Below are 144,179 nucleotides of genomic sequence, written 5' to 3' on the forward strand. Positions count from 1 at the left end.
ATTGGCAGTTGGGGGAGGGGACAATGGGAGTAATATCAGGTGTGATCTGTGACTGGTCCTGACCCGAAACACTGACTGTTCATTTCTCCGCTTAGTTGCTGCTTGACCCAATGAATTTCTCTAGCTCCTTGGGGTGTTGCTCCAGATTTCTAGCATCTGCAGTCTCTTTTGTTTCCAAGGGACTACAGACAATGGAAAGGCAGATGGAGCATGGAATCAAGGGATGGAGGTGGTGAAGGGAATCAGTGGGAAGAGTTGTGTGAGTGATGGGCGGATGGTTTAGGTGGAAGAGGGGAAAGAAACAGGATGATTGGGGACATAATGGAAGTATGTTTAGTGCCCTGAACATATTTGTCAACTCAGCATCACACCCTACCTCGCTAGTGAATTGCAAAAATTCATTATAGACATATTCCCTTCTTTTCTCCGCCTTGCACGATGGGTCCCTATGGTTTCCAAAAGTTACCATATGCAGCACATCACCTGCTCTGCTGCGACAGCTGATAGCCGTGGTAAAATAAAGGTAGATACTGCCTAGCCTGCTGAGTTCCTCGAGCATTTTGTGTGTGTCGCTTGGATATCCAGCATCTGCAGATTTTCTCCAGCCTGTAGCGGTTCTTCCACCAATTTTCCGACAGTTGCTTCGCAGCGCCGACAGGGCTGTGGTATTGCTGTGACTGACAGTAAATTCTGCCTATAATCCCTGTGGTTAACAAACGACCGCGCCTTTTGATAGGCAGCTGGCGGAGGCTAAGGGGTGGGTCATTTGTGACTGCCTAGCGGTGGGCGGGACCGTCATGTGATCGACAATCTGGTTGGTTGGCGGTTGGAGCTGGTTGCTGTGGTTACCGAGGCCTAGTGGGTCGTCTGCACTGTGCGAACCCCGAGCTTGATTGGAGTTTAAGGCCCCATCAAACTGATCGAGGGATGGATTCGCGGTTCTTCAAAAACCCCTATTTGGACTATGAGAGTCCAGCGTCTACTGAAAGACTGTTCGACTCCACAGGACATGTGAGTGTGGGAGACAGGGTCCTAGAAGCTGCGGTCAGGGAGATGAGGGTGGGGGGGGGTGGTGAGGACGTACCCCCGGTGATGTGAGGAGGTACCCCCGGTGATGTGAGGAGGTGTAGTTGGTGTTGGGAGGAATGTGAATTGGATATTCGGTTGAGGATTTCCTGTGCCGTGGTGGGTCCGAGTCTATGTGTAGGAGGGACAGCTGCAGAGGAATCTCCTCGGGAGAGGCGGGGGCAGAATCGGGGCGGGGGGTGGGGGTAGGGTGAAAGATCTAGGCTCGCCCAGGAAAGAGAGGAACCTGAATAACTACGGGTTGGATCTGGATCTGGGCTTGAGCTAGAACTTGACCCATGGATGCTTGGGTCCCAGGCCTGCTCAGCTATCTGGAGCAACACACACAAAATGCTGGAGGAATTTAGGAGGTCAGGCAGCATCTGTGGGGGTAAATGAACAGTCAATGTTTCTGGCCGTGATCCTTCACCAAGACCTGTCCTGATTGAAGGGTTTCAACAAGAAATAGTTGCTATCTGACTTGAGTTCCTCTAGCCTTTTCTGTGTGTTGCTTATCTGTTGTTTAACTTTTTTTTGAGGAGACAATGGTGATGCCTTTCCAGTGCTGCAAGGTGCATCCAGGAAGACCACAAACTTTGAGCTGAGTCTGATCAATTTTATCATTGACATTTGCTCATGTTGCATCCATAGCAATATGAGAATTGATAAATGGTTGGTGAAAATGTCAATGAGTGGGGATCCTGTTACTAAAACAAATAAAAATTATGTACTAATGGCGTGTCTCCTTAAAGATGTAATTATAATGAAACCTTGTGAATTGACACCAAAATGTGGATTTTTAGCAAATTCCAAATTGCACAATGTCCAAAACACTAAAAGCCCATGGGAACTAAGGGAAGTTGATGTTGGAGACAAAATTTGTTCATGATCATCAAGAATTTGGGGTAATCAGTTCTGAAGAGCTTTATGCACCATTTTTTAATATCTGTATTTATCTACAAACCTCTGCATTTAATATATAATAGTAACTTTATTTATAGACCAATTTTCATACGGATCACGTAGTTTAAAATGTTTTACAATGGGATAAAAGTACAACCATAAAAATTAAGTATAAAAAGACACCTGAAAATAAAAGACAAAAAGATATTAATTAAAAAGAAGGTTGAATAAATAGGTTTTGAGCTGGCATTTAAAAGTGTCAGCTTATTCTGCATCCCTTGTAGCCTTAGGTACAGGTGTCCCCCGCTTTTTGAACATTCGCTTTACGAAACCTCACTGTTACGAAAGAACTACATTAGTACCCTGTTTTCGCTTTGAGAAGGTGTTTTCACTGTTACGAAGAAAGGCAGCGCGTGATAAAAAATTAGCGCACGAAAAAATCGGTGCGTGATAAAAGGCAGCGCGCACCCCGAGCAGCCGCTCCGCCCTGGATTCGGAACGGCATTGCTTAAACACGTTGCATTGAGCAGCCGTTAGCAAGATGAGTTCTAAGGTGTTGGAAAAGCCTGAAAGAGTAAGGGTGTTACACTTAGCGTAAAACTAGACATAATTAAGCATTTCGATCATGGTGAACGAAGCAAGGACAAAGTGAGTTTGGCTTGTGGAAGTTGATGAAGATGATGTTGAAGAGGTTTTGGCATCCCATGACCAAGAACTGATAGATGAAGAGCTGATGCAATTGGAAGAGGAAAGGATAACAAATCGAAACCGAATGCAGAAAGTGAAGCAACTGCGTGAGATTTTCGCTGCAATGATAAAGTACGACTTTAATTTTGAAAGGGTACATCGGTTTAGGGGATATTTGCAGGATGGTTTGAGTCCTTACAAACAACTGTATAATAGAAAAATGCGCGAGGCTCAGCGGTCAAGCAAGCCTTCCACATCAGCCACAGCAGACGACGAACCTCGACCTTCGACATTGAAGTGGGCAGTCATAGGAGAAGATGAGCTGCCTGCCCTGATCGACGATCACCACCCCAACACCCGGGCCCTGGACAGATACTGTATCGATTCGCGAAGAACGCAGCGATAGCCGGGAGGCACACAGCACATCTTTAAGAAAAAAGTCGAAATAAACATGCTAATTGATTAGGTGCCGCCTAGCACGTAATTGTCGGCCCAGATCAGAGGCAATGCAATCGGCAATTGCCTCTGATCTGCGCCGACATTTACGTGCCGGGCAGCACCTAATTAATTAGCATGTTTATTTCGACTTTTTTTCTCAACGATGTGCTATGTGCCTCCCGGCTACCGCTGGACCCCTGCGTTCTTCGCGGCAGCGTATCGGGTCAGCAGCCTGGAGGGTGGGGGCCACTGCACCACCCAGCCTGCAACGACTCAGTCTAACACACCATCCATCAGTGTGCTTGGCGCTGTTTTCCCAATTCTGGTAAGTGATACTACACTGTACATACATTATTTCTACTTTATATAGGCTGTGTATTTTTATGTGTTATTTGGTAGATTTGGCAGCTTCATAGTTTAAAGGTTACTGGAGAGCGTGTTTATGCCAACAGCGCTTGCATGAGATTTTTTGCCGAGAGCACTTGCGTGAGATTTTTGCTACAGAGATCTGTGCAGACAATCGTTGTAGAGAAGTATTTCTACTTTATATAGGCCGTGTATTTATCATATCATTCCTGCTTTTATTATATGTTACTGTTATTTTAGGTTTTATGTGTTATTTGTCATGATTTGGTAGGTTATTTTTGGGTCTGCGAACGCTCACAAAATTTTCCCATATAAATAAATGGTAATTGCTTCTTCGCTTCACAACATTTTGGCTAACAAACCGTTTCATAGGAACGCTCTACCTTCGGATGGCGGGGGAAACCTGTATTGAATTTCACAGATTCGGAGTGTAGTTCAAAAATATGATTGACATATGAGAAAACTAGAAGCAACGCCTGCAAATAAAGCGCATGGTGAAACTACAACCCAGGACAACATGTATGCTGAACTGTGAGTGTGACATACAGTAGAATGTGCAGATTATCTGTGCAAATTAGGCTCTGTGTCTTGTCACATCCATTTGTGAACAGCAGCATACATTTGGACAGATAACAGGAGTGGAAGGCTCTGAGAACATCAGCATCCTCAACAGTGACAGGACTTAGTATGCGAATGGAAAAAATAACACTAAGTTAAAGAAAGAGACATAACAATCTTCTGCAAAATACTGATGGTCCGAGGGTCCCATGCAAGGAAGGAAGTAAAAGAAATGAGTAATGTATTGGGGACAAAGGATCTTCATCTTTCAAATGTGAAGTTAAGGTCCATCCTTCCACATACTACGGTGAATGAAGCTACATTGGATTGGAGTTGCCAGCTGCGCATACTCAAGCACAGTTGTCATCTGTGTACCACAGAGTAACTGCTGGAGTTTGGGTAACTGTGGTTCTAAATTGTAGTTGTCATAGGCTGATCAGTTTTCCAAAAATTGAGAAGACTGGGTCCATTCCACTGTTGGATGTGAGGTGCAAAATTGCAGCAAGAAAGATTTAAAACTGTAAAAAATGAGGGGTAGTGTTTTGAATCAGTGATAGTGAGTGCTCACAAATATTTGGACTTGAGATTGAGCATTTTGTGGCTTCCTTTATCCTTTAAGGTGGTAAATGTTGCAGGTTTCAAAGGTGCAATCACAAGGGTTACTATGCACCTTGTAGATAATGCCACAGCCATATTGCATTATTGAAGGGAATAAATATTGAAGGTGGGAGATAGAGTGCCCGTCAGCCATATTATTTTCTGCTGAATGATAGAGAGTATTTTAAGTTGGAATGGCACTTACTAAGTCAAGAGTATTTCTGTTTTTCTTTCTGGCACAGATTTAACAAAATGAACCAGTCTTTGCAAAATATTGTGCAATTCTAAACCTACAATCTTCAGCAATATTTTGCCAGAAATAGTCTCTGCATGCACTACTGGGTGTGTCCCAGAGGCACTCCTTTGGAGAACTTGAAACAAACTCCCCAAATTAATTTTTATGTTTTTTGGATGCGATATCATATGTTTTATTTTTGAATTTTCCACAGTGTTGCAATCTAGCAAGGAAATGGTGTATGTATTTTTTTAAAGATTATTTTTGTAATATAAAATCAGTTTACCTGAAGGTGAGTCTTTAATGTGAAATGATTTTTTTTAGGATGAATTAGTGATGTCAGACATCGAAACACCAGTGAGTTTTCCAACTCGCATACTATCCTGACCTACAAAGGCATGCTACTGCTGCTATCTAATGGTCTAAATCCTGGAATTCCACCCAAAAACAGTGGAATATTTTCTAGTTTGTAAAATTTTCAGTGTATGTGTTCCATCCTTAAATGGTTTTAGAAGGTGGCGGTAAGAATACCTGCGAGCTGCTGCAGGCCGCCTGCTGGAGATATTTCCATAGTTTCTGAAGTGGAATTATTGTTTTTTTTACAGATACAGCGCAGAACAGGCCCATCCAGCCTAATGAGCCGTGCCGCCCAACAACACAGCTATTTAACCCTAGCCTAATTACAGGGCAATTTACAGTGACCAATTAACCTATTAATCTGTGGAACGTAGGAGGAAACTGAATACCCAGAGGAAACCCACATACTTCACAGGAAACAAGAGGAATTCTGCAGATGCTGGAAATTCAAGCAACACACATCAAAGTTGCTGGTGAACGCAGCAGGCCAGGCAGCATCTCTAGGAAGAGTTACAGTCGACGTTTCAGGCCGAGATCCTTCGTCAGGACTAACTGAAGGAAGAGTTAGTAAAGAAATCTCTTACTCACTCTTCCTTCAGTTAGTCCTGACGAAGGGTCCCGGCCTGAAACGTCGACTGTACCTCTTCCTAGAGATGCTGCCTGGCCTGCTGCGTTCACCAGCAACTTTGATGTGTGTTACTTCACGGGAAAGACATTCATGCAGATGGTGCTGCAATTGAACTCTAATGCCCTGAACTGTAATAGTCATGCTATGCTAGCGTAGATTTAGGACATTAAGGATGATATTTTTCTAAGTGAGGATGACACGTGGTATTGCTTCATGCCTGCTGCCCTTATCTTCATGGGCCGGGTTTTGGAAGCAGTGTAGGAGTGGCCTAGTGCATTGATGAGTGGAAGAATGAATATTGAAGTTAAGAGGGTATAGTATGCATTATGCAGGCTGCTTTGTCCCAAATGGTGCTGAACTTCTTCAGTTAAGAATATTTCTGATTTTCTTTCTGGGAGCGGGTATGATCACTTTGACGTGGTTCTATTATAACCCAAGTCAACCCCCAACAGTTTGAGGGAATTAGATAGGCAAAACATGTGGAGATTAAGAATAAAAGGGTTGTAATGGAAGGTGATTTTAATGTCGCTCATATTGGTTAGGAATGCCCTTGTGCAAAGAGGCTGGATGGGGTGGAATTTGTTAAATTTATCTGGGAGAGTTTTCTCCAACAATATGTAGATACCCCTACTAGGGAGCGGGAAGCACTGCACCTCCTTTTGGGAATGAAGTAAGATATATGAATAAGTGTAAGTGGGAGAGTAGTTTGGGACCAATAACCATAATTTGATTAGTTTTTAAATAGTTATGGAAAAAGATAGGACTAGTTCATGAGTTAAAGTCCTAAACTGGAGCAAGGCAAATTATGAAGACGTGTGACAGGATCATGCAAAAGTTGACTCAGACAGGCTGTTTGCAGGTAAGATGATGTCTGGCAAGTGGGAGGCTTTTAGCATTGAGACAGGGAGGGTTCAGAGACAGCATGTTTCTGGTGGAATGAATAGAGAGACTGGCAGAATTTGGGAGCACTGAGATTGATATTGAGGCCTTGGCCAGGAAAAACGAGGAGCTGTGTTATGGGTCTAGGCAGCTGTGATCAAGCAAGTCTTATGATGAGTATAAGGAGTACACCTGAAGGGGAAATTAGCAGGATAGAAAGAGGATGTGTGATAGCTCTGGCTTATAAGGTAAAGGAGAATGTGAAGAGATTTTACAATGATATTGAGAGGGTGACTAGGGAGGGAGTAAGTCCCATTCAGGGTCAATATGGCCATCTCTGTGGAGCCAAGTAAGATGAACAAGATAACATTTAAAAGACATTTGGATAGGAAGGTTTTTGATGGATATAGGCCAAATCAGGGCAAATGGGACTGATGTTGGTGAGCACCCTGATCTGAATGGATAATTGGGGCCATATGGTCTATTTCCATTCAATATTACAGCAAGACTCCATTTAAAATAAATATTGCTGATCTTTATCTACCATGGAGAAGGTTATGGAAGCTAAAGACTTAAGAGAAATGAATGGTGATGTCTTGCAACATGTCCACATTACAAAAGAAAAGGTATTGGTTGTTCTTGAAGCATATTAGGGTGGATGAATACCCAGAACCCAATTAGGTATATCCTTAGATATTATGAGAAGTTGGGGAGAAATTGCATTACCCCTTGCAAAAATTTGCATCATCTTTAGTCATGGGCAAGGTACCAGAAGACTGAAGGATGGTTAATGTTTCACCTTTATTTAAAAAAAAAAGGGCCATGGAACTAAAGACTAGTGGACTTAACATAAGTGGTGAGAGAGTTGCTGGAGGGGTTTTTGAGGGACAGAGTGGACCAGCATTAGGAAGACGAGGGTAGATTAGAGATAGTCAGCATGGTTTTGTGCATGGAAAATCATGTCATATTTGGTGGAAGAGGTGATTTAAAAACGATTGACAAGGGCACAGCAGTGTATATGAATTATGTTGACTTTTGCAAAGCCCTTGATGAGTTCTCATGTAGTAGGATAGCTCGGCAGATTAGAACACATGGATCCAAGTTGGGCTCGCCGATTGGATACAAAATTGGTTTGGTTGAAGTGGACGGTTGATTTTTCAGATTGGAAGCCTGTGAGTAGTGGCGTGCTTGAAGAATTTGTGTTGGGTCCACTGCTGTTTGTCATCTATATTAACAATCTGGATGAGAGTGTAGTTGGCCTTGACTAGTAAGTTTGCAGATGACACCAAATTTGGTGGTATAGGAGACAGTGAAGAGGGTTATCTAAGATTACAAGAGGATCCAGGTCAACTGTGGAAGTGGGCCAAACATAGTAGTTGGAATTTATCTCTGACAAGTGCAAAATGTACTTTGGTAAGTTAAACATGGCAGAGGGTTTGCACAGTAAATTATAGGTCATTGAAAGTGGAGACACAGGTTGACAGGCATTTGACACACTTGTCTTCACAGTCATGGCTTTGAGTACAGAAGTTGAGATGTCATGTTACAGCTGTGGAAGTCACAGCTGAGACCACACTTGAGAGTATTGCATTTGGTTCTGGTCATTCACCTATGGAAATGATGTCATTAAGTTAGGGTGCAGAATAGTTTCAGGAGGATTGTAGGACCTGTATTATGAAGAGAGGCTGGATAGTCTCGGTCTGTTTCCCTAGGGTAAAGGAAGCTGAGGGCTGACCTTAAAGGAGTAGATTAATCGTGAGGGACATAGATAAGATGAATCCTTACAGTCGTTTTGTCCTCAACCATCAGGCTCCTGAACCAGTGTGGATAACTTCAGTAATCTCAACTCTAAACTGATTCCACAATCTATTGATTCACTTTCAAGGCTCTGCAACTTGTGTTCTCAGTATTATTTATTGGTTGGTGCACAAACTCATCTGTAGTTAACAGTCACTGTTCTGTGGCATTTGGACATCTTACTATTAAATGCTAGACAAATTACCTGCTCAGAGAGTTTCCTGCTGTCTACATTCCCCCAAGCATGAACGCTAAGGACACACTGGTAGAGCTTCACAGCATCGTCAGCTGTCTACAAAACAAGCGTCCAGATGCTGTCTTCATAATTGCAGGAGACTTCAGTCATGTTAACCTGCAGGATATTTTCACCCAAATTCTACCAAAACATCACCGTGACCATTAGGGGAACAAACAGACACGATACTTGCAAAGCTATTCCATGCCCTCATCTTGACCTCTCTGACCACATCTCCATAATGTTAATCCTAGCATGCCAACCACTGCTGAAAATGGATAAACCAGTTAGAGCAACATCACTGTATGGCCTAATGAGGCAATCTCTATGCTTCAGGATTGTTTTGAATGGACTAGCTGGCAGATGTTCAAGGAGGTTCCACCAGAAACAGAGAAGACAAAGATCTTGAAGGATATACCTCATCTGTCACAGGCTGCATTTGTAAGTGTGTAGACGACATTAGTTCCGCAAGTACAGTCATCTTATGGCCAACCAGATGCCCTGCTGAATGCTGAGGTGCGCTGGGATAGCGCCTTCAAGTCTGGAGACAGAACAGCCAGGGGAACCCTCAACTTGGGCATCAAGAGGGCAAAGACCACCTATGCACAAAAAATTCTGAAACACCTATCCGATAACAAGCCCTCGTATATGTAACTGGGCATCAAGAGCATTACTGACAACGGAAGGAAAAAACAGCATCGACTGTACCAGTGACACCACCCTCTCCAACACTAAATAACTTGTGCATGCTTCGAGACATGCGACACAATACTAGCCACGAAAGCTACCCTCCCTTCTAGGTGAGCAGCCACTTTCTGAAATAGCTGCAGATGTGAGAAGGACTCTGCACAGAGTCAACCCCAATAAGGCTGCCACGCCAGACAGCATCCCTGGCTGAGTACTCAGTGAGTGTGCACACCAACTCATGTCTTCACAGACATATTCAACACTTCACTTATCCAGGCTGCTGACTCCGTATCTTTCAAAAGCCACTATAAGCTCTGTACCAAGGAACTCTACTACACCTTCAGAACTAAATGACTAGCATCTGATGGCACTGACACCAATCATTATGAAGTGCCTTGAATGGCTGGTGTAGATCCTTCGTTGGTCAGGGTTGATGGTAGACATTGCTCCCCAGCTGTCTACATGATATGCAAGCTAGGACAGTGTGATGTGGACAGAAAGCTGTTTTCTACGTAGCAGGCTCCCCCTCTGCACACAGCTGATGGATCTGAAGTAGTGGCAGAGACCGATACAATTTGGCTCCAGCAGCGTCACAGGAGTAGCCAGTCAGCATTGAACTTAATGTAGGACTGCCTTCGGGACTCCAGGTCCAGGTTTTCCCTTGGTGTTTACTCCCAAAGCCTTTCCCATGAGTGGATATAGCTGCAAGACAGCAGATGTTTGAGACCGGAGTTTTCCTTTTCCTAGATGAGCTGCTATCAAGACCAACTGCCTGAAGCGACTGGTTTTAAGGCGCCAGTAACCCATCCTTTCCCTTCTCCTGTCAGTAGAAATGGTTCTGCCGGGCTTAGTAGCTAAGCCACACGTGAAGGCCTGGAGCTGGAGTTGGTCTTCAGAGGCTATTTGTGATGCATGCCATTGGGAACATTTAATATGTAGTAGGAGCTTGTCCCCACTTTCACCCCTGGCTATAACAACCTTACGGAACCAAAGGCTTGTAATGATGCACATAAAAAAAACTCCATTCTTGCCAAACTGGACACTTAACAATATGCTTACCAACAGAGCCACTCTGCATATAGCACCTGTCATGCACTTGCCCCTAATACACCTAGAAAACAAGGACACTTGTTTCAGAATGTTGTTTCTAGATTTCAATTCAGCATTCAATACAAGTGAACAAAACTCCTCAGCGTAAATATACCATCGTGCAACTGGGTGTTGGACTTCCTGACCAACAGACCTCAGATAGACAGGGTGCACAACTGTTCCTTCCCTCCCTGTCATGCTCAGCACAGGTGATCCCCAGGGTTGTGTGCTGAGCCCATTGCTGTACACTCTGCTCACACAGGACCACATGGCCAAACACTCAAATAATCATATTGTCAAGTTCGACAATGGCAAGACAGTGGTAGGGCTCATCACCGACTACAATGAGATGGCTACAGAGAGAAGGTCGATGAGCTTGACGCCTAGTGCCGGGCAAATATTTTCTTCCTTAATGTCAACAAGACAAAGGAGATGGTTATCAACTTCAGGAGAACATGCACCACTCACACACCCATTTACAGACGTGGAAACCGCAAGCAGTTTCAAACACCTGGGAGTGCACATCTCATACGACCTTTTAAAATCCCAGAACGCAACCTACGCAATCAAGAAGGCTCACCGATGCTTCTACTTTCTGAGGAAGCACACCGACGTTCCAGATCTACAGATGCACAGTAGAGACCATCCTAACGTGCTGCAACACTGCATATCTACAATGGACGACACCTTTGAATATCCAAACTCTTTAGCTGGGATAAAGTCATTCACACAAACGGCCTAAAAGTTCTTGGGGAGCGAAATCCCAGACACCCAACATTAATGTTGTGAGGGCCAACTCTCAGAGTACACAAATATCTGAAGTATTGATTGATCACCTATACCTGTGACCGTGTTTGATGTGCTTAGTGACAACTTCACTCTGGTCTGCCAGCTTGAATTCAGTTACAACAGTACAAATAACTTGGTCAGTGTTGCCCAGTTTGATGCAGGCCAATTAACGTAATCCTATTGTGTTATGTTTGGCTGATGTAGACAGAACATCTCATGGTCACATCACATTGCCAAACATATCTCTTGAGCAGCTGGCCCTGTTCTCTGTAGACAGTGCTGTTTGTTTGCAAAGCTGTCCTTTTAACTTCAGACTAATTATTGCTTGCAATTAACATTAAGAACTGATGGCAGCTTGTGTGAATTAATATCTGATATATTCACAAAACTTGAGAATTCTACGAGAATACAATGTGCAGAGTAATTGAGGAAGGATAGGCAGTAGATAAGGCATAAATGCAGTCTGTTGGATGGGCTGAAATGTGTTTAACCCGAGAAGCATTAAAAACAACGATGATGAACTTAGTGCATGGATCAGTACATGGAATTATGATGTTGCAGCCATTACCAAGACCTGGCTGATGCGGGAGCAGGATTGGCTGCTTGATATACAGGGTGCTGAGATAGCGAGGTAGAAGAAGGGGAAAGTGACATTCATAATCAGGGATAATATCACAACTGCAGAAAGGTTGGATATTGTAGCGTAATTGTCTATTGATTCAGTGTCGGTGGTAGTTAGAAACAGGAAGGGAGCAATCACTCTGTTGGGGGTATTCTATATAACCTCCAAATACAACGGGATACTGAAGAGTAGGTAATAGGCAGATTTTAGAAATGTGCAAAAATAACTGTTATTAGCATGGAAGACTCCAACTTCCTGAATTGACTCCTCTTTAGTGCATTGGGTTTAGTTGCGACAGAATGTGTTAGTTTGCCCAGGCTGACTAGAGGAAAGGCCTTACTGGATCTAGTACTAGATAATGAACCTGATCAGGTGACAGATCTGTTGGTAGGCGAGCACTTTGGAAATAGTGACAACATCTCCCTGGCCTTTAGCATAAGCAAAGGCAGGAGCAATAAGTATGAGAAAGTATTTAATTTTAGGAGTATAATTATGGTGATATTAGGCAGGAATTTTGAAGCATATTGGGAACAGATTTCAGGGAAATACACTGAAAATATGGAGGTTGTTAAGGAGGCACTTGTATGGGGTTCTGGATAGGTTTGTTCCATTGAGACGGGAAGGATGCTAGTGTGAAAAAGTCATAGTTGACAGGAGAGATGGAAAATTGGGTCACAAGGAGGAAGGAAGTATACTTAAAGTTTGTGAAGTAAAAATCAGATGGGGTTCTTGTAAGTTATAAGGTAGCCAGGAAGGAGCTTAAGAAGTGAGTCAGGAGAGCTAAAAGGGTAAGTGAATAGGATTAAGGAAACCCCAAGGTGTTCTGTACATATGTGAAGAACAGGAGGATGACTAGAGTAAGGGCTGCTCAAGGATAAGAGGCGAAACATAGGCTTGGAGGCGGACAATGTAGGGGAGGTCCTTAATGAATACTTTGCTTCATTGTTCACCAGGAAGAGGGACCTTGACAGATGTGAGGTCAGTGTAGAACCGACTGATATGCTGGAAGATGTTGAGGATAAGGAATAGAAAGTGTCAGACAGGATATACCTTGGGTTATTACAGGAATCGAAGGAAGAGGTTGCTGAGGCATAGATGATGATCTTTGTGGCCACAGGAGTAGTACCAGAGGATTGGAAGATGGCAAATGTTATTTCCTTGTTCAAGAAAGGGAGTAGGAATAGTCCCAGCAATCATAGACCAGTGAATCTTACATCGGCGATTGCCAACTAATGAAAAGGATTCTTAGGGGCAGGATTTACGACCATGGGGAGAACCAAAGTCTCATTAGGGATAATCAGCATGGCTTTGTGAGTGAAGGTTGTGCCTCAAGACCTGATCGATTTTTTTTTCAAGGAAGTGACAAAGCAAAATGTTGAGCAATGGATGTGGTATAAATGGCTTCATGGAAACTTGGCTGTGTGGATACAGAATTGGTTTGCTTACAGAATACGAAGTGTGATAATAGATGGAATATATTCTGCTTGGAGGTCAGCGACTAGTGGTGTTCCATAGGGATCTGTTGTGGAACCACTGCTCATTGTGATTTCTATAAATGACTTGGACGAGGAAGTAGAGGGTAGGTTAGTCAGTTTGCACATGACACAAATACTGATGGTGTTGATGATAGCATAGAAAGTTGTCATAAGGGGTTCCGGTGACATCATCTTTCAGAATGGCAGCTTAAATCAACAGCTTCTCCGGAAAAACGCGTATTTTGCCCCATTAATCCATCAAATATAAGATCTTTTGAAAATATCTGAATTGATAAGGGGGGCAAGAATGGGGAGAAAGAATTGAGATAATAAAAAGCACCACTGTGGAGCCTATGGAAGAGAGAGGTACAGCGCGCGGCTCTCCTACACGTGCGCGTGGCGGCGAAGCTGACGATGGGCCTCGTACAGGTGAAGCGGCAAATATAATAAGGATTTTGGAAGAGATAAGGGAAGTCCAAAAGGATATAAAGCAACAACTCCATGATATAAAGTCAGAGCTCACCAACGTCAATCAGAAAATAACGGTGGCAGACACTCGAATTGAGAAGGTGGAAGATCGCATGCAAGACGTGGAACAGATACTGAGTAAGACTATAAAAATATTAAGTCAACAGGGAAGTAAATTGCTTGACCAGGAGGGAAGATCGCGATGAAAAAATATCGGGATTTACAATGTTCCCGAAGGAGCGGAGGGATTGTCGATGATGGACTTTGTAGACAAGCTGCTGCGGGAGGCGCTGGAGATTCCTCAGACTATGGAGATTGAAATTGAGAGGACCGCGGCCTCCCGGAGACAAAGAAGGTAAATTGCGCTCCATAGTACTTAAATTCCTTCGATTCAAGAGCAAGGCGGAGATTCTACGAAGGGCCTGGAGTAAGAAGAGGGTGTTTTGGAACGGGAAGTTAATATACTTTGATCATGATTACCCCCCGGCGGTCCTACAGAAACGGAAGGAATATTCTGAAGTGAAACGAATATTAAAACAAGAAAAGATTAAATTCCAAACCCCGTACCCTGCTAAACTGAGAGTATTTTACCAAGAAGGGATGCGACTGTACCAGACGATGGAGGAAGCGACTGCAGACATGAACAACAGAGGACTGTCCATTAGCGTGGTCAAACCAAGGGAAAGTCTGGCTGAGCAGTTATCCCGATCTGCTTGGGAAATAGTAAGAGAACGTAGAAAGCAGGGGACAGGAACAGGACGAGAGAAGGATATTAGGAAGAGACTGTCAGTTCTCCGAGGGCAGCCCTCACCTCCTCCAGAAGAGCCATAAGGTTTGGCTAACTTTAAAAGTGCTGATAAACTAAACGGAAGCAAAAATAGACAGTGATACACCTATCTCGAAAAAACGTGTTATAATGTGGATTTTATATTACTCAATTTTTGAAAAATTCCTTTATTCATTCCTTTTTCCCCACCTAAGTGAGAATATATACATGGAAGGAATACATAGGGAAATCGTTTCTGTGTAATGGATATAGTTTTTTTTAACTTACTTTTATAGGTACTGCAGCAGGGGCCCTCAACCCACAGGTTGGAGGGGCTATCCCCCATGGCTAGACTTTTCTTCTAACCCAACCCAGGGTCATCTAAAGACCCCAGCCTTGGAATCACACCTTCGTTACCTTTTTTATTATTCACTTTTCTTGGTTCTTATTTGTTCAGGGAATAGATCGATTAAGTTATATTCTGCAAATTTCAATGATATACTAATATATTTTAGTATATTAGTTATCAAGAATGGTTGAAAAGAGATAAATGTAAATATTTAATGAATGTACTGCCGGTGGCTGGTAAAAAGACCCTTACCAGGAAATGGTTATCTCAGGAGAGCCCAGCTTTAAATGTGTGGATGGAAATTACAATGGACATTTACAAAATGGAGAAGATAACAACATCTGTTAATCATAAGTTGGAACAATTTTATTCATACTGGGAAAAATGGTTTAACTACATAACACCTCATAGGCCTGATTTTATTCTCACAATCAATGAATATGTTGTAAAAAAAATCACTCCCTACTTTGTACATAGTTTTCTTCTTTTGATTGTTCTTTCTTTCCTCTTCTTTCTATAAGTGTATACTTATAAGTATACACTTCTTTCTATAAGTGTATACCTCAGATAAATATTATGTGGAGATTTGTGACAAGTATGATTATATGATATATGTATAGTATCTGAAATACATCTTATGGAAATGTTTGATGATGAAACTCAATAAAAGATAAATTACAAAAACAAAGAAAGTTGTCATAGGTTACACCAGCACATTGAGGGGATGCAGAGCTGGGCTGAGAAGTAACAGATGGAATTCAATCTGGAAAAGTGTGGAGTGGTTCACCTTGGAAGGTTGAACTTAAAGGCAGAGTACAGGGTGGCCACTACTGACAGGATTCTTAGCAATGTGGAGAACCAGAGAGGTCTTGGGGGTCCACATCTATAGACTCCTCAAAGTTGCTGCACAAGTTGTTGATAGGATGTTTAAGAAGACATATGGTGCGTTGGCCTTAATTACTTATGAGATTGAGTTCAGGGTCTGTTTTGTAATATTGCAGCTCTGTGAAACTCTGGTTAGGGCATACTTGGAGTATTGTGTTTAGTTCTGATGTGGAAAGTTTAGAGAGGGTGCAAAGGAGATTTACCAGAATGCTGCCCAGATTAGAGGACATGTCTAATGTGGAAAGCTTGCATGAACTCGGGCTTTTCTCTTTGAAAAGATGAGAAGCGACGATAGAGATGTACATGACTATAAGAAGCATGGACAGGGCGGACAGCTAGCGACTTTTCTTAGGGTAATAATTGATATCCTTTTAAGCTGCCTGGAGGAAAGTTTAGGGGAGATGTCATGGGCAGATTTTTATACGCTGAAAATAGTAAGTGCCTGGAATGAACTGTTGAAGTTGGTGGTGGAGACTGATAGAGTAGGGATATTTAAGAGATTTACATAGGCACATGGATGAAAGAAAAATGGAGGATCATGGGCTATGTCAGAGGGAGGAGTTAGATTGATCATGGAGTGGATTTATAGAAAGTATTCACCCTCTTTGAAAGTCTTCAAGTTCTTATTGTTTTACAACATTGAATCACAGTGGATTTAATTTGGCTTTTTTGACACTGATCAAAAGAAAAAGACTATTTCGTGTCAAAGTGAAAACTGATCTCTACAAAGTGATCTAAATTAATTACAAATATAAAACACAAAAATAATTGATTCAACTCCTTCAAATCAATATTTAGTAAATGTACCTTTGGCAGTAATTACAGCCTTAAGCCTTGTGTGGGTAGGTCTCTATCAGCTTTGCACATCTGGATACTGCAACTTTTCCCCATTCTTCTTTACAAAACTGCTCAACTCAGTCAGATTGCATAGGGATCGTGAGTGAACAGTCCTTTTCAAGTCTCAGCCACAAGTTCTCAATTGGATTGAGATCTTGACTCTGAATTGGCCATTCCAGGACATTAACTTTGTTGTTTTTAAGCCATTTCTCTATAGCTTTGGCTTTATGCTTGGGGTCATTGTCTTGCTGGAAAAGAAATCTTCTCTCAAATCATAGTTCTCTTGCAGACTGCATCAGACTTTCCTCCAGGATTTCCCTGTACTTTGCCAGCAGTTGATCTTCCAGAGCTGACTCACCAGCAGTTGGACCTTTCAGAGCAGCTGATAGGAAAGCACTTCAGTGGGTCGTCTCTAGCGCACAGAAGATCATCAGGACATAGATCCCAGCCCAGGAGGACACCTGCAGCTCTCGCTGCCTAAGGAAAGCTACAGACATCTATAAGGACAATACACACCCATGCAATCATCTGTTTTAACTTCTTCCATCTGGCAGACGTTATAAGATTTTCTATGCCCGCACTTCCAGACTGAAAAATAGCTTTTTCCCCCAGAGCTATAATTGCTCTGAACCAATCGATCAAACATCATCCATAAATTTGTTACATTGCTACTTTAATGCTGGTTTTACGGCTGTCATGCATCTGAGTTGCGCCTTTGTACTGCTGGACATTGCTTGTACTGGCTGGTTACTTGATTTTATTTATTGTTTATTTGTTTTATAGCGTTGAGTACGAGAGTTGCAAACTCATTTTCACCGTATTGGTGCATGACAAATTGTACTATGCAATGACAATAAAGATATTTCATTTCATTTTACTATAATCCATTGAAACACCTTGGTTGCACCCAAGTCTCCAAAAATAAATCTCCATTTAACTAATTATTTGACATCTAAAACCAATTGGCTGTGCCAGTGATGATTCGGTGTGTCATATTAAGGGGGGGGGAGGTGAATACATATGCAATCAATTATTTAGTGTTATAGTCATAGTCATACTTTATTGATCCCGGGGGAGATTGGTTTTCGTTATAGTTGCACCATAAATAATTGAATAGTAATAAAACCATAAATAATTAAATAGTAATATGTAAATTATGCCAGGAAATAAGTCCAGGACCAGCCTATTGGCTCAGGGTGTCTGACCCTCCAAGGGAGGAGTTGTAAAGTTTGATGGCCACAGGCAGGAATGACTTCCTATGATGCTCTGTGCTGCATCTTGGAGGAATGAGTCTCTGGCTGAATGTACTCCTGTGCCCACCCAGTACATTATGTAGTGGATGGGAGACACTGTCCAAGATGGCATGCAACTTGGACAGCATCCTCTTTTCAGACACCACCGTCAGAGAGTCCAGTTCCATCCCCACAACATCACTGGCCTTACAAATGAGTTTGTTGATTCTGTTGGGATCTGCTGCCCCAGCACACAACAGCAAACATGATAACACTGACCACCACAGACTTATAGAACATCCTCTGCATCATCCGGCAGATGTTAAAGGATCTCAGTCTCCTCAGGAAATAGAGACGGCTCTGACCCTTCTTGTAGACAGCCTCAGTGTTCTTTGACCAGTCCAGTTTATTGCCATTTCGTATCCCCAGGTATTTGTAATCCTCCACCATGTCCACACTGACCCCCTGGATGGAAACAGGGGTCACCGGTACCTTAGCTCTCCTCAGGTCTACCACCAGCTCCTTAGTTTTTTTCACATTAAGCTGCAAATGATAAGTTTCCTACCGTAACCCTATACTCAGCCTCATCTCCCCTGCTGATGCATCCAACTATGGCAGAGTCATCAGAAAACTTCTGAAGATGACCAGACTCTGTGCAGTAGTTGAAGTCTGAAGTGTAAATGGTGAAGAGAAAAGGAGACAAGACAGTCCCCTGTGGAGCCCCAATGCTGCTGATCACTCTGTCGGACACACAGTATTGCAAGCATATGTATTGTGGTCTGCCAGTCAGGTAAACAAGAATCCATGACACCAGGAAAGCATCCACCTGCATCACTGTCAGCTTCTCCCCCAGCAGAGCAGGGCGGATGGTGTTGAACGCACTGGAGAAGTCAAAAAATATGACCCTCACAGTGCTCGCTGGCTTGTCCAGGTGGGCGTAGACACGGTTCAGCAGGTAGATGATGGCATCCTCAACTCCTAGTTGGGGCTGGTAGGCGAACTGAAGGGGATCTAAGTGTTGCCTGACCATAGGCCGGAGCAGCTCCAAAACAAATCTCTTCAGGGTCTTCATGATATGGGAGGTCAATGCCACCGGTCTGTAGTCATTGAGGCCACTGGGACGCAGTGTCTTCGGCACAGGGACGAGGCAGGACGTCTTCCACAGTACAAGAACACTCCGGAGCCTCAGGCTCAGGTTGAAGACATGGTGAAGTACTCCACATAGCTGAGGGGCACAGGCTTTGAGCACCCTGGTACTGACACCATCCGGTCCTGCAGCCTTGCTTGGGTTGAGACGTTTCAGCTGTCTTCTCACCTGTTCAGCTGTGAAGCCCACTGTGGTGGTTTCGTGTGGGGAAGGGGTATAGTCATGAGAGCAGGGTGGGGGACTGTGAGGAGGGGTAGGAAGGGAGAGTGAAATATGTGTTGGTTGGGGGCCGACAACAGATGGCTCATGGAGATGGGCAGGGGCCAAAATGTCAAATCTGTTAAAGAACAGGTTAAGTTCGTTGGCCCTGCCCACACTGCCTTCAGCTCCTCTGTTGCTAGTTTGCCGGAACCCAGTGATCGTCCTCATCCCACTCCAGACCTCTCTCATGTTGTTCTGCTGGAGTTTCCACTCAAGCTTCCTCCTGTACCTGTCTTTAGCCTCCCTGATCCTGGCTGTCAGGTCCCTCTGTATTGCCCTCAGCTCCTCCCTATTTCCATCTCTAAATACCCTCTTTTTAGCATTCAGGATGTCCTTATGTCCTTTGTTACCCATGGCTTGTTATTTGAATAACAAAGGACAGTTCTTGTCGGAACATTGCAGTCCACACAGAAGTTGATGTAATCAGTGATGCACTCTGTGAGCCCATCAATATCCTCTCCATGTGGCTCACAGAGTGCCTGCCAGTCTGTCACCTCAAAACAACCCTGGAGCGCCTCATAAGCTTCCGACCATTTCCTCACTGTCCTCAAGGTTGCAGGTTTACTTTTCAGCAGAGGCACGTAGCAGGGTTTTAGATGCACCAGGTTGTGATCTGACCTTCCCAGTGGGGGGAGGGGAGAGGAGCTGTATGCATCCTTAACGTTAGCGTACATCAAATCCAGAGCCCTCTCCCCTCTGGTTGTACAGCTCACATACTGCGTGAAGTTGGGCAGTGTTCCCTGTTGTCTCAACCCGGTCCTCTTCTCTCGCCTTTTTGATCCCCCTCTGCATCCTCTGTGTGTTTTCCTCCAGATTTCAGCTGGGGTGTCCGCTGCCCTGCTCGCTAAACCGGCCGGCATAAGCGCAATCAGCTGGTCCTTGGAATAAACAATGGGACCATACTGCTGCCCCTCTAATGAGATATGTCCGAATGTAACTATTTCCAGTGCTAAAAACCCAAATAAAACACTCTTCACCAGCATGTTAGAGAGGGTGCAGCTTCAACATGTTACCGTGAGGAAAAAAATACAACAAATAACCTAAGTTAACTAGTTTAAAAAGTAAGAAAATAGATGGAACAACTGTAACAGGCTGCATGCACGACTGGCGCATATTTTTTATATATATATTACAAATATTATAGATTTGTAAATATTTTAGAGCATTTCGTAGAGATCATTTTTTCTGTTGATCACTGTTTTTAAAAAAAGCCAACTTAAGTCCACTGTAATGTTGTAAAATAGTAAAACATGAAGATTTCCAAGGGGAGAGAGTGAATACTTTTTATAGGCACTGTATATGTCAGCACATTATTATTGCAGAAGATCCCGTACTGTGTTAGACTATTTTATATTCTAAAACTAAAACTTTCTGCTGCAGTGTCAATATGCCCCTCTCATATTTGCACCCATTACTATGCATGGCAGAACATTCCAGGTACACACAACTCTGTAGTTTTTAAAAAAAAACAGTCTGCATATCTTCTCTGGTAAAGGCTTGTGATGTCTAAAGCTTAGTAATTCTGCCAAAACCCAATTAAGCATATGCGGGTCAGTTATGTTATAAGTGTTTCTTGATTAAATCATAGAGAGCTACAGCACAGAAACAGGCCTAAACTATTATTCTGCCTAGTCCCATCAACCTACATACATAGACCATAGCCCTCCACCCCCTCCCATCTAAGTACTTATTCAAACTTTTCTTAAATGCTACAATTGATTCTGTACCCACCACCTCCGCTGGCAGCTCATTCCCACTCTCTGAGTGAAGAAGTTCCCCCTCATGTTTCCCTTAAGCATTTCATGTTTCACCCTTAACCCATGACCTTTAATTCTAGTCTCATCCAACCTCAGTAGAAAAAGCCTACTTGCATTTACCCTACCTCTACTCCTCATAATATTGTTGATGACTCATTTAATGATTGAGAGTAGATTGATTCATTTCTTGTGATCAGGGAGTACACTGCAGGAAACCTTTTTCTATATCAGAGATAGATAAAGCTAGAAGATATAGATTTTGGGTGAGGGATAAGAGATTTAGAGGGGACCTGAGAGGGAGTTTTGTCACCTAGAGAGTGGTAGGTACCTGGAGTGCACTGCAGCGGAAGTGTGGAAATAGTCACTGACAGCAGTTGAGATGTGTCTAGACAGGCACTGAAATGACCTGGGCATTGAAGGCTTTCCACCAAGTGCTGAAAGATGGTATTAATGTGGATGGGTGCCCACTGTTAGGCATGGATATAGTGGTGCAAATGGGCCATTTCCATGCAGTGTGATACACTGACTCCTTGATTAAGTTTTGTGAATAGAACATGCAGCTCAATTGTGAACAAGACGTATCTTGGCAATTTTTAACATTCTGAGGGAGCTGCCTTTGTTCAGGTTGCACTGAAACGGGTAAGCTGGAGTTGTGGCTGGTTTATACAGTACTATAATCAAGCAAAGTTTAGGAGAGATGTTACTGGCACATTTTTTTTATACGGAGAGAGGTAAGTGCCTGGAATGAATTGTCGGGATTAGTAGTAGAGGGTGTACTAGTAGTAGGCGGGAGGAGAGAAAGCAGCACGCTGCGCATGCGCAGCCCTCCAGTGAAAAATGATATCGTATCCATTAAATAGGGGCCGTGGACAATTCTGATTTGATGGAGAGGGACTGAAAGTACAGAGGAACATCTGGAAAGATTTCTGAAACGCTCGTTCGCTGCTGTCGTTACTGTGCGGTCGGGAATCTTTCGGAGGGAAGGCCTCAAATTCCCCGGCTTTGCCTGCTGTTGGCGACCGAGAAGGAGGTCGATCGTTCGGACAGAGATAGTGCTCAGTACTCGGTGTTGGAGAGCTGATCAGAGCTCGAAGTTTTCGGATGACTCAGAGTCGGACCGTGGTCGGGCATAGCAGGGAGAGTTTTTCTTCCTTCTCCCATCTGCATGAGATGTAGGACATTTGACAGACTTTGAACTTTTACTGTGCTCATGGACTTCTTTATCAAGTTATGGTATTGTTGCACTGTTGTAACTATATGTTATAATTATGTGGTTTTGTTAGTTTTTTTCAGTCTTGGTCTGACCTGTGTTTTGTGATATCACACCAGAGCAAATATTGTATCATTTCTTAATGCATGCGTTACTAAATGGCAATAAAAGAGGACTGCATGTCTTCATAATCTAAAGTATATACTATAGTACTATAGTTCAACCATCTAGTCGTTGATGTACCCAAGCATTCAGTATTCCTTGATTTTGTCTGTAGTGAACTGAATCTTCTGAAGATTGCTTTCTGTAGCGGTGAGAAGCTCAGCAGGAATAACAGCAGCAGTTCAAGAAGGCCATCGCCATCCAATGAAAAAATGATTTTTTTTTTAATTGTGTACACTACTAATATTAAACTAATTAGGAGACTAAAACTTGGCAAAGGAGCTTTCAGAGAAGTGTAAGGTGATGCATTTGGAGAGCACAAACTTTCCACACACAGTAAATGGTAGAATGGTAAGAAGTATAGGGACCACATGAAATAGATTGTCTACAGATCCCTGAAGATGGAAGGATTAATAGATAAGATAAACTGATAAACGTAAAAGATACTTCTATTGATTGAAGCATAGTCGACTAGATGAGGGATTCTGATATGGTTGGACATTTATGAAGCTAGGCTGTTTTCTTTGGAACTTTGTTAAGAGCAGAACAGATGAAGATACCTGAATAAGTTGTATGCATTGTTTTCTGGTGATCTAATCTTTGAAAAAAAATCTCCTTTTATTAACTCTTTACAGTTAACCAGCAGCTTCATTCAACATCTACAGAGCAAGATCAGTGATTTTCTGCAGTATATGGAAAATGGGCTTTTAAAAGCTGATCGGACTGATTGCAGCACCTACACTGGATGGGCAGGTACTGTGAGTACTGCATATCTGAAAATAATTACATGTGTAAATTATACTGTCCAAAGACAGAGAACACGTAATATTACACATGAGAAGGTGTTAGAGATAGACAACTATTTAATATGAGTAGTTCTGGAATAAACTAGTTAGTCAGTAGCCACCTGAGTGAGAAGTCCAAGTTGCATTTGAAATTGAGTGTGAGTGGCATGTTCCACAGTGCGTGCTGCATAGTTGACACCTTTCACATGAGATATTAAGCTATTCCTACACAAGCACAATATCTGCAGATGCTGGAAATCCAAAGTAACATGCACACAATGCTGGAGGAACTCAGCAGGTCAGGCAGTATCTTTGGAGAGGAATGGAGACTAAGACCCCTTATCGGGACTTGAAAGGAAGGGCGGGAGGGGAGGAGCACAAGCTGGCAAGTGAGGCCAGGCAAGGGGGAGAAAGTAGGTGGGTGGGGGAGGGAGATGAAGTGAGAATCTGGGAGGTGATAGATGGAAAAGGTAAAGGGCTGAAGAAGAAGGAATAATAGGAAAGGAGAAGGGACCATGGGAGAAAGGGAAGGAGGCGATAGATGTTAATGCGCACTGTTTGGAAAGAGAGGTGAGACATCTCTTGTGTTCTGATCACTGATTATATTATTATTACTATGTTACCACTTAAATCCCAATGAAGGATCTCAACCCAAATTGTCAACTGTCCATTTCCCTCCAAAATCGCTGCCTGACCCACTGAGTTCCTCAAGCAGTTTGTTTTTTTAATTGTTATATTACTGTTGTATGTACTTCCAGCATGTAAATTAGCTGCTGTGCCTGCTTTTACAACTATGACCATACTTCAGAAGTACTTCTTTGACTAATGAAACAATTTTAGGCTACCCTAAGATTGTGAAAGCTACCGTTTTAAATACAGCCATAAGTCTGTATCAATTTGTGTTTAAAACCTAAGCTTTGTATTACCTGATACATATTCTTGTTTGACGGTGTCCTGCATCATAGGATTTGACCCTGATGATAGACCTATCAGTTTCTTTCTTGGTATAAATACTGCATATTCAAGAAGCATCTGGATAGGTTTCTGTCTGAAGACAGACTGAAGTTCAAAGGTTCATTTATACTAAAGCATGTATCCATATGCAGGTTTAAAATTTGTATTCTCCAGATAGCCACAAAACAAAGAACATGAAAATTATTCATACTCGCCCCCCCCCATAAAAAAGAATGGCATTCCGATCATCAACCCCCTCCCCCACACAAAATGAAACAGGTACATCAACCCCACCCCAAAACCCCTCCCCCGCACAGAACAAACAGAACATCAACCCCCAAACACCCTCCCCTTGCACAACAAAATGGAAAAGGAAAGAGTGATTTTAAAAAAACACAGAATATTAAAAACTATAAGTCTGAAAGAAATCCACAGTGCATAAACCCAAAAGTCCAGTCCATAAATGCAGAACCACGATACCATCCTCTGATATCACTGACGTACATCAAGAGAGAAGAACGCCACATGAGGCAGGGAGGCCTACCTGCCTGCCATAATGAGCCACACAGCGATAGGTCACTCATAGATTCCTTCTCCAACAACAATCAAAAGGCAGGCAGTCGGCGTTGAAACTCTCGCTTGCCTTCTGCATTCGTCTCAATGTCTCAATCTTCATCGACACTTGAATTGGTGATTAATAGATGCTTTAAACAGCGAAGTGGAGTCAAACATTTGATCGCACCCCAATTCGAAGTTTCTTTGCATCGAGACTGTGCAACTACGTGCTCACTTCCAGGAATCTTCTTGGAGACAGCTAAGTGCTGGATCACTCAGATGATCTCCAAACTGTAAATCACGCGCTGTAACAGTCCCAGAAGCACATTTAAGGTGAAAAACAAATGTAAAAGAGTAAAAAAGATATTTTCGTTTGTTTTCTGAAAGATGTTGACTAAGGGAGTGTTTTATGCTAGTGCCATCTTGACCGGAAGATAAAGTAAAGAATAATGTGAGATAATTCCAATATAAAGTCAAGATAAGCTAAAAATAAGGATACAGAATAGTAAAAACAGCAATAACATTTGAAAGTTCACTGGTAATGAACATTGTCTCAAACCAAGATCTTCCAGTGGAGTTGTAATACATGTTTGTAAGAGGCTGTGGTGAAGTAAGTGTAAGCTGGCTGCTGATTTCTTCATCAGCTTGGCTGCAGGAATGTGCATCAGTGGGCTATGGTGTGTGGATTTCTACTGAATATTGAAATTTTCCAGAACTGATTTCCAGGTGTAGTGCATATATTTAGGAACATCACAATTTGTTTGCCCTCGTTGCTATTTGCATCAGTGTTTCTTTGGAGTTGCTGATTTTGAGGTTTTATTGATTGTCTTTGTATGGAAAAATACCAGTAAACATCAATAACCTTGGTGAAGGTAGTAGTGATGACAACACACATTGACTGGGCTTGAGGGAATTTGTTGGAAGTAGTGTAGTTTGATCAAGAGTTGAGAATGTTTTTGTTATTTTTTTTATTTGCTATAGGTTTCAGATACGATCAAAATTGGTGGCCGAATAGCATGTGACTAGTTCTTATCTATTAATTCTTATAACCTTGGAATTGGTTTGTGAGGACATTAATCAACAGCCATTCACTAAACAATGGTTACACACTAGGCTTATAGTTTTAAAGTATGGAAATTGTTCAAAGATATTAGGACACCGATTTTCAGTTCTGTAGATCATTAGCTGTTTGCTAATAGTTAAATACTGCGTTTGTTTGCACGGCAGAAACACTGAATTAGTTAAATTGTTTTATCTGTTTGTTACTCCTATAACATAAAAGCAAACACCATCTATGAAAGCAGATGAAATGCAAAACCTTTCCTCATCTCGAACACATTTTGGTCTTACTGGGGTTCAGTGCTGTATTTTAGGTTTTCACCATGACTCCCAATTCAAGAGTTCAGAACTGCCAACCACCTTAAGTCTGGTACCATTCCAGTTAATTTCTGCACCTGTTGGTAAATTAATTTATTATTGTTGCATGTACCTACGTTCAGTGAAAAACGTGTCCTGCATTCATTGCCACAGTGCATTGAGGTATACACAGTAAAACACAAGCTGACTACAGAATAATGTGCTGGAGTACAGAGAAAGTACAATGTGGGTAGACAATAAGGATGAAGGTCACAATGAGACAGATTGTGAGTCTATTTTTTTCATACTGGGGAACCATTCAGAAATCTTATACAGATTGAGTACCCGTTATCCGAAATGCTTGGAGCTGGAAGTGTTTTGGATTTTGGAATACATAATGAGATAGCTTGGGATCGCTATCTTTTCAGACTCTGAATTTATACACTACCAGTAAGCAGTCTTTGTTTTACACTTATTCATCATGTATGTACTTAACAGTAAAAAATGATTATGTACCATTAGTATAATGTGTGCAGGGTAACAAAAGCAGCTTTCTGGTGCTAGATTTTCATCATCAAAGTTAAAAGTAACTTTGCACCAAGCTGCAGTTCCTCAGAGAGCTTTGGCTTATATGGGAGATTGAGGAAGTGGTCGATAGGAGCTATAGGGAGTTAGACAATCCTAGGTTGCAGGAGGCAGGTGACTGTCAGGAGAAAGAAAAGTAGTGGGTGGCCAGTTCAATGTACTTCTGTGAATATTCCCCTCAGTAATAAGTATACCACTTTGAATACTGTTGATGAGTTGACCTACCAGGGGGTGGGGTGGGGGGGAGCTGCAGCGACTGGGTCTCTGATGCTGAAGAGAACAGAGATGAAGAGGACTGCAGTGGTGATTGGAGATCGATAGTCAGAGCAACAGAGTCAAGATTCTGTGGGCTCGATAGAATCACCTGGATGGTATTTACCTCCTAGGTGCCAAGATCAGGGATGTTTTGGTTTGGGTCTACAGCATTCTAAAGCAGCCAGAAGTCTTGGTACATATTGGCACCAATGACACAGGTAGGAAAAGTGAAGAGGTCCTGAAGAGATATTTTAGGGAGCTATGTAGAATGCTGAAATGTAGGACCTCCTGGGTAATAATCTTTGGATTGATTCTCGTACCACGTACCAGTGAGGGCAAGAATAGGATGATGTGGCAGATGAATGTGTGGCTAGGGAACTGGTGTAGGGGCCAGGGGTTCAGATTTATGGATCATTAGGATCTCTTCTCGGGAAGGTACGACCTGTACAAAGGGATGAGTTACAACTGAACATGAGGGGGACCATTTGGCTGGGGGGTGGGAATAGGAATGATAGTGCTGATGATGGGGTAGTTGGTTACAAACAGGCAGTGTGTAGTGGAGACTGCTAGTAAGGAAAGGCTGATGATGGGCAAAATTGCAGTGATCAGGATGAGTTGCAATGTAAAAGGTGGACTACATTGAAAAAGATGAATGCAGGACTGAAGATGTTATTTTTGAATGCAGGCAATATACAGAATAAGGTAGATGAGCTAAAAGCACAGTTAATATTGGCATATATGACGTCGGCATCTCTAAATCATGGCTGAAAGAAGATCATAGCTAGGAGCTTAACATCCAAGGAAACTTTGTATCGAAAAGGTAGGCAGAGGGGTTGGTGGGGGGGAGGCTCTGTTGGTTAAAAAAAATAAATCAAATCACCTTAGAAAGGGGTGACAGGGGATTGGAGGTGTAGAATCATTGTCAGTAGAGCTAAGGAACTGCAAGAGTAAAAAAGATCTAAAGGGAGTTGTATCCAGATCTCCCAACAGGAGTAAAGATGTGGTCTGGAAGTGACAATGTAAGATAGAAAATGCATGTCAAAAGGGCAATGTTACAATAGTCCTGGGGGATTTCAATATGCAGGTCAATTGAGAAAATCAGGTTGGTGCTAGATTACAAGAGGAAAAATTTGTAGAGTGTCTACTAGATGGGTTTTTAGACAACATTCTGGAGACTCGGTCAGCTTCAGGAGCAGAGCCCTTCAATAAGGTTACTTGTAGGTCGGCAAAGCTTGTATAAAAGGAGAGCTTTGCAAGCATTTGGACATTCCAGGGACCCAATCAGCAGTAGGAGCAAAGTACTTCAAATTAAATAAAAGTACAGAAGGGGCAAGCGAACGGCCATTGTTGGAAGTAGGCCAGCAGTGAGAGTAGGATTGTCAGGCTTTGACTCAAGAGGCTTCGACGAGAAGGAACTGAGGCCAAAGAAACAGGTTAGGAGATCTGGTCTTGGTTGCCCATTGTACAATGCAGGCAGGATGGCAGATATGGCAGTGGGATGCTCCTCTAGGATCTAGGGAATTCATGGAACCTGATAGTCTCTCTGATAACTACATGTTATCTACATGAAAGTGCAGCCAACTCCAGCTCATGAAGGATAGCATTAAGGAGCTGGAGCTGAAGTTAGATGAACTTAGGATCATCTAGGAGGCAGAGCAATTGATAGATTTGACTCTTGATCAGGTGGTTACACCCAGAGTGCAGAATTCGGGGAGTAGATGGGTGAAGGGAGAAGGAAGTCAGTGCAGGGTTCCCCTGTGGTCACTGTATACCCCTTTGGATACTTCTGAGGGGGATGACCTATCTGGGAAAAGCAACAGCAGCCAGACCAATAGCACTGTGGTCAGCTCTGAGCCTCAGAAGAGAAGGGTGAAGTCAGGCGGAGCAATGGTCATGGGGATTCGATAGCTAGGGGGATAGATAGGAGATTCTGCAGCAGCAAAAGAGATGCTAGGATAGTGTGTTGCCTGCCGGGTGCTAGGGTCCAGAATATTCTTGAAGGGGAGGGTGAGTAACCGGAGGATGTGGTATATGTTAGTACCAATGACATAGGCAGGAGAGGGGTAGAGGTCCTGCGCAGTAAGTTTAGCGAGTTAGGAAGGAAACTGCAGGACCTCCAAGGTGGTAATCTCTGGGTTACTCCAAGTGCCATGAGCTAAGGAAGGTCAGAACAGGAAGATAGTGCAGATGAATGAGTGGCTGAGGAGATGGTTCAGGGGACAGCGTTTCAAGTTCGTGGATCATTGGACCCTTTTCTGAGGAAGGGGTGACCTGTACAAGTGGGACAGGTTACACCTGAACTAGAGGGGAATCAATATCCTGGGAGGGAGGTTTGCTAATCCTGTTGGAGGGAGTTTAAACTAGATATGCTGTGGGGTGGGAACCGAAGTGAAGAGGCGGAGGATGGGGGTTTAGCGCATAAGTAAAGACAGCTTAGAGGGAGTTTGTGAGGAAGGATAAGCAGATGATAGAGCAAAGATGCACTTAGCCATATGGTTTGAGATGTTTCTATTTTAATGCAAGGAGTATCATAAGCAAGGCGATGAACTTAAGACCATAGGTCAATACGTGGAACCATGATGATGTGACCATTACAGAGATTTGGATGTCTCAGGTAGGAATGACTGCTGAGTGTGCCAGGCTTTAGGTGTTTCAAAAAGGATGGGAGGGAGGCAAAAGAGGTGGGGGAGTGGCATTGCTAATCAGGGATAGCATCACAGCTTCAGAAAAGGAGGAAGTCATGGAGGGATTATCTACTGAGCCATTGTGGGTGGAAATCAGAAACAGGAAGGGGGCAATAACTCTACTGTTCATTTTTATATAGACCACCCCCCCAATAGTAATGGAGACATTGAGGAGTAGATGGGGGCAGATTATGGAATGGTGCAATAATAATAGGGTTGTTGTGATGGGTGATTTTAACTTTCCTAATATTGACTGGCATCTCCTTAGAGCAAGAGGTTTAGATGGGGTGGGGTTTGTTTGGTTTGTTCAGGAAGGTTTCCTGACGCAATATGTAGATAAGTCAACGAGAGGAGAGACTACTTGATCTGGTATTGGGAAATGAATCTGGTCAGGTGTCAGATCTCTCGATGGGAGAGTATTTTGGTGGTGGTGATCACAACTCTATCCCCTTTACCATAGTACTGGAGAGGGATAGGAGCAGACAATTTAGGAAAACATTTAATTGGGGTGGGGGAAATATGATGCTATTAGGCAGGAACTTTGGAATATAAATTGGGAGCAGATGTTCTCAGGGAAATGCACGGCAGAAATGTGGCAAATGTTCAGGGAACACTTACATGGAACTCTGCATTGGTGTGTTTCATGGAGGCAGGGAAAGGATGGCAGGGTAAAAGAACCATGGTGTACAAAGGATGTAGAAAATCTAGTTAAGAAAAGAAAAGCTTACAAAAGGTTCAAGAATCTAGATACTGTTAGAGCTCTAGAAAATGATAAGGGTGCCAGGAAGGAACTGAGGAATGAAATTAGGAGAGCTAGAAGGGACCATGAGAAGGCCTTGGCAAGCAAGGTTAAGGAAAACCCCAACTCAATCTACAAGTATGTGAAGAGCAAGAGGATGAGCCTTGTGAGAATAGGACCAATCAGGAGTGAGAATGGAAATGTGCATGGAGCCGAAGGAGGTAGCGGAGATACTTAATGAATACTTTGCTTCAGTATTCACCAGTGAGAAGGACCTTGGCAATTGTGGGGATAACTTACAGCGGACTGAAACGCTTGAGTGTATAGACATTAAGATGTGCTGGAGCTTTTAAAAGGTATTAAGTTAGATAAGTTGCCAGGACCAGACAATATATACCGCAGGTTACTTTAGGAAACAAGGGAGGAGATTGCTGAGCCTCTGGTGATGATCTTCGCATCATCAATAGGGACAGGAGAAGTACCAGAGGATTGGAAGGTCGCAAGCATTGTTCCCTTGTTCAAGAAAGGGAGTAGAGATAACTCAGGAAATTATGGACCAGTGAGTCTTCAGTGGTGGGCAAGTTGTTGGAGAAGATCCTGAGAGGCAGGATTTATGAGCATTTGGAGAGACGTAATCTGATTAGGGATAGTCAGCATGGCTTTATCAAGGGCAGGTCATGCCTTACGAACCTGATTGAATTCTTTGAGGATGTAACAAAACACATTGATAGGTAGAGCTGTGGATGCAGTGTATATGGATTTCATTAAGGCACTTGATAAGGTTCCCCATGCAAGGCTCATTCAGAAAGTAATGAGGCAGGGGGTCCAAGGAGACCGTCCTTTGTGGATCTCAAATTGGCTTGCTCACAGAAGGGAAAGGGTGGTTGTAGATGGTTCATATTCTGCTTGGAGGACGATGACCAGTAGTGTTCCACAGGGATCTGTTCTAGCACACCTCCTCTGTGATTTTTATAAATGACCTGGCTGAGGAAGTGGAAGGATGGGTTAGTAAGTTTGCTGGTGACACAAAAGTTGGGGTTGTTGTGGATAGTCTAGAGGGTTGTCAGAGGTTACAGTGTGACATCGATAGAATGCAAACTGGGCTGAGAAGTGGCAGATGGAGTTCAACCCAGATAAGTGTGAAGTGGTTCATTTTGGTAGGTCAAATTTGAAGACAGAATATGATATTAATGGCAGTGTGGAGGATCAGTGAGATCTTGGGGTCCGTGTCCATAGGACGTTCAAAGCTGCTGTGCAGGTTGACAGTGTTGTTAAGAAGGCGTATGGTGTGTTGGCCTTCATCAACCATGGGATTGAATTCAAGAGCCGCGAGGTAATGTTACAGTTATATAAAACCTTAGTTAGACCCCACTTGGAGTACTGTGTTCAGTTCCAGTCACCTCTCTTTGGGAAGGATGTGGATACTGTAGAGAGAGTGCAGAGGAGATTTACAAGGATGTTGCCTGAATTGGAGAACTGGTCTTATGAGAGTAGGTTGAGTGAACTTGGCCTTTTCTCCTTGGAGCGACAGAGGTTGAGAGGTGTATAAGGTGATGAGAGGCATTGATCGTGTGGATAGCCAGAGGCTTTATCCCAGGGCTGAAATGGCTAACACTAGGGGGCAACACACATCAAAGTTGCTGGTGAACGCAGCAGGCCAGGCAGCATCTCTAGGAAGAGGTACAGTGGACGTTTCGGGCTACTAGGGGGGCATAGTTTTAAGGTGCTTGGAAGTAGGTACAAGGGGGATGTCAGAGGTAAGTTGTTCACATGGAGAGTGGTGGATGTGTGGAATGCACTGCCAGTGACGGTGGTAGAGGAGGATACAATAGGGTCTTTTAAGAGACTTTTGGATAGGTTCATGAAGTTTAGAAAAATAGAGGGCTATGTGGTAAGGAAATTCTAGGCAGTTTCTAGAGTAGATTACATGGTCAGCACAACATTGTGGGCCGAAGGGCCTGTAATGTGGTGTCGATTTCTATGTTCTATTTTAACTCATGGTTGAGCCCACTAGGGAATTAGGAATTCTGGATTAGGTATTGTGCAATGAACTGCAATTGATTAGAGAGTTTAAGGTAAAGTAGCCGTCATCATAATATGATAGAATTCACCCCGCAATTTGAGAAAGAGAAGCTCAAGTCAGATGCTTCACTATTGTAAGGGGGTTTCGACTTTTATGTTACTGCGGAAGCTAATTAAAATGGTGTCTTTGTTATATTAATCTGGGGAATGGGGCTTTGTTGTGTTAAACGCTGAGAAAGTTTGCGCTAGCAGCTTGTTTTGGTTTGGGGGGCTACACTATTATAGTGGAGTAAAGGGAAATATGGAGGCATGAGACATAAGCTGGCCACATTTGATTGGAAGGGAACTGTAGCAGAGATGACAGCACAGCACCAATGGCTGGAATTTCTGGGAGCAATTTGGAAGGCGTAGGTTATATGCATCCCGAAGAAGTATTCTAAAGGCAGGGTGACACAACCATGGTTGTCCAGAACAATCAAAGTAAACATAAAAGCCAAAGAGAAGGCATACAACAGAGCAAAAATTAGTGAGAAGTTTGAGGACTGGGAAGCTTTTAAAAACCAACAGAAGGGAACTAAAAAAGTTACAGAAGGAAAAGATGGAATACAAAAGTAAGCTAGCCAATAATATTAAAAAGGATACCAAAAGGTTCTTCAGATTTTTTTTAAATGTCGCATCGGGAGCTTCTCCGGTTAGCAGACGATTTCCCTCCACGCCTCTCTGACGTAGTGGGGAACCGCGTACGAGCAAGTTACAGCAGTGGTTTGCCATTGCCTTCTGCTGGGTGAGTTTCCAAAGAGATCACCAGCTTGTAACCCAGCACGGATGGAAAGCACACTGGGAAGCCAGCTGGATTCGAACTCGGGACCTTTCGTCCCGAAGTCCGGCACTGATGCCACTACACCACCCGCCGGGTCTTCAGATATATAAAGTGTAAAAGAGAAGCAAGAATAGATATTGGACCACTAGAAAATGTTGCTGGATAAGGAAATGGTGGACAAGCTGAATAAGTATTTTACATTAGTCTTCACTGTGGATGTTTGAGAGTGTCAGGCATAATGTGTGAAGTGTGCCATTACTAGGGAGAAACTTCTTGGGAAACTGAAAGGTCTGAAGATAGTTAAGTCACCTGGACCAGATGGTATACACCACAGGGTTCTGAAAAAGGTGGCTGAAGAAATTGTGGGCGCATTAGTAATGATCTTTCAAGAATCAACAGATTCTGACATGGTTTTAGAGGATTAAAAAATCACAAATGTCACTCCACTCTTCAAGAAGAGAAGGAGGCAGAAGAAATCTTGGCTGAAAAATCTGTTGGAATTTATTGAAGAAACAACAAGCAGGATGGACAAAGGAGAATTGGTGGATGTTATGTACCTGGATTTTCAGAAGGCCTTTGACAAGGTGCCATTAATGAAGCTTCTTAACAAGTTAAGAGTTCATGGTATTACTGAAAATATGCTAGCATGGATAGAGGACTGGCTGATTGGCAGTAGGCAAAGAGTGAGAATAAAGGGAGCCTTTTCTGTTGGCTGCTGATAACTAGTGGTATTTCACAAGGGTCTGTGTTGGGACTGATTCTTTTTGCATTATATGTCAATGATTTGGATAACGGAATTGATGGCTTTGTGGCTAAGTTTGCAGACGATACAAAGATAGGTAGAGGGGTAGGTAGATTTGAAGAAGCAGAGTGGCTACAGAAGGACTTTGATTGGAGAATTGGCGGAGAATTGGCAAAGAAGTGGCAGATGGAATTCTGTGTTGGGAAGTGTATGGTCATGAACTTTGAAGAAATCAAAGCGTAGTCTATTTTCTAAATGGTGAGAAAATTCAAAAATCTCGGGTGCAAAGAGACTTAGGAGTCTTTGTGGAGAATTCCTAAAAGGTTAATCTGCAGGTTGAATCAGTGTTGAGGAAAGCAAATGCAATGTTGGCATTCATTTCAAGAGGACTGGAATATAAAAGTAAGGATGTAATGTTGAGGCTTTATACAGCACTAGTGAGGCCTCACTTGGAGTATTGTGAGCAGTTTTGGGCCCTTTACCTAAGAAAGGATCTGCTGACATTGGAGAGAATTCAAAGGAGGTTCATGAAAATGATCCCAAAATTGAAAGGCTTGTCAAATGAGGTGCGTTTGATGGCTTTGGGCCTGTACTCAATGGAATTCTGAAGAATGTGTGGTGACCTCATTGAAACTGATCAAATGTTGAAAGACCTTGATAGAGTGGATGTAGAGAGAATGTTTCCTATAGTGGGGAGACTAATTCAGAGGACACAGCTTCAAAATCGAGGGGTGTCCTTTTAGAACGGAGATGAGGAATTTTTTCAGCCAGATTGGTGAATCTGTGGAATTCGTTACCACAGGCAGCTATGAAGGCTGAGTCATTGGGCATATTTGAGGCAGAGGTTGATGGGTTCTTAATTAGTCAGGGCCTGAAGGGATACAGGGGGAAGGCAGGACATTGGGACTGAGAGAGAAAATGGATTGACCATGATGAAATGCAGAGCAGACACGATGGGCCAAATGGCCTTATTATTTAAATATATCTTATGGTCATAATTTTTATTATCAAAGGATATATGCTACCATATACAACCCTGAGATTCATTTTCTTGTGGGCATACTCAAATCTATAGAATAGTAGCTGCAACATAATCAATGAAAGATCAGCCAGTGTGCAGAAGACAAACTGTACAAATGCAAATGTAAATAAATAGCAATAAGTAACAAGAACGTGAGATGAAGAGTCCTTGAAGGTGAGTTCATTGCTTGTGCGAACATTTCAAGGATGGAGCAACTGAAGTTGAGTGTAGTTACCTGCTTTTGTTCAAGAGCCTGATGGTTGAGGGATAGTAATTGTTTTTGGGCCTGGTAGTGGGAGTCCTGAGGCTCTTCTACCTTCTACCTGATGTCAGCATTGAGAGAAGAGCTTATCCTGTGTGGTGGGGATCCCTGATGATGCTTTCCTACAACAGCATTTCATGTAAATAGGCTCAGTGGTTGGGAGGGCTTTACCCATAATGTACTATGCCAAATCCACTACGTTTTGTAGGATTTTCTGTTCAAAGGCATTGGTGTTTCCATACCAGACTGTGATGGAGCCAGGCAATATACTCTCTACTACACATCTATAGAAGTTGTGCTGAATCTCAACACACACCTAAGGAATTGGAGGTGCTGCCGTGCTTTCTTTGCACATGAACTTCATGCTGAGCCCAGGTCCTCTGATATAGTAACACCTACAGATTTGAAGTTGCTAACCCTCTCTGCCTTTGATCCTTCGATGAGGACTGACTAATGGACCTCTTGTTTCCCTCTCTAGAGTCTATAATCAGTTCCTTGGTCTTGCTGACACTGAGTGAGAGGTTGTTGCTGTGTCACCACTTAGCCAGATTTTCAATCTCCCTCCTATATTCTGATTTATCACCATTTTGACTCTGCCCACGATAGTGGTGTCATCAGCAAACTTGATTATGACATTGGAGCTGTGCTTAGCCGCACAGTCATAAGTGTAAAGTGAGTAGAGCAGGGGACTGAGCACACAGCCTTGTGGTGCACATGTGCTGATGGAGATCGTGGAGAAGATGTTCCCGATCTGAACTGATTGGGGTCTACAAGTGAGGATATCAAGGATCCAATTGCACAAGAAGGTATTAAGGCCAAGGTCTTGGAGCTTATTGATTTTTTTTTAAGGGGATGATGGTATTGAATACTGAGCTGTAATCGATAAAGAGCATCCTGGTGTATGCATCTTTGCTGTCTAGCTGTTGCAGGATCTAGCTCTGTTGCTCTGGTAGGCAAATTGGAGCAGATCCAAGTTGCCTCTAAAGCAGGATCTGATGTGTTTCATTGTCAACCTCTCAAAACACATCATCACTGGATGTAAATGCAGCTGGGTGATGGTCATAGAGGCAGGTCACCATACTCTTCTTGGGCACTGGTATAACTGAAGCCTGCTTGAAGCTAAAGGAGAGATTAAAGATCTCAGTGAACACACCAGCCAGTTGATCAGCACAGGTCTTTAAAACATAGCCAAGTGCTCCATTTGCCCAGATGTTTTCAGTGGATTCACCCTCCTGAATCCACAGAAAACAACTGGACCAAATGAGGCTTCAGAGCCTGAAATCATGGGATCATCGGGAGTTTGTGGTTGTTTCTCCGTGTTCTGATGGTCAAAGCGAGCATAGAAGGCATTGAGCTCATCTGGAAGCGAAAACTTTTTTAAGGTTTTAAGGAATGCCTGTTTTGTTATCTGTATGATTGCAAATGGAACTTAACATTGTCCAATTATCAGTGAACATCCTTGCCTTTTGCCCTTTATGGTGGTGGGTAAAGATATTACGATACAGCTGAAGATAGCTGGGCCGAGAACACGCTGTGAAGTAATTCGGTGACAAAGCCTTGGGTCTAACACCACTAGCTTCAACAGACACAACTACCTTCCGAAGTATTATGTAATAGTTTAGTCATGAGAGCATTAGCCTCAGTTTTCCATCTTCAGTCAATTCTGTTCTAATGTTGAAGGCAATCACTTTCACCTCAGCTCCAAAAATTCAGTCATCTGTATGTTTGGAACTAATTTATAATGAGATTTGGAAGTGAGTAATTACAGCAAAACCTGAAATGATCATTGCATATATTTGTTTCAGCTTTCCAACCCCCCTCCATATATTGCGAGGCTCAAGAATTTTTGGCTAATCTTGAACAATCAAGATACAATTAATCTGCTCCTCTGTTGAAATCAATAACATTTCATTGACCTGTCTCTCAGCGTCATTTACTCTTTAGTTGTTTGCAGAGTATCTTTGCTAGTTTGTACCCACCCTTCTGCTGAAGCTGCTGATTTGTGAGTGTTGTTTCATGGATGTTGGTTACTCATCAGATAGTTCAGCAAGTAGCCACTCCTAATATGATAGTCTAGTGTTAACAGTTGAAGGTAAGTTAACAATTTGATTTTGATTCTGTTCATATGTGTTTCCATTTTATGATCAGCATTAGAAACCAATGTTGATTTACTTTCCCTCCCCAGGCAAATTGATCACTGCCCTGAACCACAGGAAAATAAAAGCCAAGTTATTTTTGTTTTGTAATAGTCAGGAATATAGTGATTATCTTGAACAAAGAAAGATCTTACAAACCAAAGTGAATTCAACAATTGGCTGGTTTATGATGAATGAGAGATGGTTATCAGGAGAATTCCACTTACCCTTTGCACAAATGAAATCTTTTACATTCACACATAAAAGCAGTTTGGTGGTGATGTAAGTTATTGAGTTGATGCACCCAGAGGTCCAGACTAACATTCTAGAAATGCAAGTTCAAGCCCTGCCTTGATAGCTCTGGAATTTAAATTTTGTTCACCACTGTCATTTGAGGGAGGAAACGTGCATCCCTTCCCCAGTTTAACCAATGTGTTAACTCCAAAATGAGCAACGTGGACAACTGTTTAACTGCCCATAAAATCCTCATCAAACAATTCCATTGTATTGTAACCACTGCTTTAGAGCAGAATGACCATCCAGCAGCAACCTAACCACTGACTTCAGTCACAGGAAGATTGCTCCCAGCTCAACTCATCTTGCAACTTCCTCCTCACAAGCATCTGGACAATTATGATTTAAATGGGTGTGTTGCCCCATGGTTTTGTTAAGTTAACTGTCTGTCCTGATGCTCATGGAATCAGTAAGCCATACTCCTCTATCAGAAATTTACAATCAAAGAACGTACGAGTATATGTCATTATATACTACCCCAAGATTCATTTTCGTGCAGGCATTTACAGTAGGACAAAGAAATACAATAGATTCTTGAAAAACCTACCCACAACGAAGATTGACAAACAACCAATGTGAAAAAGGCAAACAGTGCAAATACAAAAGAAAAAAATTAAATAATAATATTAATAAGTAAATAATACTGAGACATGAGTTGTAGAGTCCATGAAAGTGAGTCTGTAGGTTGTCAAATCAGTTGAAGAGTTGAGACAAGTGAAGTTATCTACACTTGCTCAGGAGCCTGGAGGATATAGAGTAATAACTATTCCTGAACCTGGTGGTGTGGAACCTAAGGATCCTGTTCCTCCTACCCAGTGATCATAACTAGAAGAGAGCTTAACCTGGATGATGGAACCCCTTGATGGTGCATGCTGCTTTCTTGTGGCAGTGCTCCTTGTAGATATGCTCAGTGGTGGGGAGGGATTTTCCTGTGATGTACTGGACTGTATCCAATTGTAGACTGTTCTGTTCCTATATACTGGTGTTTCAATAACAGGCCATGATGTAACCAGTCAGGATATTCTCCACTGTGCATCTGTAGAAGTTTGTCAAAGTTTTAGATGACATGCCAAATCTGTGCAAACTTCTAAGAATGTAGAGATGCTGCCATGTCTTTCTGATGGCATTTGCTTGCTGGTCTTCTGATGTGGTAACGCCAAGGAATTTAAAGTAACTGACCCTCTCCGTTTCTGATCCTCTAATGAGGGCTCTGTTTTTTTTGTTTCCTGTATTCAATAATTAGCTCTGTGGTTTTGCTGATGTTGCATAAGAGGTTGTTGTGGCACCATTCAACCAAATTTCCATTCTCCCCTCTGTATGTTGATTCATTACCACCTTTGATTTGGCCATCTCAGTGTATCTGTGTATCTCAGCTGGCCCGGTGACTTCCCTATCCTAATGCTTCTGAGAAGCTGCAGCACTGTATCTTTCCTAACCTTGACATGTTCTAGTACATTAGCCTGTTCTATACTGACCTCATTTTTGTTAGTGGCACCCTCCTTGTGAACACTGAAGCAAAAGAACCTCTCATGTCTTCCATCTCCAGGCACATGTTTCTTTCTTTATCCCTAAAGCAGACTTGCCCTTGTGCTAGTCATCCTCTTGCTCTTCACATGCATGTTGAATGCCTTGGAGTTTTCTTAATCCTACTTGCCAAGGCCTATTCATGTCCCCTTCTAGCTCTCCTAAGTCCCTTCTTAATCTTCATCCTGGTGGCTACCTTATAATTTTCAAGAACCATTTGTGATTTCTGCTTCCTAAACCTGAAGTATGCTTCCTTCTTCCTCTTAACTAAATGTTCCACCTCTATTGTCAACCATGGCTCCTTCAGCCTACCATCCTTTCCCTATCAATGTGGGCAAACCTATCCAGAACCCTGTGCAAGTGCTCCCTGAGCAACCTCCACATTTCTGTGGTGATTTGGCCTGAGAACATTGGTTCCTAATTTATGCCTCAAGGTTTCTGCCTAATAACATCTTAATTATCTCTTTCTCCCAAGGTCAGGGAGTTGTGGTTGCTATCTCCCAAATGCTTGTCCATGGAGAGGTCTGTCAGCTGGCCAGGTTTGTTACCTAGTAACAGATCCAATATGGCCTCTCCTTTAGTCAGCCTGTGCACATATTATGTCAGGAACCCTTCCTGGACACACCTAACAAATTCTTAAGCATTTAAACTTTTTTGCACTGAGGCGATACTAATCAATATTACGAAGTTGAAGTCACCCATGACAACAGCTTTGTTATTTTTCCTTCCCAATATCTGCCTACTTATCTGTTCCTCGGTGTTCCAGTGGCTGTTCGGGAACCTATAGGATACTGCCAATAAAGTCATTACTCTATTACGTCTTCCATTTCTGCAGCTGTTTTACCATCCTTGATTAACAAAACTACTCTTTCCCCTCCCCCACTTCTTTTAACTCCCTCCTTGTCCATCAAAACATGAGCAGCCAATACTGCCCTTGCAACAGTAAAGTCTCTGTAATGGTCACAACATCATAATTCCACATGGTGCTCTATGCTCTGAGTTCATCACCCTTATTCTTAACGCTTCTCATGTCAGACACATTTCAACCCATTCAGCTGAAAGAGGCAGAACCATAGGGAAGCCCTATCTACTGCCTATCCTTCCTCACATTCTCTCTGTGAATTGCACCTACCTTTACATCCATTGCTCCGTCATCTGACCTAACACTCTGGTTCCCATACCCCTGCCAGCCTAGTTTAATCTCTCCTCAACAACTCCAGCAAACCTGCCAGCAAGGATATTGGTCCTTTTGAATTCAGGTGCAATGCATACCTTGTATACAGGTCATACCTTCCCCAGAAAAGATCCCAATGATTTGTAAATCAGAAACCCTGCCTCCTGCACCAACTCCTCAGCTGTGCATTCATTTACCTATTCTTACCCTCACTGGTGTGTAACACAGGTAGCAATCCAGAGATTACTTTGAGACCCTGCTGAGCTTCCTTCCTCACTCTCCATATTCCCCCTTCAGGGTCTCATCCCTTATCCTATCTATGTTATTGGTTCAAATGTGTACCACGACTTATGGCTGCTTTACCCTCTCCCTTAAGAATGCTGTGGACGTGATTGGAGACATCTGATCTGGCACCTGGGAGGCAACATACCATCCAGGCATCTTATTCGAATCTGCAGATGCTTTCTTCTATTCCCCTGACCAATGAATCACCTATCACTACCGCTTTCTTCTCTCCCCTTCCCTTTTGGAGTCACCAAACTAGTTTCAGTGCCAGGGACCTGACTGCCATGGAGCAGTTCTGTACCGCCTAAAACTGACTTGTTTTCTCTCTTCCTCAATTGCAAAGAAGGATCTTCACTCTGAATCTTTAACTATTTCTCCTTTCGCAAATGCCACCTGATCTGCTAAAATGTTTCAGAATTTTCTGTTTTTCGACTGGGTTACAGGTTGCCATCATTGGAATAAGTCTTAAACCTATTACTAACTGGTTTTGAGAGCTCCCAAGTGAAGCAAGGCACATCTTCAATAGACTCATTCTGACTAAATGAGGCACTGCTCCCATTAACAAAATATTGGATGGTGTGAGTGAAACAAGTTAATCTGTCATCTGTCATCCTCTTTTTAATTATTCATTATATTTGCATTAAAAGGCAGAGGGTGGCAGTAGGTGGAACATAGCTCTGTCCAGGACCCCTACTCTTTGTGATTTTGATAAATGGCTTGAATGAAGTGGAGAGATAGCTAATAAGTTTGCAGATGACACAAAGTTGAAGGTGTTGTGGATAGTTTAGGTTGTTGAGGGTTTACAATGAGATATAGACAGGGGCAGAGTTAGTTGAATAAGTGGCAAGTGGAATTCAGTCCGAAAAAGTGTGAAGTAATGCTCTGGAAAATCTAATTTGCAGTGGAGTACAAGGCAGGATTTGTAGCATTATGGAAGAATGAGGGACCTTGGGGCCAAAGTTCATAGATCCCTCAAAGTTGCTGTGCAAGTTGATAGGATGGTTAAGAAGGCGTATGATGTGCTCGCCTTTGTTGGTTCAGGATTTGAGTTCATGATCTGTGAAGTAATGTCGCAACTCTATAAGACTCTGGTTAGACCACACTTGGAGCAATGTGTTCAGTTCTGGTCACCTCATTTTTCTTTTAGAAGGATGTGTAAGTTTTAGAGAGAGAGCAGAAGAGATTTATCAGCATGATGCTTAGATTAAAGACCGTGTCTCATGAGGAAGGTTGAGTGAGGTAGGGCTTTTATCTTTGAGGTGGCAGGATGAGAGGTGACGCTGTTATGGGAGGCATCGCTGGACTGGATAGCCAACACATTTTTCCTAGGCAGCAGTGGCCAATGCCAGGAGGCATGCATTCAAAGTGAGTGGAGGAAAGCTTAGTGGAGATGCCAGAGGTAGATTTTTTACACAGCGAGTGGTGGGTGCCTAGAGTACACAGCTGGGGTGGTGGGAGATGCTGGTACTGCAGGAATATTTAAAAGACTCCTGGGTAGCCACATGAATTTAAGAAGAATGGAGGTTACAAGCTATGTAGGAGGGAAGGGGGTAGACTGATCATGGAGGAGGTTTATATAAGTTGGTTCAGCTTCATAGGCTGACAGGCCCATGTTGTGTGTACTATTCTGTGTTCTATGTTAGTTAAATAGTATAATTGTATTAACAGCAGTTTGCGAATCTTCAGGAGTACTAACTAGAAATGTCATGGGTAACCTATGCTGTGCTTGGAAAGTGTTGATATTGACAATTGGTCATGTTCTTGGTCCAAATGATTGATTATATCTGAGAAAGTACCCCTCTCATGAGAAGGGTTAAGCCATTTTGGCCTTTCTTCATAAACTGATTCCTGACACAATAGTTTATGCCTGATTGTTTGGCAATGGAAATGCTTTATGCTTGTGTATAACAATGTATTTGTATTCCTACAGGGATTGCCTTGCTGTACCTACACCTGCACAATGTGTATGGTGATCAGAATTTTCTGCAAAAAGCTGCTGAGTACGTAAATAAAAGCTTGAAATGCCTTACTAGGCGCGTGGTGACTTTCCTGTGTGGTGATGCAGGACCCCTGGCCATAGCTGCAGTTGTGTGCCATAAGCTGCAGCAAATACAAGAATCGGACAACTATGTCAACCAGTAAGTAACAGTGTCCTTGACAAACAAGACCTTGGGTATTTCTTAAATTTTCTTGTCCAGCACCTTTTTCTGACCTGCATCAGCATTAGCTCCCAATCCTGTGATGACATTAAAAATCTGCCTCTTGGTTAAATTCCCCTTCTGGATTATGCCTCAATCTATTTCTGCCTCTGACTCTCATAATTGCTGTAAAACTCTTTGCTCCTACTGCATGTAAGTGGGGCTGTGGTGAGGCCATACCTGAAGTATTGTGTTGCAGTGTTAGCAACGGAATGGGAGAATTGACGTGTATATTTTATGGTCATGGAGTCACATAAAATGAAATGGGATCTTTTGTCCAACCTGACCTTTTTCCCTATTCGCATTAATCCCATTTTTCAGTGTCAGGATCATATCCCTTTAATCATTGCCTATTTGAGTCCCTCTGTTAATGCCACTTAAACATAGTAGTTGTCATTCATTGCACTGTCTCTAGGTATCAACACCACTCCTTTTTAAAATAAAACCCCTTTGAAAAGTTCTTCCTCTCCCTCCAGACCCGTCTCCTTTTGTATTCATATACTGACCATAGTAAAAAGATTTTGACTGTTTAGCCTTTCTATGCCTCTCATAATTTTATGTCTATATCTCACTATTGGCCTCCTGTGTTCTGTGAAAAATAAGCCAGAACTGTCGAGTTCCATCCATAACTAATGCCTTTCAATCCAGCCTGGACAATCTCCTGTGCTCTTTTTTTCAATGCAATTGCACCCTCTCTATAGAGGGGCAACAAATTGCATGCAAGTGCAGCAAAATGTTTTGTAAAGGAGTAGCATAATGTCCCAGCTCTTCAATTTCCAACCTATGAAGGTAAGCTTGTCATATTTCTTTTACAGCACTCTGTGAACCTGTACTGCCATTTTAAAGGAACTATGGACTTGAACCCCTGAGTCTCTCTCCCACTATTTTTGAAACAAAGCTTGTTAACGTATGTTCCAAGATATGCTACATTTGCCTGGTCCGAAACAAAATTTGTGAAGAAAACAATGAAGTTTGATGTTAGCTTAAAAACTATAGGAATCACATTGCTAAAGAAGCTGTACTGAAGTGAGATATTATGATTTTAATGATGAAACTTTTACTTTGTTGGAAGTTATGGTGATCAATATAAGGAACATCACTTATGCCATGATAGTATCTATACCTATGTGACTTGAATACAATACCGTTCACTTGCTTAATTATTTTTGATGAATTAAAGGTTAGAATTTTTTTAAAAAACTGATTTGGTTGATTTAATCTTACAATGTTGACAGTTCAGTGCCACTATTGCGTAGTTGTGTATTCTTTGGTTAATCTTTGAAAGCAGTGGTGTAATGTGAATGGTTCAAAGATTTCTGATTTAACAAAGGGTCATCGCTGGCTCTAGCTTCTGAGAAACATCAATTGTACAACTTTCTGCCTTTTACGCACTGCCTGCTTGGTCATTGCACTTTGGTCAATTGGAATCTGGACTATTTATTAAAAAGCAGTGCTAAAGGCAAAGGTTACGGATTTCTTTCAGTGTAAGGTGTTACTTCCATTCCCACAACTCAAAATATACTTTATATTATCAGTAAATTAGTAGAGTCTTTCTAGGACTTTTTTATGCAGCACGGAACTGCTCTGGATTTGTAACACTTCTTGTTTAAGACACACAGCAGAGCAAATTTGATTATCAGTGTTTGCCGTGAATATTGATTTTCAGCTGAACTAATAATTAGGGTGCCTCAATTGATTTCAGTGCTCTGAAGGTACTTGGACAGAAATCCCTTCCTTTCTCCCTGTAAACTGGAGAAGAAGGCATTTTATCCTCAAGTTTTCAAATCGTTAATGAAGCAGCCTTCTGTTGTTACTAATGGTAATGTATACTGTATTTTTCTACTATGTGTACACAGGACAGAAACAGGTCCTTTGCCCCACTAGGTCCAACTCAACGATCAAGTACCCATCTTTACTAATCATATTTATCTTCAATCTTGCATATACAGGATCTGTCAGGGTCCCGTCCCCCCTCCACAAACGCTACTTAACCATTTTCTCCTCACAACTGGAATGTTCCGTCCCAGACAACAAATTGGGAAGGCTCCAGTGCAATAATGTCTTTACTATGGTGGAAATAAAAAAAATGTGCATATGCAGGAAATCTAAAACAAAAGCATAAAATGCTAGAAATCCTCAGGAGATCAGGTCACATCTGTGGGAAGAGAAACAGCGCCAGAAGGACCTAGCTGAAACACTAGTGTTTCTGTTTTTGTTTTACATATCCTTCCTACCTTCTATTCATCAGTACTCCAGCTGTTGTGTAACCTATCCCAGGAAATTCTTTCTCTCTTATAATATATGCCCTGATTAATAAAGACAAGTATCTAAGTAGAACATACAGCTTTCTTCACTGCCTTATCAAACTATTATGCCTCCTTCAGGGATTTTTGGGCTTGTATTCCAAGGTCTGTCTGTTCTCCAGTACACCCACAGGCCTGACCATTCATTCTACTACCAATATTAGTCCTTTCAAAGTATATTGAATGTACAGTGCTATGCAAAAGTCTTAGGCACACATATATAGTTAGGGTGCCTAAGACTTTTGCACAGAACTGTAGTAATTTTATGTATTGCACTGTACTACTGCCACTTAAACAAAAATCATGACATGCGTAAGTGATGATAAACCTGATTCTGATGTAGGTCTCTAGTGTGGATGGAGATTAAGAAGGGGTCCAGCAGAGGGGAATCATGGTTGGGAAAAGAGGAAGGGGAGGGAACAAGAAGCACCAGAGAGACATTCTGTAATAATCAATTAACCAATGATGTGGAATCAAATGACCTTTCCTGGTGTCTCAGGGTTGGATGCATCTGTACCCATGCCATCCTCCACCCTAGTACTCCTTTCTGCCACCTCTCTCACACCCCTCCCACAGTGTTCCACCCTCACCATTACCAGCATCCTTTGCTCTGCCAGATTTACAAACTCGCTCTTCACTTCAAAATTATGAAGGGATATTAGTGGGGTCATGTTTAATGAGGAGGTTTTCAAATTATATGTCAGGATGTAGATCAGTTGGAAATTTAGGTGGAGTTACATCTGGAAAAGTGAGATGATGCATTTTAAGAGAATAAATACGAGGACATTTAAGGGCATTAATGTACAGAGAGATCTCCCTTTGCAGGCCTGTCACTCCCTGACAGTGGCAACACAAGTAGAGAGGGTGGCAAAGAAGGCGTACAGTCAGATGCCTTCCTTATCTTCAGCCTGGGCATTGATGATAAAAGTTGGGAATTCATGTTGCAGCTCTACAAAACTTTGCTTATACCCTGTACTTAGAGTATTGTGTGCAGTTCTGGTTGCCAGAATGTCAGAAGGATTTGGAGGCTTTGGAAAAGGTGCAGAAAAAATGCACTAGGATCCTGTCTGCTTTGGAGTATATTAACGAGAGAGAAGTTGGACAGACGAGTTGTTTTCTCTGAGGCATTAGAGGCTGAAGGGAGACTTACCAAGAATTTGTAAAATTATGTGAAACATTGATAAGGTAGACAGAATCTTTTCCCAAGTGGAAATATCTACTAGAGGGTATAGATTTAAAGTGATAGGAGACAAAGTTTAAAGATTTGTGAGGAAAGATTTTTACCTGGAGTGGGAGGTGCCAAGAGTGCATTACCAGGGGAAGTGGTAGAAACAGATATGATAGCAACATTTAAGAGGCAATTAGATAGACACAGCAACAGGCAAGGAATAGATTAAGTGGATCATGCTAAGGCAGATGGAATTAGTTTAGATCGGGTGTTCTCAACCTTTTTATATGCCATGGATTCTTACCATTATCCAAGGGGTCTGTGGACTTGGTTGGGAACCTCTGGTTTAGATTGACATCATGGTTGGTGCAAACATGGTGGTGTGAATGGCCTTTTCCTAAGATGTACTGTTCTATAAATAAGGAATATCACTCTTATTTTCAAATTAAAATTTCTGAGTTTTGCTATATTTTTTTAATGTGTTGTACAGGCTTCTCCATCTACGTCAATCTGCAGTGAAGTCAAGCTCAAAATTACAAAATGAGCTACTGTATGGTCGGATGGGTTATCTGTATGCACTACTATTTGTTAATGAGCAGTTTGGCAGTGAGAGGATCCCTTTGCAGTACATGAAAGAGGTAGGTGTACATTTTTCTAATGGAATGAGTAATTTTATAATAAAGCATTTTATCTTTCCCATTTATCACCTGCCCTCACATGCTTTCTGAAACTAAGAGTCTTTGTAAACATGCTGTGATATGTTATCAGAGCATGCTAGAGTGGATTTTACAGTCAGCAGCAGAGTTTTGTTGTAGCTTAATTCCAAAGTATGGCTCATTTTATTGCATTACTTGACAACATTTAGGTTAAATTTGTTTGCAAGTTTAGTGAGCTGTAGAAATGTGTTCATTAAGTGGAAATCATTTGTTTGATACTAATGAGTTTATTGCCCATGGGTCAGATTTATAAAGATTGACTCTTCTGCTCTGCCAAAAAGATTAATAAAGAGGAATAATCCAAATTATTTTTTTGTATTGTACAATGATAGCCCTCCATTGCTTTGGCTTAGAATGTCAGCTGACAAACAATAGCCACATGGCTCATGCAAACCAGGTTCAATCCTGATCATTCAACTTCGCTTCCAGTTCCTTATGCCTGTTGATGTGCCATCTTGATGACATGGTCTCCCTCCAGTTCAAGTTTGCCATTCATGAGCAGTGAGTGAACACTAAAGCATAAGCTAACCCACTTGACCTTTGTAACTATTGCTGTAACTTTGTAACTATCCCCATTCTCCTTTGCCTCTCCAGTATCCATACGCATAATGCAGATTCAAATGTGTTTCAATCTTCTATTAACTCCCTTTTTGAATTTCTCTCACATTTTTGCACAGGTCATCTCTACTCATTTTAAAACTTACATTGGCCTTGCCTTTCATCTCTGCGGCCTTTATCACTAGCTACAATATCCCCTTCCGAGTCCTGATGAAGGGTCTTGGCTCAAAATGTCGACTGTTTATTCCTCTCTGTAGATGCTGCATGACCTGCTGAGTTCATCCAGCGTACTGTGTGTGGTGCTCTGGATTTCCAGCATCTACAGAATCACTTGAGTTTATCCTCTGTTTGTGTTGCCTCTCTGTTTCCTATTAATTTTTTTCCCCTCTCACTTTAAATCTATGCCTTCTAGCTCTTGATTCCCCATCCCTGGATGAAAGACTGTGTACATTTACCCTATGCCCCTTGTGACTTTATACACCCCTATATGATCACCTCTCATCCTCCTACATTCTGAGTAGTCATAACTCTCCATAGCTCATTCTCATAAATCTCCTCTGTACTTTTACCGGTAGTTAATGTAAATCACAGTGCAATTTATCTCAAGGGTAAATCACAGTGCAATTTATCTCTAGTTTTGACCATTGCAATAGGTTGCCTCCAATTTTCCACTCTAGTCTATTGTTATCCGCCACTGTGCTTCCTAACCTATGTTGGGTTCCACCAAGCAGAATGAAGATTTTTAAATTCTTGTTGTTGTAATTGTGTCCCTTCATGGCATCACACTTTCAAGTTTCAAGTAAGTTTATTACAATACAAATATGTTACCAGATGCTACCTTGAGATTCATTTTCTTGTAGGCATTTACAGGGGTGGAAAAAAAGTACAACAGAACTTACGAAAAGCTGTACATAAATGAACAAAAACTGAAAACGACCAATGTGCAAAAGAAGATAAACTGCTCAAATAAAAATAACACAGAGAACTTGAGTGTAAAGGGTCCTTGAAAGTGAGTCTGTAGGTCATAGAATCAGTTCAGAATAGTGGTGATTGAAGTTACACACATCAGTTTATAATGCTTGTAAGGTAATAAGTGTTCCTGAACCTGATGGTGTGGTATCAAAGGCTTATTTACCCTCCTGCCTGATGGTAGTAGTGTAAAGGTGACATGACTTGGATGGCGAGGAGTGGGGGCAGGGTGGTCTTTGATGGATGCTGCTTTCTTGTGGCAGCGCTCCATGTTAATGTACTTTGTTTGTGGGGAGGGTTTTGCCTTTGATGGTCTGGGTGCATCTACCACCCTGCATAGCTTTTTCCGTTCCTAGGCATTGGTGTTTCCATATCAGGCTGTGATGCAACCAGTATTCTATCTCTGTAACCTCTTGCACCCATCAAAACCTTTTTAACATACCATGTTCTTCCAATTCAACCCTTTTAGGTTTGTAATTCGTCCTAAGCCTAACCATGATAGAGAGACGTTTAGCCTTCAAGGTTTTTTTTCCTGATTGCAGTTCTGTGAAGTTGCTTAGGATATTTTACTACCTTTAAAGTTAATAGATAATGAAAGTTCAGTACAGTGTGGAACAGTACAGCACAGAATCACGCCCGTCAGCCCACAATGTTTCCAATGATCGTGATGGTGACCTAAACTAATCCCATCTGCCATGTACATTGTCCATTCACCCCATTCTTGCCCTGTTCCTATAAGGGCGTTGTAAACATTGCTGTCATGTCTGCTTCCACCACCTCCCCAGTCAGCATTTTCCATACACTTACCACTCCGTGTAATAAAAAAAACTTGCCCCATAAATCTTTAATCTCCCCCCCCCCCCATCATAAACCTGTACCCTCTGATATTTGACATTTCCACCCTGGAGAAAGACTCTGACCATCAACTCTGTCTGTACTTGTCATTCTACACACTTTTATCTGGTCAACCCATGCCTTCACTCTTGGGACAACAAGCACAGTGTATAGTCTTTTAGTATAATAAATATATTCTAATCTAGGCAGTAGGTCAACTGAGGAAGTAGGCCAAAGAATGATAGATGAAATTTAACTCAGGCAAGTGCTGCTTATTGTATTTTGAGAAGTTGAACCAGGACAGGACATGCACAGTTTGTGGCAGGACACTGGGGAGCGTGGTAGAACAGAGACCCCTGTTCCATGAGAATGATAACCCAGTAAAGAGTGGATGGTGAAGAAGGTGTTTGGTACATCAGTCTTCATCAGTCAGGTCATTGAGTGCAAAAGTTGTTAAGTGATGCTACAGCTGTACAAGACATTGATTGGTGAGACCACAATTCGAGTATTGTGTTTAGTTCTGGTCACCTAGCAATAAACTTAAAACTTCAAAGTAAATTTGTTATCAAAGTACATATGTCACTACATACAACCCTGAGATTCATTTCTTGCAGGCATACTCAATGAATCCAATAACCATAATAGAATCGATGAAATACTACACCAACAGAGTGGACAACAGGTGTGCAAAAGGCAACGAATGGTGCAAATCAAAAATAAATAAATAATAATAAAATAAGCAATAAATATCAAGAACCTGAGATGAAAAGTCCTTGAAATTAAGTCCATTGGTTGTGGGAACAGTTCAGTCATGGGATGAGTGAAGTTGAATGAAGTTATCCCCTCTGGTTCAAGATCCTGATGGCTGATGAATAATAACTGTTCCTTAACATGTTGGTGTGAGTCTTAAGGCTCCTGTACCTTATCCCTGCTAGCAGCAATGAGAAGAGAGCAATGGGTGGTGGAGGTCCATGATGATGGATGCTGCTTTCCTGCAACAATACTCTGTGTAGATGTGCTCAATAGTGGGGAGGGCTTTATCCATGATGGACTGGGCTGTATCCACTACTTTTTGTAGGATTTTCCATTCAAGGTCTAAGGCCTCCGTTGGTCAGAGTTGACCATGGATACTGCGTTTTAGCTGTCTAGATACGCAAGTCTGGGCAGTACAATATGGAGAGCAAGCTGTTGCCCATGAAGCAAGCTCCCCCTCTCCACACATCTGATGAACCCAAAAGAGTGGTAGAGACCGATACAGTTTGGTACCAACAGCATCGCAGGAATTGCCAGTCAACATTGAACTCATTGTAGAACTGCTGAGGGACTTCAGCTCCGGATTTTTCCCTCGGGGTTTACTCCTGAAGCTTTCCTCATGAGTGGGTATAGCTGCAAGACAGCAGAGCTTTGAGATTAGCGTTTTCCTTATCCTAGATGAGCTGCCAACCACGGCTGAAGAGCTCCATCTTCCCAAAGTGACTGATTTTAAGGTGCCAGTAACCAGCCTTTGCCCCTTCTCCTGTCAGTAGAAATGGTTCCGCCGAGCTTAGTAGCTAAGCCACACATGAAGGCCAGGAGCTGGACTTGGTTGTCAGAGGCTATTTGAGGCACATGCCATTAGGAGCATTTAATAGGTAGTGGGAGTTTGTCCCCATTACCCCCTCCCACCCAGCTATAACAATGTAAAGGAAACATCATTTCAAGGCCGGTGGTGTTTTCATACCAGGCAGTAATGCAGTCAGTCAATATACTCCCCACCACATATCTATAGAAGTTTGTCAAAGTTTTAGAAGTCATGCCAAATCTTTGCAAACCTCTAAAGAATCTTGAGTAATAAGGAGAGGCTGGATAAGCTGGGCTGTTCTCTTTGGAGTGAAAGAGGCTGAGCGATTACTTTTTTTTTAGAGACTTATAAAATCAGGAAGGCCATGGGAGGTTTATGATCTCAGTCTTTTTCCCATGGCAGGGGAATTTAAAACTACAGGGCATGTTTAAGGTAAGGGGGGGAGATTATTTAAAGACTATGTGAGGGACAACGTTTTTCCCGAAGAGCTGTGAGTATAAAGCAAGTTGCCAGAGGAAGTGGTAAAAGCAGGTACACTGGCAATGTTTATTAGACAGGTACAGTGGACTCTGGTTAATTGGGACACTGCTGACCCAATTAGCTGAAGTTTCATGGAAATGTATTTTAAAAAGTACAAACGGAGTAACGGATTGTGTATTTAAATGAAATATGGAACAAATTAGAACACTACCAATGGTACTGCAGTACTATAAAACTGTGTTCCTAAAAGTTCCTAATAGCAATGATGGAGGAATTCATCCAGTACACATATGAGCAAAATCAGTACAGATAATGGATTGCCTTCATACAATGCTATTGACGATTTCATCATCCAAATCTTCATTTTTTCATTGTAACATTCAAGATGATTGTTGATACCTTCAAATTATTTGTAGTTCCTAACTTGTTGAAATGGTGAAATAGGTTCATTTCCACTCTCGGCTGTTTCTGACATCTCCAAGCCGTAATGCTTAAAAACACAGTGAGCGAGACAGTTCTGAATTGTCTTACTGCTTATTTGTCATGAACTACTACTAACAAAAAAATCACTGAATCACTGGTTTTTGAATGCAAACACACGCAACCTATTCTGTTCACTTGAAGCACAGTGTAGCGTCTAACAGCCATGCAAATACGCATGACTGACGCGAATTAGAACCTGTTCGGCAACAGTCTCCTGCCCCAGTTAAGCGGCATAGTGTCCCACATAAACAAAGGGAATCCGGGCAATTTTCTTGATTAGTTATAGTTCTTTAAGAATTGTCCCAAATAAGTGGCTGTCTCAGTTAACCATTTGACCAATTAACCAGAATCCACTCTGTATGGATTGGTAAGGTCGAATGGGATAAGGGTCAAATGCAGGGAAATGAGACTAGCTCGATTGGCATCTTGTTGGCATGGACAATTTGGGCCAAAGGACCTGTTTCTGAGCAGTATAACTACATAACTCTAGCATTCTCTGCTACTGCCCAGCACAGACATATCCTTACAATACTGTTGTCAATCCGTACTAACTGGGATCTGTCAGTGGGAGCAGGGGCGTATCTACGGAAAATAGCGCCTATGGCAAGCACTGAAATTGCGCCCCTGTCCAAACATCTGACACTCATCTTTTAGATAACTTTACCATAATATCAGCTCAAAAATACAAGTCAAGCTTGTTAATCTTTTAATTAACAAATTATGGCACTACATGAAAATTATAACTGCACCTTCCTTGCTTTCACTGATGCAAATTGGTCTCTGATGTGATCAAAGTCAGTTTTTTTTCAGTTTCTTCTCTTTCTACACTCAGCAGAGCAAGATCACAGAGTCTGCCTTGACCCATGGAGGCTCTCAAATACGAAAGTATTAGTTTTAACTTGCTGAATGATCTCTCACAGCTGGCGATGGAAACTGCGATGGTTAGCATTATCTGAATAGCAATGTGAAGATTGGGGAAGACGCTCTCATCTCCACACTGAACAGTAAATTCAAGAAGCTCTTCAGGTCTTGATATTTTTATGTTGACCAGCCTTGATAGCAACATTCTGCAAACAAAATTTCTTCATACAGCTGCTGTCCATCAACATCAGAGCTGTACAATTCGCCCAAATTTTTGCACTTCTTTTTTAGGTCATTACTGTCAGCGCCGTAACACAGTCCTTTAACATCGAGAAGGAACCCAAACTTGGTGTGAGTGTCGTGCAAATGAGCGAACCTTTCGTCCATTTCTCTGTGAAGACGGTCGAATGTTCCCTTCATGACTCTTTCCATTTCCTCCTTAGCTGTTAACCCAGCATCTGAAGAAAATTCTTTTTTCAATATCCAAGGATGGTTTGTCTGACTTTAATAGAAACTGCTCAGTGGTGCCCAGGGCACGTGCCATACCTGACATACCTTAGAATTGCCACTGAGTAAGGGTATCGAGAATCCAGTTGAACATGGAGGTACCAATGCCCAGGTTTTGGAGCTAAGTCATGAGTTTTGAGAGGATGATGGTGTTGAATGCTGTACTTTAGTCAATGAAGAGGCATTTTCATTATCCATGTCTTCAAGATCTGAGTGAAGAGCCAGTGAAATAGTATTTGCTGTTGACTTGTTGTGATAATAGACAATTTGGAGCAGATCCAGATCACTGCTCAGGCAGGAGTTGATATGTTTCATGGCCAACCTCTCGAAGCACTTCATCACAATAGACACTCAGGCAAGTTACCATGTTTTTACGGAGTATTGGTATGATTGGTACCTGCGTGAAGCAGGTGGGTACTTCAGACTGCCAAAGTAAGAGGTTGAATATGTCAGTTTTAAAAACTGCAGCCATTTGATTAACACAGGTCTTCAGTATTCGACCAGGTACGCCATCTGGGCCAAATGCTTTTCATGGATTCACCCCACCCCTCGAAGGACGCTGTCATGTCAGCTCCAGAGGAGCTCACAGGCTCAGCAGGGCCTGTGGGGGTGTTGTGAAGGTGCTTCCATGTTCTGTCAGTTAAAGTGAGTATAAATGGCATTGAGTCTTCCAGAAGCGAAACCTCATACAGATGCACAGTGAAGAGTATCTTAACTGGTTGGAACATGGCCTGGTATGAAAACACAAGTGCCCAGGAGTGGAAAAGGCTATATAAGATGGTGGATACAGCCCAGTCCATCACTGGCAAAGCCTTCCCCACCACTGACTATATTTACATGGAGCATTGCCACAAAAAAGCGGCATCCATCATCAGTGTCCTTCAACATTCAGACCATGCCCTGTTCTTGCTACTACCATCAGGCAGGAGGTACAGGAGTCTTAGGACCAACACCACCAGGTTCAGGAACAGTTACTAGCCTACAACCACCAGGATTCTGAACCGGTGTGGATAATTTCTTTTACCACTGTTCTGAACTAATTCTACAATCTACAGGCTCACTTTCAAGGACTCTTTACAACTCATGTTCTCAGGACTATTTTTTATTTGCACAGTTTGTCTTCTATTGTATATTGGTTGTTTGTTGGTCTTTGGCTGTTCATGCATTCTATAGTTTTTGTAAAATTCTATTGTATTCCTTTTTTCCTAATTTTTTTTGGTAATTTTGCCAGTCCTGATGGTAAAGTATCTGGCAAGTATGGATTTGGTAGGTCGTCTTCAGGCAAAGTTGTACTTGGTGAATGGAAGGACTTCAAAAATAAAATTTTGAAACATAGAAAACCTACAGCACAATACAGGCCCTTTGGCCCACAAAGTTGTGCTGAACATGTCCCTATCTTAGAAATTACTAGGGTTACCCATAGCCTTCTATTTTTCTAAGCTCCATGTACCTATCCAAAAGTCTCTTAAAAGACCCTATTGTATCCTCCTCCTCCGCCATTGCTGGCAGCTCATTCCACGCACTCACCAGTCTCTGAGTAAAACACTTACCCCTGACACCTCCTCTGTACCTACTGCCAAGCACCTTAAACCTGTGCCCTCTTGTGGCAGCCATTTCAGCCCTGGGAAAAAGCCTCTGACTATCCACACTATGTCAATAATGGGTAAGTTATTGGAGGGTATTCTAAGGAACCAAATGTATAAGAATTTGGATTGACAGGGGCTGATTTGGGATAGTCAACATGGTTTTACGTGGTGTATCGTGTCTAACCAATTCTTTGAAGTTTTTGAGGAAGTTACCAGGAAAGTTGATGAAGGCAAGGCAGTGGATATTGTCTATATTGCACTTTAGTAAGGCCTTGGACAAGCTCAGTTGTTTGGCAATAGTGGTAGTAGATGGTTGCCTCTCAGACAGGAGGTGTGTAGCTAGTGGTATGCCACAGGGATCGGTGCTCCTTTCATTGTTGCTTGTCATCTATATCAAAGATCTGGATGATAATGTGTTAAACTGAATCAGCAGATTTCTGAATAACGTCAAAATGGGGGCATAGTGGACAGCAAGGAAGACTCGCAGCAGGATCTGGACCAACTGGAAAAATGGCAGATAGAATTTTGATGCAGATAAGTGTGAGGTGCTGCAATTTGGAAGGACAAACCAGAGTAGCACTTGCATGGTCCTGCATGAGTAGCAGTAGGGCACTGAGGAGTGTGGTACAACACAGGGATCTGACAATACAGATCCATAATTTCTTGAAATTGGCGACACAGACAAATAGGGCCATAAAGAAAACTTTGGCATATTTGCCTTCATAAATGAAAGCATTGCGCACAGGAGTTAGGACATTATGTTGAAGTTGTTGAAGACATCTATGAGGCCTTATTTGGAGTACTGTGTGCAGCTTTGGTCACCTACTTGCAGGAAAGATGTCAATAAGATTGAAAGAGTGCAGAGAAAGTTTACAAGAGTGTTGCCAGGGCTTGAAGTCCCAAGTTATAGGGAAAGATTGAATAGGTTAAGATATTCTCTAGAGCATAGTAGAATGAGGGAAGATTTTATAGAGGCACTTTATACAAAATTATGGTGGTATAGGTAGGGTAAAGGCAAGCTGGCTTTTTCCATTGAAGTTGGGTGCAACTAGAACTAGAGGTCATGGGTGAAGTGTGAAAGGTGAAATGTTTAAGGTAAAGATGAGGGGGAATTTCTTCACTCAGAATATGGTGAAAGTGTGGAACGAGTTGCCAGCAGAAGTGGTAGATGCAGGTTTGATTTCAACATTTAAGAGAAATTTGGATAGTCAGGTGGATGGGAGTGCTATGGTCCAGGTGCAGATCGATGGGCCTCGGCAGATTAATAGACCAACTGGATTAGAAGGGCCTGTTTCTGTGCTGTAGTTTTCTATGACTCTAAATGTCTGGAGGAAAATGAATCTCAACATAGTATATGGTAATAATATGTGTACTTTGATAATAAATTTACTTTGAAATTTTAACACACTGGTGATCAGAATAGCACACAATATATCAAGTGTGATCTAACCAGTGTTTTGTGAAGTTGCAGCATTATGTCCTATCTCTTTTCCCTGACCTATGAAGGCAAGCATGCCATTTGCTTTCTTCACCACCAGATCCACCTGTGCCAACCGTTTCAGAAAACTAGACTTGGATCCAACATCTTTATTCATTAACATACCTTAATTCTGTGATTAACAAACACTTGGTTATTTGAGTTACTGTTGTCTTCTTTTCAGTTTGAACCAGACTGGCCATTCTCCTCTGACTTCTCACATTAACAAGGCGCTTACATCCACAGAACTGCCGCTCACTGGATGCATTTTGTTTTTCACACCGTTGTCTATAAACTCTACAGACTTTTGAGCAGCAGCCAATCAGAGATTGGAAACGTAAGAAGAGATTGCTCACTTAGGTTCGCTGATTTGAGTATGTAAAGCATTGACTTGCGGCAGTTTGGTTTTTGAACAGTGGGCAATCAGCAGTCGAGATTAATTGGCAAGAGCAAATAAAAGTAAGGCAGAGACAAGCAGAGTGCCCATTGTTGAAGTGGGCAGTGTTGGAGTGGTTAATTGAGGCTTTAGCTCTTTGAAGCATGAGTGAGAGAAGGCAAAAAGGCTGTAGGTATTTTTTTTCCCCACAGCTTATGTAGTGTTTCCTCCTTTATATTTGCACAGTTGGAACAGTAGGGATTCTAGGCAAGATAATAGAATGCTCCTCTTGCAGGATGTGGGAAGGCAGGGAGACCTCCCGTGTCCCTGATGACTTCACCTGCAAGAAATGCATCCTGTTGCGGCTTCCAATACTCGGCTTTAAGGAGTTTGAACTGGATGAACTTCAGTTCATTCAGGAGTCTGAGAGGGTGATAGATAAGATATATAGAGAGGTAGTTACACCCAAGGTGCCGGGCACAGGAGATTGGGTGACAATCAGGAAGGAGAACGAGGTTAAGGAGCCAGTGCAGAATACCACTCTGGCCATCCCCCTCAACAACAGGTATACCACTTTGGATACGGTTGGGAGGAATGACCTAGCAGAGGAAAGTCACAGCAATGGGGTCTCTGGCACTGAGTTTGACTGTGACTCAGAAGAGAATGGGGATAAGAGATAACCTGTGGTGATAGGGGATTCATTACTTGTGGGAACAGAAAGGAGGTTCTGTGGACAAGATCAAGATTCCCAGAAGGTGTGTTGCCTCCTGGGTGCCAGGGTCTGACACATCTCAGATTGAGTCCTTAGGATTCTTAAGTGGGAGGGAGAGCAGCCAGAGGTCGTGGTTTAAAGTAGGGTTACAAGGGAATGGCAACAAGAGTGCCAGAGCAGATAGTGGCGAGGTTGTGGAGTTGTAGAGACACGAATCAAAAGATGGAGCATGGCTCAACTAATGTTCTGAGCTGCCAGTATTTCAGTGCAAGAAGTATCATAGGAACAGCAGAAGAGCTCAGGAATCAACACCTGGAATTATGATATTGTAACCATTAGTGAGTTGGTTGCAGGAGGAGCAGGACTGGCAGCTCAATATTCCGTAATTTCATTGTTTTAGATGTGATAGGACATCTAAACATGTGATAGGATTAAAGGGTGAGGGGTAGCATCACTAATCAGGGAAAATGTTAGGACAGGCTGGAGAACTCATCTAGTGGGGAGTTATGGGTGGAAACGAGGAATAAGAAATGTATGACCATGTTAATGGGGCTAAATTACAGACCACTCAACAGCCTATGGGGTTTAGATGAACAAATTTGTAGAGAGATTACAGAAACATAAGGTTGTAATAGTAGGTGGTTTTAACTTTCCACATATTGACTGGGACTCCTAAACTAAAAGGGCTGGATGGGAAAAAAATTGTCAAATATATTCAGTAAGTTTCCTTAATCAGTATGTAGAAGTCTCAACTAGAGAGTGCAATACTAGATCTCCTATTAGGGAATGAGACAAGGCAGGTGACAGAAGTTTGTGTAGGGGAACACTTCGCACCTAGTGATCATAATGTCTTTAGTTTCAAAATAAATGTGGAAAAGGATAGTTCAGATTTGCAAGTTTAAATTCTAAACTGGAGGAAGGTCAGTTTTGATTGTATCAGAAATCATCTGGCATACATGGATTGGGACAGGCTGTTTTCTAACAATGGTTACTTTGTAAGTAGGGGCCTTCCAAAAGTGACATTTTGAGAGTAAGAAGCTTGTGTGCCTGTCAGAATAAAAAGTAAAGATAACACACTTAGGGAACCTTGGCCTTCAAGAGATATTGAGGTGTAGGTTAAGAAGAAAAAAGAGGAGATGCACAGCAGGTATACACAGATAAGAACAAATGAGGTACTTATGGAGTATAAGAAGTGCAAGAGAACACTTAAAAAAGGAAATCAGGAGAACTAAAGGAAGGAATGAGGTTGTCGTAGCAGACAAAGTAAAGGAGAATCCTAAGGGATTCTATGGATAGATTAAGAGCAAGAGGATTGCAGAGGACAAAATTGTTCCTCTTGAAGATCTGAATGGTAATCTATGCATGGAACCAAAAGAGATGGGGGAGATCTTAAATAGATTTTTAACATCTGCATTTTCTCGGGAGATGGGCATAGAATCTACAGAAGTAAGGCAAAGCAGCAGAGAGGTGATTGACCCTATACAGATTACAGAGGAGGAGGTGTTGCTGTCTTCAGGCAAATTAGGATGGATAGATCCCAGGACCTGATCCTGACAAGGTGTTCCCTTGGACCCTGTGGGAGGCAAGTGCAGAAAATGTAGGGAACCTAGCAGAGATATTTAAATCATCCTTAGCAACAGGTGAGGTTCCAGAAGTCTGGAGGATAGCTAATGTTCTGCTGTTTGAAGAAGACTCTAAAAGCAAAACAGGAAATTATAGGCCAGTGAGCCTGCCATCAGTAGTAGCAAAGTTATTGAAAGGTATTGTAAGGGTCAGGATATATAAATATTTGGATAGACAGGGACTGATTAGGGATAGTCAGCGTCTTTGTGCATGATAGGCCATATCTAACCAGTCTTATAGAGTTGTTCGAGGAAGTTACCAGGAAAGTTGATGAAGGCAAGGTACTGAATGTTGACCAAATGGACTTTAGCAAGGCATTTGACAATGTCCCACACGAGAGGTTGGTCAAGAAGTTTTGGTCATTTGGCATTCAAGTTGAGGTAGTAAATTGGATTTGACATTAGCTTTGTGGGACAAACTAGAGAGTGGTAGTACATAGTTGCCCCTCTATTTGAAGGTCTGTGAATAGTGGAGTGCCACTGGGATCAGTGCTGGGTCCATTGTTGTTTGTCATCTATATCAATGATCTGGATGATAATGTGGTTAATTGGATCAGCAAATTTGCAGATGACATCAAGTTTGGGGGTGTAGTGGACAGTGAGGAAGACTATTAGAGTTGCAACGGGATCTGGAGCAGATGGAGAAATGGGCCGAGAAAAGAACAGATGGAATTTAATGCAGACAAGTGTGAGGTTTTGCTCTTGGATAGGACTAACCAGAGTAGGTCTCACACAGTGAACGGTAGGGTGCTGTGGAGTGCATTAGAACAAAGGGATCTGGGACTACCGGTCCATAATTTATTGAAAGTGGCAGCACAGTTAGATAGGTCATTAAGACAGCTTTTGGTACATTGGTCTTCATAAATCAGAGTAATGAGTTAAGGTGTTGGGATGTTATGTTGAAGTTGTATAAGAAGTTGGTAAGGCCTAATTTCGAGTATTGTGTGCAACTTTGGTTATCTACCTACAGGAAAGATGTAGATAAAGTTGAGTGAGTACAGAGAAAGTTTACAAGGATGCTGGGACTGGAGGATAAATGCAAGCAGGCTCTTTCCACTCATTTTGGGTGGGACTACAAGAGGTCATGGATTAAGGGTGAAAGGTGAAAATTTTAAGGGGAACATGAGTTTAAGTGAAATGAGCTACCAATGCAAGTGATGCATGCAGTGTTGATTTCAGCTGTTAAGAGAAATTTGAATAGGTCGTTGGGTGGCAGGGGGATGGAGGGCTATGGTCTGGGTGCAGCTTGATGGGATTAGGCAGATTAAATGGTTTGACACACTAGATGGGCCAAAGGGCCTGTTTCTGCACTGTACTTTTCTACGGCTGTGACTTCTATGTGAAAATCCTTGGAGATCAGCAGTTTCTGAGATACTCAAACCACCCCATGTGGCACCAACAGTTGTTCCATGGTGGAAATCATTTTTTAGATCACATTTCTTCACTATTCTGATGTTTGGGGTCTGCACAACAACTGAACCTCTTGACCATGTCTGCATGTTTTTTATGCATTGAATTGCTGCTACATGATTAGATATTTGCATTAGCGATCAGGTACAGCTAATGAAGTGGCCACTGAGTGGTTTTCTGCTGTAGCCTAAGTAAATCTTCCTCACTATCCACAACACCACTAACTTTTGTGTCATCTTAATAATCATACTTCTTACATTCATATCCTTATCATTAATATACGAAAGATCCCAGCAGCAATCCCTGTTCCTTGGTACACTGCAATCAAAAATGTATCATTTCAGTCCTGTCCTCTTGTCTCCTAACAACAAGCTAATCATTTGGCAGTTTATCAAATATCCATATATATGACATCTACCAGTGTATCTTCATCAGGCTCCTTTGTTTCCTCCTCAAGGTACTCATTCAGTGAGACAAGGATTGTCCCTCACAAAGCCATTTTCAGTGTCCCACAACAAAAGTAAAGTTATTGAAGGGTCTTGACTGACAACTTGTGTACCATTTCAAAGTTCAAGTTCAAAGTAAATGTATAATGAAAATACATATTGTATATGTCACCCTAGAAACTATAGGACAGTTAGTCTGACCTCAATGGTTGGGAAGATGTTGGAGTCAACTATTAAGGATGAGATCTCGGGTTATTTGGAGGCATGTGATAAAATAGGCCATAGTCAGCATGGTTTCCTCAAGGGAAAATCTTGCCTGCCAAATCTGTTGGAATTCTTTGAAGAAGTAACAAGTAGGATAGACAAAGGAGAATTGGTTGATGTTGTATACTTGGATTTTCGTAAGGCCTTCAACAAGGTGCCACACATGAGGCTGCTTAACAAGCTACGAGTCCATGGTATTACAAGAAAGATTCTAACATGGATAAAGCAGTGGCTGATTGGCGGGAGACAAAGAGTGGGAATCAAGGGAGCCTTTGCTGACTGACTGCTGGTGACTAGGGGTGTTCCAACAGTGGTTTGTGTTGGGTCCGATTCTTTTTACGTTATACATCAATGATTTGGATGACGGAATTGATGGCTTTGTTGTAAAGTTTGCAGACAATATGAAGCTAGGTGGAGGGGCATATAGTTTTGAGAAAGTGGAGAGGCTGCAGAAGGACTTAGACAGATTAGGAGAATGGGCAAAGAAATGGCAGATACAGTGTTGGGAAATGTATGGTCATGCACTTTGATAGAAGAAATGAAAGGGTTGACTAATTTCTAACTGGAGAGAAAATACAAAGAACTAAGATGCAAAGGGACTCGGGAGTCCTTGTACAGGATTTCCAAAGGGTTAATTTTCAGGTTGACTCTGTGGTTAGGACTGCAAATGCAATGGTAACATTCATTTCATGAGGACTAGAATATAAGAGCAGGGGTGCAATGATGAAACTTTATAAAGCACTGGTGAGGCTTCATTTGGAGTATTGTGAGCAGGTTGAGGCCTCTATACCTTAGAAGGGAGGGGCTGAAACTGGAGAAAATCGACAGATGCTGGAAATCCAAGCAACACACACAAAATGCTGGAGGAACTCAGCAGGCTAGGCAGCATCTATGGCAAAGAGTATAGTCAAAGTTTCGGGCCGAAATCCTTCATCCGGACTGGAAGAAAAGATGAGGAGTCAGGGTAAGAAAGTGGAGGGAGGGGTGGAAGAACCTGGGAGGTGGGGAAGGGTGAAGTAAAGAGTTTGGAAGTTGATTGCTGAAAAAGACACAGGGTTGGAGAAGGGGGAATCTGATGGGAGAATACAGAAGGCCATGGAAGAAAGTAAAGGGAGAGGAGCACCAAAGGGATGTGTTGAGTGGGTAAGGAGGTAAGATGAGAGGGAAATGGAGAATGAGGGTGTGGGGGGCATTACTGGAAGTTCAAGAAATCAATGTTCATGCCATCAGGTTGGAGGCTACCCAGATGGAATATAAGGTGTTGCTCCTCCAATCTGAGTGTGGCCTTATCACAACAGTATAGGAGGCCATGTACTGACGTGTCGGAAGGGAATGAGAAGTAGAATTAAAATGAGTGGCCACTGGGAGATCCCACTTTTACTGATGCTCGACAAAGCGTTCTCCTAGTCCGCGTTGGGTCTCCCCGATCTGATGTCTATTGTAAACGCTGACTCTCACAGCTACCTGGACTATACCTCTTCCTACCCTGTTACTTGTAAAATCAACATCTCCTTCTCTCAATTCCTCTATCTCTGCCGCATCTCCTCTCAGGATGAGGCTTTTCATTCCAGAACTAAGGAAAGAAAGGGGCTTCCCTTCCTCCATCATCAACGCTGCCCTCAATCACGTCTTCTATTTCGCGCACATCTGCCCTCACCCCATCTTCCCACCACCCCACCAGGATTGGTGTTCCTCTTGTTCTACCACCCACCAGCCTCCGCGTTCAGCACATAATCCTCCGTAACTTCCTCCATGTCCAGTGGGAGCCCACAACCAAGCACATCTTTTCCTCCCGTCCTCCCCCAACTTTCTGCTTTCTGCACGGATCGCTTTCTGTGCAACACCCTTGTGCAGTCATCCCTCCCCACTGGTATCCCTCCTGGTAGTTATCCTTGCAAGCAGAACAAGTGCTACATCTCCTCCCTCACAACCATTCAGGGCCTCAAACAGTCCTTCCAGATGAAGCAACACTTCACCTGTGAATCGGTAGGGGTCATTTACTGTATCCAGTGCTCCCAGAGTGGCCTCCTATATATAGGTGATACCCGATGCAGATCAGGAGACCATTTCGCCAAGCACCTATGCTCCGACTGCCCAAAAAAGTGGTATCACCTAGTGGCCACTCATTTTAATTCCACTTCCCATTCCCATTCTGACATTTCAGTCCACGACCTCCTCTACTGTTGCAATGAGGCCGCACTCAGGTTGGACAAAAAACCTCTTGTATTCCGTCTGGCTGGACTCCAACCTGATGGCATGAGCATCAATTTCTCGAACTTCTGACCATGCCCTCCTCTTTTCACCCCCCCCACCATTCCCCATTCCGATTTCCCTCTCACTTTATCTCCTTACCAACCTATCACCTCCCTCCCTCTGGGCTGATGCTTCTCCCTCTTTTCTTTCTTACATTGCCTTCTGTCTTCTCCTATCAGATTCTCCCTTCTCTAGCCCTGTATCGCTTTCACCAATCAACTTCCCAGCTTTCTACTTCACCCTTGCCCCCCACTTCCTGGTTTCACGTATCATCTTGTGGTTCTTCCTCCCCTCCCCCCATTTTCTTACTTTGACTCCTCATCTATTTTCCCAGTCCTGATGAAGGGTCTTGGCCCAAAACGTCAACACTACTCTTTTCTATAGATGCTGCCTGGCCTGCTGAGTTCCTCCAGTATTTTGTGTGTGTTGTTGAAAGTGGAGAGGGTTCAAAGGAGGTTCATGAAAATGATTCCAAGATTGAATGGCTTGTCATATGAAGAGTGTACCTGGGCCTGTATCCACTAGAATTCAGAAGAATGAGGGATGACCTCATTAAAACCTATCAGATGGTGAAAGGCCTTGATAGAGTGGATGTGAAGAGGATGTTTCCTATGGTCGAAGAGTCTAAGACCAGAGGATACAGCCTCAGAATAGAGAGGCATCCTTTTAGGACAGAGGTGAGGAAGAATTGCTTTAGCCAGAGGGTGTTGAATTTGTGGAATTCTTTGCCACAGGCAGCTGTAGAGGCCAAGTCTTTATGTATATTTAAGGCAGATGTTCATAGATTCTTGATTGGTCAGGGCTTGAAGGGATACGGGGAGAAGGCAAGAGATTGGAGCTGAAAGGAAAATTGGATCAGCCATGATGAAATGGTGGAGCAGACTCAATGAGCCAAATCTCTTAATTCTGCTCCTGTATCTTATGTCTTGTATAACAACCTTGAGATTCATTTTCTTGCAGGCATTCACAACAGAAACCATGAAAAACTGCACACACTGACTGACAAAGGTAGTACTTAAATGTAAGGTGTAGGCACTCTGTCTAACTTAATTCACCTTCACTTTCCTAGTCACCATCAGAAAATGAGTAATTGCCTCAATCTCTTTCACCTTAAATCTCAGAGCAATATTTTACTTTATTGATTGTATTCTTCTCATTAAATTATCATTCTGTGCTAACATATGATATATACTAAATATATTAAATCAAAAATTATATTGTGAAACTTCTTTGTGTCTTTCAAGATCTGTACTGCTGTTATAACTTCTGGAGAAAAACTAGGCAGCAGAACAAGTTATTCCAAAAGTCCATTGATGTATGAATGGTACCAGGAGCATTATGTTGGAGCAGCTCATGGCTTAGCAGGAATCTATTATTTCCTGATGCAGGTATGTGGTTAAGTCCTAATCCTCTGAAGTTTCCCTCAGTAGCAGGTAAAGAAGTGTCAATACAGTGTATTGCATCAATGGTGCAGGTCCCACTCATTACTTAATATTTCTAATTATTTAAATAACAATTTTATGCTGACAATAAGCTTTTTGCATTAATTGTCAGAGATGAGGATAAAATTGGTGGGGACAAAGTTTGAAATGTAATACATTCTGAGGTGGATTGCAGTAGTGAATGTCTTCACAGAAAAGTGGTTTGATATGGCCCAATCAAATCTGGTTGTTCATGATGTTTGTTCAGGTCTACTGTATGCCCCTTGAACTTAAAGGAATGGAGATTGGGATTGGTTCCAGGTGAATGGCCTGGCTAGAGTAAGGGATTGTTTTAGTGGGACCCACGTAGGAAAGTTGGAGATGAGCAAATAGTGGTTACAGGAATGCTGAACAGTGGGATGCTGAACAAACATTTGGAAAATTGAACTTAAATTATCTCTGTTCCCTTGATGACACCATCCCCAACTACCAACTACAATTCTCTTCTCTCTCACCCCTCTTGAATGGCTTCCAGAACCTTGGAGACATGGTTTGGTTGCTTATCCTTTCTATAGCCCCTGCTCTCATCTTCAGAGGGAGCAACAGTCTCAGAACTATTGGGCAGGCTGAAGGGCAAAGGCTCCTCCAGCACTAGCTCTTGGATCCCCTACCTGCCTCACTTGCAGTCACACTCCCTTGTCTCTGGCCACATAGTGAATTTGAAGTACAGTAATTCCAGTTACACTGGGACCAATATGTTTTGGCCCAATAAAGCAGCTGTCCTAACTAGCTGAATTTTCATTGAAATAGTTTAAAAAGGTATTTAAAAAAAAGACATACTCAGTAACAAATTATGTATTTAAATAACATATGAAACAAATTAAAATTCTACCAATACTACTGCAGTACTATAAAACTGTGTATTAGTTCCTAATGTTTATTGATGGAGGAATTCTTCTAACTGCAAGTGAACAAGATCAGCACCTACACCTAATGCAGATAATGTACTGCCTTCATACAATGCTGTCAACGATTTCCAGGTCTTCTTTCTCATTGTAACATTCAAGATGATTGTTGATACCTTCAAATTCTCTGTAGTTTCTAACTTTTTGAAGTAGTGAAATCATTTCATTTTCACTCCATTTCTAGCATTTCCAATCATGAATCCTTAAAGCTACAGTAAGCAAAACTGTTCTGAATTGTCTTGCTGCTTATTTATCCCTAACTATAAGTGACAAAAATTGCTGCGTTTTGATGACAAGTGCACACAACAGACTAAAAGCTTTATTCTAAGTGTAGGGTCTTAACTGCCACACAAGTGCACATGTTGACGCTAGTTGGAAACTGTTCAACAACTGTCTCCTGTCCCAATTAAGAGGCAATTAAGAGTTTATCTGAAATAAACATAGTGAATTCTGCTATTTTCTTGATTAGATTTTGTTATTTAAGAGTTGTCCAAAGTAAGTGGCTGCTCCAATCAACCAGAATCCACTGTAGTTAACCTAATGGATGTACCTGCCCTCCTGTAACACAATGTCCAAACCACACCCCCCCCCCCCCGCCCCCGGCATCACAGTGTTTGAAGGTCAGATTACAGGTTATCAACTTTGAACCTGAGTTCTTCGAGCACCCAACACTTGCTGCTGATGTCACCAGGAATCACAATGGAGTCCACCAGCTCCCTCATCATGCAACCACAGCACATCATTTCATGCATCCCTATTTGTTGTAATTTGGTATCTTTTTAGATATAATCTATATAATATGTTTCTGCCTACTACCTACTACTCACCTATGCCTCCTTTCTGAAGCCTCTTGAGTGAAAACCTCAGATCTTAGACTGCTCCACGAGGCCAGTCACGCAAAGGCCTATTCAAAATTGCCTCTACCTCTTCTCATCAAAGCCTATTGACCCACAACTTCAGTTTCTCACTCTAATACTGGCCCGCTCCAACAATGGCTGCTCCCTCAATGCCCACTTCTTTTTATTAGTTCAAGTGAAACTCACTTGCAATGAGACTTGTGTTTTTAATGGCCTCGCCCTCGCACAGATCTTGCAAATGCTATTCCAAAGTGAAATACTTAGTCATAGAGTCATAGAACACTACAGCACAGAAACAGACCTGTTGGTCCATCTATTCTCTGCCAAACCATTAATCTGCCTTGTCCCATGAACTGCACCCAGACCATAGCCCTCCATACCCCCTCATCCATGTACCTACCCAAATTTCTCTTAAATGTTGAAATTGACCATGTATCCACCACTTGTGCTGGAAGCTTGTTCCACACTCTCACCACCCTCTGAGTGAAGAAGCTTCCCCTCATGTTCCCCTTAAATACTTCACCTTTTACCCTTAACCCATAACCTCTAACGGAAAAGACTGTTACATGTACCCTATCTATACCACTCCTCTCAAACTTCTACGTTATAGGGAATAAACTCCTAACCTTTTCAACCTTTTCCTAAAGGACCTTAGGTCCCGGTAACATCCTTATAAATTTTCTCAATACTCTTTCAATCTTATTTACATCTATCCTACAGGGAGGTGAGCAAAACTGCACAATACTCCAAATTAAGCCTCTCCAACATCTTAATCAATTTTAACATTACATCCCAATTCCTGTACTCAATACTTTGATTTATGAAGGCTATTGTACCAAAAGCTTTCTTTACAACCCTTTCTACTGTATCTACCCTGGTTGGTCCTCCCGTAGTTCAACACCTCACACTTATCTCCGTTAAAATTCCATCTGCCATTTTTTAGCCCAGTTCTCCAGCTCTTCCAGATCTCACTGCAAACCATGATAGCCTTCCTTCCTGTCTACTACACTCCCAGTCTTGGTGTCACCTGCAAATCTGCTGATCCAGTATCATCCAGATCATTGATATAGATGACAAACAACAATGGACCCAGCACTGATCACTGAGGCCCTCCACTAGTCATAGCCATCTAGTCAGAGTGGCAGCCATCTACTTCCACTCTGGCTTCTCCCACAAGGCCTATGTCTATTCCAATTTACTAATTCATTTTGAATGCCAAGTGACTGAACTTTCTTGGCCAACCTCCCATGGGAGAACTTGTCAAATGCCTTACGAAAGTCCATGTAGACAACATCCTCTGCCTTGCTTTCTTCAACTATCCTGGTAACTTCCTCAAAAAACTCTTATAAGATTGGTTAAACACAATTTACCACTCACAAAGCCATGTTGACTTTCCATAATCCATCCTTGTCTATCTGAATGCTTTTATATCCGGTCCCTTCCAATAATTTTTCCAATACTGATGTCAGCTTCAATGACCAATAATTACCTGGCTTGTTCTTAGAGCCTGTCTTGAGCAACAGAACAACATCAGCTATCCTCCAATCCTCCTGCACCTCAACTGTGACTAACAATGTTTTAAGTATCTCTGTAAGGACCCCACAGTTTCTGCACTAGCCTCCCACAGGGTCCAGGGGAACACCTTGCAAAACCCTGGGGATTTATCCACCCTAATTTGCCTCAAGACAGCAAACATCTCCTCCTCTGTAATCTGTGTAGGACTCATGACCTCGCTGCTACATTTCCTCATTGTTTCCCGAGTAAATACAGATGCAAAAAGTCCATTTAAGATCTCCCCCACTTCTTTCGGCTCCACGCATAGATTGCCACTCTGATCTGCCAGAGTACCAATTTTGTCTCTTGCTATCTGTTTGCTCTGCATCTATTTGTAGAAGTCCTTATGATCTTCCTTCACCTTGTCTTCTAGAGCAAGCTCATGTCTTCTTTTAGTTCTCCTGATTTTTTTTTCTTAAGTGTTCTCTTGCATTTCCTATACTCCTCAAGCGCTTCATTTGTTCCTTCCTGCCTATACCTGCTATGCACCTCCTTTTTCTTAACCAGGTTCTTAATAACTCTTGAAAATCAAGATTTCCTAAACCTGTTATCCTTAGCTTTTATTCTGCCAGGAACATACAAACTCTGTACTCTCAAAATTTCAGATTGAGTTATAATGGCATTATGATCGCTAGATGCAAAGTGTTCTCTTACACAGACTTCTGTCTCCTGCTTGGTCTCATTCCCTAATCGGATTTCTAGTATTGCGCTCTCTAGTAGAGACTTCTATGTACTGATTAAAGAAACTTTACTGAACATATTTGATAAATTCTTTCCCAACCAGCCCTTTTACAGTATGGGAGTTCCAGTCAAAATGTGGAAAGTTAAAATCACCTACTAACACAACCTTATGTTTTTGCAACTATCTGATCTCTACAAATTTTCTTCTCGAAGTTCTTTAAACTGTTGCATGGTCTATAATATAATCCCATAAATGTGGTCATACCTTTCTTATTCTTCAATTGTACCCATAAAGCCTAAGTAGACAAGCTCTCCAGTCTGCCCTATCTGAGCACTGCTGTGAATTTTTTTCCCCCTCTCTAGTAATGCCACCCTTCCCCCCCTTAATCTCTCCCACTCTATCTCATCTAACACAACAGAAACCTGGAACATTGAGCTGCCAGTCCTGCCCCTCCTGCAACCAATCTCACAAATGGCTACAATCCATCTTTTACTGTTTACATTGAAATATATGCAGCTCAGAACATTAATCCCACATTGCTCAACCTTCTGATTCCTGACTTTGTATGCAGGTTTAACAACATCTTTTTCCACAACCACTCCACTATCTGTTCTGGCATTCTTCCTATCCACCCCCCCCCCCCCCGACAACTCTATCTTACACACCCCTGTGTAGCACTAATAAATCTTTCTGCTAGGATATTAGTCCCCTTCCAGTTCAGGTGCAAACTGTCCCTTCTGTAGAGATCCCACTTTTCCTGGAAGAGAACCCAGTGATCCAAAAATATGAAGCCCTCCATCCTGCACCAACTCCTTAGCCTGCATGTTAAACTGTATGATTTTCCTACTTCTGCCCTCACTAGCACATGACACATGTAGCAAACCTGAAGTCATAGCCTTAGAGCAGTGGTCCCCAACCCTTTTTTGCACTGCGGATTGGCCGACTGGGGGTGGGGGTGAGGGGGTAAGGTTGCCAACAAACAAGAGTAGCAGAGTAGCAGTCAAATGCGTTGTTTACCCAAAAGACGACAATGACCATGAAGCCTTGCGCGGGCACCAATGCGCATGTGCGTCGTGACCTGCCGATTCCTTCCTCCCCCACCCCCCGAGCAAATCCTTTTTGGCGATTCTGTTCATGGGGGTGGGTGTTAATCACTACCGGAATATAGGTGATAAGTGGGTAATACACTCAATTTTGTTTCTAAAAAGGTTTATCTAACGAATTTAATATTAAACACAGAGCGCATATTTTCCTCGCATGGATATAATGATAAGTCAATTATCAGGGGAGCTTGAAGCGTTGAACGAACTTCCAGTAGAAGTGGCAGAAGCAGGTTCGATACGATCATTTACAGAAAAATTGGATAGGTATATGGACAGGAAAGGAATGGAGGGTTATGGGCTGAGTGCAGGTCGGTGGGACTAGGTGAGAGTGGCGTTCGGCACGGACTAGGAGGGGAGAGATGGCCTGTTTCCGTACTGTAATTGTTATATGGTTATATAGGTCACTTATAAGTCAATAACATCATAACATTTTAAGTAATATTTGGATACTAAATGCACAGCAAATATTTTCCCCGTATGAATATATAAAATCATTGCAACACACCAATATCGCTGAATCAGTGGGAGCCCTGGGCTTGTTTCCCTGCAACAACACCGTCCTATCGAGGGGTGATGGGAGACATCGATACTCGAACGGGGTTCCTGATGTCCAGTCTATTCCGCAGTTTTGTTTTCGTTGCATTCATTGCAGAAAACTCCGCTTCGCAGAAAAATGTTGGAAATGGAAGCAACGTTTTCAGTACTTTCGTGGCTATCTCAGGATACTTAGCCTTGACTTTGATCCAAAATGCCGACAGAGATGTTATGTCATACATACTTTTCAGCCCGTCGTCATTTGCAAGCTCGAGGAGTTGATCACCTTCCCGCCCTGACACGAATGACGCGCGGGTCATGACTTCGCATGCATAATGGCTGATCAGTGGCCGTGACAGGGAATGAGGAAAGGTGCAGCTGACCAAATTATATCGCTTCCTCGCGGCCCGGTGGTTGGGGACCGCTGCCTTAGAGGTCCTGTCCTTTAACTGTGTACCTAATTCCCTGGATTCACTTTGCAAGACCTCATCAGCCATCCTACCCAACATGGACCACAACCTCTGGCTGCTCACCCTTCCATTTAACAATGCTGTGGTCTCAATCCGAGATGTCCCTGACCCTGGCATCCAGGAATCTTGCTCTCTCATCTACAGAATTTCTTTTCTGTTCCTCTAACCAACAAATCCCTTATCACTACAGCTTGCCCCTTGTCCCCTCTTCCCTTCTGACCCACAACTCTAGACTCGGTGTTAGAGACCTACTTGCTGTGGCTACTCCCTGGGAGGTCATCCCTGCCCCCGCCCCCAAAAGTATCCAAAACAGTATACTTATTATTGAGAGGAATGGCTACAGGGGAACTCTGCACTAGCTGCCTATTCCCTTTCCCTCTCCTGACAGTCACCCAGGTACCTTCCTCCTGCAACTTGGGGTTGACTGCCTCCTTGTAGCTCCTATCTGTCACCTCCTCATTTTCCCATATGAGCAAAGGTCATTGAGTTACAGCTCCAGTTCCTTAACATTTTCTCTAAGGAGCTACAACTCTGTGCACTTCGTGCAGATGTAGGTGTCAGGGAGACTGGAGATCTCCTGAAGTTCCCACATTTCACACAAGGAACATACCACTGACCCTGAACTCATTCTCAGCATACTAGCTATGTACTAACAGGAAAAAAAGACCTACTGAAAATGTACTTCCCAATGAGACTTGCAGTTTTCAAATGTCTCCCACCCTACAAGATGTTGCTCTCTCACTCACTACTTCAAAACAGAGAGAGGATTCTTAGAGATAGGATTTGAGAATAATTTGAAGTATAGCCCGGTTAGGGATGATCAGCGTTGCTTTCGTAAGGGGCAGGTCTTACCTCACAAGCCTGATTGAATTCTTTGAGGATGTGACAAAGCACTTTGATGAAGGTAGAGCACTGGATGACGTGTATATGGATTTTAGTAAGGCGTTTAATAAGTTTCTCTATGGTAGGCAGGAAGTATGGGATCGAGGGAAACTTGGCTGTGTGGATTAGGAATTGGCTTGCCCTTAGAAGGCAGAGGGTGGTAGTAGATAAAGCATTTTCTACATGGAAGTTGATGATCAGTGATGTTCTGCAGGGATCTGTACTAAAACCCCTGCGCTTTGTGATTTTAATAAATGACTTGAATGAGGAAGTGAAAGGATGGGTTAGTAAGTTTGCAGGTAACATGAAGGTTGATGGTGTTGTAGATAGTGTAGAAGGTTGTTGTAAGTTACAAAGAGATATTGACAGGATGCATAATGATCTGAGAAGTATCCACTGGAGTTCAACCCAGAAAAGTGTGAAGTGATTGATTTTGGAAAGCCACATTTGAGAAAGAATTCAGAGATAATGGAAGGATTCACAGCAGTGTGATGGAACAGAGGGATCTTGGGTCCATGTCTATAGATCCCTCAAAGTTGCAGCACAAGTTGACAGGGTTGTCAAGAAGGTGTATAGTATGTTGGCCTTCATTAGTTGGGGACTAGGTACGAAGAGCTGCGAAGTAATGTCGTAACCCTGGTTAGACCACACTTGGAATATTTTGTTCAATTACAGTTGCCTCATGTAGGAAGAATGAGGAAGCTTTAGGGTGTAGAGGAGATTTTCCAGAATACTGCCTGGATTAGTGAGCATGTTCAATGAAAATACATTGAGTGAGCTAGGGCTTTTGTCTCTGGCGTGAAGGAGGATGAAAGGTGACTTGATAGAGGTGTACAAGATGATGAGAGGCATCAATTGAGTGAACGGCTGGAGAGTTTTTCCCAAGTATACAGGGAATATTCACAGGTAACTTTTTTTACACCAAGTGGTGGATACATCGAATGCCCCGCCAGGAGTTGTAATAGAAACACAGTAGCTTAATGGTTGCCACAAATGCATTGTAGTACCAGTGACCCAGGTTCGATTTCCCCCATTGCCTGTTCGGAGTTTGTTCGTTCTCCCTGTGACCTCGTAGGTTTCCTCCGGGTGCTCCAGCTTCCCTCACGGTCCAAAGATATACCAGTTGGTAGGCTAATTGGTCATTGTAAATTGCTCCATGATTAGAGCAGGATTAAATTGGGGGATTACCAGCCAGCTGAGCTCTGATGGGCCGGAAGGGCCTATTCCACACTGTATGTCAGTAAATTTTTTTAATGTATTGGGGGCATTTAAAACCTCATAAATAAACACATGGATGATAGAAAAATGGAGGGCTATGTAGAAGGGCAGCATTAGATTGATCTTAGATTTGGTTAAAAGGCTGGCACAACATCATGGGCCAAAGGGCCCATACTCCGCTGTAATGTAAGTGACGGGTGTTTTCCAGAGCATATGCTAGCAAAATTAATATAGCAAAGAGAACATAGGAAGAGAGGGATAGCAGGAAGGGAAGTATTGCCTCATTCTAAAAATGTCAACGTTTGTCTCTTCTTTCTGATTTTTTTTGCTCTTAATGATATGATATGCAAAGAGCATTTAGAACAAACCCAGGAATTGGTGAAGTACTTAACAAGTCAGGCTGTATCTGTATGATAAAAGTAATAGAGTCATTGTTTCAGCTCAGAGACGCTTCATCAGAATCGAAAAGGAGACAAAAGAAGCTTGTTTAGCTGCAGCAAAGGTGGGGGCAGGGTTGTCTGATAGGGTAAAACCAGAGTAACCTTGGAATAAGCAATAAACATGGCTATTTAGTCAATGAGTGAATGGGAGAAACCGAGAGAAAAGAATGTAGGAGTTACGAAATACAGAACAGCAGGACAAACTCAGAATCTCAGGCCAGGCATATCCTCTACTCCCTAAAGTTGCAATATTGAGTCCAGGAGGCAATGTGCCCAGATGGAAAATTCCTTCCCCTTACTACCAAATGGCTCTGGGAATAATCCAGAAATTACAAACCTTGATGTCCTACTTTTTAACCTGTTGCCTAACTCCCTGTATTCAGTCTTCAGGACCTCACCCCCTTTTCTACCTCTGTCATTGATGCCAATGTGTACAACATATTTTCTGGAAGAATCTATAAGCATTGATGTACAGAGAGAACCTGGAGTGCAACTCCATAGCTCCCAGTCAATAGCGACACAAATGAATAGGCGGTAAAGAAGTGTTTTGACAGTAAATGAGCCACGCACACTGACTTGAGTTAGATATGCGAAGGGTCTTTATTCAGCAGGACAAGGAGGTCTTCTGTAGAATATATTTGTTTCTCTTTATCTCTGTGGTAATGTAAAAATTTATACTTTATGAACAGAAAGATAGTTATAGGTTATTGATGTCAGTTTCAATCATTTATTTAAAGATACAACACAGTAACAGACTCTTCCAGTCCAACGAGCCCACGCCACCCAGTTACAGCCATGTGATCTTTGCGATGTGGGAGGAAACCCAGTGGCCATGAGGAGACTATGCAAACTCCTTACAGACAGCAGCAGGAATCATTATTATTACCTATGTTAACATTTTGGGTGTAGACAAGTAAATTTGAAGAATTAGGTATTTATAGTATGAGCACATACTATAACCAGTTTTAAAGTGCTTGGAAGTAGGTACAAGGGGGATATCAGAGGTAAGTTTTTCCACACAGTAAGTGGTGGGTGCATGGAGTGCACTGCCAGCGTCAGTGGTAGAGGTGGATACAATTGGGTCTTTTAAGAGATTCTTAGAAAGATACATGGAGCTTCGAAAAATAGAGGGCTACGCAGTAGGGGATTTCTAGGCAGTTTCTAGAGTAGGTTATATGGTTGGCACAACATTGTGGGCGGAAGTGCCTGTAATGTGCTGTAGATTTCTATGTCCTATATTCACATCTGCAAGACATCTTTAACTATTCATATACTGCTGAATAGCCTGAAGAACTCTGAGCACAAAACCCCAGACATGCAGAATATAGTTCTTTTATAAGTGTTGGGGAGGGTGCTGCCCCTTGGATATACAAACATCCAGAATATTAATTGACAAAACAAGTATGTTTTGAATGTATTAAGTGGCAGGGATATGTCTTTAACTATGTATATAAGAGATAGCTACTTCATACCTTCCATGATCTTATCTGAGAGTATTAATGAGGGACGATTAACATAAATTGATAAACAACAGGAATTCTGCAGATGCTGGAAATTCAAGCAACACACATCAAAGTTGCTGGTGAACGCAGCAGGCCAGGCAGCATCTCTAGGAAGAGGTACAGTCGACGTTTCAGGCTGAGACCCTTCGTCCCCATTGTCTTCCTTTGCATATTATGACGGGGCAAAATCAGACTATCCCACATCCATTGGCATGTTTTAGTGTTTTTAAAGATTCTTTCTTTTTGAAGACTGGTTCCTGTTTATATTAACTGTCTGCAAGCACTATCCCATAACTCCTGAAAGATTTTCCATGCCCAACAATCCCTTTTCTATATTCAATGTTCTGGAACAATAATCTTTTTATTCTAGATCCTGGCCATCTTCCTTCTACACACTCAGTTCTGGTGCAGGGTCTTGACCCAAAATATTGATCATTCCTCTGCCTCCGTAGATGCTGAATGACCTGCTAAGTATCCCAGCAGTTTACCTTTCACTCCAGGTTCCAGTCTCTTGAGCCTTCTTTCTTACAATTCTTTAGCTACCTTCCTTATTTTTTGCTTAACAAAATCTGTCCGTTTCATATTTAGAGTTAACAATTGTATCATTTGCTATAGAAGGAGATGTTTTGTGAGCATAAGTATTCTTTAACTTCACTTCTGAAGGGCCTGGGTTGTCTGTCAACTTTTTGTAAATTAATCAAAATATTATTCCTGCTCTCCATCCAAAGGTGTGTGTTCTGAGTGTTCTCGCTTTGCCCATGATTGTGTACATGAAGCCACATGTTTCATGGAAGTGTACTTTTCGTTGAATAACAGCTCCATTGCAGTTAATTATCAGTCGTGGAATAGGCTGCCACCTAGTGTATCAAATGCCAGTTGAACAAGCAGTTAAAAGGCAATTAAAGTGAAAATGTAAAGAAAGCTAACAAGATAGAGAAAGCTGACTGATTTCACTTGTCACGCTGTCATAGAATCTTTGAGATATAAGCCCGGAAGCAGTCACCTTAGTCCACTGAATCCACACCAATCATTAAATGCCCATTTATATTAATCCTACAATCATCTCATTTTATTCTTCTCATATTAACATAGAATGTTACAGCATAGTACGGGCCCGTTGGTCCACTATGTTGTGCCGACATTTTAACCTACTGTAAGATCAATCTAACATTGCCTTCACCTTCGCCATTTGCATGATTTACCTGCTCATTGGTGGAATTTATAATGGCCAATTTACCTGCCAACTGGACTGATGGCTTAGCACATAATGCTCTTAATGTTTAACTTGTCATATGAATTTTAAAATTTTCATTGAAGGAAGTTATGTATAAATGTTGGTGTTATGTTTTAACTGCTGAAAGACAGAGCATCATCCCACCAAATTAATAATTGGATCCATATAAACCTAAGCAGACTATGTGGCAGTGAAAGGAATTAATGCTGCCACTTCATACCTCTCGTGATCTGGGTTTGATTCTGGGCCCTGATGCCATTTGACAAGAGTGGTTAAGAAGTTCCCACAGATTGGAAAGTAGAGAATGTGATAGCACTATTAAAGAAATAAGGTTGATAAGGTTCCCCATGTGAGGCTTATTCAGAAAGTAATGAGACATGGGATCCAAGAAGACCTTGCTTTGTGGATCCAGAATTGGCTTGACTACAGAAGGCAGAGAGTGGTTGTGGATAGTTCGTATTCTGCATGGAGGTCAGTGACTGGTGGTGTTCTGCAGGGATCTGTTCTGGGACCCCTGCTCTTTGTAATTTTTATAAATGACCTGGATGGGGAAGTAGAAGGGTGGGTTAGTAAGTTTGCTGATGGTACAAAAGATGGGGGTGTTGTGGATAGTCTGGAGGGTTGTCAGCGCGACATCGATAGAATACAGAACTGGACTGAGAAGTAGTAGATGGAGTTCAACCCAGATAAGTCTGAAGTGGTTCATTTCAGTAGACCAAATTTGAAGATAGAATATAATATTAATGGTAAGACTCTTGGCAGAGTGGAGGATCAGCGAGATCTTGGGGTCCATGTCAGTAGGATACTCAAAGCTGTTGCACAGGTTGACAGTGTTGTTAAGAAGACTTATGGTGTGTTGGCCTTCATCAACTGTGGGATTGAGTTCAAAAGCAGTGAGTTAATGTTATAGCTATATAAGACCTTAGTTAGACCCGCACTTGGAGTACTGTGTTCAGTTCTGGTCACCTCACTACAGGAAGGATGTGGATGCTATAGAGAGAGTGCAGAGGAGATTTACTAGGATATTGCCTGGATTGGACAGCATGCCTTATGAGAATACATTGACTGAACTTGGCCTTTTTTCCTTGAAGCGACAGAGGATGAGAGGCGACCTGATAGAGGTGTATAAGATCGCAAACAACAGGAATTCTGCAGATGCTGGAAATTCAAGCAACACACATCAAAGTTGCTGGTGAACGCAGCAGGCCAGGCAGCATCTCTAGGAAGAGGTGCAGTCGACGTTTCAGGCCGAGACCCTTCGTCAGGACTAACTGAAGGAAGAGCTAGTAAGACTCTTACTCACTATTCCTTCAGTTAGTCCTGATGAAGGGTCTCGGCCTGAAACGTCGACTGCACCTCTTCCTACAGATGCTGCCTGGCCTGCTGCGTTCACCAGCAACTTTGATGTGTGTTGCTTGAGGTGTATAAGATGATGAGAGGAATTGATCATGTGGGTAGCCAAAGGCTTTTTCCCAGGGCTGAAGTGGCTAACATGAGGGGGCATTGTTCTAAAGTGCTTGGAAGTAGGTACAGGGGGGAAGTCAGAGGTAATTTTTACTCACAGAGAGTGGTGGGTGCATTGAAGGCACTACCAGCGAAGGTGGTAGAGGCAGATTCAATAGGGTATTTTAAGAAACCTCTTAGATAGGTACATGGAGCTTAGAGGAATAGAGGACTCGGCAGTTTCTAGAGTAGGTTACTTGGTTGGCACAACATTGTGGGCCGAAGGGCTTGTAATGTGCTGTGGATTTTCTGTGTCTATGTTTCTAAAATACAGACAGACATTGTGGGTCTGTTCCTGTGCTGTTCTAAACTCTAATTATTCACGTGCACATAAGTTCATACCGGATATATTAATTTTCATTAGCTAATGTTCTGTTTTATAATCTACTTTTCTAAATCCCTTTTCAAGATTCTACATTGCCTCCTCACAACTAATTTTTATTTACAAATTTGACTGCCTCTCAATGATTGTATTAATGTAAATGAAAGAAAGCAGTGTCTGTTGCTGATGTGTCCTCCCGTAAGTAGTTACTAAATTGCAGCTGCATTCCTCCTGCTTATCACATCTCCCCATTCTGAATCTGAGCTGTGAACTGTTCACTTATCTGACAGGTAATGATGTAGCAATTTATCCAAAATTATGCATACAGTCTCAGAAGTAAAGAATGACTATTTCAAACACTGATTGCTACTTTAAGAGGAAAACTCTCATTCCTATTGTTCTCTTTTTTTCCTTCTCTTTAGCCAGAGTTGGGGGTCGAACAAGATACACTCCTAAATCTGGTGAAGCCCAGTGTGGATTATGTATGTCAACTGAAATTTTCATCTGGAAATTATCCTCCATGTATTGGTGAATCCAGAGATAATCTAGTTCACTGGTGCCATGGGTCACCCGGAGTCATTTATATGCTCATACAAGCCTATAAGGTATTCTGTGGCTACAAGTATGAATAAAATCTGCATTGTTGATTATATTTAACGTTCTTTGCAGAATAGGTAAAAGTATTTGTCCTTAACTACAACATTGACAATAATGTTCTGTTTTAAAATCTAAAATAATCTTTCGTGATTAAGATCATTCTATGTTTGGACTACAAAGGTGAAGGCAAGTGGGGATAGTACAGAAATTATGATTTGAAGGTAAGCCATAATCGTACAGTAAAATAGATTCGAGGGGCCATCCAGCTTATTCTTTGTACTCTTTTGAAAACAATCTAATTGGAAATACAAACAATTTTAAATCGTGACTTTATGTTATTTATATTTTTTATCATTTTAGCAGGATTATTTCAAAAGTTAAAGAAAATGTTTATGTTTATATTAATTTGTTGGTTACATTTGAGGTAAATATAACTTTAAGTAAACTTGTGTTTGTAGCAAAACTTTGGATTCTACCCATTGATTGCTTTGTCAACTATAGTTTTAACTAAATTAGATTGTAACATAATCATCAGTAATTCTCAAAAATATACTGATTGGAGCTTGGATTGGGGAAAAGCCATATTAAACATCATTATTGTATAACCTCATAACTACAAGCATCAAATACTAAAGCTCAACAGAAATGATCTGCCATTCATTTTGATTTGCTAAATTTTCCTTTTAAATTTATTTTTCAGTTAGAATCTCATTATTTTTGCTTTGTTTTATGATAACTGACAACCTTTTTTAATGAGCTACATTGTGACAGCCAAGGTGAAAGGATCCCTTTCTTCCGAGAGGATCTCAGGTTTCCAGTAAATAAGATGTGTTCCCATTAGCAAGCATAGCTTTAAGAGACGCTAAATAATTACATGAAGAATAAAGGAATTAAAATTATGCAGAGTTGGATATAATGAGAACAGTCTCATGTGCTGTAGAAATAAATATCATATGTCCATTTCATCACTGTAAATGTTATGTGCTCTATAAGCCTGTTGTTTTGTATACAGATTTATGGAGTTGAAGTTTTTCACCATATTACAGTTAATGTCACTCAGATCAGTGAGCTATAGATTCATAGCTAGCGTGAGTTGCTGAATTGCTGGTGTTGTTGTGGATGTGGATAGAATGGAAATATAGTACTTTCCCACAAAGAAGGAAGGAAAATGAATGAACAGTGTTTCTCTGCACTGTTTTTATTTCTGCCTCGCAAGCCTTTAGTGTGGCCTAATCAGAGCCATGGATTTGTGTCAGTTAATTAACTTCTTGGTTGGAGCTGCAAGCTGCACCAAAGGTAGAGTGAAGAGTAAAAAAATTTCAAACATTGCCTTATCCTCAGTATAAACCATCAGTTATCATCTCTTTAAAAACTGTAATGGGAGCAAGACAGGAGAGAATAACGTGCTACTAACTATCCATCTGTCCAGTGCTATCCAACCAGCTCAACTTATTCATGAAAATACGGCATCCAGCTAGCAGGAGGCAGTGTAGTCCAATAATTTAAATAAACTGTTTTTAACACTGAGTGTCTTGCTCCTGGATATTAGCAACTTTAGTGAGATATTGTACCATTTCCTGTTTGGAGCCTCCAAAGTAAAACAGGGAGTGTAAAGATTGTTTACAAAAAACTCTACAGTTGTGTGAGTCAGGCTGGATGGGCCAATTAGTTTTTTCTAGTCCATAATTGCTGTACATTTGGTAACACATTAGGAAATTTTAAATGGACAAGTGAAAGTGACAGAAGTGCTCAAGCTTCCTGAGGCCAGTGACTGCAATGTGAGGCTGACAGAAAGATCAGTAAACAAGGGAGGATGGAATGTGAGCAAGACTTTTAAGAAATAAACAGGAAAATGCCACCTTTGCCAAGGAAAGTGGCATACTTATCAAATCACTATTTTGCACGTATATTAAGCAGGTGGATGTCTTTTGATGATGAGCTGGGTAACAGGATAAGTGCTTTTAAAATATAAGAATGAGTTGTATCAAGTAATCACATCCAGAGAGGTTAAAATCATTGGTTACCCTAAAGGACTCTCAGAACAAGATAGCAGAGATGTGTTACAGTTGGTAGGGTGGTAAAGAAGGCATACGACATACTCGCCTTTATTAGTTGAGGCATTACGGTCAAGAGTTGGAAGGATATGTTGCAGCTTCACATCATTCTGATTAAGCTGCATCCGCCATACTCCATTCAATACTGGTTCCCTATTATAGGAAAGATGTGGTGGCTTTTAAATGTGCAGCAGAGTTGTACCAGGAAGCTGATTAGATTAGAGGGCTTATGCCATGAGATATTAGACCAACTTGCATTGTTTTTTCTGAAGCTGGAGAGGCTGAGAGGAGACCTGATCTTATAAACTTCCATAAGATTATGAGGAGCCTTTATAGAGTTGCTAACTGGTATATTTTTCCCAGGGCTGGAATGCATAGGGCATGTACTTAAGGTCAGAGGGAGTAAATTAAAAGGAAGTGTGCAGAACAAGTTTTTTTTAAACAGCTTGCCTGGAATACATTGCCAGGGATGGTGTGGAAACAAGTATGATAGAAGCAGTTAAGATCAAAATCAGAATCAGGTTTATTATCACCAGTATGTGATGTGAAATTTGTTAACTTAGCAGCAGCAGTTCAATGTAATACATAATCTAGCAGAGAAAAAATAAATGAATAAAATAAATAATAATAAATAAACAAGTAAATCAATTACGTATATTGAATAGATTTTAAAAAGTGCAAAAACCAAAATACTTATATTTTTAAAAAAAATGTGAGGTAGTGTCCAAAGATTCAATGTCCATTTAGGAATCGGATGGCAGAGGGGAAGAAGCTGTTCCTGAATCGCTGAGTGTGTGCCTTCAGGCTTCTGTACCTCCTACCTGATGGTAACAGTGAGAAAAGGGCATGCCCTGGGTGCTGGAGATCCTTAATAATGGACACTGCCTTTCTGAGATGCTGCTCCCTATAGATGTCCTGGGTACTTAGTAGGCTAGTACCCAAGATGGAGCTGACTAGATTTACAACCTTCTGCAGCTTCTTTTGGTCCTGTGCAGTAGCCCCTCCATACCAGACAGTGATGCAGCCTGTCAGAATGCTCTCCATGGTACAACTATAGAAGTTTTTGTGTGTATTTGTTGACATGCCAAATCTCTTCAAACTCCTAGTAAAGTATAGCTCCTTAGATAGGCACATGAATGTGCAGAGAATGGAGAGAATAGCATATTGTGTGGACAGAAGGGATTAGTTTAGTTAGGCATTTAATGACTAGTTTAATTAGTTTTTCACAATGTCATTGATCGAAGGGCCTGTTCCTGTACTGTACTGTACTATTCTATGTTCTTTATTGCAGAACCATTCATTAGAAAAAGGTGTAAGTAACTCAGAAGGACTGATGAGAAGTGGACAGACTAACTAGTGAAAGTTTTTGACAGAATGGGTATGGGAATGCTTCCACCTCAGAGGAGAACAGAACTGGAGGCTGTCAGTTAGAAATGGTCACTTAGAAATCCTGTGGTGATTTCAGAGAAAACCTCTTTAGATGATGAATGGATAAATGGTTGAAGTGAATAGTAGGTAGAGTCACAGAGCAATGTAGCAGAACTACAAGCCCTTTGGCCCATTGGATCCATGCCAACCACTGTACCCTCTCTGCTAGTTCCAAATTCCTGCAGTTTGCCCATATCTCTCTATGCTCTGCCCCTTCATGTACCTAGCAAAGTACTTTCTTAAATGATACTATTCTACCTGCTTCAACCACTTCCTTTTTCAGCTTGTTCTAAATATTCATCGGAATCAGGTTTATTATCGCTGACATATGTGAAGTGCATTATGTGGCAATGGTACAGTGCAAGACATAAAATATACTGTAAATTCCAACAAATAAATAGTGCAAAAGAGGAATAGTGGGGCAGTGTGCATGGACCATTTAGAAATCTGATGGCAGCAGGGAAGAATCTATTCCTAAAACAGAGTGTTGGTCCTCAGGTCCTGTACCGCCTCCCTGATGGTAGTAATGAAGAGAGGACACATCGAAGTTGGTGAGGGTTTATAATGATGAATGCTGCTTTCTTGAGGCATCACCAGGATGTTCTCAATTGCATAGAGAGTTTTGCCTGTGTTTGAGCTGACCGTGTCCACAATTCTCTGCAGCTTCTTTCAACCGTGCACATTGGAGCCTCCATACTAGGCAGTGATGCAACTGGTCAGAATGCTCTCACTATACGTCCATAGATATTTGCCAGAGTCTTTGATGACATACCAAATCTCTTCAAATTCCTGATAAAGTATAGCTGCTAGTGTGTCTTCGTGATTGCATGAATATGTGCCGAGGATAGATCCTCAGAGACGTGGACTTGAAACTGCTCATCCTTCTCACTGCTGACCCCTCAGTGAGGACTGGTGTGTGTTCTCCCAACTTCCCCTTCCTGAAATCCACAATCAGTTCCTTGATCTTACTGATGTTGAGCACAAGGCTGCGGTTGTGAGAGGACTTAACCGGCCAAACTATTTCTCTCCTATGCACCACCTTGTTGCCATTTGAGATTCTGCCAACAACAGTGGTGTCATCGACGAATTTGTAGATGTTGTTTGATCTGAGCCTAGCCACACCTTCATGAGTGTAGCAAGAATAGAGTAGTGGGTTAAGTACATATCCTTGATAAACAGGAAGGAAAAGTTATTACCTTCTGCCTGAAAAACTTGCCCCTCAAGTCCCTTTTAAATCTTTCCCCTTTCTCCCTAAATCTATGCCCCCCTAGTTTTGAACTCCCCTACCTTAGGGTAAAGACTGTTAACATGCACCTTATCTCTGCCCCTTCAGCCTTCATTCTAAGGAGTAAAGGCCCAGCCTGGCTAACTTCTCCCTACAGTTCAATCCTCAAGTCCTGCCTATAACCTCACATCTTTTCTGCACTCATTCCAGTTTAACCATATCTTTAAATATGTATTTAAAAAAAATGTTGGCCAGTTAAGGGAGAAGGGAATTGTGGAAGGACGAAACATTTCTTGAATATTATTGCTTCTTCAAAAGGGCAGCAATCATACTGCTGCCCAAGAAGAGCAGGGTGAGCTACCTAAAGGATTGTCTGCCGATAGCTCTCACATATACTGTAATGGGTTACTTTGAGAGATTTGCTTCTGGCTAGTATTATCTTGTGCCTGAGGGAGGATCTGGACCGGCTACTATTTGCCTACTGCTGCAACAGGCCTGCAACGGATGCAATCTCCATAGCTCTCCACTCTCCTTGGAGTGCCTAGACAACAACAAAACATACATCAAGCTACTGTTAATATTGATTACAGCTCGCCATTCAATGCCATCATCCCCTAGTAACTATCAATCGAGCAGCCATATTTCAGATCCAGCAATGACACGTTCATTCCTAAAAATCAAAGATGCGTGCTTAGCCCACTCCTCTATGCTGTCTGCACTCATGACTGTGTCGGAAAGCAGAGCTCAAATGCTATCTATTAATTCCCAGATGGCATTCCATTTGTTGGCAAAATCTCAGATGGTGACAAGGAGGTGTACAGGAGTGAGATAGATCGGCTGGTTGAGGTGTTGTAAAAACAACCTTGCACTCAACATCAACATGACCAAGGAATTGATTGTGGACCAGGGGAAGTCAGGAGAACATGCACACTCATCTATGGGTCTGCAGTGGAAAGAGTGAGTAGCTTCAAGGGCCTGGGCATCAGCATCTTGGAGAATCTATCCTAGGCCCAACACATTGATGTAGTCACATAGAAGGCAGACCGGCAGCTCTACTTCATTATGAGTTTGAGGAGATTTGCTATGTCACCAAAGACTTGCAAATTACTAGAGCCATATAGTTGAGTGCATTCTAAATAGTTGCATCACACACTAGGATGAAGCCTCCTAGGCACAGGATCATGAGAGAGTGCAAAGGATGGTAGACTCAGCCAGTTCCATCGCAGACTCAATCCTCCCGCCGTCGAGGACATCTTCAAGAGGTGATGTCTCAAGAAGATGGCTTCTATCATTAAGGACCCTCACCAGCTCTTTGCATTACTGCCATCGGGGAAGAGATAGAGGAGCGATTAATCTTTTTGCAACCTTTATTTATTTTTGTAATTTCTAGTATTTTCTGTCTTTATACTATACTGCTGCTGTAAAATTACAATTTCACACCACATAAGTTGATAATAAACCAGATTTTGATTCTGAACATTGTCAGTTATGAATTGAATTAAATAACCAGATTTCATGACATACTTTTGTAATGTGTCCAGGTTTTCTGTGACTTTGCTTTTATTTAATCTGTTCTTTAATTTGGCAATAGACGTTCAAGGATGAAAAATACCTGAAAGACGCTTTTGATTGCACTGAAGTAATTTGGCAGAGAGGACTGTTAAAGAAAGGATATGGACTATGCCACGGGCCTGCAGGGAATGCTTATGGATTTCTAGCCATGTTCAATCTTACTCAAGATAAGAAGTATTTGTACAGAGCCTGCAAGGTATGTAGTAGTGTCTATTTGTGGGAAGGTATTACCAACACGTTATTGTGGCAGCATGGTAGCATAGTGATTAGTGCATTGCTTTACAGCACCAGCAGCTTGGGTTCAATTCTCACTGCTATCTGTAAGGAACACTGCTCACTGCTGTCTTAGAGTTCTTCCTGTGACTGCGTAGGTTTCCTCTGGGTGCTCCAGTTTCCTCCCACATTCCAAAGGTTAATTAGCCACATGGGTGTAATTCGGCGGCACAGATTTGTTGGGCTGGAAGGGCCTGTTACTGTGCTGATCGCTAAGTAAGTAAAAGTAAACCATTTATCAAAGAAAATGCTTAAATAGAAATACGTCAACTTGTTACTCACTTGGCACTTTAACATATTTATGGTTGGCACACTTTGGTCTGCTTTATGTTGGCTGGAAGCTGTGAGAATTGATCTGTTGGGAATGGAGGAAAAAGAACAGGAAAGCAAAATATTTTACTATTTTGTTAGCTTCCTGGTGGCAGTGCTGGGGATCAGTCACATGTTGTTCTGGCACTGAGCACTGTTTATTGTGAGGAAATGTAAGTTGGGAAGATAATTTGCCTATGATATTCTGGGATTGCAGTTAACAAATGGAAGCTTGTTCTGCTTTTCGTTGAGCATAGAAAGTTATTTTATATCTGCACACCTTTACTAAAGTACTTCATCACCTATGAGATGTGAGTAACGTTGGTGAAAGTGATTTGATGCAGCATACTGCTGCACACCTGCACAATGTGCAAATTGCCACTCTATTCCAGTATTTGCTCAGAGGGTACTAGGCAAAGTGATCACCAGCATTATAGGACGTTAACAGAAAATTTAATACAAAAACATAGAAAAACCTACAGCACCATACAGGCCCTTCGGCCCACAAAGCTGTGCCGAACAAGTCCTTACCTTAGAAATTACCTAGGGTTACCCACAGTCTTCTATTTTTTCTGAGCTCCAAATACATTTCCAGGAGTCTCTTAGAAGACCCTATCATATCCACCTCCACCACTGTTGCTGGCAGCCCATTCCACACACTCACCACTCTCTGCATATAAAAAAAAATCTCCTCTGTACCTCCTTCCAAGCACCTTAAAACGGTGCCTTCTCATGCTAGCCATTTCAGCCCCGGGAAAAAGCCTTTGGCTATCCACACAATCATTGCCCCTCATCATCTTATACACCTCTATCAGGTCACATCTCATCCTCCGTCGCTCCAAGGAGAAAAGGCCGAGTTCACTCAACCTATTCTCATAAGGCATGCTCCCCAATCCAGTCAACATCCTCGTAAATCTCTTCGGCACCCTTTCTATGGTTTCCACATCCTTCCTGTAGTGAGGCGACCAGAACTGAGCTCAATACTCCAAATGGAGTCTGATCAGGGTCCTATATAGCTGCAACATTACCTCTCGGCTCCTAAACTCAATCCTATGACTGATGAAGCCCAATACACCATATGCCTTCTTAACCACAGAGTCAACCTACACAGCAGCTTTGAGTGTCCTATGGACTCAGACCCCAAGATCCCTCTGATCCTCCACACTGCCAAGAGTCTTACCATTAATACTATATTCTGCCATTATATTTGATCTATCAAAATGAACCACTTCACACTTCTCTGGGTTGTACTCCATCTGCCACTTTTCAGCCCATGCTGTCGATGTCCCACTGTAACCTCTGACAGCCCTGTACACTATCCACAACACCCCCAACCTTTGTGTCATCAGCACATTTACTAACCCATCCCTCCAATTCCTCATCCAGGTCATTTATAAAAATCATGAAGAGTAGGGGTCCAGAACAGATCCCTGAGGCACACCACTGGTCACCGACCTCCATGCAGAATATGACCTGTCTCCAACCGCTCTTTGCCTTTTGTAGGCGAGCCAGTCCTAGATCCACAAGGCAATGTTTCCTTGGATCCCATGCCTCCTTACTTTCTCAATAAGCCTTGCATGGGGTACCTTATCAAATGCCTTGCTGAAATCCATATACACTACATCTACTGCTCTACCTTCCTCAATGTGTTTAGTCACATCCTCAAAAAATTCGATCAGGCTTGTAAGGCACAACCTGCCTTTGACAAAGCCATGCTGACTATTTCTAATCATATTATGCCTCTCCAAATGTTCATAAATCCTGCCTCTCAGTATCTTCTCCATCAACTTACCAACCACTGAAGTAAGACTCACTGGTCTATAATCTCCTGGGCTATCTCTACTCCGTTTCTTGAATAAGAGAACAACATCCACAACCCTCTAGTCCTCCGGAACCTCTCCCATCCCCATTGATGATGCCAAGATCATCGCCAGAGGCTCAGCAATCTCCTCCCTCGCCTCCACAGTAGCCTGGGGTACATCTTGTCCGGTCGCAGAGACTTATCCAACTTGATGCTTTCCAAAAGCTCCAGCACATCCTTTTCCTTAATATCTACATGCTCAAGCTTTTCAGTGCACTGCAAGTCATCTCTACAGTCGCCAAGATCCTTTTCTGTAGTGAATACTGAAGCAAAGTATTCATTAAGTACATCTGCTTTCTCCTCCGGTTCCATACACACTTTTCCACTGTCACATTATTATGTATCTTTGTTTCATGTTTAACAGATTTCCTCTAACTGAAGATATTTGGTTTTAAGTTTGCAGAATGGTGCCTTGATTATGGGAAACATGGCTGTCGGACACCGGACTCTCCTTTCTCCCTCTTTGAAGGTAATAAGGGATTAGAATCTCTTTCTATCTAGAATTTGCTTTTCCTGTTTTGTTCAGCCCTTTCTCCATCATCTTATAATTTTTCTTCATAACTGCAAGTAATAAATTCAGATTCCAGTATGGAAGTTTTTTCTTGGGTCAGAGTTTCACTCGGAGCAGAACCCTGTTATTTTGTATGTGTCTATGAGATCACTCCTTACTCTTCCTTTTTGTTTCCTTAGAGAAATTACACACAGCTTGTGGTAATCTGCCCTTAGACCTGTCAGTTCCTTATCTCAGGAACCATTCTCTTAAATTTTTTTGGACCCTCTGTAATGTCCTTCCAATAATGCAGAGAACTGAATTGTACACTGTTCTAGTTTAAGGTTCCATATAACTTCCTTGTTTGAAGAAGCTCAAGGAAAAGAGGTAAACATTCAGCTTCTGACCTTTTAGAGGAAACAGTAGGGATCATTATGCCCAAATTGCCATGTCACCTTGATTGATTTGTGAATGCATACCGACAATCTCACTGCTCTTGCAATCTGTCTGGAAACAATAGCTAAGTGCGGCAGGCATTGCAAGGTAGATAGCAAAGGCAGTGAGGAGTTCGCATGCAGATAGCATTTTGCTTATGATTAACTAACTGATGATATGGAACGGCATGACATCTAAAACTTTGACAAACCCCACAGTGGAGAGCGTCAGGTTACATCATGGCCTGGTGTGGAAACACCAATGTCCAAGAACAGAAAATCTACAAAAAGTGGTGGACACAGCCCAATCCATCACAGGCAAAACTTTCCCCACCACTGAGAATATCTAGAAAGAGCACTGCCACAAGAAAGCAGCATCCATCAACAAGGACCCCCATCATCCAGGCTATGCTCTCTTCTCACTAGTACTATTGGACAGGAAGTACAGGAGCCTTGGGTCCCACACCACTAGGTTCAGCAACAGTTATTACCATTCAAACATCAGGCTCTTGAACCAGTGTGAATAAGATGTTGACCATTCATCAATAGAACTAGGTTAGGAAACTAATGATGCAACTCATAATTAATCAAAGCTCACACTTTATTGTCTCTGCACAAACAACAACAATGTTGACCCAGGGCTGACAACTTAAAACATGAATTTTGCTATTGCTCTACCAATACTCACTCAGTCCACTATCCCAATTTTCCACACCAAAATAGGGGATCTCCGATGGCCAGACAATTGACCCCGTCTTCTCCCAGCCCCTGGCATAGGGGTTCTTCCTCGCAATGGTGATTCTGTAGGAAAAGTTATCACTGATTTTTGCTTTTATATTCATTCCTTATCAATACAAACATTGCCTTTCAGTGTCATTAGCTGTATGTCACTTGATTGACCTTTAATAGCTGTGTATTGGGTCTGATCCAGAAATGGCAACTGGTAATTCATGGCTCTTTGTTCTCTTCAGTAACCAGTTTGAATCACCCCAGGCAGGCACAGACCCCAATATTCACAAACCTGCATGTTATATTGTATCAAAGAACACCTCACAAATAACTTCTTATTTGGAAATTACCTTTAGTCTAGCAGATTACCCAAAGCAACATTGTGTATACTTTAAAACACTAAAAGCCAGGCAACTTTATCTCACAAAATGGAGAATGTAAAACAGTTCCACAAAATGGCAGCCTCCATCTCTAAGCACATGGCAGGAACAAAGACAATTGATTTGTCTGCTTCCACTGTCCTTGACTATATTCGAGTTCGACATTTGCTTCCATATTTTAAATCTGCCGTGGTCAGTACTTCATTCACCACAACCTATGGATTCACTTTTAAGGACCCTACAACTCATGTTCTTAGAATTTTTTATTTACTAATTTTTTTATTTGCACAGTGGCTGTTTGCCTCTCTTCTCTTTGTGTGTTGTTTTTCATTGTATTTCCCTTTTCTACTGTGAGTGCCTGCAAGAAAATGAATTTCATGGTAGTATGCTGTACCTTGACATGTATGTACTTTGATAATAGATTACTTTGAGCTTGAATCATATCTCTGATATGAAATTAAAGTAATTATCTGAAGCAAAAGTTACTGTAATTGTACTTTATTTGGGAGTGAATGGAACAAGGGAGATCTTGGTGATGGTTACATTTGGAAGGATAGACTGGCTGCTGAGTGCTGCCTCTGATGGTGCCAGTGCATGGCAACTCATTATAAGCTATTGTGCAGGTCTACTCACTACTTCTATCAGAATTGTTCCACTTTTCAAAATCTAAATTCTATGACACTGTTATTCTACATTCTGTTATTGTTTTGCCTTGAACAATCTCAATGCAGTATTGTAATTAAATAATCTGTATGGATGATATGCAACACAATTTTTCACATTACATGGGGCAATAATAAACCAAGTTATCATTACCATATCAGTGAAACGGTAGATCAGTGGCAATTTTTTACAATGAAGATTAAGTAAGATAGTTCTCGCATGGCAAGAAGAACAGGAATGTATGGTTTACCTTCATCCACCCAAGGTAACATAGACACTGTGCCAGCTTTCTGGTGCCAACATATAATGATTACTTTGTACCATTCACTAGCTATGTGCAATTAATGAGAACCTGTGCTGAAGCAGTGGCAATAGCGGTGATTTTCGAAATGTGATCTTGGCCTGCTTCTTTTCCTTACAAAGGAAAAGATGATATCTCTCACAACACACATGAAAGTTGCTGGTGAATGCAGCAGGCCAGGCAGCATCTTTAGGAAGAGGTACAGTTGGCGTTTCGGGCCGAGACCCTTCGTCAGGACTAGCTGAAAGAAGAGATAGTAAGAGATTTGAAAGTGGGAGGGGGAGATCCGAAATGATAGGAGAAGACAGGAGGGGGAGGGATGGAGCCAAGAGCTGGACAGTTGATTAGCAAAAGGGATATGAGAGGATCATGGGACAGGAGGCCCAGGGAGAAAGAAAAAGTGGAGAGGGGAAGCCCAGAGGATGGGCAAGGGGTATAGTGAGAGGGACAGAGGGAGAAAAAGGAGAGAGAGAAAAAGAATGTGTGTATATAAATAAATAAATAACGGATGGGGAAAGTAGGGCATTAGCAGAAGTTTTAGAAGAATGCAGTTTTAGGATGTTTAATCTGCAGTCACCTCACTCAACCCAGGAATTAAGCTGATGAAATCTTCACTGTATCCTTTTATCACAAGTATAGCTTTCCTTGGGTAGCCTGACCAGACCTGTACAGCTGTATTCCAGAAGCACACTCACCAGGACTGTATGTAATTGGAGTGAAACAGCTCTGCTTTTGTTCTCAGATCTTCTTGTAGTACAGCACAGGAACAGGCCCTTCAGCCCACAGTGCTAAGTGGAACTGATTAAACTAGTAATTAAAGGCTTAACTAAACTAATTCCTTCTGCCTTCTATAAGTCAACATACTTTTGCCTTTCTGTTAGTTTGCCCTATCTTTATGTTCTGTTTAGTGTCAAGGTTAAGAGAAAGCATGGAGTTAAATGGCAGCAATGTATTTTAAAAGGAATTGAGAAATTAATGTCTTTTACAAGTAATTTTGATATATCCATGTCTTGGGTGTTACAAAAACTATGCAGTTTATTTTTCTGATTATCAATTGCTAAACAGAACTAATCATTTTGTTAATTTAATTTAAGGAATAGCAGGAACTATTTACTTCCTTGCTGACATGCTGCAGCCCATAAAGGCGAAGTTCCCTGCGTTTGAAGTATAAATCAGACATGGTATGAATATAAGCTATTGGATGTGATACAATCTTCCCTTTTGCATGTTGCATATTTCTATTTTGGATGTGGAATGTACTGCCAATGGAGAGATTCACTTAACCCATTAGTAGTGCTCCTCTGCTAACTAATGTCTTAAGAGGAATGTAGCGAAATACTTCTCTTTCTGTATTGCGGTGTCTGCTAGCCACAGATGCCATGAGTTCTCAAAGCTTTGAGTGACTTTGAGTAGCCATATTATAACAGTTCTGACAATGCTGCACATTAAATCAGTTTAAAACCTTTGTTTGGTGTGTTTATCTGAAACATAATGACAAATTAGAACAGCGGTGTGTACAGTTTTGTTTCGTATATTTAAGTATTTTTGCCATCATTTATTATAGCTTTATAATCTTTGAAGATCAGTTCCTCAATAAGGCAAGTGATTGTATGAAGTATGACAGTTGTTGATTGTTGAAAACCAAGACACATGAACGTACATTTCAAAAATAATACCTATACAAGATGTGGAAAATGTAATAAAAAAAACACGTCACTCAATTACCAACATAAAATACATTACTTTGTGATTGTAGCAATCCTAAAACTGGTATTGAGAACTGGCCAGTGAGGAAAAACTATTCTTAACATGTGCTATTTTTGTATTGATTGCTCTGGTTTAGTCTGTTGTTTGCATAATAAATATATTGCATTCTATAAATATATTGTTTAACTTTGATTCAACATTGCTGATGTTAAGTTTTAAATCTCTGGCATGATGTGGGAAGTATATAGTACCATATTTACTGAAAACTGAATAACTGCAGGATATGGATATCCTTTCTACTCTACATTATGTGCTAAGTTGATTTTATCTCAAAATGTATGACTTAATTGAGGGAAAGCAACTTGCCAATAGAAGCAAATTAAAATTTCTTCAAATACATTGGTTGTATATTCTGCTTCCTTTTACTATCTTACAGGCCTGAACTATTCTAGGGACCAGTGTTAAGTCTTCAGTGATAGTGGGGAGAAGTCTTACCTTCAACTCTTCTGGAAGTCAGCTATCCAAGCTGTTGGGATTTTGACATGTTTTTAAATTATTTTACCATTCAGAAGTATTTAAAGCTATTATAAATAAACAATTGATATTTAATATCAAGCAAAAACTTTCAAATAATTAGAAACATAAAGTTTTTATTTGTGATCTCTATCTTGGATTCAGATTCAAGGTTGTTTAATGTCACTTTCAGTAACACAAGTGTAAAGGAGAATGAAATAATTGTTAGTACGGATCTAGTGCAGCACAAAAAAAACACAATTAAGATAAAGAACACAATAAAAATGCAATAAATATAAGCTAGCTTAGATATCTTATATGCCTGCTGTATATTGACTATCCATAAAGTGACGCTAAGTATAGGGGGTACATAAGGTGACTGACAAGAAATAACAAAGTACTGATGGTGGGGTGCGTGGTGAAGTGGATTAGTGGTGGAAGTGTTGATCAGCCATACTGCTTGGGGAAAGTAACTGTGTCTAGTGGTCCTGGCACAGACGCTACATGGCCTCCTGTCTGATGGGATTGGAACAAACAGTCCATGAGCAACAGGGGTGGGATCCTTCATGATATTGCTGGCCTTTCTCCACCTCTATGTGGTACCAGCAGCCCCACCCCCTGCAATAGGGTCAGAGGTCTTTATTCAATTGCACATTCCCAACCCTGTGGAAGAGTACTGTTGCCCACAGTACCTTGTTGAATGAGACTCTTCCAATTTAAATAGGAAATTGACTTCTGTGAGATATTGTTATAGGACAATTATTTTTTTGTAATTCCCTCAGCCAGGCACTTCCTGGGCTCTCTTCTCATCTACAGATGGACTGATAGATGTCTCAGAACAATCTTCCCTATGGCTACAGTATGTCCAAGATGTTCCTAATAATGCAGAAAAAGTGGTGTCCCACTCCCATGCCCATAATTTTTCAAGTCCAGTATTGGCAACTCCTACAATAGCATCACTAATACCTTTACCTTCTCATCTCATCACCTCCTGCCTCCCTCTACTTAGGATGGATCCTCTGCTGAAGTTCTCATTCATCCTGCGAGGTGGTGATACAGAGTTACATAGCAGTGGTTTAATCATGCAGGCTGTACTGAACTGTGTTCAGTTTTTAAAGTGTTGTTGCACTGGTACCCATCCACCTGGCCAATTATTAATCCTTGCAGATATTTTAGGGATCAAGATATGAAATGGTGGTGTAGATTGTCCAAATTTTGCCCTCCTCCTGCAACTACAGTGATGATACACAGTGGCATGCAAAAGTTTGGGCACCCAGATCAAAATTTCTGTTACTGTGAATAGCTAAGTGAGTAAAAGATTACTTGATTTCCAAAAGGCATAAAGTTAAAGATGACACATTTCTTTAATATTTTAAGCAAGATTACTTTTTTATTTCCTTCTTTTACAGTTTCAAAATAACAAAAAAGGAAAAGGGCCCAAAGCAAAAGTTTGGGCACCCTGCATGGTCAGTACTTAGTAACACCCCCTTTGGCAAGTATCACAGCTTGTAAACGCTTTCTGTAGCCAGCTAAGAGTCTTTCAATTCTTGTTTGGGGGATTTTCGCCCATTCTTCCTTGCAAAAGGCTTCTAGTTCTGTAAGATTCTTGGGCCGCCTTGCATGCACTGCTCTTTTGAGGTCTATCCACAGATTTTCGATGAGGTTTAGTTCGGGGGACTGTGAGGGCCATGGCAAAACCTTCAGCTTGCTCCTCTTGAGGTAGTCCATTGTGGATTTTGAGGTGTGTTTAGGATCATTATCCTGAGTAGAAGCCATCCTCTTTTCATCCTCAGCTTTTTTTACAGACTGTGTGATGTTTGCTTCCAGAATTTGCTGGTATTTAATTGAATTCATTCTTCCCTCTACCAGTGAAATGTTCCCTGTGCCACTGACCAAAGCATGATTGATCCACCCCCGTGCTTAACAGTTGGAGAGGTGTTCTTTTCATGAAATTCTGCACCTTTTTTTCTCCAAAACATACCTTTTCTTATTGTGGCCAAAAAGTTCTATTTTAACTTCATCAGTCCACAGGACTTGTTTCCAAAATGCATCAGGCTTGTTTAGATGTTCCTTTGCAAACTTTTGATGCTGAATTTTGTGGTGAGGACGCAGGAAAGGTTTTCTTCTGATGACTCTTCCATGAAGGTCATATTTGTGCAGGTATTGCTGCACAGTAGAACAGTGCTAAATCTTCCTGAAGGTCTTTTGCGGTCAAACGGGGGTTTTGATTTGCCTTTCTAGCAATCCTACGAGCAGTTCTCTCGGAAAGTTTTCTTCGTCTTCCAGACCTCAACTTGACCCTCACCGTTCCTGTTAACTGCCGTTTCTTAATTACATTACGAACTGAGGAAACGGCTACCTGAAAACGCTTTGCTATCTTCTCATAGCCTTCTCCTGCTTTGTGGGCATCATTTATTTTAATTTTTGGAGTGCTAGGCAGCTGCTTAGAGGAGCTCATGGCTGCTGATTGTTCGGACAAGGTTTGAGGAGTCAGGGTATTTATAAAGCTTTGAAATTTGCATCACCTGGCCTTTCCTAATGATGATTGTGAACAAGCCATAGCCCTAACAAGCTAATTAAGGTCTGAGACCTTGGTAGAAGTTATCTGAGAGCTCAAATCTCTCGGGGTGCCCAAACTTTTGCATGGTGCTCTTTTCCTTTTTTTCCACTTTAAAATTGTACAAGACAAAAAAAATACACTAATCTTGCTTAAAATGTTGAAAAGAATGTTTCATCTTTAACTTTATGACTTTTGGAAATCAGTTAATCTTCTACTCACTTAACTATTCACGGTAACAGAAATTTTGACCGGGGTGCCCAAACCTTTGCATGCCACTGCAGCTACTTGATTGAACTTTTAATGTAGCCAGGATGGGGAGGGCTCAGAGTGTTCTCATTTCCTTGAGAGGTAGGAGGAGGCTTTTCACCCGTTAAGTTTCTGGCAGTTATGCCAATTTACTCAAGATGGTATTACTGCATTTGAATGCTGCCTGTCACCTACCAACCAAAGTGATCACACATGCTGTTTCTTTATCAAATTGATCATCAGTAACTGAACAAATCATCCCAGCTATTGTATAAGGGAAAAAATCATTGATAAATGAGCTGAATGTACACTAAAGACGTCAAGGACATTCTTCAATGAAATCCTGGACATCATTTGTCTCTTTCTCTTTGTAGCCTGTTCCTTCTCTACCCCTCCACTGAAGAAACCATGTAATGGAGGATTTCATTTTCATTATAGTGTAAAGCCCTGTTGCAGCTGTGCAAAACTGCTGAGGCCATATTAGTAAATAGTTTATTATTGTCACATGTAATATGATACAGTGAAAAATTTTGCATGCCATTTGGACAGATCATTCCATCCATTAGTACATCGAGGTAGTGCAAGTGGATAAGTAATGGAATGCAGAATGTAATTTTTGCAGTTACATAGAAAGTGCAGTGCAGGTAAACAAATAAAGTGCATGACATGATAGATTGAGAGATCAAGTGTTCATTTTTATTGTACAACAGGCCACTTCAACAGTGTAAAAGCTGTCATATGGTTCTCGGGCTTTTGTATCTTCTGCCTGATAGAAGGACAAAGGAAAATAATCTGGGTGGGAGGTTATGTTCTCCCAAACCAGGGGAAAGTGTAGACAAAGTCAGTAGAGGGAAACTGGTTTCAAGGATAGACTGGGCTGTGTTCACAATGTCTTGAGGTCTTGAGTAGAGCAGCTGCCATATAAAACCATGATGCATCCAGATGGAGCACTTTATGTACTGCATCTGTAAACAAATATAGTCCTGTTTGTGGGGACATTCCTTCTGATCAAATGTATTTGGAGTACTGTGTCCAGTTCCGGATGCTGCATTACAGAAAGGATGTGGAGGTTTTGACAAGGGTGCAGAAGAGGTTCACCAGGATGTTTCCAGGACTGAAGAAAAGGCGAAGTTGGACACGAGGTTGATTTCTCTGGAGTATTAGAGGCTGAGGGGTGACCTAATGGAAGTTAATAAAATGAGAGGCATAGTTAAGGTAAATAGATATTTTTGCCTGGGTAGAACTATCATATACTAGGGGGCATAGCTTTCAGTGGAGAGTGGGAAGTGTTTCTTTTTTTAATACAGAAAATGGTAAGTGCCTAAAACACACTGCTGTGGAAGTGGTAAAGGCAGGTATGACAGTAATTTTCAAGAGGCATTTAGACACACAAATAGGCAAGGAATGGAAGGGTATGGATCATGTGCAGACAAATTGGGGCACAGTAGTGTAGTGGTCGGTGTAACACTATTATAGCACCAGCGATCACCGATCAGGGTTCCATTCCCACTGCTGTCTGTAAGGATTTGGTATGTTCTGCCTGTGACTGTGTGGGTTTTCGTCAGGTGCTCTGGTTTCCTCCCACATTCCAAAGACATACAGGCCAGGATTCTTGCATGCAGACCAGCACATCCTCACTAATCTGATTTGATGCAAATAATGGATTTCACTGTATATTTTCATGTGACCAAATTAAGCATATTTTTAAAAACTTTTAAAATCTTTATAATGATACTAGTTTAATTTGATATTCTGTTTGGCACAGACATAATATAAGATATAGGAGCAGAATTAGGCCATTTGGCCCATTAAGTCTGCTCCCCCATTTCATCATGGTTGATCCATTTCCCTCTCAACTCCAGTCTCCCGCCTTCTCCCATATCCCGTCATGCCCTGACTAATGAACAATATATCAACCTCTGCTTTAAATATACCCAGTGACTTAGCCTCCACAGCCGCCTGTGGCATTGAGTTCCACAGACTCATTACTCTCTGGCTAAAGAAATTTCTCCTCATCTTTGTTCTAAATGGACGTTCCTCTATTCTGAGACTGCGTCATTTTGTCTTAGACTCCAACACCATAGGAAACATCCTCTCTACATCTGCTCTGTTGAGGCCTTTCAACATTCAATAGGTTTCAGTGAGACCTCCCAACACTCATTCTTCTGTATTCTAGTGAGTACAGGTTTAGAGCCTTCAAACACTCTTCATATGATAAGCCTTTCAATCCTGGAATCATTTTTGTGAACATCCTTTGAACCCTCTCTAAGGTCAGCACACACTTTCTTAAATCAATACTCCAAGTGAAGCCTCATCAGTGCCTTATAAGGCCTCAACATTACATCTTTGCTTTTATATTGTAGTCTTCAAATGATTGCTAATATTGCATTTGCCTTCCTCACCACCCTCTTAACCTGCAAATTAATCTTTAGGGAATCCTGCATGAGGACTCCCAAGTCCCTTTACACGTTGATTTTTTAAAAATTTTCTCTCCATTTAGAAAATAATCTACACTTTTTTTCTTCTACCAAAGTGCATGATCATACACTTCCTGGCACTGTATTCCATCTGCCACTTCTTTGCTCATTCAGCTTATCTATCTTAAGCCCTTCTGTAGCCTTTCTGCTTTCTCTACACTACCTGACCCTCCACCTATCTTTGTATCATCTGCAAACTTTGCCACATACTGCTGGTGCCTATCACAGTGAAGACTGATGTAAAATATTTATTCAGTTTGTCCACCATCTCCTTGTCCCCCAATGCTATCCCTCCAGCATCATTTTCCAGCAGTCCAGTATCTACTCTCACCTCTCACTTATACTTCATATCTGAAGGAACGTTGATATCCTCCTTAATATTACCTTCATAGTTTATCCTTTCCTTCTTTAGGACTTTTTTAATTACCTTGATTGTTAAAAACTTCCCAATCCTCTGTTGTTGTGTGCCATTGAGTCAGCATCGACTCATGGCCACCCATGGATAATTGCCTTAAATGAGTTTGATCCTCACAAAGGCAGCTCATTGGAGATAACATTGAGTTCATAGCTGTCCTTATTGCACCAATCCATCTGATTAGCAGCCTTCCTCTCTTCCGTTGTCCTTCTACATTGCTGAGTATGATATCCTTTTCCAGGGAGCTGTTTCTTTGTATCACGTGCCATAAGTACAATAGGTGGAGTCTTGTCATTTGAGCCTCCAGAGAGAGACTTGGTTTGATCTCATTAAGGACAATTAGTTTGTTCTGTAAGAGGTCCACAAGATTCATAGTATTTTTCTTCAGCACCACAGTTCAAAGGTGTTGGTATGCTTCCTATCTTCCTTTTTTACTATTCAAATTTTGCATCCATATGACATCATTGAGAACATCATCGCCTGCACAAGTTGAATCTTTGTATATAGAAATAGGTTCCTGTTCCCAAGGATCTTCTCTAAGTCCTACATGGCTGCTTTGCCAAGGGCAATGCTTCGTTAGATTTCTTGACTGCTTACCACTTTGGTGTTAATCAATTATCCAAGTAAACTGAAACTGTAAACCACTTCAATTTCCTTTCCATCAAGTTTAAAATTGGTAGTGGTGCCAGTAGTTATAATCTTAGACGAGAAAATCTGCAGATGCTAGATATCCAAGCAACACACACAAAATGCTGAAGGAGCTCAGCAGACCAGGCAGCATCTATTGAAAAGAGTACAGTCGACATTTCAGGCTGAGACACTCCATCAAGGCTGGAGAAAAAAAAGATGAGAAGTCAGAGTAAGAAGGTGGGGGAGGGATGGAAGAAGAAACACAAGGTCTTTCACCTTGTGTTTCTTCCTCCCTGCAGTCATAATCTTAGTCTTCTTCAGGTTAAGGTGCAGACCCACCTTGAGCCTATGGTCCTTCATGTTGATTAGCAGTAGCTTCAGGTCTTCTTCATTTTCAGCCAGTTTTGTGTCATCAGCATAACAAAGGTTCTGATTATGCTACCACCAATTCTCACCCCTCGATTCTCCCCGTATGCTCCAGCTTCTCTGAAGATTTCAAGCTCACAGGAAGACATCTGTAACTCAAATAACCAGAGTTACAACAGTGCTGTGCAGAAGACTATATGGCATTCCTCTCCTGTACCTCATTAAAAGTGGCCACTCAGCGTATATTAATTAAAGCTTAAAACAATGTACCTCAGCAAAGCAGTATGAAATCTGATGCCCAAATGATTTGGAACTTGCTGCCTTGCTCCTGCCTTAGCACACCTTACACAAGTGCAACTCCAACAGCACAGCTTAGTTGACACCTGAGCTGGAATGAATCCAATATGCTTGCTCGGAGGTTCTAAACTGAAAAGAGAATGGTAAAAAGTAAATGCACAGAAGGGGAGAAGATATTCAGTAAAATATAGAAGAAAATCTAGGCCAGTCCAATTTACAGAGTTTTTTTAAGAGTAACAGGCCCTTCTGGTGCAACGAGACCATACCATCCAATTGCAGCCATGTGATTAATCTCTGAGTTGATGTCTCCTTTTGAAGAGAGAATGCTACCAAGAAGGAGAAATGGTTTACATTTTCAAGGGTGATATATTCAACCTTTATGGAGGAGCTGAATAAATGGCTGGGTGTGTGGTTCCTGATATAGGACATGTCTTTTTTATTCTCTTTTCAAGATATATTTGAGGTCTTCTTCAAAGAGTGCTGTAATAGTGTTGTCATCCACCTACTGAAGCTCCATGATAATGGTAGTACTGACTTTGTGTTAGCTTTGAACCAGCGGAGGTTGAAGAGTCTGCTGTCCATTCTATACATAATTAGGATCTCCTGTGGCAGGTTTTGGCCAATGAGATGAAGGATGTCAACAAAAAAGATGGCAAATAGGGTTGTGGTTAGTCAGATCAGTCAAGGTTTTATCAAGTGGCAGAGCAAACTGGAACCCTACCCCAACTCCAGGTTTGTTCTCAGATTCTGCATTTCCAGCATTTGCTGTTTCTATTTCAGATACTGTATATCCCTTCTAATAGCGTTGCAACATGTGGTTACTTATAGTTAAATTATTAATCAGTCTAATGATTTTTTTCGTTTATTTAAACCTGATTCAGATGAGACTGGTGCGTACCGCTAGACAAAATAATTGGTGTGTAACAGTTTAAATGTCGATAGGGCTCTGTGCACAGCTGGTGAATTTGGAAGGAGCCGACTGCCCCACACCTTTGCGGAGTCTCCCGTCTGCTCTTTCATTGTGCACTTTCAGTAAGTCTTAGTGCCCACCTGAAATGCATCTGCTTATACTGTAATTCACAGCAACCCCTGTTCCTCATCACTCAAGGTTCATTCTTCAGTACATATGTGTAAAGGAGAATGAAATGATTGTTACTCTGAATCCAGTGCAGCATAAAAAAACACAATAAACAAAAAAAAATACACAAATATAAATATGAAATCAATCCTATAAAATGCAATGTACAAGTGACTTACATACAAATACTTTATACGTGTGGCTAAAGTGACGCAAAGCGAGGTTGTGTAGTGGTGGTGAGGGATGGTGGGGGTGGAGGTCTCGATCAGCCTGATGCCTTGGAGGAGGTAAGTAGTTCTGAACCCGGTGGATCTGTCATGGTTGCTACGTAGCCTCTTCCCTGATGGGAGTGATAAAGAGTCCATAAGCAGGGTGGGTGGGATCCTTCATGACAATACTGGCCTTTTTCTGGCACCTTTCTGTATATATGTCCTTGGTGGCAGATAGGCCGTTGCTGATGGTGCGTTAGGCAGTTTTAACTACCCGTTGTAGAGCCCTCCTGTCTGCCTCCTGTGCTCTCCATTCCGTTTCTTAGTCCCCCATCACCACAGTCTTACAGTTCCTCTTTTCAAGCCTGCTTCTCTTGAATTCCCTCTGAACAACTTCACCGCCACCCTCCCCCCGCACAGTGCTCACGATGTTGGCACTCCACTAGCTGTGGCTGTTTGCCAGTCTCTGACTGAACTCACCCTGCTCTTGGCAGCTGTGCCTTCAGCTGTTCAGGCCGTGAGCTGTGGAATTCGTTCCCTGACGATATCTGCCTCCCACTGCTCCTTAAAACATAACACTTTGCCTCAGGTGCTAGTTACCCACCCTAATATCTGTGATTGGGTCAAAATTTGCTCGATAATACCCTTGTGAAGCTCTTTGTAGTTTTTTAGCATATTAAAAATACTTTTTTAAATACAGGTGGATGCCCCAAGATTACACATTAATAGCTATAACCTTGTGCCAGATTGGATTTCAGGTTTTTTAATCAATTCAGATTGATATCTGCTTCTCTTGTGTCTGTTTGTTTCAAAACTCATTTAGATGTTTCTTTTGTAGAGAGGGCAACTAAAGAGATACTCTGAAATTCAATTTTTGAGTTAATCCCTGAATCAAGGCTAGATTATAAGGGTCTCAAAGGTTAACGGGAGAAGGCAGGAGAATGGGGTTGAGAGGATAGTAAATCAACCATGATGGAATGGAGGAGCAGACTCAATGGGCTGAATGACCTAATTTTGTTTGTATGTCTTATGGTCTAAATGAGGCTTCAAGCAAAATGTTTCTGGGAGAATAAGTAGTGAGTATTAGTGATTATGTTATTAGTGAGGAACTGATGTTTGTTGGCACTGGTGATGATTCTGTCATTTTACAGATAAATGGGTGTGCAAGAAGAGGCAACTGGAAAGCTAGTTGTTTACACTTATAGGTTGTATGGTTAAGAAACATCATGGTAATTTTTTCATGTTGCTGGTTGTATGGTTGTTTGGCTAAGAGAGTCACAGAGTTACCTACAAACAGAGCAGGGTATAGAAAGGTCTAAGTCCTGACTCCACTCTCCAAAACCATCCACAAAGCAACTCAAAGCAAACTCATCTCCACTGGTCAAACTGGAAGAGAGGCCCAAGTAGGAAAGAAATCCATGTTATGTTTCTGTGTCCTCCAGATAATAAAGAAATCTCAAAGTAAGTTGGTGAATTATTTCACAAGTTATACAGTAAGTTTCAACTAGGATTTTTTTAAAAAACACTTACACCACTATTATATCTTTATCCATCTTAGTGTCATCGATTTATACAGCATGGAAACAGGCCCTTCGGCCCATCTCATTTGTGCTGTAGACTTCAGTTAGTCCCATCTACCCACTTTGGTCCAAATACTCGTTTCGCTTCTAGATATCTGTCTAAGTGTCTTTTAAAACGTTGTAATTGTTCGCTGTGTTTTTTAATATTGTGAATTTATATCTGGCTCCTTGCTGTGCAAAGGGAAGCTATGCTCTTCAAAGACCTTTCTTCCCTTGGCTGTCTGCAATTGATCATTGCCCGGACATTATGTTAACCCCTGCCTTGCCTCAACTTCCACAAGTGCAACTCCAATGGCATGGGTTAGCTGGGACCTGAACTGGAATGAATCCAATATCCTTGTTGGGAGGTTCACTTCTTTTGTTAGGAAGGTTCTCATCTAAACTAATTTGGCAATGGGATGGAAAAAAAGAATAAATGGGCAAAGGGGTGTGGGGGGGGGTAAGTATTCAGTAAAATATAGAAGAAAATCTAGGTCAGTCCAATAGATAGAGCAGGTTATTATATTTTTTTCTACTTAGAGATACGGCACAGTATAGACCATTTTGCTCAACTACATCCATGTGACCAACTAACCAACAAAGCCATACAGTTTGGAATGTGGGAGGAAACCAGGGCATCTGGAGGAAACCCATGTGGTCACAGGGAGAATGTATCAACTCCTAGCGGTGGGAAATGAACCTGTGCTGTTGGCACTGTAACAGCATTATGCTGACTGCTGTTCTACTGTGCTGCAGTTAAGTGTACATAGAACAGGAACAGGCCCTTTGGCCCACAATGGTTGTGCCAAACCAGCTAAAAATGTAAAATCAAAAAACCTTGAAAAACTAATCCCTGCTACCTACTCAATGTTCGTATCCCTCCAACGTCCTCATGTTCATGTGCCTATCTAAATGTCTCTTAAAAGCCTCTACCACCATACCAGGCAACATATTCCAGGCATCCACCACTCTCCGAGTAAAAACTTTACACTTATATCCCCTTTGAACCTACCCCCTTTTCACCTTCAATGCATGCCCTCTGGTATGAGACATTCTTGCCCTGAGAAAAAGACACTCCCTGTCTACCCTGTCTGTGCTTCTCATAATCCTGTAAATGTCTATCAGATCTTCCCTCAGCCTCCGCCACTCCATAGAAAGCACCCCATTATTGTCCAACCTCTCATGCCCTCTAACCCAGGCAGTATCCTGGCAAACCTCTTCTGCATCCTCTCCAAAGCCTCAACATCCTTCCTACAGTGGAGCAAACAGCATGTAAAACTCCTGATGTAGCCTAACCAGAGTTCCTTATAGTTGCAAAATAACCCCTTGACTTTTGAACTCAATGTCTTGACCAATAAAAACATACATTCCATAAGCCTTTCAGCCACCCTATCAACCTGTGTAGCCATGTTAAGGAGCTATGAACTTGGACCCCAAGATTTCTCAGCTCAGCAACACTGTTAACAGTCTTGGACTTAACAGCGTACTGTCTCCTTGCATTTGCCCTAAAAGATGCAACACCTCACATTTATCTGGGTTGAATTCCATCTGACATTTCTCTGCCCTTATCTGCAATTGATCTATATTGTGTTGTGTTCTTTGCCAGTCTTCTACACTACCCACAACTCCACCAATCTTGGTATCGTCTGCAAATTTACTAACCCACCCATCTACCTTTTCATCCAGGTCATTTATGTACATTACACACAGCAGAGGTCCCAGTACAAATCCCAGCGGAACACCACTAACTACAGACCTCCAGCTTGAAAACGTCCCTTCGGTCACTGTCCTCTATCTTCTGTGCACAAGCCAGTTCAGAATCCAAACACCCAATTCACCGTGGACCCCATACATCCTAACCTTCTGCATTGGCCTTCATTGAGAGACTTTGTCAAACACCTTACTAGAATCCATGTAGACAACACCCACTGCTCTACCTTCATCAATCTCTCTCATCACCTTGTCAAAAATTTCAATCAAATTGAGAAGACAACTTGCCCCGCATAAAGCCAGGCTGGCTTTCCCTAATCTGGCCATGGATTTCCAAATACTCATATATCCTATCCCTGAGAATTTTCTCCAACAATTTCCCTACAACTGATGTGAGACTCACTGTTTTATAGTTTTTAAGATTTTCCCTTGTCCAATTCTTAAATAGAAGTACAATATCAACCACTCGCCAGTCCTTCAGGACCTTGCCTGTGCCTAGGGAGGACACAAAGATACTGGTCAAGGCCCCAGCAATCTCATCTCTTGCCTCCCTCAATAACCTGAGGTAAATCCCATTAGGATCTGGGCCTTAGTCTCCTTAACACTCATTAGGAGACTCAACACTTCCCGCTCCTTGACCTCTAGCTGCCCTAACTTATTTATACACACAGCACTGACCTGCAGGCCCTCCATGTCTTTTTCCATGGTAAATAGTAAAGTAAAGTACTCATTAAGTACCTCACTCACATTCTCCGCATCCAAGCAAATGTTCTCCTCTTTATGCGTGAGTTATCCTATCCTCTCCCTTGTCAAGGACTTTTCATGTCCCCTCCTGGCTTTCCTAATTCCCTTCCTTAGTTCTTTTCTGGTTTCTTTATAATCCCTCTGTGCTTCATTTAATCTTGACTTCCAAAGCTTTACATAGTTTTCCTTTACCTTCTTGATGAAATTTATCACCTCTCTGGACGCCCAAAGTTCTCTTATCTTTCCATCCCTGTCCTTCCTTCTAACAGGGACATATCTTTCCTGTACACTGCGCAATTAATCTTTAAACATCCCCCTCATGTCTGATGGGGACTTGCCAGAAGAAAGGTGTTCCCAATGAACTCTCCTTAGTTCTTGCCTAATGCCCTCATAATTTGCCCTACTCCAATGTAAAGCTATCCTGCAAGGTCCATGCCTATCCTTATCTACAGTTGTCCTGAAAATTAAGGAGTTGTGGTCACTGTTCCCTAACTGCTCACCCACCGATAGGTCAGCCATCTGTCCAGGCTCATTATCCAACACTAGGCCCAGCACAGCTCCTCCTCTTGTTGGGCCGTCTACACATTGATTTAAGAAATCTTCCTGGATACGCTTAACAAATTCTGCCCTATTCAATCCACCTGCAGTAAGAAGATCCCAATTTATATTAGGGAAGTTGAAATCCTCCATAACAACAACCCTATTATTTTCACATATTTCCTTAATGTGATTACATATCTGTTCTTCAATGTCCTGGTGTCTATTGGGGGATCGGTAGTACAACCCCATCGATGTGATGGCACCCTTCCAATTCCTAAGTTCTACCCAAATGGACCCAGCGTCTCAACCCTCCATAATGTCTCCCCTGCGTGCAGGTGTGATATTGTCTTTGATTAGTAGTGCTACTTCTGCCTCCTTCCTCCCCATCTCCTTTTCTATCTTTTCTAAACCTTTGAAAACCAGGTACATTAATCGCCCATTCCTGCCCCTCTCTCAACCAAATTGCTGTAATGGCCACAACATCGTAGTTCCATGAACTGATCCATGCTAAGTTAATCATCTTTACCCATAATGCCCCCAGCATTATAATACACACACTTCAAACTATCTGTCCCATCGTACCTGTTATTTTGATTTTGCCTTTCTATACTTCCCCTGACATCTACCTTCTTATCCAATCCTTCACTTACTGACCTGGTGCTCCAGTTCCCAGACCCCTACAAACTGGTTTAAATCCTCCTGAGTAGCATTAGCAAATCTCCTGGCCAGGATATTGGTTCTCCTCCAGTTCAGGTACAACCTGTCCCTCCTGTACAGCTCACCCCTTCCCCAGAAAGGTCAAGAACGTGAAAATCTGCCCTCCGAACTAGCCACTTATTCATCTGTGCTTTCATCCCATTCCTACCTTTACGGGCTCGTGACACCGGGAATAATCTGGAGATTACTACCTCAGAAGTCCTTCTCTTTAGCCTCTTTCCTAACTCCATATACTCACTTCATAGGACCTCTTCTCTTTTTCTGCCAATGTCATTGGTGCCAATATGCACCACGCTGCTGCTGTGCCCTGTTGGGTCCCCCACACCAGTATCCAAAGAGGTATGCTTGTTGCTGAGGGGAATGGCCACAGGGGAACCCTACAATTACCGCTTAATCCCCTTACCTCTCCTGGTGGTCACCCATCTACCATCTGAAGCCTTTACTCTGGGTATGATCACCTCATTAAAAGTTTCATCTATAAAGTCTTCGGCCTCCCGGGTGATCGTGAGCACTTAGAACTCCAGCTCCAACTCTTTGACCTGGTCAGTCAGGAGCTGAAGTTGGGTGCACTTTCTGCAGACATAGTCAACAGGGAAACCATCAGGTATCCAGAATTCCCACATTTGGGAGGAGAAGCATTTCAACCTGACTATTTTGTACTAAAAACAAACAAAGCTTTACAGTCAATGAGAAAACAAAGCTTACCACTTCTTATCTGTGCCTCTGCCTGTTCTCGCCTAAGCCTATTAATCTAAAGCCTTCCCGCTCTTAACCCTGGCACACACCAACAATGGTCACTCTGCTTGACCCTACCTTCCCTTTATTTGCTGCTGAGTTTAGGCCTCTGATGCCAACACTTACCACACCTGTGCAATTGAGAAAGACCAGCCTTACCTGAGCTACTCATCTCTCTCTCTCTCTCTCTCTCTCTCTCTCTCTCTCTCTCTCTCTCTCTCCCTCTCCCTCTCCCTCTCCCTCTCTCTCTACCTCTCTCTCTCTCTCTCTACCTCCAGTAGGGCTCTGACAGTGATCTTACTGTGCCTGAACCACCGAAAACAAGGTTTGGTAAGACACGGGGAGGACTGGAAAGTTAAATTTTGATACAAGAATCCTGACTCACAAGACAGGTGAACTTAAAACGTAGATTAGCGTCTGAGAAGAAAGAACATAGAACAATATATCAAAGAAAGAGACCCTACAGCCCATGGAAATTGTTATAATCACTGACACATGTTGAAAGAAGAATCAGACTGGTAACTCAGTACTCTAGGGTATAGAAGCTTCATGTATGAAGGGGGTGGAGAGAAGGGGAATATACAAGGGTGGGGTCATTGCAACATGGAAACCATCACCACAATACTGAGTGGAGGTATCTCAGAAGACTCTTCAAATGCGGACAGAGGGGATCTCAGCAATGAAAAAATATACAGTGCCTATAAAAGGTATTCACCTCCCCTTGGAAGTTTTCATGTTTTGTTGTTTTACAACATTGAATCACAGTGGATTTAATTTGTTTTTTTTGACACTAATCAACAGAAAAAGACTCTTTCATGTCAAAGTGAAAACAGATCTCTACAAAGTGATCTGAACAATTGCAAATATAAAACACAAAATGATTACATAAGTATTCCCCCCGCCCCCTTTAAAATGACACACCAAATCATCACTGGTGCAGCTAGGTGGTTTTAGAAGTCACATAATTAGTTAAATTGGGATCTTTTTTGGAGAATTATGTGCTGTCAATGTGTTTCAATTGAGTGTAATAAAAATACACCTGTATCTGGAATGTCCAACTGCTGGTGAGTCAGAATCCTCGCAAAAACGACACCATGAAGACAAAAGAACGCTCCAAGCAACTCCACAAAAAGGTTTTAGAAAAAACAGTCAAGAGATGGGTACAAGAAAATTTCCAAGTCACTGAATATCCTTTGGAGTACAGCTAGGTCAGTCATCAAGAAAGGAAAGAATATGGCACAGCTGTAAATCTACCTGGAGCAGGCCGTCCTCAATAAATGAGTGACTCTGCAAGAAGGGAACTAGTGAGGGAGGCCACCAAAAGATCTATGACGACTCTGGAGCAATTACAATCTTCAGTGGCTGAGATGGGAGAGACTGTGCATACAACAACTGTTGCCCGGGTGCTTCACCAGTCGCAGCTTTATGGGAGAGTGACAAAGAGAAAGCCACTGTTGAAAAAAAGCTCACATGAATCTTGGCTAGAGTTTGCCAGAAGGCATGTAGGAGACTCCAAAGTCAGCTGGAAGAAGGTCCTATGGAATAATGAAACCAATATTGAGCTTTTTGGCTATCAGATTACTATGTTTGGCATAAGCCAAACACTGCACATCATCAAAAAAAAGTGTCCTACCATGAAGCATGGTGGTGGCTGCATCATTCTGTGAGGATGCTTCACTGCAGCAGGCCCTGGAAGGTTTGTAAAGGTAGAGGGTAAAATGAACACAGCAAAATACAGGGTACAGGGAAATCCTGGAGGAAAACCTGATGCAGTCTGCAAGAGAACTGCGTCTTGGAAGAAGACTTCTTTTCCAGCAAGACAATGACCCCAAGCATAAAGCCAAAGCTACAGAGAAATGGCTTAAAGACAACAAAGTTAATGTCCTGGAGTGGTTATGCCAGAGTCCAGACCTCAATCCAATTGAGAATTTGTGGTTAGACTTGAAAAGGGCTGTTCACTCTCGATCCCCATGCAATCTGACAGAGCTTGAGCAGTTTTGTAAAGAAGTCAGTGTCGAAAAAGCCAGATTAAATCTACTGTGATTCAATGTTGCAAACCAAAACATGAAAAATTCTCAGGGGGTTGAAAACTTTTTATAGGCTGATAGTCTTGTTAGGATTATACAATGGGCCTTGTATTGACAAAACTAATCCAAAATGAAAACAAAACAATTGCCACTTGCCTGCGACGGTATGCACTGTTATACTTGCGTAATACGCACACAGCCCCAGTGATTGCTCCAGAAGTCAAACCCTTTATTCAATTTTTTAATCAGCAATTAGCAAACATACAATTGAGCATTTTTGAGCCTTATCTCAGCGGTCAGCAGAAGATACGATCTCCACCAGTCCCGAGCTACAAAATGCCACAAAATAAACAAGAATAATAACTTATTCCCTTCGCTTTTACCATGCCCCCCACTAATTTGACCAGTTACCATAATAAACATAGTAAACGTGTAATGCCCCAGTAAAGACTTCTACTGTAATGCTGTAGATAGTTCTTTTTTCAGTGCTTATTTAATTTATAGATATATAATGCATGTGTTATGACCAAAGGAAAAATGGCTGGATTCGCTTAGCACTTTAGAGCAAGGATATTTATCAGGTGTGTCAAAAATCAAACATAAAGATTAACAAAAATAGTGAAAAGTAAACTGTCAATATTGACAAAAATATATGTACCATAAATCACAATAACAGCTTCGTACTTTGTCCGGAGTGAACTCCTGGTAGCCCTAATCTCCCTCTCCTACTGAGAGCTAAGAGCCCCATTTACTAGGCACCAGGACATATCAACTTTAATTACCCACAAAGTTAACTTAAGACGACGCATGAATTAGAAAATGATGCATCACACAATGTGTTACAAAACGAACAAAGTATCTACCTTAAATACAGTGTGCAAACAACATTTACACATTTACATATCCCCATTACTAAAAAAATGGGAAATTCCACCATATGTGATGGGAAAGGCACCGGAGCGCATCAGCCTGGTCAGGACCCACTATGAGCACACAGCGGGGAAGGCATTGAATTGAATACACTCAGCACAACAACAGCAAAGCGACAAGGCAACATGTGTGTGTAAGCAGTGCCCTCTGTCACATTACGATCCTTCTCTCCTGCGCCGACAACACTCAGCAGCAAAGACAGGTAGTCTGCAGAAACATTCCCTTTCCCTGCTTTACGGTGGACACAGAATTTGAAGGGTTTGAGCTCCAGGTACCACTGTGCCACTCTGGCATTACGGCCTTTCATTGTCTGAATCCATGTCAACACTCTGTAGTCTGTGTAAAGGTCAAACTCCCTGACAAGGAGGTAGTACTGGAGGATGTCAAGGGCCCACTTAATGTCCAAACACTCCTTTTCAATGGTTGTATACCTGGTTTCCCTTGGGAGGAATTTTGGCTCAGGTAAAGTCTAAGTTGTCCTTCTCCAGGTTCTCCTTGGGCCAGCACTGCTCCAACGCCTACTCCTGAGACATCCATCTGGACAAGGAACCATTTGTTAAAGTCTGAGCTCTGGTAGAGCTGAAGAACATATCTGAGCTTTAAGGGTTCGTAAAGTGTTCTCACACTCATTTGGCCAGGCCACTGGATTGCTAACAAGCTTCCCAGTAAGATTAGTCAGAGGTGTGGCCAGAGTAGCACAGTGGGGAATGAACTTGTGACACCACCCTACCAGACCCAGGTAGGACTTGACTTCCCTCTTAGTGTGAGATTGAGGACTGTTGTGGATCACTTCTACATTGTCCACCTGTGCCTGACCTTTTCCACATTCCAGCTGATAGCCAAGGTATCTGGTTTCCCTTTTTGCCCACTCACATTTTTGTAGATTGAGGGTGAGACCGGTAGCATGAATATTTCCCAAAGCTCAAAGCAGATGTCCAGGTTCTCTGACCACATCGGGCTGTAGGCAACCACATCATCTAGATAAGCCGCACTGGAGCCCGCAAGGCCTTGGAGGAACCGATCCATCAGCCACTGGAAGATTTCTGGTTCACCATGAGGACCAAAGGTCTTCGCAGTGAATTGAAACAGACACAGGGCTGTGGAGAGGGCAGTGAGGGGTTTGGGCTGGTCATCCTACGGAACCTCCCATTAGTCTTTACAAAGGTCCAGTGAGGTGACGTAGTTTGTCCATCCAAATTTTTCTAGCTGGTCATCATTGCAGGGTACAGGATAAGCATCAAAAGAAGAAATGGCGTTCAACTTCCAGCAATCAGTGCATACCCACAGGGTGCCAGTGCATACCCACAGGGTGCCAGTGCATACCCATAGGGTGCCATTCTTCTTGAGGACGATAATGATGAGACTGCTCCACCAACAATTTGAAGGCTCAATGGCTCCTAGCTCCAGAATAGCCTGAATCTCATCCTTCAGAGCCCCCCAACTTCACTCTGGTACTCTGTAGCAGTGTGGGGGTACTGAACTTTGGTCAGGTCTGATCCTAATGGAATGTTCTAGGACCTTTGTCAGCCCTGTTCTCTGCTGGAGCAACTGTGGAAAGTCAAAACATTGATTGGCGGCCATCAGGATGGGAGATGTCAACCTTTCCAGGCCTCCACAACCCCTTCCGAGTCATCTCCAATAGGTTAATCTGTGCAAATGTCAACAGAGGCAGGAGAACCAGCATATTTCTCATGGTGCTGTTGCTGTCATGACTTCCTGGCCCTTTTAGTTTCTCCCTCACACAGACTAGCATTAAAAGCAGGCAGAGATTGTAACCCGGCCATTGCTTTGGTTGTAGCACGCGTCACGATAAAATAAGAAAGAGCCCTATTTACTCCTGGAGTGACAGATGGACGTGATCAGCTATTTCCCTTCCTCAGTAACTCATGTGACGTGGGCAAATCTCTTTCCAGAACACCCAGTTTCATTAAGTACTTGTGGTCATCCAGCTCAATACTGAGTTCTCCTGGTGGCTGAAACTTCCAGTCACCATAGACACCTTGGACAGGTGCTTGGTGACTGTACTTTGGTGACACCACTGGAAGAGGCATGACTTTTCTTAATAAATGACAGTGAGCTACCAGAGTCTAAAAGAGCTTCAGCAGGTTTTCCATTAACTTTGACTATTATAAACATGGGCTCTTTTTACTCACACTCTGCTTGTTTTCCATTTCCATGCTCACAATCAATACAGTGGTTATCGTCGTCATCACATCCTCTCCCTCTTGGTGCATAGCACATCCCTGACAATTTGGGCTTCTTGACACGACAAGCAGAGGAATTATGACACGGCTGCTGACAATGGTAGCAAATAGAAGTCTTGGAAGAAACTACTAAAGGTTCTTTGCCCTCGTTTCTCCCACTCCCCAGTTCCACAGAGTTACCCTGAGTGTCCGTTGGAAGGTTATAGTCCCTGTTGCTTCTGAGTGAGGGCGCTCCCTTGTGGGCATTGAGGTACTGCAGGGTAAGTCGAGCTGTTGTGGGTCCATCTGCTTACTCATGCTCTTGGACCCATGCTCTGGTGTCTGGAAGAAGAACCTGTAGCAGCTGCTCCAGAAAAGTGATCTCACCAATCTCCTCCTGCTCTAGTCGAATCCATTGGCAGTAGAGACCCCTTCAGGCAATGGTTTCTCAGTGGGTGGTAGAATACAGGAACAGAAGTGATAGCAATAGGTTTCTGCTGAGATATCAGATTTAGCCAGCAACACTTCTTTCGGGTCAGGGTAGTTGTTGGACCTCTCTTCATCCATTGCAGCACAGGCTTTGAGAGCTTTACCCATCAGTAGTGCACTGGCTGGCACGTCCATGCCTCCTCTGTCCATTGCCATATCTGGCCCATCCCCTCGAACCTGAAGAGATAGTTCCTAATATTGTCACCTTGTTGATAAGAAGGCACTTTGGAGCCCTTCCCCAGGCTTTGGAGTATACAACTCTGAAATTCTTCTCCGGGTAGCCATGAAACCAAGAAAGAAAAGAAAGGCAGCACAATCATCCACTCCCACATCCCCCCCTCCCCACACAAAATAAAGAACAGAAACAGAACAGGCTCATCAACCCCCAAATCCCTCCTCCTACGCAAAATATCAAACAAAATGGAATAGGCACGTCAACCCCCCCCCCCCAATAGCATTTCCCACACACAAAAAAAAGAAAAAGATCAAGCAAGAAACACAGAATATAAAAAGCTATAAGACGGGGTGGGGGGGGGGGAGTCTATAGTGCAAGTCCACATCCAAAGTGCAGAAAACCTGGTCAACACTCTCCAGGCAGGCTCTTCCCTCTCCGTAGCAGAGCGATCAAGGGGTCGACAGCTGGCACTCACTCTCTGCACTCGCCTGGATCTCCCTCGTCGCCTTAATTGTTGCACAATGGAAGCTTTAATCGGTGAAATGGAGTCAAACATCAGCTTGCACCCCATCCCACAGCCTGCCCACCGTGAGTCTGACGCACGCTGCCTCTGCCTACTGGAATCCTTTCAGAGACTGCAGAGTGCTGGAACGCCCAAACAATCTCCAAACAGCAATCACAGGCCCTTACAGTTCCGTAATCACATTCAAGATGAAATACAAACATAAAAGACATAAAAGAAGTAAAATATATGGTTTCAAGCAGCACAAATACAAAACGCTGGAGGAACTCAGCAGGCCAGGCAGCATCTATGGAAAAGAGAACAGTCAACATTTCAGGCCGAGACCCTTTGGCAGGACTCTTAGCCCAAAACGTTGACTGTACTCTTTTCCATAGATGTTGCCTGACCTGCTGAGTTCCTCCAGCATTTTGTGTGTGTTGCTTGTGTAACGCGCTGTAATGTTTCACTGCTAATGTAATGGTTTCTCTGTAGCAGCACTGTTTGGGTTATAACTAGAGATAGCAGGGGCTTTGGAGTGTGTGCCATCCAATGAAAGGCACGTTGTTCTTTCTTGTGGATCTGAAAGAAGGGACTTGGCGGTCTTTTGTCGGGGAGAGATGAAGAGAGAAGACGAGAATGAAGAGAGGTTGTAGACCACCGGACGGAGTGGACTTGGAGCGCAAGTCGGACGAGGTCGACGGGGAATGAATGGACGGAATCGTGAGCTCCAACGTTGTGCATGAGACTGTTTCATGATAATGGGCCCTTATCCTTTTTTTGTTTCTTTACTAACCTTATAGCCAAATTAAGAATTATAAAGCTAGGTCGTTTAATTGCATACTGTGTACAGTTTGTTATTTCGTGGTACTGCTTTGTAACAGGGGAACGCATCATGCAGCACCCACCCAAACAAGATTTCTTAAGTTTGGCCGGGACGGGGGTGGGGGGGCGTTGTCTTCCCCTAGATTAAGCTGCTAGCTGAACCTAGGGTTACACTTGGAATTCTAGCATCCGCAGATTTTCTTTGGTTCATTATCTTTTCAGAAGATGTTGACTGAAGGAGTATTGTATGCAGATGCCATATTAACCGGATGACAAAGTTTCCTAAAAGCAGCGTCCCTCTGCCGGGCAGGCGAAAAGTCTCTGAACAGATTTCCCAGGGAGGGTTGGGAGGTGATACCACTTGAAGGCTCTTCTGCTTCTGGCCTGAGTTTGTCCCTGGGCTGAAGTTCTTCCTGCGCTGAGGTCTCTGCTAATTCCTAGGCATCTGCTTCATTATTAGCCCCAGGGGGTTTCCTGACTTGGGACCCCAATCCCACTTTTCGCCAAGTTGAACTCACCCTTTTGCAACTGGCCATCCCACAGCTAGCACCATGAGTTAAATACGTGGGTTATGACCAAAGGAGAAATAGCTGGAGTCCCTTAGCACTTTAGTGCAAGGGTGTTTAATAGGTGCATCAAAATCAAATTTACAAAAAATATTGAAAAGAAATCTACCAATATTGACAAAAAGAATTCTACCAGAAAACATAATAACAGCCCGGTACCATGATGCACCCCACAATGCAGTTACAATCATATTACAAAATAAACAGAAGTTTTTACCTTAAATGCAGTATACAAACAACATATACACATCTACTACATGTCCCCATTACTAAATATTGTGCGGTGTGCAGTGGGAAAGCCACCCTAAAGCCAACCCGAGCGCGTCAGCTTGTTCTGGACCCAGCATGAGAATACAGCAGGCAGAACACTGAAGAGCATGCCATCAGCATAAGGACAGCAGAACGGTTAGGCAATGTTTGTGTGTTTACCCAGTGCTCTCCATTATATTGTCATTATTGTAACTCATCGTTTTTATTATTAGATATTGCACTGTACTGCTGTGGCAAAGCAACAAATTCACTAAATATGCCTGTGATATTAAACCTGATTCTGATTCTGATTGTAGGTGATCGAGACATGGAGGGTTATGTAGGAGGGAAAGGTTAGATGAATCTTAGAGAAGACTAAGTGGTGAGTACAACATTGTGGGGCCTAGGGCCTGTACGGTGCTGTAGTGTTTCCATGTTCTGATCCGAATCAGTTGACGCGTTTTGGCGAATATTAGATTTCTTCGGAGTATTAAGGGACAGAGGAACCATGGTCTTCAAATCCACAGATCCCTGAAGCTGACAGTACAGGTAGATTGAGTGGCTCACAAAGCAGACGAGTTACTTGCCTTGATTAGCCTGGATATAGAACACGAGAGCAGGGAGGCGATGGGGCAACTTCATACTGGAACACTGGATAGCTGGAGCATTGTGGACACTTCCAGTTGACACACTGTAGGAAGGACATGTCTGCTCTGGAGAGGGTGCAGAGGGGATTCACCAGGATGTTGACTGGGATGGAGCATTTTGGTTATGAGGAGAGAATAGAGAGGCTGAAGTTTGTTTTCCCTACAGCCATAACATATAGGAGCAGAATTACACCATTTGGCCCATTGAATCTGCTCTGCCATTTCACCTTGGCTGATTTTTTTTTTGGTGTGTGCCTGCACGCGTGCAAGTCTGTGCGTGTGCGTCTGCATGTGTGTGTGTGTGTGCATCCGTGATGATGGATTTTTCATGGCTTTCTTACAAGGCGCGGAGCGAGAGAGAGAGAGAGAGAGACTGTGTGGCGCGCCACTCCTCACACAGACATTTTTTGCAGTATTTTTCCTTTGTTTTACAAGGTCGAGTTGCGATCTCGACATTCAACCTGGCACGGATGGAAAGCGTACTCGGGACCGGACCCGACTGGTTTCGAACCCGGGAACCTCCGCTCCCCGGTCCAGCACCGATGTTGTTGCACCACCAGCTGGTCCCTTGGCTGACTTATTATCCCTCTGAGTCCCATTCTCCTGCCTTCTCCCTGTAACCTTTGACAGCCTTGCTAATCAAGAACCTATCAACCTCCACTTTAAATATACCCAATAGCTTGTCTATAGAAATTAATTCTACAGATTCACTACCCTCTGGCTAAAGAACTTCCCCTCACCTCTGTCCTAAAGGGACGCCATCTATTCTGAGACGGTGTCCTTTGGTCCTGGACTCACCCACTACAGGAAACATTCTCTTCACGTTCACTCTGTCGAGGCCTTTCCATATTCAGTAGGTTTCAGTGAGATCTCTGGGAGCAAGGAGGGTCCTGACAGCAGTATACAGAATTATGACAGCATAGATAAGGTGGATGGTGGCTGTGGCAATAAGGCTTCTTTCCCAAATGAGTTCAATGCTTTTTATGCTTGCTTAGAGTCAAAATCCCATAACCACCGACAACACTGTGATTTCAGTTTCTGAGGGCAACATGAGCGTATCCTTCAAGAGGGTGAACTCACAGAAAGCATCCAGCCCAGACGGGGTATCTAACTGAGTACTAAATATCTGTGCTGATCAACTGGCTCGACTGCTCACTGATGTCTTTAACCTTTCGCTTCAGCAGAATGAGATACCCACCCGCTTCAAGCAAGCTTCAATTAAACTGGTGCTAAAGAAGAGCTTAGTAATCTTCTTCAATGACTATCATCCAGTAGCACTCACATGTCCTATGATAAAGTGCTTTGAGAGGTTGGTGATGAAACGTATCAACTCCTGATTGAGAAGTGACATGGATCCACTCCAATTTGCCTACCGGTCAACAGCAGATGCTATTTCACTCAGTTCTCAAACATCTGGACAATGAAGATGCATACATTAGGATGCTCTTCATTTACTACAGCTTGGCATTCAATATGATCATCCCCTCAAAACTGATCAGTAAGCTTGACCTAGGCTTCAATATCTCCTCGTGCATCTGAATCCTCAATTTCCTCACTTGCAGACACAAGTTTCAATTGGCAACAATATCTGCCCCACAATCTCCATCAGCACATGTGCACCATAAGGCTATGTGCTTAACTTCCTGTTCTACTCACTTCATACTTTCGATTGGGAGGCTAAGCACAGCTCCAATGCCATATTTAAACTTGCTGACAACACCACTGTCTTTGGCCAAATCAAAGGTAGTGACAAATCAGCATATTGGAGGGAGATTGCAAATCTGGCTGAGAGGTGCCACAACGACCTCTGACTCAACATCTCCAGAACCAAGGAGCTGAGTGTTGACTTCAGGAGGAGGAAACCAGAGGTCCATGAGCCAGTCCTCATCAGGGAATCAGAGGTGGAGAGGGTCAGCATCTTTAAATTCTTCAGTGTTATCATTTCAGAAGATCTATCACATAAATGCTATTACGACGAAAGCACCTCTAGTTTCTTAGACGTTTGCAAAGATTTGGCATGTCATCTAAAACTCTGACAAACTTCTATAGACGTGTGGTGGAGAGTATATTGACAAGCTGCATCATGGCCAGGTATGGAATCGTCAATACTCTTGAATGGAAAAGCCTGTGTAAAGTAGTGGATATGCCCCAGTCCATCACTAGTAAAGCCCTCCCCATCACTGAGAACATCTACACGAAACGGTGTCACTGGAAAGGAGCATCCATCATCAAGGATCCTCAACATCCAATCCATGCTCTCTTCTCACTGCTGTCTCCAGGAAGAAGGTACAGGAGCCTCAGGACCCACACTAACAGGTTCAGGAACAGTTATTCTACCTCAACCATCAGGCTCTGGAACCAGAGGGGATAACTTCACTCACCCCATCACTGAACTGTTCCCACAAGCTGTAGATTTACTTTCGAGACTTTTCATCTCATGTTCTCAATATTTATTGCTTATTTATTATTATTACTATTATTATTATTATTTCTACCTTTTTGTACTTGCATAGTTTGCTGTCTTTTGCAGATTGGTTGTTTGTCCATTCTGTTGGGTATAGTCTTTCATCGATTCTATTGTGTTTCTTGTATTTACTATGAATGTCCGCAAGAAAATGAATCTCAGGTTTGTATATAGTGACATATATGTATTTTGATAATAAATTTACTTTGAATTTTGACCTAAAACTATATGGCGTAGGTATGAGAATAAGAGGATTAGAATGGTTCTGAGGAAAAAGCTTCAACAAGAGGGTAGATGAAGTCTTGAACGCATCACTTGAGAAGGTGGTGTAGTGTTGAATCAGGTTTGTGAGTCCAGCAAGTGAGACAGGAAATGTGCTAATTTCAAGTAGATATATTAATCAATTACTTACAAACAGTAAAAATTTGCCCAAACATTCACGTTCCCCAAGTTACAGACACTACAAAGCTGAATATTCAACAAACATGCTTAGTTAAAGGTGTGTGCAGAGCATACCTGCCCAATGATCATGTGCATCCTTGCCTTAAACAAAGCAGGAAGAGAGGAAGCCCCTCCCATGTGCTATTTTATATACCCAGGATATTTGAAACTGGCCACCAGGCAGTTATCCAATGAGAAAAACAGATGCAGCTTCTAAGCTAACCAATCACAATGGGAGTGACTTTCGGACTTTCGACCATCAGAATAAAGCACGCTCCCATAGGACAAGTGATGGAGACAACACAACACTTACAACAATCAAGCAGTCTCTGTTCTGCCACTTGAAGCTGATCTTTATGGAAAAGTGGGGGGGGGGGTGCCAGACTGACATTCCTCTTTACACAGTGCAGTGCTTCCTGTGTAACCCAATGTCTGCACTGTAATACTAAGGTGATGTCCCACCAGGTGATGTCAGTGCTTGCTGTGTACCATTATGACTTGCTGATCAGCACTTGAATCACCAAGGTAGAGTAGGCTACAGGCCAGTAGCTGGTAAATGAGATTAGAGTGGGTGGGTGTTTGAGGGCTGGCAGGGAGATACTGGGACAAAGGACCCATTCTGTGCTGTTAGGCTCACCATGACTGTGGCAGATAATAGGTTGTGGTGTCGTGCAGTTCTTCTGATAATCTGCATCCCTGCAGTTTGTGACTGCTGCGAACAATTAAGCCTGTTTTGCCATTCTGTTCAGCGGTCCCCAACCACCAGGCTGCGGACCAGTACCAGGCTGCAAAGCATGTGCTGCCGGGCCGTGAGGAAACGATATGAGTCAGTTGCACCTTTCCTCATTCCCTGTCACGCTGTTGAACTTGAACATAGGGTTGCCAACTGTCCCATATTAGCCGGGACATCCCGTATATTGGGCTAAATTGGTTTGTCCCATATGGGACTGCCCTTGTCCTGCATTCCCCCGCTAAGGTAGAGCGTTCCTATGAAACCGTTCATACGCCGTAATGTCCTAAAGCAAAGAAGCAATTGCCATTAATTTATACGGGAAAAATTTTTGAGCATTCCCAGACCCAAAAAATAACCTACCAAATCATACCGAATAACACATAAAACCTAAAATAACACTAACATATAGTAAAAGCAGGAATGATATGATAAGTACGCAGCCTATATAAAGTAGAAATAATGTACGTACAGTGTAGTCGGGAAGAGTAAACCAAACGAGCTTCCAGCAGAAGTGGTTGAGGCAGGTTTGATGTTGCCATTTAAAGTTAAATTGGATAGCTATATGGACAGGAAAGGAATGGAGGGTTATGGGCTGAGTGCAGGTTGGTGGGACTAGGTGAGAGTAAGAGTTCGGCATGGACTAGAAGGGCTGAGATGGCCTGTTTCTGTGCTGTAATTGTATTATGGTTATATGGTTAAAACTGGGTTGTGGAAAAATAATCAGCACATACGCACATGCGCACATCACACATGCGCACACAGGTGCCCGTGCAAGGCTTCATGGTCATGGTAGTCTTACTTGGGGTAAACACAAGTGTCCTGGGATTTGACTGCTACTTTTGTCCCTTATTTGGGAATGAGAAAGTTGGCAACCCTAACTGTAAAAGACATGTTGAGGTGAGTTTAACCCTACTTGGACACCCCCCTCCCCCAGTTGCCGGTCCGCAGTGCAAAAAAGGTTGGGGACCCCTGTGTTATATCACATATAATGTGAAATCCCACTTCCCTCCTCTGCTTTGATGTCATATACCTTAAGGCTCTTGGCTTACAACATCCCAGCAGTCTCTGTTCTGGCACTTGCAGCTGCTCTTTATGGGATAGGGGGCACCAGACTGACATTCCTCTTTACACAGTGCAGTGCTTCCTGTGTAACCCAATGTCTGCACTGTAATACTAAGGTGATGTCCCACCAGGCGATGTCAGTGCTTGCTGTGTACCATTATGACTTGCTTCAATTTTTTAATCATCTCAACATGCAAAGGAACAGCAGTCGCCAGGCGCAGTCTTTGTGTCGGTATTGTTATATCATAGTGATAGAATAATGCATCTTGTGATGCACTCAGACACATCATCAGTGATGTAAACCAGGGTCACAGACACCCTCACCCAGCTGACCCAGCTGGGGTTGATCAGGCCGTGACTTGTGTCTGAGCAGCATTCTGCCACAGATCACTCCCCTGATCCACAGCCATCTCGAGGCTCGCTCTGGTGCCTCAAACATGTTCCTGGCGTCTTTCCTCTTCTGGGCTCCTGAGATGCCCATCCAGCCGAGGGATCAGCAGAGGGGTTGACCAGCAGCACTCTGCGGTCCGCCTCTATGGGCATAGCGTGTGGTCACCACCCCTTGCTGCAGCACTCCTTCACCAAGTCTTGGTACTTTCATAGGCCTCGTCCGTCCAGCCCCAGCATGACCGCCTGCCCAGATGATTCTGACAGCAGCATTGTATTTGGGCATAAGCATGGTCCGCCATGGTCCAGTCCATGAAGTCAGCATTCCGGTTCACGGTCCGGTCCGTTGATCCGTATTCCAGGTTTTCCAGCTTTCCATTGTTCTGTTGGTTGCTCCAATTAAGGCACATGGTTCTCATTTGGGCAGATGCATAAATACCTCCGGAGACCCAGGGCTTGGCTGCTGGATTGTTCCTGTTCAAACCCCCTTTCTGAATCCCTTCTCTGCCCCTTTCTCTTTAAGCCTTGCTCTGCAACCAGTGTCTGAAGCCTTGCCTGCAACCTCTGTCTGAAGCCTTGCCTGTGTCCTTGCCCGTATCCTTATCAAGTTCAACTGCCACAGCAAGACTGGAGCCTTGCTGTGTCTAGATAAGGAACTATCTTTTTTTGTTTGGAACTGTCTGTGTGTGTCCATGCCTTTGCTAGGTAGGTCTGGCTGTTTGCCACTACCTTGAGTAGAGAACTGTCTTGTCGTGTTCAGCATTCTGTGTATGGGTCCCGGCCCTATGTCCTGTTCCCAAGGAGGGGTCCCGGCTCTGTGTTCTGTGTTCCTGTTCTCCCTTGACCAAGGCTCTGCGTTCCTGTCCTCCCTCGACCAAGGCAAGGTTTCGTGTTCTCGTCCTGTCCAAGTGCCTCGCCCAGCCCAGGAGTACCTCACCCAGCCCGGTGCTGGAGTTCCCTCGTCCTGTCCAGGAGTCTCTCGTCTTGTCCAAGCCACGTCCAAGAACCTCGTCCTGTCCAAGTCAAGGCTTTGTGTTCTCATCCTGTCCATGTGCTTTGTCCTGTGCAGGAGTTCCACATCCTGTTCTGTAGCCACGTCCTGTCCTTGCCTGGATCTGGGATCCAAGCCTGAGTCAAGACCCAGGTTCCGGGTCCCTGTCCAGTCTCTGGCTTAGAGTCCTTGTCCAGGTTCCAAGTTTCTAGTGCCTTGTCCAGGTTCTGTGTTTCTTGTCCATGCCCTAGCCCAGGCCCTGCATCCTAGCCTCGTCCAGGGCTTGTGTCAATGTCCAGCGTCCTTTCTTCCCCACTTCCCTTGCTTAACTCTAGTCCTGGGTCCTGTTCCTAGTATGTCAGTGTCCATGTCTTGCACTTGGGTCCACTCCCAACGCACCCCTTATGACGTGGTCGAGGAGATGTGCTCAGGGAATCTGTGCTGTTTCCCTAGGTCAACTCTCTGTTACCAGCCCTGCGCTGTTCCTAGGATGCTAGCATGCTCCTTGGATTGGGTTTGAGCCTTCTCCTCTGCCTTGATAAAAGCAATTGCTTGCTCTGCTGGGCGATGGCTGTGCACAAGGTGTCAGCCACTGTCTCCAGCACCTGGTCACTGGGCCAACGATAACACCCCTCGCCTAGGGCATCGGGCAGCAGCTGAGGATGTGCTCTAGTGTCCCCGTCCCTGGGCCAGTATTTCGGCCTTGCCCCAGCAGTAGAGGCTCGCTGGGCTTGGCAAGGTGTCGTACACTGACTGGATCAGGAACTTGACTTGGTGGGGCTCAGCTTGCCAAATGTCCTCCCACGAGATGCTGTGCTCCGTTACCTGGTCCCTTCTTGTCCAAGCACCTTGTTGCCACTGGCACGTAGCTCCTCCATGGCAGCTCGCACCTCCTGCTGGACCAACTGGTGTTTCGCTCTTCCTTGCACCTGATCGTAGCGGACTGTTGGGAAGCAACCCAAGCCCGCCCGTCCCAGAGCCCCTGCGCCCCATGGCACAGCCGTGCTTTGGCTTGTTCAGCTGCATCCTGCATCCTCCCCCTCCTACCCGTCCTCACCTCAGTGCCAGCGTGTGAGACCTTCGGGTCGCTGGACTCTCCGTATTGCAGCACTTCTCTCGCACGGGTGACCATGAACTCCTCAGGGCACTGGGAAGGGTAGACAGAGGCTGTGGTGAGGAGATCGGTTCGTGCGATGGACTGGGCTGCGTTCACAACTCTGCAATTCTTGCTGCCTCAGGCAGAGGAGGTACCATACCAAGCAGTGATGCATCTGATTCAATGCTTCCTGTAACAATTAGTGAGGCTCATCAGAGGCATGTGAAATTTCCTGAGCCTTTTGGCCCTGGTACCACACTCATTTTTTTGTCAGATGTTTTCTGGATTTTCATATTAATGACTCCTATTGCTACATTCCCTGGGTCACCATATCAGTGACCACAGTGAGTTGTTACAAACCAGTGCTGGCTATTTGATCACTATCTATTTGTCCAAGATTAAGTCACCATTTTTCATATCTAAAGGCAGATTTTAGATCTCATGACCTTCTGAGAGCAGAAATTTCTGTTCCTCACCATCTGACGTCGGTGACACCTTAGGCTGCAGTTATACTGGTATTCCTTGATTTTCATTGCGATACAGCACAGTAACAGGCCCTATGGGCCCAGCGAGCCCACAGTGCACAATCACACCCACGTGATCAATTACCCTGCTAATTCATATGTCTTGGAATGTGGGAGGAAACGGAAGCGGCTGGAAGAAACCCACATGGTCACGGGAAGAATATGCAAACTTATTCTCTGTGGCAGATTTAAACTCTGATCGTTGGTGCTGTGCTAACCTCTACCGTACTGCCCTGCGATGCCTTCACCAGAGAAAACACACTCTCAGCATCAGCCCGTTAACTCCCTCGGAGTTTTGTGTGTCTCTTCATTCTCAATCTCAACCCTAATGAGTTTAGGCACAATCTGTCCTCATATGTCAAATCATTCACTTAGGACTCAAGCCAATGTACCTTTTCTGACTTTCCTCTCTGCTGATTTATCCCTCCTTAAGCAAAAGGGAGAGCTGTACTGTAATGCTCTGGGGCCCTAGAGATTGCAAACCTTGAGATGTATTATTTTCATTGACCATTTTTTGAAATCCTCACTTGTAGACCCCAATCAGTTTGGAATGGTAACAACATTTCCTCCACAGTCACCATCAGCACAGGACTGTGTGCTCAGCCCCCTGTTCTACTCACTTTAAACATATGGCTGTGAGGCTAAGTGTAGCTCCAAAGCCATATTTAACTTTGCTGACGACACTGCTGTTGCAAGCCCTACCAAAGGCAGTGACGAATCAGCAGAAAGCAGAGAGATTGAGAATATGGCTGACTGGAGTCACAACAACCACCTCTCACTCAAACTCGGCAAAACCAAAGAGCTGATTATTGACTGCAGGAGGAGGAAACCAGAGATCCAAGAGCCAGACCTCAGTAAGGGATCAAACGTGGAGAGAGTCAGCAACTTTAAATTTCTGGGCATTATCATTTCAGAGGATCTCCCCTGAGTGCAGCATGTAGTGCCCTTACAAAGGCACGGCAGTGCCTCTACTTTCTTAGAAGCTTGTACAGACTCGACATGTCATCTAAAACTTTGACAAGCTTCTATAGATGCACAGTGGAGAGTACACTGACTTGTTGCATCACGGCCTGATATGGAAACACCAACACCCTTGAACAGGAAAAACTACAAAAAGTAGTGGATACTGCCTAGTCCATCACAGGTAAAGCCCTCTGCATGATTGAGCACATCTACATGCAGCACCGTTGCAAGAAAGCAGCATCCATCATCAAGGACCCCCACTATTCAGGACATGCTTTTTTTGCTGCTGCTATCAGGAAGAGGGTTCAGGAGCCTCAGGCCCCACACCACCAGGTTCAGGAGCCTCAGGCCCCACACCACCAGGTTCAGGAGCCTCAGGACCCACACCACCAGGTTCAGGAGCCTCAGGACCCACACCACCAGGTCCAGGAGAAGTCACTACCCCTCAGCCATTCAGCTCTTGAACCAACGGGGCTAACTTTAATCACCCCAACACTGAACTGATTACACAACCTATTGACTCGCTTTGCACAACTCTACAGCTCGTGTTCTCAATATTTATTGCTTATATTTTTTTTCTTTTCACTTTGTGTTTGCACAATTTGTTGTCTTTTGCACGTGGTGATATGACGTGTAAGAATGTGATTGGAGAGAGTTCTGAGCATGCACAGAGATGATAAAAATATTGAGAAACATGGTATTGTAAAAACATTGTGGTTGTTGTTAAATAAAAGTTCTATTTGAGACAGAAAAATTGGTTCTTTATTAGTAACCCATGGTACATATGAATATAAAGAATACAACATGGTGTCAGAAGTTGGTCTGGAAGAATAATACATTTCTTAGCACAGGAGAATCGAAGATAATTTCCTAAAAAAAAGATTTGAACTGTTTTGGTGTTGTTAACAGTTTTATAAATGGAAGGTTTGCAACCTCTACTGATACTTCAATTGTCTGGGAATATAACTGAGAACTGAAGAAAATTTAAGCAATGTTTTGAATTGTATTTATCGGTGATCGAAGCAAATCAAAAACCGGAAAAAACGAAAGTTGCGCTTCTACTCCACGTAATAGGTGATGAGGCAATTGAGGTATATAATCATTTTATTTTTGAAGATGGAGATAATTTAAAGTTAAAATTGATAATGGACAAATTTGAAGCATTTTGTATACCGAAGCGTAATGTGACATACGAGAGGCATAGATTTTTTTTACATGTACGCAGAGAGCTGGTGAAACTATTGATCAATATGTTACCGAGTTGAGACACCGGAGTAAAACATGCGAGTTTGGAGGACTGATAGACTCTCTCATTAAAGACAGAATTGTTTGTGGCATTCTGGATAATGGTCTGCGAGAAGGACTGTTAAGAGAACAAGACTTAGACTTGGAAAAAGCTTTGATGCTCTGCAAAGCTTCAGAAACCGTGATGTCACAGGCTAAGGAACTTTTCATTGAGAGCTGCAACATAGACACTATGAGGAAGCATGAACATATTAGAAAAAATAACAAAACAACAACAAAACTGATAGAGAGCAAGTTGTCATCTGAGAGAAAAAAGCTACATGATCGCTGTGGGCAGCAGCATCGGCCAAAACAGTGTCCAGCGTATGGGAAAATGTGCAATGACTGCAGTAAGAGTAATCATTTTTCATGCTGTTGGAGAAGTAGAAAGAAAATAAAACAAGTAAATGCAGTGCTTGAAAATGAACTTGAGGAGTTTTATATACATGTGCTTTGTGAAAACAAACAAAGTAAGAATGACTGGACAATTCCATTGCCAGTGTACCAAGACAATATTCTGTTTAAACTTAATACTGGAGCACAAGTAAATGTTCTTGCAGAATCTGAGTTTAATGCAATACAGCCAAGACCAAAGTTACTTAAGACAAATATAAAAGTGACTAGGTATTCAGGTACAAACATTCCAGTTAAAGGTATATGTGTGGCAAAAGTATCACACAAAAATATTGTGCACACGCTTTCATTTGTGGTGGTGCCAAAAGATGTACAGTCAATACTGGGTTTGTCTGCCTGTGACAGACTGAATTTGGTGAAAAGAGTATTAGTCCTGGACGGTGACCCTGAGTCAGAATACAGTGACTTGATGAAGGAGTATGAGGACTTGTTCAAAGGGCATGGTTGTCTTCCAGGAGAGCACTCAATTAAAATTGACAACACAGAGCCACCCGTAGTACATCCATGTAGAAAGGTTCCTTTTGCATTACGTCACCAACTGAAAACAGAGCTTGACAGAGTGGAACGGCTAGGAGTCATAAAAAAATTGATGAACCATCTGAATGGGTCAATTCGCTTGTCATTGTTGATAAGAAAAATGGAGAACTGAGGATTTGCTTAGATCCAAGAGACTTGAATTGAGCCATTAAAAGAGAGCATTTCAAATTGCCTACTCATGCAGAAATTATGTCACAGTTTGCTAATGCAAAGTACTTTAGTAAATTAGATGCATCCTCTGGATTCTGGCAACTTAAACTAGATGAACTGAGTTCAAAGTTGTGTACCTTGAACACTCCTTTTGCCAGATACTGTTTTCTTCGGCTTCCGTTTGGAATTGCATCAGCTGCTGAGGTGTAGAATAAAACCACTCACATGTTACATTGAGGGCGTAGACACTTCCATAGACGATATTACTGTTTGGGGATCATCTAAACAACAGCATGACACCAGACGCAGACAAGTCTTTGAGGCAACACGCAAGGCAAACCTGAAGTTGAATAAAGACAAATGTCAGCTAGGAGTGACTGAACTTACCTTTGTGGGTGATATCATCAGGGTGTGCGTCCTGATCCATTGAAGGCTTCTGCTATTGAGAACGTGCCAAGACTGCAATGTAAGAAGGATGTTCAAAGGTTCATGGGATTGGTCAACTACATGGGAAAGTTCATACCCAATCTTTCGGAACAGCTTGACTCCATTGAGACAGTTAACAGAAAAGAAAAACGAATGGAGTTGGATTCATGAACAGGAGAAGGCATGGCAAAATCTCAAGAAAGTGCTCACCAAAGAACCTGTGTTGAAGTTCTGTGGTGCTGAGAGACCTATCAAGATCTCATGTGATGCATCTCAAGCGGGCTTAGGGGCAGTATTACTCCAGAAGCATGATCAGGAACGGCTACCAGTGGCATTTGCATCTCGTTCATTATCTGATCCAGAAATAAGGTATGCCCAAATTGAAAAAGAATTGCTCAGTATTATGTTTGCTTGCGAGAGATTTCATCAGTTTGTGTCAGGGCAATCTATTGATGTTGAAACTGATCATAAGCCTCTGATTGCATTGTTTCACAAACCTTTAAGTGACTGCCCTTGGTGAATTCAGCGAATGATGATCAAATTGCAAAGATATATATTGAATGTATCATACACACCTGGAAAATTCATGTACACGGCTGACACACTTTCCAGGGTTGTGGATCCAACAACAAAAGACAGTCACAGGGACGCTGTTGATGTTCAGGTATTTATTGATCTGATCATAGAGACTGAACCAGTTGCTCACGAAAAGTTGGAACTGCTGTATCTTGAGACAGAGAAGGACAAAATTCTCAGTCAGGTAATACTTTATACTTTATTGTCACCAAACAATTGATGCTAGAGCTTACAACCATCACAGCGATATTTGATTCTGCTCTTTGTGCTCCCTGGAGTGTAAATCGATAGTTAATATTAAAAATTTAAATGATAAATCAGAAATAGAAAATAGAAAAGGGAAAGTAAGGTAGTGCAAAAAAACCGAGAGGCAGGTCCGGATATTTGGAGGGTACGGCCCAGATCCGGGTCAGGATCCGTTCAGCAGTCTTATCACAGTTGGAAAGAAGCTGTTCCCAAATCTGGCTGTACGAGTCTTCAAGCTCCTGAGTCTTCTCCCGAAGGGAAGAGGGACGGAAACTCTGTTGGCTGGGTGGGTCGTGTCCTTGATTATCCTGGCAATCCTCTTGATAATGCAAGTGGCAATGGATGGATGGCTAGATAATAAGCATGACTGTACCTTAGAAGGACAAGAATATTGGAACCACAGATCAGAACTGTCTGTTGTGGATGGGATTTTGTACAAAGGTAGCAGAATTGTGATTCCTAAAAGGCTCTGAAAAGAAATGCTGGGAAAATCCATGACGGTCACCCAGGCATTGAAAAATGTAAGAGAAGGGTGCGGGAAGTGATGTTTTGGCTCAGGGTGAATCAAGAAATTGCAGAATTGGTGTCTTCTTGTCAGATATGCCTTAAATACCAACCTAGCAACCCTAAGGAGCCACTGCATCCACATCCTAGTCCTCAGAGACCTTATCAGAAGGTAGGCGTTGATCTTTTTGTAACTGACAACAAAGATTATCTATTAATAACAAATTACTACTCATTGTATCTTGAAGTGTGTGGTCTGAGCAGGACAACAGAAGAGAATGTAATTACATGCATGAAATCAGTTTTTTCAGACATGGTGTACCTGAGCAACACACATCAAAGTTGCTGGTGAACGCAGCAGGCCAGGCAGCATCTCTAGGAAGAGGTACAGTCGACGTTTTGGGTCTCGGCCTGCTGCGTTCACCAGCAACCTTGATGTGTGTTGCTTGAATTTCCAGCATCTGCAGAATTCCTCATGATGGTGTACCTGATGAAGTTTTCACAGACAATGGTCCACAATTCAATGGTGAATGCATGAGACATTTTGCTCATGAATGGGGCTTTGTTTATACAACATCTAGTCCATTTTTCCCTCAGTCCAGTGGATTAGTTGAGAAGTCAGTAGGAATAATCTACAAACTGATGCACAAAGCAAAAGATAGTGGAGGTGACTTTTATAAAGCTTTGTTAGCCTGTCGCAGTACTCCACTTGAATGTGGATTGTCACCTGCTCAGCTCTTGATGGAACGCCGTTTGAGATCCAATCTGCCGATAGATGAGAGCCTTCTGAGAACAGAGGGAGGTGAACTAGTGAAAAGATGGAAAGATGAACACAAAGCAAAGCAGAAAATATACTTTGACTGATGTTCTCGTCCATTGCCTGAACTGCACCAAGGAGATGAAGTAAGGATACAAGACAAAATGAGCACATAGACACAGAAAGCTACAGTACTTGAAGAAGTCCAACCCAGATCATACATGGTCCAAACAGAAGAAGGAGCAGTGTTAAGAAATCGCAAAGACCTCAAGAAAGAGCCAACTTCAGAGTTTCAGTTAGCAGATGCAGACCAGACGAAACATGGAAATAACAACAAAACACAAGAGCTGTGTGAACCACTTAGAAGGTCTACTCGTGTTCATTACCCCTAGAGAGACTGAGAGAGACATGTTAAATCATGCATTTGCTCTGGTCAATGTTGCTAATTGTTCTTCTTTTTAAGGAAAGGAAGATGTGGTGATATGACGTGTAAGAGTGTGATTGGAGAGAGTTCTGAGCATACGCAGGGATGATAGAAGGATCGAGAAACATGGTATTGTAAAAACATTGTGGTTGTTGTTAAGTAAAAGTTCTATTTGAGACAGAGAAGATGGTTCTTTATTAGTAACCCACGGTACATATGAATATAAAGAACACAATATTGCACACTGGCTGTTTGTCCGTCTCTGTCTTCTGCTGTTTCTCATTGATTCTATTGTTTATTTCTATTTACTTTGAATTCTTGCAAGGAAATGAATCTCAGGGTTACATAAATGTACTTTGGTATTAAATTTACTTTGAATTTTGAGCTTTGAACTTTAGTTTTATTCCTTGATTTACTTTTGCCTTTCCTCATATTGTAATGTATTGATCTGTTCTAAACATGAAAACTAATGCATATAAACATAAGGAACCCTCTCCCTCTCCTCCCCCCCCCCCCCCCCGGCACCTGCTCCACTATTTACTGAGACCCGAGAGACTCTTACTTGTCCTGTCTCCGTTACATTTGATTTTTATAATATACAAGGTGGCTGCACAAGTTGATAGGACGGTAAAGAAGGCATATCACCTGCTTGCTTCCATTAGTCAAGGGATTAAGCTCAAGAGTCAGGAAGTTATTCATAACTTTCCATATCTGGAGCATTCCATACATTTCAGGTCACCCCATTATAGGAAGAATGTAGAGGCTTTGGAGAGTGTTCAGAAGACATTCACCAGGATGCTGCCTGGATTAGAAAGCATGTGCTATAAGGAAAGGCTGAACAAACTTGAGGTTACATAGAAACATAGAAAACCTACAGCACAATACAGGCCCTTCGGCCCACAAACTTGAGCCAAACATGTCTCTACCTTAGAAATTACTAGGCTTACACATAGCCCTCTATTTCTCTAAGCTCCATGTACCTATCCAAAAGTCTCTTAAAAGACCCTATCGTATCCGCCTCCACCACCATTGCCGGCAGCCAATTCCATGCACTCACCACACTCTGAGTAAAAAAACTTACCCCTGACATCTCCTCTGTACCTACTCCCCAGCACCTTAAACCTGTGTCCTCTTGTGGCAAACATTTCAGCCCTGTGAAAAAGCCTCTGACTATCCACACGATCAATGCCTCTCATCATCTTATACACCTCCATCAGGTCATCTCTCATCCTCCGTCACTCCAAGGAGAAAAGGCCTTATTCTCATAAGGCATGCTCCCCAATCCAGGCAACATCCTTGTAAATCTCCTCTGCACCTTTCCTATGGCTTCCACATCCTTCCTGTAGTGAGTTGACCAGAACTGAGCACAGTACTCTAAGTGGGGTCTGACCAGGGTCCTATATAGCTGCAACATTACCTCTCGGCTCCTAAATTCAATTCCACGATTGATGAAGGTCAATACACCATACACCTTCTTAACCACAGTCAACCTGCGCAGCTGCTTTGAGTGTCCTATGGACTTGGACCCCAAGATCCCTCTGATCCTCCACACTGCCAAGAGTTTCACCATTAATACTATATTCTGCCATCATATTTCACCTACCAAAATTAACCACCTCACACTTATCTGGGTTGAATTCCATCTGCCACTTCCCAGCCCAGTTTTGCATTCTATCAATGTCTCGCTGTAACCTCTGACAGCCCTCCACACTGTCCACAACACCCCCAACCTTTGTGTCGTCAGCAAACTTACTATCCCATCCCTCCACTTCTCTAGAGCAGTAGAGGCTGAGAGGAGACCTGATAGAGGTTTATAAGGTTATGAGGGACGTGGATTGACAGCCTGTATCTCTTTCCTCAGGTCGAAATATCTAATAGTGGAGGCCATGCATTTAGAGTGAAGGGGAAAGTTCAAAGGAGGTGAACTGGGGTAAGTCTTTTTTTACACAGTGAGTGGTGAGTGCCTGTTTGCACTGGCTGGAGTGGGGTGGAGGCAAATATTATTAGAGGCATTTAAGAGGCACTTAAATGTGCAGGGAATGGAGGGACGTGGACATTGTGTAATAATTTGCTTAGTTTAATGAGGCATTTTAATTAGTTGTCACAACATTATGGGAGAAGGGGCCTGTTCCTGCGCTGTACTGCTCCATGTTCTGAATATTCTCAGTGCCTGAGCCTCCACAGCCTATTTGGGAAAAGAGTTCCAAATTCCTGATTTATCTGACTTTGTTTAAAGACTTAAATAGAAACGTGATCATCCGTAGCAAAATGTCATTTGCTTGGCTCATGTTTATGAAAGGCTGCAGTGTCTATGTACCAGCAATCTTCGTTCTCCAGCTGCGTGAGCCATTCTCCGCACAATGATCTTACTTCATAAACTCCAACTATCCGGGTTGGTGCAACTTGCTAAAGTGAAGGAATTCTTAAGTGTTATAAGAAAATTCCATGCTGGAAGGTATTAGTAAACATATCGCATTTCCAATTCCCAGTAAATCATTTAACCCAGAAACTGTAACCCTAGTGTCCGAGGATAACTGATGTTGCCAGTTGGCCTGGTCATGGACTAACAGCAGCTGAGATATTCAATCACACTATCTGCAGGTCCAGCTTGCACAGATTTCAGCGTCTCCACATGATGGCAGTGGTGCAAAGCAACTTGCTCACTCAGCAGGGCAGCCAAGAAACTTGCAGGCCCTTGGTATTGATATTGGTTTTTTCTGTCACATATACCAGGATACAATGAAAAGCTTGACCTGTGTGCTGTTCATACAAATCAGATCGTTACACAGAGTGTTGACGTAGAATGAGATAAAAATAATAGCAAAAATAAAGTGTAAAAGCTGCAAAGAAAGTGCAGTAATAAGGTACAAGATCATAAGAATAAGACTATAAGACATAGGAGCAGAATTAGGCTATTTGGCCCTTTGAGTCTGCTCTGCCGTTCCCCTCCTCAGCCCCACTCCCCGGCCTTCTCCCCATTACCTTTGATGCCGTGTCCAATCAAACACCTATTAAACTCTGACTTAAATACACCCAACAACCTGGCCTCCACAGCTGCATGTGGTAATAAGTTCCACAAATTCACCACCCTCTGGATGAAAAAATGTCTCCGCATCTCTGATTTAAATGGACGCCGCTCTAGCCTGAAGCTGTGCCCTCTTGCCCTGGACTCCCACACCATGGGAAACATCCTTTCCGCATCTAGGCCTTTCAACATTCGAAAGGTTTCAGTGAGATTCCCCCTCATCCTTTTGAATTTCAGCGAGTACAGACTCAGAGCCACCAAACGTACCTCGTATGATAACCCTTTCATTCCCAGAATCATCCTTGTGAACCTCCTCTGGACCTTCTCCAATGCCAGCACATCTTTTCTTAGATGAGGAGCCCAGAACTGTTCTCAATACTCAAGGTGACGCCTCACCAGTGCCTTACAAATCTTCAGCATCACATCCCTCCTCTTGTATTCTAGACCCCTTGAAATGAATGCTAACATTGCGCTTGCCTTCCTCACCACCGACTCAACCTGCAAATTAACCTTTAGAGTGTTCTGCACAAGGACTCCTAAGTCCCTTTGCATCTCACATTTTTGGATTTTCTCCCTTTTTAGAAAAGAGTGTGCACATTCATCCTTCTGCAGCCTACCTGTTTCCTCAACGTTACCTGCCTCTCCACCAATCTTTGTATCATCTGTCATTTTGGCAACTAAGCCATCTATTCTACCTTCTAAATCAATGATATACAGCATAAAAAGAAGCAGTCCCAACGCCGACCCTGTAGAACACCATTGGTCACTGGCAGCCAAGCTGAAAAGGATCCTTTTATTCCCACTCATGGCCTCCTACCAATCAGCCAATGCTCTAACCATGCCAGTAACTTTCCTGTAATACCATGGGCTCTTAATTTGGTAAGCAGCCTCATGTGTGGCACCTTGTCAAAGGCCTTCTGGAAGTCCAAATATACAAAATCCATAGCATCCCCTTTATCTGGCCTACATGCAATCTCCTCAAAGAATTCTAACGGGTTCATCAGGCAAGATTTTCCCTTAAGGAAACCATGCTAACTTTGTCCTATCTTGTCCTGTGTCACCAAGTACTCCATAACCTCATCCTTAACAATTGACTCTAACATCTTCCCAACAACTGAGGTCAAGTCAGGTCTATAATTTCCTTTCCGCTGTCTTCTTCCTTAAAGAGTAGAGTGACATTTGTAATTTTCCAGTCCTCTGACACCATGCCAGAGTCCAATGATTTTTGAAAGATCATTACTACTGTCTCCACAATCTCTACCGCTACGTTTTTCAGAACCCTAAGGGCAAGTTCATCTGGTCCAGGTGACTTATGTACCCTTAGAAGTTTCAGCTTTTTGAGCACCTTCTCCCTTGTGATAGTAACTGCATTCACTTCTCTTCCCTCTCACCCTTCAACATCTGGCACACTGCTAATGTCTTCCACAGTGAAGACTGATACAAAATACTCATTTAGTTCATCTGCCATCTCCTTGTCCCTCGTTATTACTTCTCCAGCCTCATTTTCTAGCTGTCCTATATCCACTGTCATCTCTCTTATTTTTTACATACTTTTAATATCCACTTTGATATTGTTTGCTAGCTTGCTTTCATATTCCACCGAGATGCAACACAAAGCGTCATAGGAAGTCATTCCTGCCTGTGGCCATCAAACTTTACAACTCCTCCCTTGCAGGGTCAGACACCCTGAGCCAATAGGCTGATCCTGGATTTATTTCATAATTTACTGGCATAATTTACATATTACTATTTAACTATTTATGGTTCTATTACTATTTATTATTTATGGTGCAACTGTAACAAAAAACAATTTCCCCCAGGATCAATAAAGTATGACTATGACTATGACTATTTTATCCTTTCCCTTCCAATGATTCTTTTACTTGCTCTCCATATGTTTTTAAAAGCTTCCCAATCCTCTGTCTTACCGCTAATTTCTGTTTTGTTGTATGCCTTCTCTTTTGCTTTTACATCAGCCTTAACTTCCCTTTCAGCCACAGTTGTACTATTTTGCCATTTGAGTATTTCTTTGCTTTTGGAATCCATCTATCCCACACCTTCCTTATTTTTCCCAGAAACTCACACCATTGCTGTTCTGCTGTCATCCCTGCCAGTACCACTGTAATTTCCTTTATTCCACTGAAATACTGCTATGTCTGACCTTATAAATTGAGATCACTGCCTCTTAAGGGTTCTTTTACCTTAAGCTCCCTAATCACCTCTGGTTCATAACACCCAATCCAGTAGAGCTGATCCCCTAGTAGGTTCAACGACAAACTGCTCTAAAAAGCCACCTCATAGGCATTCAACAAACTCACACTCTTGAGATCCATAACCAACCTGATTTTCCCAATCGACCTGTAAGTTGAAATCTCCCATGACTATCATAACATTGCTCTTCAGACACGCCTTTTCTTTTTCCTGTTGTAATCTGCGGTCCACATCCCAGATACTGTTGGAGGCCTGTATATAACTGCCTTCAGGGTCCTTTTACCCTTGTAGCTTCTGAACTCAACCCACAAGGATTCAACATCTTCCGATCCTATGTCACATTTTCTACTAACTTGATGCCATTCGTTACCAGCAGAGCCACACCATCGCCTCTGCCTACCTTCCTACCCCTCTGATACAATATGTAACCTTGGACATTCAGCTCTCAATTACAACCATCCTTCAGCTACGATTCAGTGATGGTCACCGTTATACCTGACCATCTGTAATCGTATAAGAAGACCATCCACCTTACTTCTTATACTCCAAACATTGAGATATAACACCTTGAGTACCGTATTTGCTACCCTTTTAGATTCTGCATCTCTAATGCACAAGTATTCACCTTGCTGGCTGCAATTATGTCCTATCATCTGCCCGTCCTTCCTGACAGTCTAACTGCACACTATCTTTGCTTTTTTACCATCCGTCCTATCCTGAGTCCTTTCACTCCGATTCCCACTCCCCTGCCAAATTAGTTTAAGCCCTCCCCAACAGCTCTAAAAACCTGCCTGAGAGAATACTGGTTCCCCTTGGGTTCAGGTGGGCATGTGGCCAAATGGTTAAGGCATTCAACTAACGATCTGAAGGTCGTGAGTTCGAGCCCCAGCCGAGGTAGTATGTTGTGTCTTTCAGCAAGGCACTTAATCATACATTGCTCTGCGATGACACCGGTGCCAAGCTGTATGGGTCCTAATGCCCTTCCCTTGGACAACATCAGTGTTGTGGAGAGGGGAGACTTGCAGCATGGGCAACTGCTGGTCTTCCATACAACCTTGCCTAGGCCTGTGTCCTGGAGAGTGAAGACCTTCCAGGTGCAGATCCATGGTCTCGCAAGGCTAATGGGTGCCTTTATTTATTTTATTTGGGTTCAGGAGCAACCCGTCACTTTAGGACAGATCATACCTCCCCCAGAAGAGATCCCAATGATCCAAGAACCTGAAGCCCTGCCCCCGCACCAGTTTCTCAGACACACGTTAATTTGACAAACGAGGTAGACTGTGAGGTCAAGGGTCTATTTTATCATTTCAGAGGTGATTCAGGAATCTGATAACAGCAGGACAGAAGCCATCCTTGAGCCTGGTGGTACGTGCTTTCAGACTTCTGTATCTTCCGCCCAATAGTTTAGAAGAGAGAATGGCCACGGTGGGTGGGGACTTTGATTATGCTAGCAGATTTAATGAGGCAGCAAAAGGTGTGGACGGAGTCCATAGAGGGGAGGCTAGTTTCTGTGATGTGCTGAGCTGTGTCCATAATGCTCAGGGGTTTCTTATGCAGAGCAGTTGCCACACCAAGCTGTCAGGCATCCAGACTATGTTATGCTTCCTATGATGCATCAATAAAAATTGGTAAGGGTCAACAGGGACATGCCCAATTTCTTTAGCCTCTCGAGGGAATAAAGGCACTGGTGAGCATCTTGGCTGTGAGATCGATGTGATTGGACCAGGACAGTACTATCAGTACCATTCACTCCTAGGAACTCCCCGTTGATGTAGACAGGAGCATGTGCACTGTCTCCCCTCCTGAAGTCAACAACCAGCACTTTTGTTTCTTTGGCATTGAAGGAAAAGTTGTTATCACGACACCATGCCACTAATCTCTTACCTGCTTCTTGTTATCCAATTCATCACTATTTGAGATGCAAGTTTCAGAGGGATTTGGTGTTTATTCGGAAACAGAACTAAAGGCAAAGGACCAATATTAGCATACTTTATACTTTATAATTTATTGTCGCCAAACAATTGGTACTAGAACATACAATCATCACAGCGATATTTGATTCTGCGCTTCACACTCCCTGGATTACAAATATTAAATATTATAAATATTAAAAATAGTTAAAATTAGTAAACATTAAAAATTTAAATTATAAATCATAAATAGAAAATAGAAAAATGGGAAGTAAGGTAGTGCAAAAAAACCGAGAGGCAGGTCCGGATATTTGGAGGGTACGGCCCAGATCCGGGTCAGGATCCGTTCAGCAGTCTTATCACAGTTGGAAAGAAGCTGTTCCCAAATCTGGCCGTACGAGTCTTCAAGCTCCTGAACCTTCTCCTGGAGGGAAGAGGGACAAAAAGTCTGTTGGCTGGGTGGGTTGTGTCCTTGATTATCCTGGCAGCACTGCTCCGACAGCGTGCGGTGTAAAGTGAGTCCACAGACGGAAGATTGGTTTGTGTGATGTGCTGCACCATGTTCACGATCTTCTGCAGCTTCTTTTGGTCTTGGACAAGACAACTTCCATACCAGGTTGTGATGCACCCTAGAAGAATGCTTTCTACGGTGCATCTATAAAAATTAGTGAGGGTTTTAGGGGACAGGCCAAATTTCTTTAGTTTTCTCAGGAAGTAAAGGTGCTGGTGTGCCTTCTTGGCAGTGGACTCTGCTTGGTTGGACCAAGTCAGGTCATTTGTGATATTGACCCCGAGGAACTTAAAGCTTTTGCCCTGTTCCGCTTGCGCACCACCGATGTAAATCGGGTCGTGCAGTCTGCTACTCCTTCTGAAGACAACAACCAATTCCTTCGTCTTGCTGACGTTGAGGGATAGGTTATTGTCTTCGCACCATGCCACCAGGTTCTTAATTTCCTCTCTGTACTCAAACTCATTACCCGACATGCGGCCTACAATTGTTGTGTCATCAGCAAACTTATATATTGAGTTTGATGGAAACTTGGCTACACAATCATGGGTGTACAGTGAGTACAGCAGGGGGCTGAGTACACAGCCTTGTGGGGCACCGGTGCTCAGAGTGATTGTAGAGGAGAGCTTGTCCCCTATTTTTACAGCCTGGGTCCTGTCTGTGAGGAAGTTGAAGATCCAGCTGCAGATCTGAGTGCTAAGGCCTAGGTTCCGGAGCTTAGGAATCAGTTTATTTGAAATGATGGTATTAAAGGCAGAGCTGTAGTCAATGAAAAGGAGCCTTACATATGCGTCTTTATTCTCCAGGTGTTCTAAGGAGGAATGTAGGGCCAGAGAGATGGTATCTGCCGTTGACCTGTTGCTCCGGTAGGCGAATTGCAAAGCGTCGAGGTTGACCGGTAGGCTGTGGTTGATGTGTGCCATAACCAATCTCTCGAAGCACTTCATAGCAATTGATGTCAGAGCCACAGATCGATGGTCATTCAGGCATGTCACCTTGCTCTTCTTCGGCAGTGGGATTATTGTTGCCTTCCTAAAACATGAGGGGATCTTAGACTGAAGCAAGGAGCAGTTGAAGATGTCAGCAAACACTCCAGCTAGCTCACTTGCACAGGCCCGGAGAACCCGTCCCGGGACGCCATCTGGGCCTGTCGCCTTCCTAGGATTTATCTTCAGGACGGCCCTTCTAACGTCCTCCTCAGTGACGATGAATATCGATGCCACCAGGTCCGGTTCATCCGGAGGGAGCGGGACGCTCCTCTCCTGTTCGAATCTTGTGTAGAATACGTTAAGTTCGTCAGGAAGAGAAGCACCACAGTTATTGATAACTACCTTTTGTTTGCGCCCAGTGACCTCACAGAGACCCTGCCATAGTAGACAATGGGAGCTAAACAGTGTGATGTGGAAGTTGCCTGACCTGCTGAATTCTTCCACCTTTCTCCGTCTGCTCTATACACTTCCAGCATCTGCAGTATTTTGCTTTATGATTGGTCCACGTCAGTCTATGCTCAGTGCTAATTCCCTGTGACACTGATATTTGGTGGGAATGCCGCTGAGGAGAGGCTGACATGGAGTTTTAAACATCTTTTCCATGATGCCATTTCAAATCATCCAATCTATTAACTATTCATGAGCAATCAAGGTCAAACCAGTCAGTTATTTGATTTCAATAAACATCAGATCATACAGTACAAAACAGGTCCTTCCTCTGGTCTAAATGGTCCAGGCCAATCAAGATTCCCATCTAAGCTAGTCTCATTTGCCTGCATTTGACCAACATCCACTAAACCCTTCCTATCTCCATCGTTTTAAATGTTGTTAATGTGCAGTACCTGTCTCAACCACTTTCTCTGGCAGCTCATTCCATATACTCACCACCCTCTGAGTGAAGAAGCTGTCCTTCATTTCCCTTTTCAATCTCTCCCTCTCACCATAGACCTATGCCCTCTAGTTCCTGGCGCCCTTTCCCCTGGAAAAAGACTACTTTCACTTCAGCTATACTCCCTCGGGATTTTATACATAATGTCAACTGGGCACAGCTGCTCTTCACTTTCCCGCTTCTATACTGAGCCAGGTTGCCAGCTCCCAGTTTACAATTATCACACAGTGTGCAATCAGTGCCCACTTTATTAGGCACGTCCATATACCTGCTTGTTAATGCAAATAATAACCAATCACATGGCAGCAACTCAAAGCATAAAAGCACACGAACATGGTCAAGAGGTTCAGGTGTTGTACAGATCAAACTTCAGACTGGGGGAGGAATGTGATCTGACAGAATTTGAACGTATAATGATTGTTGGTGCCAGGAGGGGTGGTTCGAGTATCTCAGAAACTGCTGATCTCCTGGAATTTTCACACACATCAGTCCCTAAAGTTTACAGACAGCAGTGCAAAAAAATTTTTTAAAAAGTCCAGTTCTGTGGGCGAAAATACCTTGTTAATGAGAGCGGTCAGAGGAGAATGGCCAGACTGGTTCAAGCTGACAGGAAAGTGACAGTGACTCAAATAACCACACGTTAAAGCAGTGATGTGCAGAAGAGCACATCTGAATGCACAACACATTGGAACTTGAAGCGGATGGGCGACAGTATCAGAAGACTATGAACTCACACTTAGGTACAGGAAGTATCTAATAAAGGAACACTTTCAGTACGCTGGATGAACTCAGCAGGTCGGGCAGCATCAGTTAGAAATGATGAGTCAATGTTTCGGGCCGGAACCCTTCGTCAGGACTGAAGAATGAAAGATGGGGAAGGATTTGAAGAATGCTTGTAGCTTCAGTTGAAAGACCAGTAATTTGAAAGACAAAGGGGCGGGGGAGGGGAAGCATTGACGTCATAGCCCTGAAAACAATGGGTAGAAGAAGAAGGAGGCGGAACCATGAGGGAGCTGCGGGAGGGGGTAAAGTGAAATAGGGATAGAGGAAGGGAGGGGGAGGGAATTACCGGAAGTTGGAGAATTCTATGTTCATACCAAGGGGCTGGAGACTACCTGGACAGTATATGAGGTGCTACTCCTCCAACCTGAGTTTAGCCTCATCATGGCAGTAGAGGAGGCCATGTATGAACATATCTGAATGGGAATGGGAAGCAGAGTTGAAGTGGGTGGCTACTGGGAGATCCTGTCTGTTGTGGCGGACGGAGTGGGGGTGTTCAACAAAGCAGTCCCCCAATCTGCATCGGGTTTCACCGATGTAGAGGAGGCTGCACCAGGAGCACCGGATGCAATAGATGACCCCAACAGACTCACAAGTGAAGTGTTGCCTCACCTGGAAGGACTGTTTGGGGCCTGAATGGTAGCAAGAGAGGAGGTGTAGGGACAGGTGTAGCACTTACGCTTACAGGGATAAGTGCCGGGTGGGAGATCAGTGGGGATGGACGTGTGGATAAGGGAGTCGCGGAGGGACCAATCCCTGCAGAAAGCGGAGAGGGGTGGAGAGGGAAAGAATTGCTTAGTGGTGGGGTCCTACTGAAGGTGGCAGAAGTTGCGGAGGATAATGTGCTGGATCCGGAGGCTGGTGGGGTGGTAGGTGAGGATAAGGGGAAATGGAGGAGATGAGGGTGAGGGCATCCCTTCTACTGTCATCAATGATGTCCTCACCAGCATCTCCTCCATTTCCCGAACTTCGGCCCTCGCCCCATCCTCCGGCAACCACAACAGGGACAGAGTTCTCCTTGTCCTCACCTACCACCCCACCAGCCTCCGGATCCAACACATTATCCTCCACCCTCTTACCCTCTCCACCCCTCTCCGCTTTCCGTAAGCGTAAGTGCTACACCTGTCCCTACACCTCATCTGTTGCAACCATTCAGGGCCCCAAACAGTCCTTCCAGGTGAGACAACACTTCACTTGTGAGTCTGTTGGGGTCATCTATTGCATCCGGTGCTCCCGGTGCAGCCTTCTCTACATCGGTGAAACCCGACGCAGATTGGGGGACCGCTTCGTCGAACACCTCCACTCCGTCCGCCACGACAGACAGGATCTCCCGGTAGCCACCCACTTCAACTCTGCTTCCCATTCCCATTCAGATATGTCCATACATGGCCTCCTCTACTGCCACAATGAGGCTAAACTCAGGTTGGAGGAGCAACACCTCATATACGTCTAGGTAGTCTCCAGCCCCTTGGTATGAACATAGAATTCTCCAACTTCAGGTAATTCCCTCCCCCTCTCTTCCTCTATCCCTATTTCACTCTGCCCCCTCCACCAGCTGCCTCATGGTTCCGCCTCCTTCTTCTTCTACCCATTGTTTTCAGGGCTATGACGTCAATGCTTCCCCTCCCCACCCCTTTGTCTTTCAAATTACTGGTCTTTCAACCGAACCTACAAGCATTCTTCAAATCCTTCCCCATCTTTCATTCTTCAGTCCTGACGAAGGGTTCCGGCCCGAAACGTCAACTCATCGTTTCTAACTGATGCTGCCCGACCTGCTGAGTTCCTCCAGCGTACTGAAAGTGTTGCTTTGATTACAGCATCTGCAGATTATTTTGTGTTTAGTACCTAATAAAGGTACCCTGGACCACAAAAGTTTACAGAGAGTTGTGGATGCAGCCTTGCCTCGATGGATTCAGTGTACCCTTCCTGCTGTCCCATTGAGCATAAGGAACAAGAGTTTCAGAGCACCACGCTCAAAGACAGCTTCTATGCCACGGACGCGAGACTTCTGAATGGACCTCTTCTACAATAAAGATGATCTTTTGATATTTCACTCAACTTCAACACGGTCCTTGCACCTCATTTGTCTGCCTGCACTGATCTTTCTCTGTTACACTATATTCTGCATTCTGCTTGTTTCCCTTTTGCATTACCCTGATGTACGTTGAATGGAATGATTGTCCGGATGGCAGGAAATAGAAGTTTTTCACTGTGTCTCAATGCATGCAACAATAGTAAAGCCAGTTACCAAGTAGTTTAAAGATTCTTGGTCAGAACAAAATGCACTGGCTTTTGGAGACACACAGATTAATCATGAGTGTGTCAATCACTAAAGGCAGATTATTTTATCTTTAAAACATACAAAATGCTGGAAATACTCAACTAGTCTGGCTACATCTGCGGAATGGGAAAAAGAGCTAATGTTTCAGTAGAAATACCCTTTGCTAGACCTGGGGAAAAAACTTTGTTAAGCAGCGGGAGTGTGGGGGTGGGCTATGTTTCCAAAGGAGTTAATCTCTGATAGGGTGTGAAAAAACAGAAGGCTTTAAGACTGGAAGAATTGGAGGCAAAAAGATGTAAATCCGAGCAACACACACAAAATGCAGGAGGAACTCAACAGGCCAGGCAGCATTTAGGAAAAGGGTACAGTCGATGTTTCGGACCGAAGCCCTTCAGCAGGACTCAGCAGGATCCTTCGGAAGTTCTACCAAAAGGTTTCAGCCCAAAACATCAACTGTACTCTTTTCCTAGATGCTGCCTGACTTGCTGAGTTCCTCCAGCATTTTGTGTGTGTTGATTTCCAGCATCTAATATGTAAATCCAAGTTTTTGGTCAACAGTGGTTTAAAGGAAGGGTGGGACAGGAGCTGGTATGTCATTGATGGAGTCGATAGGGAGGGAGTTATGGGCAGATGGAACTGGATGTAAGGAGCAGAAGAGATGAATGAAGAGAGAAGAAAATTAGGTGAACAGGTGAGTATGTATGTGGGACGAGAGTACCAGGGGTGCGGGTCACCTGAATGGAGCACTTGGTGTTCATACAGTTGGGTTCTAAACTTACCCACGTGCAATTTGCATTTGGCTTCTCTGTGGCAATGGAGAAGGCCATGGACAAGATGGACAGGTCAGAGCGAGAGTCAACGTAACATGCAGCCAGAAATACAAGCTGTCTGTTATGGACAGAGCGTGTGCTCTGCGAAACAGTCGCCTAGTCTACGCTTGGTTTTCCAATGTAGAGGAGGCCACGTTAGGAGCGCTGGATGTGGTGGGCCTGGTTGTAGGAGACGCAGGTGGATCTTGACCTCACCTGGAAGAACTGTTTACCTCCCAGAATGGAGGTGAGTGAGGAGGTGGAGCACCCTGTCAGTGTTGCACAAGTTAGTACGAGGGGACAGGGGGAGGTGAGTGGGTAGGGATGAACGATCCGGGATCCACACTGAAAGTGGTCCTCTGGAAACAGAGAAGGAGGGAGAGAGCGAATAACAGGACTGGTGAGAAAGCAAACTGGAGCTAACAGAAATGGCGAATGATGATACGTTGGATGTGGGGGCTGGTGGGGTGAAACGTGAGGACCAAGGTGGAGGTTTGAGAATGAACACACTCAAAGTAGAGGAAATGTGTGTGCAGGCTCCATCAACTCATTAACTCCTGATGGGGTTAGTATGAAGGAGTGAGTTCAAAGGGGCACGAGTGACAGAAACAATGAGCCTACTCAAAAGTCCTGTTCATGAACCTTGAGTAAAGGAGTAAAGTGGACAATGCCAGGCTGGGAAACTTTGAAGTTGGAGGCACTATGAGGTTCTTCATACCAAGACTGAACTCCATACTGCCTCTTTTTATTGAGCCTCTTCCCATTTAAATCTGAGACCCTCCACCATTTTGATAACTGAACTGTCTTATTTCTACCATGGACATACAGTCTCTATACACTTCCTTCTCCTATCAGGAAGGCCTTCTCCCCCAGTTTCTTTCTTGAACAAAGGTCCAGGCAGTTCCCCTTCACCAACACTCATCCCATTGGCAGAACTAGTCCTTGCCCTCAACAACTTCTCTTTCGATTCCTCCCATGTTCTACAGACCAAAGGGCACACTCAGTGGGTACTCTCAGGAGCCCCAGGTATGCCCAACTTTACTTTAGCTGAGTGGAGCAGTCCTAGTCCCAAACCTATTTCAGCACACTCCTCAAACTCTTTCTCCACTGCATCAATAAATACATTGGTACTGCTTTAGGACCCATATAAAACTCAACAATTTCATCGCATTTGCCATCACCTTCAATCAGCCATGATCAAATGTCAGAACAGACTCAGTGGGCCAAATGGCCTAGTTCCACTCT

General features: G+C 42.8%; 1 protein-coding gene across 1 annotated transcript; it reads left to right on the top strand.

The window, feature by feature from the left end:
- The first annotated feature begins 826 nt into the window (after nt 1–826).
- On the top strand, nt 827–92,564 carry lancl1 (LanC antibiotic synthetase component C-like 1 (bacterial)). The gene is made up of 9 exons (XM_072261157.1): nt 827–1,011; nt 23,117–23,234; nt 42,604–42,811; nt 46,833–46,980; nt 64,702–64,845; nt 78,567–78,749; nt 85,040–85,216; nt 87,860–87,932; nt 91,555–92,564. The coding sequence occupies exons 1-9, from the start codon at nt 928–930 to the stop codon at nt 91,629–91,631; spliced, it is 1,212 nt and encodes a 403-aa protein (XP_072117258.1). The 5' UTR covers nt 827–927; the 3' UTR covers nt 91,632–92,564.
- Nucleotides 92,565–144,179: the final 51,615 nt, after the last annotated feature.

Source organism: Mobula birostris, chromosome 6, assembly GCF_030028105.1.
Source record: "Mobula birostris isolate sMobBir1 chromosome 6, sMobBir1.hap1, whole genome shotgun sequence".
NCBI lineage: Eukaryota > Metazoa > Chordata > Chondrichthyes > Myliobatiformes > Myliobatidae > Mobula > Mobula birostris.

What these genes read in the sequence shown, in the direction of transcription:
- lancl1 (XM_072261157.1), top strand. Translation starts at nt 928, where the DNA reads ATGGATTCGCGGTTCTTCAAAAACCCCTATTTGGACTATGAGAGTCCA. An exon ending in TCGGACAACTATGTCAACCA is followed by an intron (nt 42,812 to 46,832) that starts GTAAGTAACAGT and finishes TGTGTTGTACAG; the next exon opens with GCTTCTCCATCTACGTCAAT. An exon ending in TGCTCATACAAGCCTATAAG is followed by an intron (nt 78,750 to 85,039) that starts GTATTCTGTGGC and finishes ATTTGGCAATAG; the next exon opens with ACGTTCAAGGATGAAAAATA.